Below are 144179 nucleotides of genomic sequence, written 5' to 3'. Positions count from 1 at the left end.
AGGCCTCACTGTGCCCATGCCTCACTGTGTCCATGCCTCACTGTGCCCATGCCTCACTGTGTCCATGCCTCACTGTGCCCATGCCTCACTGTGTCCATGCCTCACTGTGCCAATGCCTCACTGTGCCAATGCCTCACTGTGTCCATGCCTCACTGTGTCCATGCCTCACTGTGTCTATGCCTCACTGTGCCCATGCCTTACTGTGTCCATGCCTCACTGTGCCTCACTGTGCCCATGCCTCACTGTGTCCATGCCTCACTGTGTCCATGCCTCACTGTGCCCATGCCTCACTGTGTCCATGACTCACTGTGCCCATGCCTCACCGTGTCCATGCTTCACTGTGTCCATGACTAGACTTACGTTTAACATGGGAGTCAATGGAAGGGGTGCCTGGATTTGAAAAATTGGTGCTTCCCGGCCGTAGGTCCCCCAGACAGCTAACTTTGCAAACTTAGGCTGCATTTACACCTGATCGTAGCATTTTGCAGCGTTTTTTACCGCGATTTGCCGCAACAAAACGCAGCGTTTTTTACCGCGATTTGCCACGATTTGCCGCGACAAAACACATCGTTTTTTACCGCAATTTTTTACAGGTTTAGGGTCACCAATGTAAAACGCCCAAACGCCCAAATTCGAGCGACAAAAAAGGGTCCAGAACTTGTTTGAGCTTCAGGCGTTCGGCGTCAGGCATTTTGTAGTGGAGATGTGAACCATCTCCATAGAGAATAATGTATTTTTTCCCCTCTAGCGTTTTGGGACGTCGCGCTTCAGGCGACAAAACGCTCAGGTGTAAAAGCAGCCTTATAGAAGAATACTGGGGCTACATGTGTGCCAAGTTTGGGGCCAGAGGTATCGCAGCCTAATGCCGCGTACACGTGATCGGACATTCCGACAAGAAAACCATGGATTTTTTTCCAGCGGATTGTTGGCTCAAACTTGCGTTGCATACAAACTGTCACACAAATGTTGTCGGAAATTCCGAACGTTACGTTACGTACGACGAGCCGAGAAAAATTAAGTTAATTGATTCCGAGCATGCGTAGGATTTTTGTGCGTCGGAATTACATACAGATGATGGGAATTTCTGACAAGAACTTTTGTTGTCGGAAAAATTGAGAACCAGCTCTCAAACATTTGTCGTCGGAAATTCCGACAGCATTATGTATGATGTCGCAGCTGAAGTAGCTAAAGGGCGAGGACACAACAGCCCTGCCCACAAGCCCCGGGTCTTCATCTGCAGGCATGCTATGTAAGTTACTCTGCAGTGTCACTACATAGAGTTCCAAGATGCACTGTTCCACCCCAGCCTGCTCTGTACCACCCCAGCCTGCCCTGTGCCACCCCAGCCTGCTCTGTACCACCCCAGCCTGCTCTGTACCCCCCAACCTGCTCTGTGCCACCCCAGCCTGCCCTCTGCCACCCCAGCCTGCTCTGTATCCCCCCAACCTGCTCTGTGCCACCCCAGCCTGCTCTGTACCACCCCAACCTGCCCTGTACCACCCCAACCTGCCCTGTACCACCCCAGCATGCTCTGTACCACCCCAGCCTGCTCTGTACCACCCCAGCCTGCCCTGTACCACCCCAAACAGCCCTATACCACCCCAGCCTGCCCTGTACCACCCCAAACAGCCATATACCACTCCAGCCTACCCTGTATCACCCTAGCCTGCCCTGTATCACCCCAGCCTGCCCTATACCACCCAAAACAGCCCTATACCATCCCAGCCTGTCCTGTGCCACCCCAGCCTGCTCTGTACCACCCCAGCCTGCCCTATGCCACCCTAACTTGCCCTGTACTACCCCAACCTTTTCCATGCCACCCCAACTTGCCCTATGCCACCCCAACTTGCCTTATGCCACCCTAACTTGCACTATACCACCCCAACCTATGCTATACCACCTCAAACTGCCCTGTGCTACCCTAATTTTCCTGTACCACCCTAACTTGCACTAAACCACCCCAACCTGCCCTGTACCACCACAACTTGCCCTATACCACCCCAAACTGCCCTATGCCACCCCTAGAAAGGGAAGGGGGTGACACCATGTTCTACCGCACCGGGTGACACCAACCCCAGTGACGCCATTGCATAAGGCAATTGTATCTCAGCTGGTTTTACTCCTCTCCTCGGTTAGGTAGTCCCAGTGGGCTTGTGTCCTTCACGAGAGGTCACAGCATTATCAGGACTGAGGTCCACCATGTGAAACTGTTGTGGCAAATCTGAGATGGTTTGTCTTCCATGCCAGTTAAACTACTTAAGCCCCGGACCATTTTGCTGGTCAAAGACCAGGCCACTTTTTGCAATTCGGCACTGCGTCGCTTTAACTGACAATTGCGCAGTCGTGCGACGTGGCTCCCAAACAAAATTGACGTCCTTTCTTTCCTACAAATAGAGCTTTCTTTTTGTGGTATTTTATCACCTCTGCGGTCTTTATTTTTTGCGCTATAAACAAAAAAAGAGCGACCATTTTTGCTATAATAAATATCCCCAGAAAATATATAAAAAAATATATTTTTTCCTCAGTTTAGGCCGATGCGTATTCTTCTCCATATTTTTGGTAAAAAAAAAAATCACAATAAACGTTTATTGATCGGTTATAATAGGGGATCGTTTTATGTCATTTTTATTAATATTTTTTTTTTTTACTAGTAATGGCGGCGATCGGCAATTTTTATTGTGACTGCGACTTTATGGCGGACACATCGGACACTTTCGACACATTTTTGGGACCATTGCTATTTTTACAGCAATCAGTGCTACAAAAATGCACTAATTATTACTGTAAAAATGGCACTGGCAGTGAAGGGGTTAACCACTAGGTTAGCGCTGCAGGGGTTAAGTCAGTACACGTTCACGGGGAACGATCATCAGTGACAGTTTTACTAGGCAGAATAGGGGAATGCCTTGTTTTTCAAAGGCATCTACCTTGTTCTGCCTTTGCCGACCGCAATCGCGGGCCGCCCGGGAACATCGAGTTCCCGGGACCCGCGAGCATGCTTACAAGGCACGTGTGCACCCGCTGGGTGGCAAATTTAAAGGGACGTACAGGTACGCCAATGTGCCTGCTTGTGCCATTGTGTCGGCGTACATCTGTACATTTAGGCAGATTCAGAGCGAGTTACGCCGACATATCAGTAGATACGCCGTCATAACTCTGAATCTGTGCCGTCGTAAATTTAAGCGTATTCTGGAAACCAGATACGCTTAAATTAGGCTAAGATACGAGCGGCGTAACTCTCCTACGCTGTCGTATCTTAGGGTGCAATTTTTCCGCTGGCCGCTAGGTGGCGCTTCCGTTGAGTTCGGCGTGGAATATGTAAATGACTAGATACTCCGATTCACGTGCGCCCGTCGCAGTAAAGATACGCCGTTTCCGTAAGAGGTACGCCGGCGTGAAGATAAAGCTGCCCCTAGTTGGCCCAGTCAATGTTAAGTATGCCCGTCGTTCCCGCGTCGAAATTTGAAAATGTTACGTTGTTTGCGTAAGTCGTCCGTGAATGGGGCTGGACGTAATTTACGTTCACGTCAAAACCAATACGTCCTTGCGGCGTACTTTGGAGCAATGCACACTGGGATATGTACACAGACGGCGCATGTAAAAAAACGTCAATCACGTCGGGTCACCAATAATTTACATAAGACACGCCCCCTCATCCTCATTTGAATTAGGCGGGCTTACGCCGGCCCCATTTACGCTACGCCGCCGTAAGTTAGGAGGCAAGTGCTTTGTGAATACAGCACTTGCCTCTCTGACTTAAGGCGGCGTAGCGTAAATACGATACGCTACCCCGCCGGAAAGATGCTCCGCCGTACCTGAATCTAGGTAATTGTGTCTGTCAAAAAATTCTGACCGTGTGTACGTAGCATAAGACTTTCTTTAAAGACTTGAGAACTGCACACAGTCATTAGGGCACAGCACTTGGGTCATCTACTCACAATGCCACAGGCTCATCGGCTGCCCCCTTCTGATATCCACCATGCACACTTCAGTGAGGGAGACAGAGACTCACATCCTCATAGGACAGCTGGACACTCTTCCCCACAAACTCCAATGGGTACTCTTCTGTGAGCTCTCCAAACCCAAAGAAGACCTTCCAGACCAGATTTTGCAAATAGCCCGCCCCCAGCTTAAGGTCCAGCTGGTACCTTGATGACTCCCAAATAGTGCCTCCAGCAGCCTGCCCTCAAGGGCAGACCCCCCCCCCCCTGCCCCCAAGCAGGGGTCTCTCCTCTTTTCAGGACTGGCCCCCGGCTACATACACCCTGCCCCAGGTCTCCATATTTATGGTCTCTCCAGCCACCTACTGAACACACCTCCCCAGGGATTGGCTGGATAGCCATAAATATGTAAGCTGTCTCTCTATTCTTTCTCCCACTATAATTATAGAATTCTATAGAATGCGTGTGAAAGCGATCAGATCAGCAGCCCTTGAAGCACTGAGCAGACGGAAAAACAACCAACCCCCGCTCCGCTGATTACTGAGGAGCCAAACTAAATTTACCTAAAAACCTGAACTAACCGGGAGGGTGCTACACCCAAATAAGGTTAAATATATTTTCAGGTAGGAAATGTGAACTCGCACTACAACCTCTTTTAACCAAGACAATTTTTGGGGCGATTTTACGAATGGCCTGAATTTGGTTTTCGATTAGTACAAAAAGCTCACTAAGGACCCTCCAATCCTCTAAACAACCCAGAAATGTTTTCATCAAAATCAGAGATCAAACCGAAAAATGCTCGCAGTGTTTTCTTTTCAATTAATGAGCCGATGCTTAATATAACCGCCGCACATTACCGATAGATTAAATGGCGACACTGAGGCAGTTAGGACGGAACGATGGAGCTCTGGGGAAGAGGAGGAATATATTAATGTGCCATTACCTTATCATTAACTGACAGACTGAGCTGACTGGAGGGGCCTGCGATAGGCAATAGTCCTTGGATCGGGTTTTGTTTTATTGTAAAGACAGCTGTGCACCGTATTAGGTATGTAAAGGGCTACGATGGAACCATCCTCAACTATCCTTCCTCTGCCCAAATGTCTACGTCTTGCTTTTCATTTATAGAAGTTGGTAAGAGTACCTATCAATCTTTGAGAACTGGAAGAACAATAAGACACTATTGTGTAAAGCTGGCCATACATAGAGGTACAGATCCCATGTGGATGGATGGCAGATCACTCCATTGCAGGAAATGACCTCATCACCGCTGGCCAGGTGGAAGAAACCAGGAAGCCGGCTCCGAGCCAAGAAGTAGGAAACTAGGGATCTCAATGGAGTGCAGGCCGGACTGGAAGTGATGTCAGATATTGCCGGAGGGCAAAAGGGGGCATGGCTACGCGTTTCAGAGCCGCCCAGGCTCCGTTCTCAAGACAATTGTAGTTGATGGCAGATCTTCAGGAGATTTTACAAAAAATGTTATATTGTGTGGTAAGTCTGACAAACTGACAGCTTTGTAACTTAATCTCTCAGGCCCCGTACACACGTCCGAGGAACTCGACGTGCCAAACACATCGAGTTCCTCGTCGAGTTCAGTGTGGAAGCCGCCGAGGATCTCGGTGGGCCGACTTTCCTCATTGAACAACGAGGAAATAGAGAACATGTTCTCTATTCGGCCCGACGAGTTCCTCGTCGGCTTCCTCGCTGAAAAGTGTACACACGACGAGTTTCTCGGCAGAATCCAGCTCCAATCGAGTTTCTGGCTGAATTCTGCCGAGAAACTCGGTCGTGTGTACGGGGCCTCAGTCTTTCGCTTTCATTTTTCATTTTTTTTCCATCCTTATTTCTCTTCATTCCTCATTTCTTTCTCTCCTCCTTCATTTGTTTTCATCTTTCTTTCTCCCCATACTCTGCTTTCCTTCTTTTTTACATATTACCTCTCTTTTTTTTTTCTTCTTTCTTTCCTTCCTTCCTTCCTTCCTTCCAGCCTCCCTTACCTTATCTCTTCCACCACCCCTCTCTCCCTTTCTTACCTTTTCTTTCCTTTCTTTCTTTCTTTCTTTCTTTCTTTCTTTCTTTCTTTCTTTCTTTCTTTCTTTCTTTCTTTCTTTCTCCCCTTACTTCTCTGCTTTCCTTCTTCCACCCTTCCTTCTTTTTTTTTACATAATCCCTAACTTTTTTCTTCCTTCCGTCCTTCCTTCCTTCCAGCCTACCTTTCCTAATTTCTTCCATCATCTCTCTCTCCCTTCCTTTCCTTTTTTTCTTTCTTTCCTTACTTCTCTGCTTTCCTTCTTCCACCCTTCTTTTTTTACATAATCCCTTTTTTTCCTTCCTTCCTTCCTTCCTTCCTTCCTTCCTTCCTTCCTTCCTTCCTTCCTTCCTTCCTTCCAGCCTCCCTTTCCTCATCTCTTCCATCGCCCCTCTCTCCTTTCCTTCCTCTTTCTTTTCTTTCCTTTCTATCCTTTTCTTCATTCCTTCCCTCTTCCCTTCATTCCATCCTTCTTTCTGTTTCTATCCCTTCCCTTTTATCTTTTCTCTCCCCCCCCCCTTACTTCTCTGCTTTCCTTCTTCTATCCTTTTTTTTTTTCACATAATCCCTTTCTTTTTCTCCTTCCTTCCTTTTTTCCTTCCTTTTTTCCTTCCTTCCTTCCTTCCTTCCTTCCTTCCTTCCTTCCTTCCTTCCTTCCTTCCTTCCTTCCTTCCTTCCTTCCTTCCTTCCTTCCTTCCTTTTCTCATCTCTTCCATCAACCTTCTTTCACTTTCTTCCCTTTTCTTTCTTTTTTTTCTTTCTCTCCTTACTTCTCTGCTTTTCTTTCTTCCATCCTTTTTTTTTCTTCCTCCCTTCCTTCCTTCAAGCCTCCCTTTCCTCATCTCCCTTCTTCCATCACCCCTCTCTCCCTTCCTTCCTCTTTCTTTCTTTTTCTTTCTTTCCCATCCTTTTCTTTATTCCTTCGCTCTTCCCTTCATTCCATCCATCCTTCTGTTTCTACCCCTTCCCTTTCTTTCTCCCCCCCCCCCCCCCAATCCACCTTACTTCTCTGCTTTCTTTCTATTATCCTTCTTTTACATAATCCCTTTCTTTTTTTTTCCTTCTTTCCTTCCTCCCTTTCCTCATCTCTTCCATCATCCCTCTCTCTCTTCCTTCGCTTTTATTTCCTTTTTTTCTTTCTCTCGTTACTTCTCTGCTTTTCTTTCTTCCTTCCTTCTATTTTTACATTATCCTTTCTTTTCTTCTTTCCTTCCTTCCTTCCTTCCTTCCTTTCTTACAACCTCCCTTTCCTCATTTCTTCCATCACCCCTCTCTCGCTCTACCTTCCCTCCTTTTAATAATAATCCCTTCCTTTCTTTCTCTTTCTTTTCTTTCCTTCCTTCCCATCCTTTTCTTTATTCCTTCCCTCTTCTCTTCATTCTATCCTTCCTTCTGTTTCCATCCCTACCCTTTCTCCCCCCCCCCGTACTTCTCTGATTTTATTCTTCTATCCTTTTTTTTCCTTCCTTCCTTCTTTCCTTCCTTCCTTCACTTCTTCCATCACCCCTCTCTCGCTCTCCCTTCCCTCCTTTTGATAATAATCCCTTCCTTTCTTTCTCTTTCTTTTCTTTCCTTCCTTCCCATCATTTTCTTCATTCCTTCCCTCTTCCCTTCATTCTATCCTTCCTTCTGTTTCTATCCCTTCCCTTTCTTTTTTCTTCTCTTTCTTCCCCCCCCCCCCCGTACTTCTCTGATTTTATTCTTCTATCCTTTTTTTTCCTTCCTTCCGTCCTTCCTGCCTCCCCTTCATCATCTATTCCATCATCCCTCTCTCCCTTCCTTCCATTTCTTTTTTTATTTCTCTCCTTCTCTGCTTTTCTTTTTTCAAATCCTTTTTTTTTTTTTACATAGTTAACTTTATTTTTCTTTCTTCCTTTATCTCTTCCATCATCCCTTTCCCTTCCTTCCCCTTTCTTTATTTCTCTTTCCTTCCTTCCTTCCTTCCTTCCTTCCTTCCTTCCTTCCTTCCTTCCTTCCTTCCTTCCTCCCTTTTCTCATCTCTTCCATCAACCTTCTTTCCCTTTCTTCCCTTTTCTTTCTCTCCTTACTTCTCTGCTTTTCTTTCTTCCATCCTTCTTTTTTTTTCTTCCTCCCTTCCTTCCAGCCTCCCTTTCCTCATCTCTTCCATCACCCCTCTCTCCCTTCCTTTTTCTTTCTTTTTCTTTTCTTTCTTTCCTTCCTTCCAATCCTTTTCTTCATTCCTTCGCTCTTCTCTTCGTTCCATCCATCCTTCTGTTTCTACCCCTTCCCTTTCTTTCTTTTCTCCCCCCCCCCCCAATCCACCTTACTTCTCTGCTCTCCTTCTATTATCCTTCTTTTACATAATCCCTTTCTTTTTTTTTCCTTCTTTCCTCATCTCTTCCATCATCCCTCTCTCTCTTCCTTCTCTTTTCTTTCCTTTTTTTCTTTCTCTCGTTACTTCTCTGCTTTTCTTTCTTCCTTCCTTCTATTTTTACATAATCCTTTATTTTCTTCTTTCCTTCCTTCCTTCCTTCCAACCTCCTTTTCCTCTTCTCTTCCATCACCCCTCTCTCGCTCTCCCTTCCCTCCTTTTAAAATTAATCCCTTCCTTTCTTTCTCTTTCTTTTCTTTCCTTCCTTCCCATCCTTTTCTTCATTCCTTCCCTCTTCCCTTCATTCTATCCTTCCTTCTGTTTCTATCCCTTCCCTTTCTTTTTTTTTCTCCCCCCCCCCCCCCATACTTCTCTGATTTTATTCTTCTATCCTTTTTTTTCCTTCCTTCCTTCCTTCCTTCCTTCCTTCCTTCCTTCCTTCCTTCCTTCCTCCCTCCCTTTCCTCATTTCTTCCATCACCCCTCTCTCCCTCTCCCTTCCCTCTTTTTAATAATAATCCCAATCCCTTCCTTTCTTTCTCTTTTTTTTCTTTCCTTCCTTCCCATCCTTTTCTTCATTCCTTCCCCCTTCCCTTCATTCTATCCTTCCTTCTGTTTCTATCCCTTCCCTTTCTTTTTTTTCTTTTTCTCCCCCCCCCCCCCCCCATACTTCTCTAAATTTTATTCTTCTATCCTTTTTTTTCCTTCCTTCCTTCCTTTCCTTCCTGCCTCCCTTTCATCATCTATTCCATCATCCCTCTCTCCCTTCCTTCCATTTCTTTTTTTATTTCTCTCCTTCTCTGCTTTTCTTTCTTCAAATCCTTCTTTTTTTTTTACATAGTTAACTTTATTTTTCTTCCTTCCTTTATCTCTTCCATCATCCCTCTCCCTTCCTTCCCCTTTCTTTATTTCTCTTTCCTTCATTCCTTCTCTTTTTTTCTACCCTTACTTCTCTGCTTTCCTTCTTCCATCCCTCTTTTTTTACATAATCCCTTTCTTCTTTCCTTCCTTCCACCTTTACTATCTTTTTCTTCCTTCCTTCCTTCCTTCCTTCCTTCCTTCTATTTCTATCCCTTCCATTTCTTTCTTTTGTTTCTTTTTCCTCCCAGCCTCCCTTTCCTCATCTTATTAGTATAATCAGCAATTCTGCAGGCCATGCCGCCCCCTGGCAGTGTTCAGTCCTAGATCATTCAGAGGGCTCTGTGTAGAGTGTTTGCTGTCAGACGACACATTTTGTGACCTATAAAATCAATCAGTGACGATTTCCACGAGGCGATCGGTAATATAATGACTCGGTCCCGGGCGGAGCGCCTGCCCTCCAACAGATGGTGTTTGTCTGCCTGTGTGAACTAATTGCTATCAATAATTAAAGCAGGGCTCTGATTCATGAGCACCATGGCAGGGACTCTTAAATTAACTATTTTATGATCGTTATGCATCCTTTTATGTTCAGTTTTAAGTTAAAGAATTCGCCGGGGATCATTACCTAAACATATGGGCGCTAAATTGCTGATTTACTTAGAAGCTATAACTCTGAAGTCAAAGGATCCCTCATCTAGAAAGAAGATGTTCATTTAAACGGAAGTATGAAAAACATCATCAAAAGAGATTATATTTCCCTACAGAATCACTGGAATTGGGAATTAAATCAGCAATTCTCCACATTACAGTTATTGGTTGAATGAAGTGGCGCTAATGGTATGAAACGGCAAAGATTCGATTGTTTTTACGCCTCTAATAAAGAAAAAAAAAAAAATTCAAAATTCGACGCGGGAACGATGGCCATACTTTAACATGTCTATCTATACGCCACAAAATAGCAGCTTTAACTATATGCCGGGAAAAGCCGACTAGCGACGACGTAAGAGAATGCGACGGCCACATGTAGCTTTGTGGATCGCCGGAAAAAGCTAATTAGCATACCCGACGCGGAAAACGACGCAAACTCCACCCAGCGGGCGCCGAAGTATTGCACCTACGATCCGAAGGTCGGATCGAAGCCAAAAGCCGTTGTATCTTGGTTTGAGGATTCAAACTAAAGATACGAAGCGGAAAATTTGAAAGTACGCCGGTGTATCAGTAGATACGCCGGCGTACTTGCACTGTAAATCTGGCCCTTGTTTTTTTATGATAGGACAAGACATTTCCAGTCTCTGCAGTAGAGGAAGACTGAGAACATTGGGTGCTCCGGGAAGGTCTTGGCAGCCTTAAGGCCCGTACACACGATTGGTTATTCCGACAACAATTGTCCGATGGATGTGTTTTGTCGGCTAATCCGTCCGTCTGTATGCTCCATCGGACAATTATTGTCTGAATTTCACCCTGTGCTGCACAGATTCCCCCTGCTGCTTTGTTGCAGCAGAGAAAGACTGGGGAATCTCTGTCCTCAGGGCCTGATCCACAAAAACCCGGCGTAACTTAATTTTTCCCGTTTAAGTTACACCGCCGCAAAATCTCTACCTAAGTGCTCGATCCACAAAGCACTTACCTAGAAATTTTGAGCGGTGTAACTTAAATCCGTCCGGCGCAAGGCGTTCCTAATCTAATGGGGCGAGTCCCATTTAAATTAGGCGCGCTCCCGCGCCGGACGTACTGCGCATGCTCCCGACATTATTTTCCCGACGTGCTTTGCGTGGTTTTACGTTGCGCCGGGTTTTGAGAATCGCGACGGGCGTAAAAAAAATAAAAAAAGAGTTGCGGCGGGAAAAAAAAAAAAATGACAGCGACGCGGGATAGAAGGGTATACTTTTACAAGGTGTAAACAGTTTAGGCCTTGTAAAAGCAGCCCTAATTTTGCGACGGCAAACTAATACTTACGGAGAAAAAACGAAGCGTAAAAGCTTTGTGGATCTCCGTAAGTGCTAATTTGCATACCCGACGCTGGATTTCGACGAGAAATGCCCCCATCCTAAGATCCGGCAGTGTAAGTCCCTTACACATGTCGGATCTTCTCCCTATCTATGGGAAACTGATTCTGTGGATCAGTTCCAAAGATAGAAACAGGGATACGACGGCGTATCAGTAGATACGCTGGCGTATCCCTTTTGTGGATCAGGCCCTCAGTTCCTTTCGCTCTCACAAAAGTGAGACATCAGGGGTCTGTTTAGACCCCTGATATTTCTCCAAAGCCCCCAATGGGGCTCCTTAAAATTTGTTTAAAAAAAATAAATAAAAAAAATTAATTGTAAAAATAAAAAAAATAGTAAACTACTGACACCAATATCTGCCCTACTGACTCCTTCCGCTGCTCTACTGACACTGTCCATTGCCCTACTGATTATATATATTATATACACATACATACATACACACACACACACACGCTAGTGTGCTTTGGGGTGCACACCCTAATGCAATAGGCTGCGCACACCTATGCCAGTCGGATTATCCAATCGTGTGTACACAAGTCTGTCGGACTAGATTCCAAAGTACAAACACGCATTCTCCGAAGCAATGCTAACCATCAGACAACATTGCCCAAAGGGTGGCGCTACAGAGCTGAAAAAAACACGTAGTTTCGTGTATGTTGGCTGTATGCAGAACAAGTTCACGGCCAACGCCCTTCGGATAAAAATCCACAGATTTGTTCGATGGAGATCAGATCGTGTGTGCGAGGCTTTAAGGCCCGTACACACGGTCGGACTTTCGACCAACAAACTTCAAAATCAACAAGTTTTCAATTTTGTCCAATCGTGTGTACGCTCCATCGGACCAACATTTTCAGGTTTCATCGGACAAAAAGTTGGGTCTGCAAACGGACAAACTTTTCGACAACAAAAGTCTGATGGTGCCTAGTCCGACCGTGTGTACAGCAAGCCATCGGACTTTTGTACAAAGTGCAAATACGCATTGTAACGGTCACCACCGTTTACGACCTTCCATCACATCCAAGACAGCTTATCGGCACTCCAACCAACAGGACCCGATCCATAAGAATTCCCCCCAGACACGAGACACACAGCTCTGTGCTTCTGGTTTCAAATGTAATGAACAGCTTTAATGGTTTCTTCTCAGTCTTATATACAGTACAGGGCATTAAAGGAACAATCAACTCCCCACCCACACACTAAGGCTAATTACTAACCATTCTAGACAGGTCGGCGCCGGCCTATAATTATCATGTCTAATTACTGCACATTCCTTCATTAACAGCATAACAAAAAAAAAACATCACACACTGAGTTCCCTAGGCAGACGTTCCGTCTCCGCATACAGCTTGACACCTATTCACACCTCTGAGCATCAATAGGTTTTAGACAGTGTTATCACACAATTAAAGGCTTTTCAAAAGCCAGCCTTATTTAACATATTAACAGTCTTCACAGAGAGATGAGTCACTATTGACTGGTTGGGGTCATAATTAACCAACAACTTGCAATCTCTCAAGATCCTGCAATATGGACTATTATTAATGTCCCATCTCATGTAATACATGAACTATGATTAGCCACCCTATGCCCAAAGGGGCACAGGGTGGACTCAGACCCAAGAGTTATCAGTGACGCTGACACAGGAATATCCCCCATCCTCACAAAGTCTATGGGTGTCACGGGCCATCCTGTTACACGCATGCTCAGAACCAATGTTAAAATCAACTAACAATAGCAGAAGTTAACCAAAGGGGGGCGGTAAAGAGCAGAAAAAAGCAGAAAAACCATGTGATGTTGGGAACGTTTTAGAAAAGTTTGCAGAAAAGTCAGAGCGTGTGTATGCTATGGGTATGACCGGACAAATCACTTCGGACAAAAATCCAAGGGAAAGTTTGTTGGATGTCCGACCCTGTGTACGAGGCTTTAGAATCTATTAAGGATCCTAGACTGGATCTTCTTATTCCATATTGTGCAGTTGGAGCGTACCACACCAATAAGAACCAAAATGGTCTCTTAATTTAAAGCATCATACACACGATCAGACTTCCATCGGACTTTTCCGTGGATTTAGGTCCAAAGGGCGTTGGCCGTGAACTTGTTCTGCATACACACGGCAGAACATTTTTCAACCAACTTTCACCAAATCACGTGTTTTTTCAGCCTTTACCGCCACCCTTTGGGCAACTTCTGCTATTGTTGTCTGATGTTTAGTATTAGTTCTGAGCATGCGTGTTTGTACTTTGGATTTTAATCCAATGGACTTGTGTACAAACGATCAGATGATCCTCCATCGGACAATTTGTTGTCGAAAATTTTGAGAGCATGCACAGCGAACATTTGTCCATTGAAAAACCAACAATAATTGTCCAATGGAGCATACAGACGGTCGGATTGTCCCATAAAACACGTCCATCGGACCGTTGTTGTCGAAAAGTCAGATTGTGTGTATGGGCCTTAGGAGTGATGGTCAAAGACTGCGACTCTTCATAAGCAGGTTTGTCCGGTAAGGAACGGAGAGATTCAGCATTACACAGAGTCTAAGCAACTGAAGGCTTGAAGGCTACAGATTGGAAATAGAATTTGTGGGAGAAGGTGGAGCAGCCAATGTGTATCCCTTGTGGCCAGAGTCAAGAAAAATTTAAAGCGGAGTTCCACCCAAAAATAGAACTTCCACTTTTCGGAACCTTCCCCCTTCCGGTGTCACATTTGGCACCTTTCAGGGGGGAGGGGGGTGCAGATACCTGTCTAAGACAGGTATTTGCACCCACTACCTGGCATAGATTCCTGTGGGAGTCACGCCCCTTCCCGCCCCCCCCCCCCCAGCTGTCTCCTGGGAAACACACTGGTCCGAGGAGAGAGCGGGGACCAGTGAGGCTCCAGGAAGAAGTTTCTTCTTGTGTTTGGGGAATCCTTCCAGCACCTGAGCGCCAGGCCTAAAGTCATCCCCCCAGATTAGGGGGCACCCTCAAGGGCCACGGACAACCTCCTCAGCACGCCGTCTCCATTTTCCACCCAACTGCCCCTGCTGGCATGACGCGTATTTATGAGGTAGCCTGCCCCCTGCCAGTCCATTTTGCTGGGGATTGGCTGGGGCCCCCATAAGTACTCCAAGCAGCTCCTCCTAGACTCCACCCTCTACTTCTGGAAGCTTCTCCAAGGTTCCAGAAAGCAGGGGGGGTCACAAGAGATGCTGCTTGCTGAGTCAACCAGCCTCCCTGAGTCACTCAGCCCTGACCCAGATTTAACGCAGGCCTGACTCTCAGCCAGGCAGGCCAAATTTTTCTAAACTACAAACAAATAGGTAGATTCAGAAAGAGTTAGGCTGGCTTATCTACAGATAAGCCGACCTAACTCTGAATCTACGCCGCCCTATGTTTAAGTGTATTCTCTAACAGAGATACACTTAAACATATCTAAGATAGGACGGCTTGCGCCGTCCTATCTTAGATTGCAATGTTTTGCCTGACCTCTAGGTGGCGCTTCCATTGCGGCCGGCGTAGATTATGTAAATGAGCTTTTACGACGATTCCCGAACGAACGCGAGCCCGCCGCAGTCGATTAACGTCGTTTACGTAAGGCCTTAGGCGGCCTAAAGTTAGAGCTATGCTCTAGTGGCCTAGCCAATGTTAAGTATGGCCGCCGTTCCCGCCGCGAGGTTCGAATTTTTTACGTCGTTTGCGCAAGTCGTCCGCGAATCGGGTCGAAATCAATAGGCCCGCACGGCGTACTTAGCCGCAATGCGCACTGGGAAATGTAGGCGCCCGGCGCATGCGCAGTAGAAAAAAACATAAAAAAACGTGAGGTCAAGCCTCATTTCCATACAACACGCCCCCCTCCAAGTAATTTGAATTAGGCGCCCTTACGCCCGCTCGTTTTAGGCTACGCCGCCGTAGATTAGCAGGTAAGTTGATTGAAAATCACTACTAGCCTAGCTAATTTACGGGGCATAGCCTAAAAACACTAGGCTACGCCGCCCTAAATTTAATCCACTCTACCTGAATCTACCTATAACTATGTACACTTAATCTAGCACACCAGAGGGTGCTACACAGACATGGAGCTCCGGGTATGACACAAGGCCTCAGGTACCCACAACACCCAACTGGTCTGCTGGTAGCAGGTGTATGGTTGGAGAGCTGAAAGTGATAGAATGACAGCAAGAATAGACTGAAGATTGGAGTTCCACTTGGTTTTGCAAAGCAGTAGCAGCCGCAGTGGGACGATGCTTCTTCTTTGCCTCTCTGCAGAATGGCAGAAATGAGAGCCGAAAGGAACACCCAACAAATAACATCTGCACCAAGCGTTAACCTCAATCTGCAGTAAAATCAAACAAAAACTTCCTGGCTATCTCACCCTACTACACTGCCCCATCCAAGGCCCTAGGTCAGGGATATGCAATTAGCGGACCTCCAGCTGTTGCAGAACTACAATTCCCATGAGGCATTGCAAGACTCTGACAGCCACAAGCATGACACCCCGAGGCAGAGGCATGATGGGAATTGTAGTTTTGCAACATCTGGAGGTCCGCTAATTGCATATCTCTGCCCTAGGTAAAGCCTATCCCTCCCTGGCTGTATGTACACACACTCACAGCACATCCCTATCTGGCCACTTCACCTCCCAGATGTCCCCCCACTTTCAGTGCAATTCCTCCCAAGCCACCTTGCCTTCAATACCCCTCTGCTCATGGAGAATCAAGCCATGCTTAACCACTTAAGCCCCGGACCAATATGCAGCCTAAAGACCCAAGGTGTTTTTACAGTTCGGGACTGCGTCGCTTTAACAGACAATTGCGCGGTCGTGCGACGTGGCTCCCAAACAAAATTGGCGTCCTTTTTTCCCCACAAATAGAGCTTTCTTTTGGTGGTATTTGATCACATCTGCGGTTTTTAGTTTTTTGCGCTATAAACAAAAATAGAGCGACAATTTTGAAAAAAAAGCAATATTTTTTACTTTTTGCTGTAATAAATATCCCCCAAAAACATATATAAAAACATTTTTTTTCCTCAGTTTAGGCCGATACGTATTCTTCTACCTATTTTTATTAAAAAAAATCGCAATAAGCGTTTATCGATTGGTTTGCGCAAAATTTATAGTGTTTACAAAATAGGGGATAGTTTTATTGCATTTTTTTTTTTTATTTTTTTTTTACTACTAATGGCGGCGATCAGCAATTTTGTTCGTGACTGCGACATTATGGCGGACACTTCGGACAATTTTGACACATTTTTGGGACCATTGTCATTTTCACAGCAAAAAATGCATTTAAATTGCATTCTTTATTGTGAAAATGACAGTTGCAGTTTGGGAGTTAACCACAGGTGGCGCTGTAGGAGTTAGGGTGCACCTAGTATGTGTTTACAACTGTTTGGGGGTGTGGCTGTAGGAATGACGTCATCGATCGTGTCTTCCCTATAAAGGGAATGACGCGATCGATGCGCCGCCATAGTGAAGGACGGGGAAGCCGTGTTTACACACGGCTCTCCTCGTTCTTCAGCTCCGGGGAGCGATCGCGACGGAGCGGCTATAAACAAATAGCCGCGCCGTGGTCCCGGATCGCTCCCCGAGCGGACCCGACCTCCGCATGTAGCGGGGGGGGTCCCGATCGGACCCCCCACCCGCTAATAGGCGAGGACGTACCTATACGCCCATGTGCCTGTACGTGCCATATTGTGGACGTATATGTACATGCGGGGGTCGGGAAGTGGTTAAAGTGATACTAAAGCTTCACATTTTTTTTTAAATAACAAACATGTCATACTTACCTCCGCTGTGCAGCTCGTTTTGCACAGCGTGGCCCCGATCCACGTCTTCTGGGGTCCCTCGGTGGCTGTCTCGGCTCCTCCCCGCTTCTGATAACCCCCCTCTGGGAAGCATTCACCCAAGGGGGTTACCTTGCGGGCGCGCTCCCGAGTCCTGTTTTCGGTGTCCATAGCCGCCAACTACAGGACTCGAACCCCATAAGACAACATTAGCAGAAGTTGCCCAAAGGGTGGCGCTAAAGAGCTTAGAAACGACGTTGTTTTGTGTGTGTTGGCTGAAAAAGTTCAGCTGTCTGTATGCAGAACAAGTCCATGGCCAACGCCCTTCGGACAAAATTCCACAGATTTGAATTTTTATCATTTTTTTTTACTAGTAATGGTGGCGATCAGCGACTTATAGCGGGAATGCAACATTGCAGAGGACAAATCGGATGCCTAACTGACACTTTTTGGGGACCAGTGGCACTAATACAGTGATCAGTGCTAAACATATGCACTGTCACTATACTAATGACACTGGCTGGGAAGGCGAAGATCAAAGGGTTAACTGTGTGCCTAGCGATTCAGTATAGTGAGGGGGTGGCTTTTACTAGTGGAAAACATGAATTAGTGTTTCTTCTTTGCAGGAACACAGGATCCATGCCTTCCCTCCTGACAGAACGGCAATCTGCATTGTTTACATAGGCAGACTGCTGTTCTGCCTGTGTACAGAACGATCGGCGGTGCTGATCAGCTCCCGCTGTGCAAAATCACAGTGGGAGTGAGCCTCCGGTTCTCCAAACCTTTTGAGAGTGGAACGAGAGACATCTATTAGCAAAGGTATGCAGGAATCCCCCCCCCCCCCCCACTGTTACGCCCCCTTAAAGGAGAATTATACGAAAAAATATTTGTTAAATCCACAAGTGATTTGGCTTTTGAAATGTACAAAGGCGGCAGTACAGGAAAGGAATGAAAGGTTTAGCAATGGGAAAAACTTTTTGAAACATAAAAAGTGCATTTTATATACACTTATATAGTATAGACTTATAGGTAGATTCAGGTACATTGGATTAACTTTAGGGCGGCGTAGCCTAGCCTGTTTAGGCTACACCGCTGTAAATTAGTTAGGCTAGTAGTGATTCTCAATCTACTTACCTGCTTATTTACGGCGGTGTAGCCTAAAACGAGCGGGCGTATGGGCGCCTAATTCAAATTGGTTGGAGGGGGGCGTGTTGTTTTAGGGTAATGAGGCTTGACCTCACGTTTTTTGACGCCTTTTGCTAGTGCGCATGCGCCGGGCGCCTACATTTCCCAGTGCGCATTGCGGCTAAGTACGCCATACAGGCCTATTGATTTCGACATGGACGTAAATGACATAAATCCCGATTCGCGGACGACTTACGCAAACAACGTAAAAAATTCGAACCTCGCGGCGGGAACGGCGGCCATACTTTAACATTGTTATTCCACCTCATAGGTGGAATAACTTTAGGCCGCCTAAGGCCTTACGGAAACGACGTAATTCGACTGCGGCGGCCGGGCGTACGCTCGTGAATCGGCGTACAAGCTTATTTACATAATCTACGCCGGCCGCAATGGAAGCGCCACCTAGCGGCCATCCGAAAAATTGCAATCTAAGATAGGACGGCGCAAGCCGGCCTATCTTAGATATGTTTAAGCGTATCTCTGTTTGAGCAAATCAAACAAGGCGCCTCTAAGTGCAGAAATATAAAACTTTTAATATCCCCTAATGGGGTTAAAAACACTTACAAGATGGTGGATGAAGCAGGCATGTGGCAGGTAAGTGTGTCTAGAAGATGTTCCAGTGGCAGGGCAGTCCCAGTCTGATGATAAAGCTTCCAGGGAAGTCCACAGGATAACAGCCAGTGACCACTGGCTGAAGAAGGAACCAATGAGCTGTTCTGAAACGCGTCCCGCCTCTATGACACACTTCCTGCCCTCTTCCTGGTTGTGTTCCATGCTGGTTTTTGTCTCGCTTCCTCTGACATCATCCCCAGGCTCCATCACCATTGTGTTCTCTAAACACTCACAGCACAAATTGGCTGTTATCCTGTGGACTTCCCTGGAAGCTTTATCATCAGACTGGGACTGCCCTGCCACTGGAACATCTTCTGGACACACTTACCTGCTACATGCCTGCTTCATCCACCATCTTGGAAGTGTTTTTAACCCCTTTATGGGATATTAAAAGTTTTATATTTCTGCACTTAGAGGCGCCTTGTTTGTTTTTCTGTTCCCATTAGAGATCGCTTGTCTCCCTGAGTGCTGCCTAAAGTGTGTGAAGATCTGCTACCCTCTCCAACACAGACTTTATCTGTCAGGATTCAAATTCTTGGAGCGCCCTGGATATACACATTTTTCTGCATATCAAAGCGAGTTTCCCCATAGAAGTCAATGGAAACAAAAATAATTTGTTCCGCATTGACTTCTATGGCATGCAATACCACATGTGGCCAGAGGTGGGGGGGCGCGAAGAGCCTCGGAAATACTTGGAAAGGCTCGGGGACACCTCGGCTGAACTTGGAAAACATCGGAAAGGCTTGGGAATGGAGTATTTCTGAGTTTTTCTGTGTATTTCCGAACCCTCCCACCTCTGGCCAAATGCGGTACTGCACACCACTGTGGCTTGAATCCTGCTCTTTTACGAGGCAACACTCGCAAACCGAGTCAGGATTATATTGCTAAAAACTCGTTAACTGCATTACTCGCCTTCCAAGGTTTTACTTTACTGTACTTTGCAGCAGTGCTCTGAGCCCACGCCAGGGTAAAGACATATAAATAGGGGGGGCGGTCTAACCCTCCTAGACACACAGGAAGGGGGTTGAGTGAAGCCAGAAAGAAGAACCATCTAGTGGACAACCAGATTTTTTTTTTTGAGGACAGCATCTGATTGAAGGTGAGTATAGCAGTGCATTTTTTTAATTTCAGCCAGGAGAGGGCTGGCAGTCTTAGGTCTGGGGGGCAAGTCCAGTCAAGTGGCCCATTGAATTGCTGAATGAGCTCACCATCCACCTGGCTTTTCAATGCAGCCTCACCAGTGCCCATCAGTGCAGCCAACTCCAGTGCCCATCAATGCAGCCTGATTACTGGGGCAGGTTACATGGTGGGTATGGGGGGTCAGGGTCTCTCACCTCAGTGATCTCAGCTCAGCAGGTCTTTGCATGCCACGGCCTCCTGGGGGTAATGCTCCTGGTCCTGGGGTCAAGTTGCAGCCAGCGCCCAGTCCTGCGTCCCGACTCCTTGTCATGCACGGTCCCAGGGAGTTGTAGTTTCCTCTGCGCTGCTACGTTTTCCACCCACCGGGAGCTTTAGCGTGGACTACAACTCCCGGAATGCAACAGCTAGTGGTCAGCCTTGCAATTGCCACCCTGCCCCCTGGCCCAGCCCTCCCCTGATTTCAGCTAAGTCTGGGTAATGCAGCTTTATTTTATTAACTGGGGATGGGCTTAAAAAAAAAAAAAAAAGCGTCAGTCAATAGACAGCACCCTTGGGCCTTCTAAATCTCACGTTCATGTTCTACTTTGTACACATAGAGCATCATTTATGACTAATTTTCTGCATAGAGAACATCAATCAAGATAGTAACAAGTAGTGACTCAGCTCGGAAGATATCCTTTTCCTGCCCTGGTGGTTTAAAAAGATAAAGAGAAACGTAATGATTTTAGCCCATTGACTTACTGTAATCCAAGAAGAGCTGACATCACGCCTATACAAAGAGATACATCTCCTCTAAACTAATTACTGTATACCCTTATTGGATCAGCAGCGATACATACGCTACACAGTGTACATCTAGGTTCTAATCTAAATTGTATTTTTATTAGAGAGGCATCAAAGCTATAGCCAGCATGTAATGGCTTAAACAAGTAACTATGGAGCTCTTATGACCCTAAATGGTTGCAAATACAGTTGCAATAAAAAGTATGTGAACCCTTTTGGAATGATATGGATTTCTGCGCAAATTGGTCATAAAATGTGATCTGATCTTCATCTAAGTCACAACAATAGACAATCAAAGTCTGCTTCAACGAATAACACACAAAGAATTAAATGTTACCATGTTTTTATTGAACACACCATGGGCTAGATTCAGGTACCTGCGCTTGTTCTTACGGCGGCGCAGCGTACCGTGTTTACGCTACGCCGCCGTAACTTACAGGAGCAAGTGCCTAACGGAACAAGTGCCTAACGGAAGCCTAACGGAAACAACGTAAATAAATTGCGCTGGCCGTACGTACGTTTGTGAATCGGCGTATCTAGGTAATTTGCATATACTACGCCGAAAACAACGAAAGCGCCCCTAGCGGCCAGCGTAGAATTGCACACAATTATACGCCGCCATATTCAAGTTACGTCGCCTTTGAGAATCGGCGTAACGATACGCCGGCGCAGATTTGAAATTACGGCGCCGTGACAGGTACCTGAATCTAGCCCCATGTAAACATTCACAGTGCAGGTGTAAAAAGTATGTGAACCCCTAGACTAATGACATCTGCAAGAGCTAATTGGAGTGAGGTGTCAGGCAACTGGAGTCCAATCAATGAGATGAGATGGGAGGTGTTGGTTACAGCTGCCCTACCCTATAAAAAAACACACACTAGTTCTGGGTTTGCTTTTCACAAGAAGCATTGCCTGATGTGAATGATGCCTCGCACAAAAGAGCTCTCAGAAGACCTATGATTAAGAATTGTTGACTTGCATAAAGCTGGAAAGGGTTATAAAAGTATCTCCAAAAGCCTTGCTGTTCATCAGTCCACGGCAAGACAAATAGGTAGATTCAGTAAGAGTTAGGCCGACTTATCAGTAGATAAGTCGACCTAACTCAGAATCTACGCCGATGTTTAAGCGTATGCTCAAACAGAGATACGCTTAAACATATCTAAGATACGACGGCTTGTGCAGATATGACTGATGGATTGCAATATTTTGGATGGCCGCTAGGTGGTGCTTCCATTGCGGTCGGCGTAGAATATGTAAATGAGGAGATACGCCGATTCACGAACGTACGCCCGGCCGGCGCAGTACTTTTACTTTTAAGAGATAGGTCGCGTAAAGTTAGAGCTAGGCCCTATTGGAATAGTAATGTCAAGTATGGCCGCCGTTCCCGCGACGAAATTCGATTTTTTTTACGTCGTTTGTGTAAGTCGTCTGTGAATCGGGATTTACGTAGTTTACGTCCACGTCTAAATCAATAGGCCCGTGCGGTGTACTTAGCCGCAATGCACACTGGGAAATGTAGGCGCCTGGTGCATGCGCAGTAAGAAAAAAAGGTCAAAACGTAAGGTCAAGCCTTATTAACATAAAACACGCCCCCCCTTACACACATTTGAATTTGGCGCCCTTACGCCCGCCCGCTTTAGGCTACGCCGCCGTAACATAGCAGGCAAGTACATTGTGAATCATGTACTTGCCTAGCTAACTTACGGCGGCGTAGCCTAAACACGCTAAGCTACGCCGCCGCAAGTTTAGGCATCTGTACTTGAATCTACCTAAAATAATTAAATGTTACCGTGTTTTTATTGAACACACCATGTAAACATTCACAGTGCAGGTGGAAAAAGTATGTGAACCCCTATTAATGATATCTCCAAGACCTAATTGGAGTGAGGTGTCAGGCAACTGGAGTCCAATCGATGAGATGAGATTGGAGGTGTTGGTTACAGCTGCCCTGCCCTATAAAAAACACACAGTGAGGTTGGGCACAGTGAGGCTGGACACAGTGAAGTGGGCACAGTGATGTTGGCACAGTGAGGTTGCAATGGGCACAATGAGGTTGGCATAGTGAGGTTTCAAAGGGCACTGTGAGGTTGGCACAGTGAGGTGGCAATGGGCACAGTGAGGTTGGGCATAGTGAGGTTGCAATGGGCACCGTGAGGTTGGGCACAGTGAGGTTGCAATGGGCACCGAAGCAGTGAGGTTGGGCACAGTAAGGTTGGCACAGTGAGGTTGCAATGGGCACAGTGAGGTTGGGCACAGTGAGGTTTCAATGGGCACAGTGAGGCTGCAAATGGGCATTGTTGTTAATGATATCTCCAAGACCTAATTGGAGTGAGATGTCAGGCAACTGGAGTCCAATTGATGAGATGAGATTGGAGGTGTTGGTTACAGCTGCCCTGCCCTATAAAAAACACACAGTGAGGTTGGGCACAGTGAGGCTGGACACAGTGAAGTGGGCACAGTGAGGTTGGCACAGTGAGGTTGCAATAGGCACAATGAGGTTGGCATAGTGAGGTTTCAATGGGCACAGTGAGGTTGGCACCGTGAGGTGGCAATGGGCACAGTGAGGTTGGGCATAGTGAGGTTGCAATGGGCACCGTGAGGTTGGGCACAGTGAGGTTGGCACAGTGAGGTTGCAATGGGCACCGAAGCAGTGAGGTTGGGTACAGTAAGGTTGGCACAGTGAGGTTGCAATGGGCACAGTGAGGCTGCAAATGGGCATTGTTGTTAATGATATCTCCAATACCTAATTGGAGTGAGGTGTCAGGCAACTGGAGTCCAATCAATAAGATGAGATTGGAGGTGTTGGTTACAGCTGCCCTGCCCTATAAAAAAAACACACAGTGAGGTTGGCACAGTGAGGTTGGCACAGTGAGGTTGCAATGGGCACAATGAGGTTGGCATAGTGAGGTTTCAATGGGCACAGTGAGGTTGGCACAGTGAGGTGGCAATGGGCACAGTGAGGTTGGGCATAGTGAGGTTGGCACAGTGAGGTTGCAATGGGCACCGTGAGGTTGGGCACAGTGAGGTTGGCACAGTGAGGTTGCAATGGGCACAGTGAGGTTGCAATGGGCACCGAAGCAGTGAGGTTGGGTACAGTAAGGTTGGCACAGTGAGGTTGCAATGGGCACAGTGAGGCTGCAAATGGGCATTGTTGTTAATGATATCTCCAATACCTAATTGGAGTGAGGTGTCAGGCAACTGGAGTCCAATCAATAAGATGAGATTGGAGGTGTTGGTTACAGCTGCCCTGCCCTATAAAAAAAACACACAGTGAGGTTGGCACAGTGAGGTTGGCACAGTGAGGTTGCAATGGGCACAATGAGGTTGGCATAGTGAGGTTTCAATGGGCACAGTGAGGTTGGCACAGTGAGGTGGCAATGGGCACAGTGAGGTTGGGCATAGTGAGGTTGGCACAGTGAGGTTGCAATGGGCACCGTGAGGTTGGGCACAGTGAGGTTGGCACAGTGAGGTTGCAATGGGCACAGTGAGGTTGCAATGGGTACAGTGAGGCTGCAAATGGGCATTGTTGTTAATGATATCTCCAAGATCTAATTGGAGTGAGGTGTCAGGCAACTGGAGTCCAATCGATGAGATGAGATTGGAGGTGTTGGTTACAGCTGCCCTGCCCTATAAAAAACACACAGTGAGGTTGGGCACAGTGAGGCTGGACACAGTGAAGTGGGCACAGTGAGGTTGACACAGTGAGGTTGCAATGGGCACAGTGAGGTTGGCATTGTGAGGTTTCAATAAACACAGTGAGGTTGGCACAGTGAGGTGGCAATGGGCACAGTGAGGTTGGGCACAGTGAGGTTTGCACAGTGAGGTTGCAATGGGCACAGTGAGGTTGGGCACAGTGAGGTTGGCACAGTGAGGTTGCAATGGGCACCGAAGCAGTGAGGTTGGGCACAGTAAGGTTGGCACAGTGAGGTTGCAATGGGCACAGTGAGGTTGGGCACAGTGAGGTTGCAATGGGCACAGTCAGGCTGCAAATGGGCATTGTTGACCCTCTTTTTCCGCTTACAGTAGTTGCTGCATTCTCACCCTAGGCTTATACTAAAGTCAATACGTTTTCCCATTTTTTTGTGGTAAAATTAGGCCCTCAGCTTACACTCGGGTCGGCTCATACTCGAGTATATAGGGGTATATAAAACCACAAACATACAATGATAAGTTGGGACAATATAGGGAGGCACTCTTGAGATCCTGGTAAGCATGGCTCTTCATTATCCAGAGGGAATTCGGTGTCCTAGTTTCTTGTCCTCAGCCAATGTGCTGCATGAATCAGGTCAGATACCTGAGAGAGAAAACGCGTCGCTGAAGGCTCCTTCCCGTCCTGCTGATAACACACAATACACACACAATACACACACAATACACACACAATACACACAGCACAACAATGGAGATGAAAGACAAAGAAGGCAGTGAAACGTAATTCATTTCAGAGTCATTTATCAGATCCACCAAGCAATGGAGCGGAATGACGCCGAGGATGATTATTGATCGTTTTCTGATCGCACACTGTTTTCATTCACCGTTATCTTAGTAAAAAGCACCTACAGTGTCTGTCAATTACATTATGATGAAGCATTTCTACCTGAAGTATATTAACCACTTCAGCCCCAGACTATTTGGCGGGCCAAAGACCAGAGCACTTTTTGTGATTCGGCACTGAGTCGTTTACACTGAAAATTGCGCGGTCGTGCGACGTGGCTCCCAAACAAAATTGGCGTCCTTTTTTCCCCACAAATAGAGCTTTCTTTTGGTGGTATTTGATCACCTCTGCGGTTTTTATTTTTTGCGCTATACACAAAAATAGAGCGACAATTTTGAAAAAAATTCAATATTTTTTAACTTTTGCTATAATAAATATCGCAATTTTTTTATTTTTTTTTAAAGCAAATTGGTTAAAAAAATCGCAATAAGCATATATTGATTGATTTGCGTAAAAGTTATAGGCCCAGATTCACAGAGAGCAAGGCGCACATTACGCCACCATAGAGCAAACACCGTACGCCACGCCAACGCAGCGCGGAGAGGCAAGCATTGCATTCAGCAAGCCAGTGCTCCCAACGCTGCGCTGTAGGCGTGACCCCATGCAAATGAGACGTGACCCCATGCAAATGATGGGCCGAGCGTCAGACAGGTACGTATCACGAACTGCGCATGCGCCGTGACGTGAACGCATGCACAGCCTGCGCCTGCTCACAACCACGCCGGCACAACTGCCTAAGCTACGCCGGATCACCGCGTACGCTGTGAACATAACGTACGCCCAGCCAGACACACGTCCAACGCACAATACGCCGGCTTGTGTTCCCTGGTGCAGACCTGAGCATGTCTGTTGCCGGGTTGCACCTCCTTTATGGGGAATAACTTTACGCCGGACGTACAACTTACGCGCATCTCGCGTAGCATGCGCCGGGCACACGCACGCTCGTGAATTGGCGTATTTCCCCTTATTTGCATGTTTGAATGGCTAATCAATGGGAGCAGCACTTTTGGACTTTATGGCGGACACATCGGACACTTTTGACACATTTTTGGAACCATTGTCATTTTTACAGCAATCAGGGCTATAAAAATGCACTGATTACTGTGAAAATGACACTGGCAGTGAAGGGGTTAACCACTAGGTGGCGCGGAAGGGGTTAAGTGTGTCCTAGGGAGTGGTTCTAACTGTTAGGGGGAGGGGCTACCAGTGACACGTCTCTGTTCCCGATCACAGGGAACAGTAGATCACTGACGTGTCACTAGGCAGAACAGGGGAATGGGCACAGTGAGGTTGGCACAGTGAGGTTGCAATGGGCACAGTGAGGTTTTGGCACAGTGAGGTTGCCCCTGTTCTGCCTTTGCCGACCGCAATCGCGGGCCACCAGGGAACGTCGAGCATTTTTTTTCCTCCACCCATCGTGGAAAGTAGTAGCTTAACTAGAACCTTCAAGGCCCCAGTGCAAGAAACCATGAAGGGCCCCCCTGAACCCCAGCCGGAGCCCTTCCCTCTGAGCCCGGTGGCGGAATGCCAGGGCCCGGTCGCAAATGCGACCTCTGTGACCGCCACTGGTGTCAGTAGTTTTTAAATTTTGTTATTTTAGTTTTTTATAATTTTTTTACCATTTTTTTATTTATTAGCTGCACTGAATGAATGGACAGGAATAGCTCTGTGCAGAGCGTCCCTTTTCATTCACACAGTGAAGCATAATAAACACTGTTTACTACGTTTCAGTTATGAATGGACCGAGTCAGTGACTCTCCATTCATAAAAGGAAGAGGCGGTAAATGCCACATTTACTGGCCCCTTCTCCGCTCTCCATCCTGGAAGAGGGGACAAGACATGAGAGGGGAGGGGGGACCCAGCAGAGCTGTGGGGGATGAGGGGGGAAGGAGAGAGTACTGGGGCTGGAGAGCATGCAAGAAGCAGCAGAAAGAAGCTGGATAGGAGGAGCAGTGGGGGCGGCTGCATATAGGGGAACCAATCACTCCATTTTCCTCCTGCAGCTGCTAAATGCCGCTTCTCCTCCTCTTTCTCTCCCATGGGTATTCAGCAGCAGAAGGAAAATGGAGAGATCGACGATTCCTTTATATGCAGCCGCTCCTCCTATCCAGGTGTACTGGGGGAGTTGCTCCTTACATCAGCTGTCCCCAGCAGAGTCCCTCCTTACATCAGCTGTCCCCAGCAGAGTCCCTCCTTACATCAGCTGTCCCCAGCAGAGTCCCTCCTTACATCAGCTGTCCCCAGCAGAGTCCCTCCTTACATCAGCTGTCCCCAGCAGAGTCCCTCCTTACATCAGCTGTCCCCAGCAGAGTCCCTCCTTACATCAGGTGTTCCCAGCGGAGTCCCTCCTTACATCAGCTGTCCCCAGAGGAGTTCCTCTTTAAGTCAGGTGTCCCCAGCGGAGTCCCTCCTTACATCAGCTGTCCCCAGTGGAGTCCCTCCTTACATCAGCTGTCCCCAGTGGAGCCCCTCCTTACATCAGCTGTCCCCAGTGGAGCCCCTCCATACATCAGCTGTCCCCAGTGGAGTCCCTCCTTACATCAGCTGTCCCCAGTGGAGTCCCTCCTTACATCAGGTGTCCCCAGTGGAGTCCCTCCTTACATCAGCTGTCCCCAGTGGAGTCCCTCCTTACATCAGCTGTCCCCAGTGGAGCCCCTCCATACATCAGCTGTCCCCAGTGGAGTCCCTCCTTACATCAGGTGTCCCCAGTGGAGTCCCTCCTTACATCAGCTGTCCCCATCGGAGTCCCCCCTTACATCAGGTGTCCCCAGTGGAGTCCCTTCCTGGTATAGATTCCCACAGGAGTCCGGCCCCTCCGCGTCACCCCCCCTGCCCCGTTGTGTTCTGGGAAACACACGGCTCCCAGAACACAACGGGGACCAGTGGGAGCGGCGCAGTGCTACTCGCACATGCGCAGTAGGAAACCGGGCAGTGAAGCCGCAGCGATTCACTTCCCGATCCCCTCACCGAGGATGGCGGCAGGGGAAGCCGAAAGCCGGCGTCGCAGGCGACCTGGACAGGTAATTGTCCAAAGGATATAAATACACTTTGTGTGACCCAAATGCCTTTGCAAACCCAGATATTACCTTGTAAAAGTAGCAGCACCATCATCGGTGTTCTGTCCATAGCCTATGAAGAAAGCAGAGCAGTGGGGGGGGGGGGGCTTATATGGCCCCGCCCACTACAGGCTGCCTGCAGAAAATTACAGGAGGGGGGCGGAGACAAGACCAGTCACCCTGCACAAGTTTGTGCTGGACGTGGGCTGGTGCAAGAATTTTTGACACCTTAGGTGAAACCTAATTTTGCTGCCCCCTGGCTCCACCCCCTTTCCCCTGCCTATGTAAACCTCACCTTTTTAATGAAGCGCCCATCAAATGCAATCAAATGCAGCCTCAGCAGTACCCATCAAATGTAGCCTCACCAGTGGCCATCAATGCAGCCTCACCAGTGCCCATCAATGCAGCCTCAGCAGCACCCATCAATGCAGCCTCACCAACGCCCATCAATGCAGCCTCACCAGTGGCCATCAATGCAGCCTAACCAGCACCCATCAAATGCAGACTACTCAGCGCCAATCAAATGCAGCCTCACCAGTGCCCATCAATGAATGTTTGCTTGCTTCCATTCATTCGGGAGTCAGGACACAGACACAGTCCTCCGCCGCTGCTGCCCCTCTGACACTATGTGCGAATGGAGCAGCGGCTGCCTGCTGATGCTAAGACTTAATTGCTTGCTGCAGGGAGTAGAGAACACCAGGCAGCAGGGCTCCCTAGGCGGCTGCCTAGTTTGCCTAGTGGCGTGGCGTAGGTACCTGCTCCCCCCTGAAACGTGCCAAATGTGACACCAGAGTGGGGGAGGATTCTGGACAGCGGAAATTCCATTTTTGTGTGGACCTCCGCTTTAAGGACCGGGCCTATTTTTCAAACTTCTTGTTTAGCAAAAAAAAATGTTGCTAGAAAATTACTTAGAACCCACAAACATTACATATACTGGTATATTTTTTCAGACACCCTGGAGAATAAAATGGCAGTTGGGCTATGATTAACCACTTCCATACCGGGCCTATTTTGGTACTTCTCTCCTACATGCATAAATCATAATTTTTTTGTTAGAAAATTACTCAGAACCCCCAAATACTATATGTGTTTTTTTTAGCAGACAACCTAGGGAATAAAATGCCGGCCATTGCAACTTTTTATCTCGCACAGTATTTGCGCAATAATTTTTCAAACGCCTTTTTTTTGGGGAAAAAACTGTTTTGTGAATTAAAAAATAACAAAACAGTAAAGTTAGCCCAATTTTTTTGTATACTATGAAAGATGATGTTACGCCGAGTAAATAGATACCTAACATGTCACGCTTTAAAATTGCGCACACTCATGGAATGGCGAAAAAACGTCAGTACTTAAAAATCTCCATAGGCATCGCTTATTTTTTTTTTACAAGTTACAAATTTAGAGTTACAGAGGAGGTCTAGTGCTAGAATTGATGCTGGCGCTCTAACGCACGCGGCGATACCTCACAGCGTTTACATATGTGGGCGGAACTTACGTGTGTGTTCGCTTCTAAACGCGAGCTACCGGGGATAGGGGCGTTTAAAAATTATTTTTGTTTGTATTTTATTTTTTATTTTACTCAATTTCTTTTATTTTTACACTTTTTTTGAAAAAAAATTTTTGATCACTTTTATTCCTATTACAAGGAATGTAAACATCCCTTGTAATAGGAATGTGTGTGACAGGTACTCTTTATGGAGAGATGCGGGGTCAATAAGACCGCACATCTCTCCTCCAGGCTGGAAAGCATTAGATCGTGAAAACAAATTCACAGATCTCATGCTTTCAGCCGCAATTGCGGCTTTATTTACATTCCAGGACCCGGGCGTGACGTCATAACATCGCGCCCGGGCCTCCGACGATCATAGAGATGACTGGTGACCATCTGGTCACCAGTCTACTCTATGGTTTCCACCGGACGCCGGATGGCAAAGGAGAGCCCGGAGAAGCACCGGATGGCGGCGGGAGGGGGGGGGGCATCCCCTCCCGCCGCCTATAAGAACGATCAAGCGGCGGAACCGCCGCTATGATCATTCTTATGGTGCAGGGATTCGTCGGTTGAAGAGATGGATATCTGAATGATCATTCAGATATCCCCACTGAAGTGGTTAAGCACTGTATGACAGTGTGAAACGCGTGTTTTTATGATTTCTGCTGTGTCATGTCAGTTTTGTGACCTATTTTATTAAAAAGGAACGCTTTTTTCGAGTGCGGCTGTCCTAGTCTTCTTCATCCATTTTTGCATGTCATTGCATTGCCGGCACCCAGGGTTTTGGATTTGGTGAGAAAGTTCTCTTGGTCTATCGGAGCGGTTACCCTTCTTCCTGTTGCAATACTTATGTCACACCGTATTTGCGCAGCGGTCTTACAAACGCAATTTTGTTTGGAAAAAATACACTTTTTTTTTATTAAAAAAAAAATAAGACAACAGTAAAGTTAGCCCAAATTTTCTTTATATTGTGAAAGATAATGTTATGCTGAGTAAATTGATACCCAACATGTCACGCAATATTACGCCCGCTCGTGGAATGGCGACAAACTTTGACACTTAAAAATCTCCATAGGCGACGTTTAAAAAATACTACAGGTTACCTGGTTTGAGATACAGAGGAGGTCTATTAATTATTGCTTTCGCTCTAATGATCACGGCGATACCTCACATGTGTGGTTTGAACGCCATTTACATATTTACGTATATGTGTTAGCTTCTGCGCGCGAGCACGGCGAGACAGGGTGCTTTAACATTTTTTTTTTTACACTGTTCATTTAAAAAAAAAAAATTGGGGTCACGTTTATTCCTATTACAAGTGATATAAACATCCCTTGTAATAGAAAAAATAAAATCCTGACAGGACCTCTTTAATGTGAGATGTGGGATCAAAAAGTCCTCAGATCTCACATTTATGCTTAAATGCAATAAAAAATGTCCCTATAAGGCCGTTTTAAGAAAATACTGATTTGCAGTGATTTATAATTAAACATACCCACTAAAGCGTAATATAAAATAAGATATATATATTATTATTATTATTATTATTTTTTATGATGAATATTATTACTACTAATATATACTTGTTATTACTATTTTTTTTATTATTATGTTTATTCTGTTTAGTTGTAAAACCAATTTCCAATAAAGCTTTTAAGGGGTTTCAATGCAAATTATTATTTTGTTTTATATATTTATATACACACAAGGGGTCTTCAAGACGTTTCTTTTTTTATATTTAGTAGAGTTAAAAAAGTGCGGAAACTTTTTGAAGAACCCTTGTGTATATATATAATTATTTTTGATGATTATTATTACTACTAATATACATTTGTTATTACTATATTTTTTTTTGTATTATTATTATGTTTATTCTGTTTATTGTGACTATGTTTTATTATAAATCAATGCAAATATTTATTTTTTTATTTTAGATATATATATAGATATATATCTACATATACTTATATACTGTATATTATTATAAAAAAATTATTTGCAGTGATTTATAATTAAACATACCCACTAAAGCGTAATATAAAATAAGATAGATATATATTATATGTGTGTGTGTATATATATATATATATATATATATATATATATATATATATACACACAGTATATATATATATATATATATATACAGTATATATATATATATATATATATATATATATATATATATATATATATATATATATATATATATATATATATATATATATATATATGTATATATTATCATTATTATTTAGGATGATTATTATTACTACTAATATATATTTGTTATTACTATTTTTTTATTATTCTGTTTATTCTGTTTAGTTGTAAAACCAATTTCCAATACAGCTTTTAAGGGGTTTCAATGCAAATTATTATTTTGTTGTATATATTTATATACACACAAGGGGTCTTCAAGACGTTTCTGCACTTTTTTATATTTAGTAGAGTTAAAAAAGTGTGGAAACTTTTTGAAGAACCCTTGTATGTGTGTGTGTGATATATATATATATATATGTATGTGTATATATATATATATATATATATATATATATATATATATATATATATATATATATATATATATTATTATTATTCTTGATAATTATTATTACTACTAATATATATTTGTTATTACTATTTTTTTTTTTTTTTTATTATTATCATGTTTATTCTGTTTAGTTGTAAAACCAATTTCCGGAAAATTCTCAAATCTAATTAGCAAACTCTAGACGTGATCAAATCTAAAAAAGAATAAAAAAGAAAGGATGGACCCGGGATTCTGGTAGATCTCCAGCATGGTGTGGTCCTATACATCCCTATTACTCTGTCATTCCATCCAGTACATACACAGCCATGAATCAGATCAGGACTGGCAGAAATTTGCACAAATCTGCCTTTCTTTATGTCTGAGACGAGGGTTGTGTTAACCATTTTGCATCCGGGGCTGTCTGTATCCAAGGCAGTGAATCTCTTGTAGTTATAAGAATTGATGAGCATCCTCCAGCTCTCTGGAGAGAAAAAAAAAAGGGGGAGGAAGGAGCTGATTCCAGGCTTGTAGCGTCAGCATTGCGTCAATTTGGCCAGCAGCCGTGTCTGCAGCTGGAGCGGACAGACTGGGAGGACAGCAGAGCAGGAGGTGAGCTGCAGTCAGCTTAGAGGAAGCCATCAGCCCCTCCTCACATTGAGATTGCTGGATACCGACAGATTTTTTTTTTTTTTTCCTCTCTCTCGCTATCTCTCTCTCTCTCACTGCCATTTTCCAAGGCTTCCTACCAGAGGAACAGTAAGAGCAGCATCAGAAAACAGAGAGGATTCAGCACCTTGGACAGCGGAGCCAGCAAGATGGCTCCAGTCACTTCCAACACCGGGGAGGCTTACGGTAAGTTTTTTATTCTTCTTAAACTACCTTAAAATCACGTCTACAACTCTATACTTTAAAAGCTTTAAGCTAAGCTTTAAATTATGTTTTGCAAGGCTAAATTAAGAAACATTAAGTCATTGATCCTTAAGCAAAATGTTGGCCAATGACCAGGCAGACCCAATACACAATTTGGGCTTGACGTGATACCTTCTTGAGATATATCAAAATACACAATCTGGGCTTGATGTGATACCTTAATGAGATATCATGTTAAAGAGAAGATGACTTCCAGTCTTGAGATGTCATATATAAATATATACCCCTTCCAAAAAAAAAAAAAAAGAAAGATGACTGTAAATGATGTCTTTCTGTCTTAAGAACCATAGATTGAGTCTTTCATCTACTAAAATGTTAAGTCTAGACTGTGTGTGTTGGATCTATCTTGTCATTATTACTATGTACGCCATCGCTGAGTACAGGAGGGGTGTGGAACCATCAGCTGGCTCCCTCGTTCTCTTCTAAGAGCTGCTTTTTAAGTTTTCATGTTTCGAAATGTTCCCTCATCCATAGCAATCACCTCTTCTACGACTATAGATCTGGTCAAAAGCTCATCTTTTTTTCATCTGTAGGGTCTAGGAGACCAATGAAACCTTTAGAAGTTGTCAAAGATGCCAAAGATTCTTGTGATTTTATTGTTGGTAAATTTAAGGAACTTGTTTGAGAGAAGGTGGTGATGTCAAACCTATTATGACTCTAAACAGCTTTTGACCAGATCTATAGTCCTAGAAGGGGTGATTGCTATGGGAGACCAATGAAACCTACAGAAGTTGTCAAAGATGCCAAAGATTCTTGTGATTTTATTGTTGGTAAATTTAAGGAACGTGTTTGAGAGAAAAAGGCGACGTCAAACCCGTTATGACTCTAAACAGCTTTTTACCAGATCTATAGTCCTAGAAAAGGTGATTGCTATGGGAGACCATTGAAACCTTCAGAAGTTGTCAAAGATGCCCAAGATTCTTGTGTTTTATTGTTGGTAAATTTAAGGAACTTGTTTGAGAGAAGGAGGCGATGTAAAACCCCGTTATGACTCCAAACAGCTTTTGACCAGATCTATGATCATAGAAGAGGTGATTGCTATGGGAGACCAATGAAACCTTTAGAAGTTGTCAAATATGCCAAAGATTCTTGTGATTTTATTGTTGGTAAATTTAAGGAAGTTGTTTGAGAAAAGAAAGCGACGTCAAACCCGTTATGACTCTAAACAGCTTTTGATCAGATCTATAGTCCTAGAATAGGTGATTTCTATGGGAGACCAATGAAACCTTCAGAAGTTGTCAAAGATGCCAAAGATTCTTGTGATTTATTGTTTGGTAAATTTAAGGAACGTGTTTGAGAGAAGGAGGCGATGTAGAACCTGTTATGACTCTAAACAGCTGCAGTAAAGGGGATCGGGCTTCGTATTCTAGTCCTTGCACATGAATCATTAAATGTGACGGTAAAAGACTAACACATCCTGTCCTAGTGACGTCACAGAACATCAACAACTAAAAATAGCTTTGCCGAGAGTACTGTATAGTACAGCTGCAAAGGGTTGATTTAATAAGGCTGCGTAAAGAGTAAAAATGATGCGAAGCGACAACGAGGGAACACGTTTCGTCTTTCGGTAGTTAGAGGCAGGAAGAACAATGATGGATGATGGGTGGTGGATGGCCCCTGGATTCACCACATTGCTCCTCGCCTTATAAAACAAGCCTGCTCTTCAGCTTGTAATAATAACCATAACATAGTTGGAACAACAAGGGGTGGAAGTATCTGGAAACAGTGGTCTGTTTTTGTTGGTTCGATGAGCCCATAGTCATTGGTCTAGGGTGGGGAACCTGGAGATGCTGGATGTAGGTGGGGCAGAGAAGTTGGTAGGAGTTGGTGAACAATAACTTCAATGATAGTTACGTATAGGGTAGAGTGTAGAGAGAGCTAAGAAGCAGCCAGGAGAGGCAAGAATTATGATTTGGGAATCAAATAAAATATTTGTTAACGAATAGTGAAGAAAAGTATCGGAAGTATCAAAGACTATCAAAGACTTTCAGAAGTAGTATGAAAAACCTCTATTGTGGGATATTTAAGGCAACAAACCAGAGAATTCTAGCGAAAAAATAAATAAAAATATATTATACAAATATATAGAAAAATTCATTCATTGGAAATTCCAACATATTACTCTTCAATACACATATTTTTAATATTTAATGCAATATGTTGCAATTTCCAATGAATGAATTTTTCTATATATTTGTATTATCATTTTTTTTTTCACTAGAATTTTCTGGTTTGTTGCCTTAAAAATCCAGGTTTTTCATACTTCTTCACAATACGAGGGATGATGGCAACTACATGCCCAATTACATGAGTCGTCCTAATTTATGGATCACAGACTTTCAAGTTTATGGAAGAACAAAGGAAACTGGTGGGAAGGGAGGGACCCCAACTGAGCCTGCATTGGGATTTTACCTTTAATTTTTTCTTCTGCTTTAAGAGAGTGCATGATGGAAGTGTAACTTTTTATCTCAGCCTCGCCCCAAAAAAGTACACCTAAGTGCACTTATACAATTTAGCCCATTTTAATTGGCTTTAATAACGTTGACTACTAATAGAATTTTTCACCGATGTACTGAGTTATGACCATGCAAAGATCCATGACTGCGTGCAAAGAACTCATGGCAACCAACCCAACTGCGGCGTTAAATAGGACTGGTGAAAGATTATAATTGGCTGTTAGGGGCCACTGCAGTTTCTGCTTTGTTAACCTTATTTAAGGAATTTTGATAGCTATTTTATTGTTAACCTGCCTTGATAGCTAAAAAAGGCTTGCTTGGCATTGATCTTCATCAAAAACCTTAGAAGCCCGTTTTGGTGCTACAAAAGTGAAGGATATTTTTTTTTTCTAGATATGTTTAGGACATTTAGAGTTTTTTTTAAAAGAAGGGGTTAAATTTGAAGGGCCAATTAAAGGGTGATGAATGGGTTAAAGTGTAAAGCTTAGTCTGTGGAAATGTACTGCTGATGAAAGCCATCTATGTGAGACAATTACGCCAGCGAGGTCTATGTGACGCATTACCAACGGGATTAGAGTAATACGTAGGTTACTTTAACCTGGAGCTACAGTATGGTAATGAAGAGGTTAAGCGAGCGATCGAGTGCTCTAAAAGAAAGCAGCGGTTGGTTTTAGAGGAATTCGGTGGTATTAATGGGCTGACTTCTCCAAGAGCTATGAGGATGAAAAATGGTATTGGGCTGTAGGCAGGGGCGGACTGACAACTCATGGGGCCCCCGGGCAATAGGAGATTATGGGGCCCCCAGGCAATAGGAGATTATGGGGCCCCCAGGCAATAAGAGATTATGGGGCCCCCAGGCAATAGATTATGGGGCCACACAGTATAAACACACACACACATACAGTATACATACACAGTATACACACACAATATACACACACAGTATACATACACACAGAATACACATACACAAACTGAAAAGGTACTGGAGAGGCGGGGCAGCTATAATCTTAGGATTTTTTTTAAACACAGATATTTACATACTGTCCCTGGTTTTACTGAGGCTGGCAACCCTGATGGGGGCCCCTAGGGGCATGGGGCCCTCGGGCAGTGCCCGAGAAACCGAATGGTCAGTGCGCCCCTGGCTGTAGGCTGTTGCAGTTTCTCTATAGAAGTGAAGGAGTTAAGCTCTAGAGAACCAATTGGAATCAATAGTAATCATAGATAAAACTACAAAGGACCTGAAGAAATATGTAATTTAATAAGCTGCCGGGTGGCACTCTCCAAAGCCTACATGCGAGTGCAAATGGTTACCAGTTGACATAGAAAGTAAACATGATTAAAACTAAGAAGAACCTGAAGAAATACCTCATTTAATATGCTGCCAGGTGGCACTCTTGAAAGCTTACATGGGGCTCAAATGGTCTCTAATTGGCATCAATAGTAACCATAGATGAAACTAAACAGAACCTAAAGGAATACCTTTAATTTATTGTGCTGACAGGCAGCACTTTGGAAAGCCTTTTTGGGGTTCAAATGGTCACCATTTATAAAAATAAATAAATAAATAAATAAAACTAAGAAGAACCTGAGGAAATGCCTAATTTAATATGCTGCCCGGTGGCACTCTTGAAAGCCTGCATAGGGTGCAAATGGTCACCAGTTGAAATCAAAAGTAACCATAGATAAAACCAAGAAGAACCTGAAGAAATACCTAATTCAGAGTAAAGCCTCCGTTAAAAAAAAAATAAATACGCCCTGCAAGACAAAGGCATGATGAGCTAGTATGCATAGCAGAGTACTTACCTGAGATCGAAGCCCCGCAGCGGTCCTCGTTCGCCTCCTCCGTCATCGCATTTTCTCCCGGAGTGACTTCCGGGTTTCACGGCTCCGGCGCTGCGACTGGCCGGAGACGCGATGACGTCACGCCCACGCATGTTAGAAACGGCACGCTCAGTGCCTGCCCGCTGTTGTCCATGGCGCATGCGCCGTAGACATCGGTGCATGTCTTTTGCAAATATCTCCTAAACCGTGGAGGTTTAGGAGATAATTCTTGCACCTACCGGTAAGCCTTAATCTAGGCTTACCTGTCGGTAAAAGTGGTCTGTAAGGGTTTACAACCACTTTAATATGCTGACAGATGGCACTCTGGAAAGCCTGCATGGGGTGCAAATCGGTCAGGGGGGCTGACACCCTTAATGGCTCTCCATGGCAAGAGAGCAGAGCCGGGAGCAGAAAGAGAACATTCACTGCCAACGTACGAAAAGATTAAAGGAATCTAGCGAGAGATCGCTTCTGGGACTTAGCCATACCAATAATGTAACCAAGGGGTTAAACACTGCAGTTTGTATAGAAAGTAAGTACACCCTATGCATTTGAATGGAATTCATCACCCACTGATATACTTCTGCGATTAGGCTGCGATGGAAGCGGCCACTCCTTAAGTGACGCTACTTTTAGGATGAAGCCATAAAGCTAAACCAATTCACTGAGTCATTGTCCTTGAACAAGTATGCAGCACATAAGTCAACGTATGGACTTTAAAGGGCATATGAGGCATATTAAATTCTGTATTTCTTCTTAGTTTTAGCTATGGTTACTTTTGATGCCAATTGGTGACCATTTGCACCCTCTTGAACTAGTATGCAGCACATGAGTCAACATATGGCTGCCTCTTCCATTAAAGCCCAAATGAGCCCATCCACTCAAAAGTGACGCTACGGTTTTTAGTGATAACTGGAAAGAAAAGTCTTGGGCTTCACAAGGAATTAAAATATTTTTGCCGTTGAGAGATTTAACTGCTTAGTTATCTCATTGGAATTACTTCGAGTTTGATGTGCCAGAAATGAGATGATGGTCAAGAAGGGTGAGATCTCTCTGCTCTACGTTACCTGGTTTGCACACCTGCTTTAATAGGAAAGCCACCCTGCCTGCTCATTTTTTTTTTTACTTTATTTTAAAATATGGAGTATAAAAAACATATAGGAAGATTCACGTAGGGGCGCCTAAAATTAAGGTCGGCGTAGCCTAGCGTGTTTACACTACGCCGCCTTAAGTAAGAGAGGAAAGTACATGATTCAGAAAGCACTTACCTCCTTACTTAGGGCGGCGTAGTGTAAACACGGCGGGCGTAAGGGCGCCTAATTCAAATGGGTTGGGGGGGGCCTGTTTAATGCTAATGAGGCTGGACCTCACGTTTTTTTATGTTTTTCCTAACTGCGCATGCGCCGGGCGCCTACATTTCCCAGGGTGCATTGCGGCTAGGTACGCCGTAGGGGCCTATTGATTTCGACGTGGACGTAAACGACGTAAATCCCGATTCGCGGACGACTTACGCAAACGGCGTACAAATTTCGAATTTCGCGGCGGGAACGGCGGCCATACTTAACATTTCTATTCCACTAGAGCCTAGCTCTAACTTTACGTGGCCTATCCCTTACGGAAACAACGTAATTCGACTGCGTCGGCCTGGCGTACGTTCGTGAATCGGCGCATCCCCTCATTTACATAATCTACGCCGGCCGCAATGGAAGCGCCATCTAGCGGCCACCAGAAAAATTGCAAGCTAAGATAGAACGGCGCAAGCCGTCCTATCTTAGCTTTGTTTAAGCAAATCTCTGTTTGAGCATACGCTTAAACATAGGGCGGCGTAGATTCAGAGTTAGGTTGGCTTATCTGTAGATAAGTCGGCCTAACTCTTTGTGAATCTACCTAATAAAGTGGAAAAAACAAAGACAGAAACTACATAGGGGAGACCCCATGGCTAGAGTCTTCAGGGGAAGTCAACGGGCAACTCAGGAGGCCCCACCTGTAAAGGAAACCAACAATGATAAAATACAGGGGGCGCTCTTGTCATTTTCATTAAAATAACTTGGTGATCATGCACTTCCTTCTATAGGGTGACAACACACTGTACCTGTATCCGGGGCTGCTGTTAGAAATCACGAGGCCCCAAAAAACCTACCTGACAGACCCCTCCCCGGGCTGGAAGAGACCATCAGTCCCTTCAGCTGCACAGTTTACTATTCTTCAGTGCTGAATGGACACGGGAACGATTGGTACCGATTACTCACTGTGTTCATTCAGTTCAACTCTATATTCACTGGCCCCTTCTCCTGCCCTCTATCCCGAAACATCTCCCTGTGTGCCCGCAGCAGCTGTCGGGCTGCAGGGCAAAGAGGCACACAGGGGGCCCAGACAGCAGATGTAAGGGGCGCATGTACTAGAACCAATCTCCCTGCAGTGAAGCCGGAGGGAAAAAGAGGAGGAGAAGCTAGCAGCACTGCAGGGGGAAGCAGAAGAGGACTGGTATCTGCAATAAGACAGTACAGCCAGCCTTCCTGCTCAGCAGGTGCCTGGGCCCCCACTTTTGAACTGATGGGGCCCGGGCCCAGTGCAGGAGGGCTGGCTGTACTGCCTTCTTAGCGGACCTGCCTGTATCCCACACCTGATCTTGCGCTGTCACATGGGCTTCCGATGTAATACATCATAATTCAGGCAGGCGTGGTCCACAGTCGTCACCATCAGGAAACGCATCCTGAGAAATGGCATGCAGCCATCACTGAAGTGCATGTAGATGGGAAGTGGCTGCAAAGAATACAAAAAAGGTTAAAAGTATTTTATTTAAAAAATGGCAGTTAGTTCTGATTTACTTTATCAAACTAAAATATGGCAGTTAGTTCAAATATACTTTAAAGAAAACAAAAAAATGGCAGTTCGGGTTTACATCTACTTTTGGATATAAAGCAGCAAATCTGACATTCACTAAACATTTAGTACAAGTCAATGGGGTAGATTCAGAGAGCAATTATGCCTTTGTATCCATAGATACGCAGCGTAATTGCTAAGTAGCGCCGGCGTATCTACTTTCTGTATTCAGAAAGCTAGATACGCCGACTGTAGCCTAAGATACGACTGGCATAAGGCTCTTATGCCGTCGTATCTTAGGGTGCATTCTGTCGCTGGCCGCTAGGTGGCGCACCCCGTAGTTGTCAGCGTAGAGTATGCAAATTGCATACTTACGCCGATTCACAAACGTACGTGCGGCCGGCGCTCGTTTTTTACGCCGTTTGCGTACGTCGTTTTCGCCGTAAGGCTGCTCCTGCTATTAGGAGGCGCAGCCAATGTTAAGTATGGACGTCGTTATTTAAAAATTTTACGTCGTTTTGCGTAAGTCGTCCGTGAATGGCGCTGGACGCCATTTACGTTCACGTCGATACCAATGACGTCCTTGCGACGTCAATTACCGCAATGCACGTCGGGAAATTTAAAGGGACGGCGCATGCGCAGTACGTTCGCCCCCTACGGGATCGTTTGAATTACGTGCGCTTACGCCGGCCCCTTTTACGCTACGCCACCGCAACTTTACAGGCAAGTGCTTTGTGAATCAAGCACTTGCCTGTAAAACTTGCGGCCGCGTAACGTAAATGTCATACGTTACGCCGCCGCAGTTTTGCGCGCCCCTACCTGAATCTGGCCCAATGTTTCTGGGGCATGTTTAATAATTCACCACCAGTTTACCGATAGCCACATTACTAATATGCCCCAAAGTATTTTCTATTCCCACTGTGATATGTTGGCGCGCTGGATATGGGTGGGGGATGAATCAACATCCACAGCTGAGGCCGGTGTCTCTGCTCATCAATCACAGAGCGCTGATGTGCCCATCTCCGAGGCAGCAGCTGTTCTGTGAGTCTCAGAGTGCCTGGATATGGCTTTCTACTGAAACCCAAAGGCGGACGTGGCTGCAGGACTCGCCGTACAAGCAGCATCCGCCCCCACAGTGTGTGTGTGTTCCAGCTCCACCGAGAGTGTTCTGTTATCGCCCTTCTGTCCAAAGAGTGGGCAGCAATCCGCAGGGCTCCACATTGCTTTTACTGCTTCTGTTAACTAGAGAATAGGGAAGAGATTCTGCAGCAACTTTTACAGCCAATTTACCCCAATGGCCTTTTACCCCAACGCATGTTAATGCATGGTACAACATGTATTACGTTGCCATTGACTTAGAATAGAGCCCCAATGCACGTGTACAGTAGCTGCCAATGCACCTACAATACAGCATGATACTGCACTCGGTGGGTGGCGTGGTGCGTGCTGTTTTGCTGAAAATGCCACAAATGTATTTTTTGTGATGCTTTTTCAAAATAAATGGGCTGCTTAGTGCAATGCATTTAAGACTAGTGCTCATTCACACTATTGGTTGAGGGGTGGAAAACCCTAGCAGTTGAGCCGTGATCTTACCACCCCCCAACCACTCCCTATTTAGCTGTGTAGGCAGAAGCCAGTGGTGTACATGTGCTGCAGCAGAAAAGGCAGGGCTGTCTTAATGAGTGGGCACTGCCCAGGGGCCCCAGCTGCATGGGGGCCCCTGTACTTTTTCCAAAGTAGCTGGTCCGGCGCATGCTACGCGAGATGCGTGTAAGTTGTACGTCCGGCGTAAAGTTATTCCCCATAAATGAGGTGCAACCCGGCAACAGACATGCACAGGTCTGCACCAGGGAACACAAGCTGGTGTATTGTGCGTTGGACGTGTGTCTGGCTGGGCATATGTTATGTTCACGGCGTACGCGATGATCCGGCGTAGCTTAGGCAGTTGTGCGTGGTTGTGAGCAGGTGCATCCACATCACGGCGCATGCGCAGTTCGTAAAAAGGACCTGTCTGGCGCTCGGCCCATCATTTGCATGGGGTCACGCCCACTTCCACCTACGCCGGCGTGCGCCTTCGAAACCCACGCCACGCTGGAGCAGCGTTGGGAGCACTGGCTTGCTGAATGCAATGCTTGCCTCTCCGCGCTACGTTGGCGTGCCGTACGGTGTGTGCTCTAAGGCAGCGTAATGTGCGCCTTGCTCTCTGTGAATCTGGGCCTATGTCTTTTCACTTACCCTTCTTATGCAGGTATTCGACTCTTCCCAGTGTGTCAAATATCTGCTCCCCCCACTGTGGTTTCTTCCTTTGGCTCATATACTACAGGATGTATGTGCTGGTGGGAGGAACCACTATATGCAGAGGGGGTGCAAATATGTGACCTATCCAGAAGTGTTGAATATATGCAGCAGTCAAGGAGCAGCAATGCGGTGCTGTTTTAACACATTGGTTGCCAGAAAGGTAAGTCCATAGCCTCTCCTTCTACAGGATGGGCTTTATTTACAAGTGACCCTGGGGCGAGAGGGTCATTTCAAGAAGTGGTGTGAAAAGACAGCTTATCTATCTTCAAAAAGCATTGCACAAAAAAAAAAGAAAAAAAAAAGCTGTCTGTTGAGAGATTTTTCTTTGAGAATAAGGATCAACATCAGAAGGGTAGCCCGATCTTCATCTGAGAGTCAGATTGGGGGTAGGATGGGGCTGTTTATGGCCACTTCAAATATCTAAGCTGCATGACCACTAGAGGGAGAATTTACAAATCTGTATATGAAATAGACATGTGCACATGTGTTCTGTTTCGTATCGTTCCGTAGGTTCGTTTCCGTTCGTTTTTCGTAAGACGCTCGTTTTCCTGTTCGTTCCCGTTCGTTTTTCGTACGACGAGATTTTTTCGTATTCCGATCGTTTCGTATTTTCGTTACCGTTTTATTTTCGTACATGCGGGATGGTTCGTTATTCTGTTTAATTCATGTTCGTTACTTGTTAGACAATAATTTTCGTGAATTTTCGTCAATGATTTGCATTCTGTATTTTGAATTCCTTTTTCTGTTCGTATTTTCAGTCGTATGTTCATATGACATCTATAACAAAAGATTTGCATTCAAAATATGAACAGAAAAAAGGAATTCAAAATACAGAATGCAAATCTTTTGTTATAGATGTCATATGAACATACGACATAGAAAATACGAACAGAAAAAGGATTCAAACAAAATACAGAATGCAAATCTTTTGTTATAGATGTCATTTTCGTTCTTTTGCCGTTTTTGTTTTGTCGTATTTTCGTCGGATCGTTCGTTTGTATTTACGGTTGTTCGTTATGCGGCTCATTCGTAATCATGTCGTTTTCGTATTTTGGTGCTTTCATTTTTTCGTATGTACACATTATTCCGTTTGTACGAAAATAACATTCGTACAAACGGGAATGCACATATCTAATATGAAATACAATAACCAAAATCTAGAATAGCAATGCATATATGTCTCAAAAGTCAAGACTGATCTTCAACTTTTTCAACACAGAAATTAGCTAAAGAAAGTACACTGTGGTGATACTTTGAGTATAATCTGGTGTTAGGAGACATTCTTTGTGTTAATATCTGTATTCCTGTATAATCCCGTCCCTCACCCATCTCTATTCTGCCTGTGATGTGTGGCAGAAGATTCCACCTTTCATGTTACCACACATTAATCCTAGACCGAGCATCCAGAGGAGACTTGCCGCACAAATGGAGGCGACGCCTTTAATCTCTGCTTACCGAGAGCTGTAAATTACACTGGATTCAATTAGAAGCTTTATTCCTCAACAGGAAATAGATGCACCAAAAAAATCAGTACAGATCGCACACCATCCAGAACAGAATATGTATGGGAGGAATGCAAACAGATTATGTCCTTTACATGGATGAGAATCTAATGGGGAGAATTATCACAATAAGGAATGTATAAGTATATACAGAAGCTCGCTTTCATTTTCTAGACTTTGGCACTCAACATTCTTCTTCTCTCTCTCTCCCTCCCAGTTTCTTTTTTTCTCCTTTTGTTTGCACCTTTTCCCCAGTGCTAATGGCCAAATTCTCTTACTCTACCTACTCACTCTCTATATTCTCCCTTTCCTTTCTCTTTTTTGTCTTTTTCTCCGCTATTAGTCGCCTATTTTTAAATCTAGATTTCACTTTCTAAACCCCCTTACTTAATCTCCTTCTCTTTTCCCTATCTTTATACTTCTTCTCCTGACTCCATACAGTTACCCTTCTCCTCTTGACTCCGTACTGTTACCCTTCTCCTCCTGACTCTGTACTGTTACCCTTCTCCTCCTGACTCCGTACTGTTACCCTTCTCCTCCTGACTCTGTACTGTTACCCTTCTCCTCCTGACTCCGTACTGTTACCCTTCTCCTCCTGACTCTGTATTGTTACCCTTCTCCTCCTGACTCTGTACTGTTACCCTTCTCCTCCTGACTCTGTACTGTTACCCTTCTCCTCCTGACTCTGTACAGTTACCCTTCTTCTCCTGACTCTGTACTGTTACCATTCTCCTCCTGATTCCATACAGTTACCCTTCTCCTCCTGACTCTGTACAGTTACCCTTCTCCTCCTGACTCTGTACTGTTACCCTTCTCCTCCTGACTCCGTACTGTTACCCTTCTCCTCCTGACTCTGTACTGTTACCCTTCTCCTCCTGACTCCGTACTGTTACCCTTCTCCTCCTGACTCTGTATTGTTACCCTTCTCCTCCTGACTCCGTACTGTTACCCTTCTCCTCCTGACTCTGTACTGTTACCCTTCTCCTCCTGACTCTGTACTGTTACCCTTCTCCTCCTGACTCTGTACTGTTACCCTTCTCCTCCTGACTCTGTATTGTTACCCTTCTCCTCCTGACTCCGTACTGTTACCCTTCTCCTCCTGACTCTGTACTGTTACCCTTCTCCTCCTGACTCCGTACTGTTACCCTTCTCCTCCTGACTCTGTATTGTTACCCTTCTCCTCCTGACTCCGTACTGTTACCCTTCTCCTCCTGACTCTGTACTGTTACCCTTCTCCTCCTGACTCTGTACAGTTACCCTTCTTCTCCTGACTCTGTACTGTTACCATTCTCCTTCTGATTCCATACAGTTACCCTTCTCCTCCTGACTCCGTACTGTTACCCTTCTCCTCCTGACTCTGTACTGTTACCCTTCTCCTCCTGACTCTGTACTGTTACCCTTCTCCTCCTGACTCTGTACTGTTACCCTTCTCCTCCTGACTCTGTACAGTTACCCTTCTCCTCCTGACTCTGTATTGTTACCCTTCTCCTCCTGACTCTGTACTGTTACCCTTCTCCTGACTCCATACAGTTACCCTTCTTCTCGTGATTCTGTTGTTACCCTTCTCCTCCTGACTTTTTACTGTTCACCTTCTGACACTGTACTGTTACCTTTTTCTTCCCGACTCTTTACTGTTCTTCCTCTCCTACTGACTCCATAATGTTTCCCTTCTCCTCCTGACTCGGTACTGTTCTTCTTCACTTCCTTTCCCTTTACCATCCTCCTTCTACTTCTGATTCCGTACTGTTTTCCTTCCTGACTCCGTAAGGTTCTCCTGAATCATTACTGTTCTTTTCCTCCTGACTCTTTACTGTTACTGTTCTCCATCTCCTCCTGACTCCATACTGTTCCCCATCTCCTCCTGACTCTGTACTGTTCTCCTTCTCCTGACTCCATACTGTCATTCTCCTTCTGACTCCATACCATTCATTTTCTCCAGATTCCATACCGTTTTCCATCTCTTCCTCACTCTGTAGTGTTCTACTTCTCCTGATTCCTAACTTTTCTTCTTCTCCTGATTCCAAATTTTTCTATTTCTCTGTCTTGCTTCATACTCTTCTCCTTCTGGCTCTGTGCTGTGCTGTTCTTCTTTCCCTCCAAACTCTGTTTTGTTCTCTATCTCCTCCTGGGTCTGTACTGTTATCCTTTCCTCCTGATTCCTAACTGATCGACTTCTCCTGATTTCATATTGTTCTCCTTCTCCGTCTTACGTTGTACGCTTCTCCTTCTCCTCCTGACTCTGTTCTGCTCTCCTTCTCCTTCTGACTATTTACTGTTCCCCTTCTCCTCCTGACTCCTTTATACTTTCTCTCTGACTCGTACAGTACTCTTCTCTCCTGACTCCATACTGTTCTCCTTCTCCTCCTGACTCCGTACTGTTCTCCTTCTCCTCCTGACTCCATACTGTTCTCCTTCTCCTTCCGGATTCCGTACTGTTCTCCTTCTCCTCCTGACTCCATACTGTTCTCCTTCTCCTCCTGACTCCATTCTGCTATTCTCCTCCTGACTCCATACTGTTCTCCTTCTCCTCCTGACTCCGTACTGTTCTCCTTCTCCTCCTGAATCCATACTGTTTTCTTGATTTTGGACGCTTCTTCTTCTCCTGACTCCGTACTGTTCATCTTCTCTCCTGACTCCAATCTGCTTTTCTTCTCCTAAATTCGTACTGTTCTCCTTCTCCTCCTGAATCCATACTGTTCTCCTTCTCCTCCTGGCTCCATACTGTTCTCCTTCTCCTCCTGAATCCATACTGTTTTCTTGATTTTGGACTCTTCTTCTTCTCCTGACTCCGTACTGTTCATCTTCTTCTCCTGACTCCAATCTGCTTTTCTTCTCCTAAATTCGTACTGTTCTCCTTCTCCTCCTGACTCCATACTGTTCTCCTTCTCCTCCTGACTCCATACTGTTCTCCTTCTCCTCCTGACTCCATACTGTTCTCCTTCTCCTCCTGACTCCATACTGTTCTCCTTCTCCTCCTGACTCCATACTGTTCTCCTTCTCCTCCTGACTCCATGCTGTTTTCTTGATTTTATACTCTTCTCTTTCTTCTCCTGACTCCGTACTGTTCTCCTTCTCCTCCTGACTCCATACTGTTCTCCTTCTCCTCCTGACTCCATACTGTTCTTCTTCTCCTCCTGACTCCATGCTGTTTTCTTGATTTTATACTCTTCTCTTTCTTCTCCTGACTCCGTACTGTTCTCCTTCTCCTCCTGACTCCATTCTGTTCTCCTTCTCCTCCTGACTCCGTACTGCTCTTCTTCTCCTCCTGACTCCATTCTTCTCTTCTCCTCCTCCTGACTCCATACTGTTCTCCTTCTCCTCCTGACTCTATTCTGTTCTCCTTCTCCTTCTGGCTCCAAACTGTTTTCCTTCTACTGGCTCCATACTGTTCTCCTTCTCCACCTGAATCCATGCTGTTTTCTTCCTTTTATACTCTTGTGCTTCTTCTCCTGACTTCGTACTGTTCTCCCTCTCCTCTTGACTCCATTTTGCTCTTCTTTCCTTTACTCTGTACTGTTCTCCTTCTCCTCCTGACTCCATTCTACTGTTCTTCGCCTCCTGACTCCATACTGTTCTCTTTCTCCTCTTTTTTCTCCTGACTCCATTCTGCTCTTCTCCTCCTGACTCCGTACTGTTCTCCTTCTCCTCCTGACTCCATCTGCTCTTCTCCTCCTGACTCTGTACTGTTCTCCTTCTCCTCCTGACTCCATTCTGCTCTTCTCCTCCTGACTCCATTCTGCTCTTCTCCTCCTGACTACGTACTGTTCTCCTTCTCCTCCTGACTCCATTCTGCTCTCCTTCTCCTCCTGGCTCCAAACTGTTTTCCTTCTCGTCCTGAATCCATGCTATTTCCTTGATTTTATACTCTTCTCTTTCTTCTCCTGACTCCGTACTGTTCTCCTTCTCCTCCTGAATCTATGCTGTTTTCTTGATTTTATACTCTTCTCTTTCTTCTCCTGACTCCGTACTGTTCTCCTTCTCCTCCTGACTGCATTCTGCTCTTCGCCTCCTGACTCTTTACTGTTATCCTTCTCCTCCAGATTACAAACTGTTCTCCTCCTCTTGGCTCTGTACTGCTCTTCTCTTACTGGCCCAATACTGCTACCCTTCTCCTCTGTACTGTTCTCCTTCTCCTCTTAAATCCATACCGTTCTCTTAGTTTCATTCTCTTTCCTGTATCCTCCTAACTTAGTACTGTTCTCCTTCTCCTCCTGACTCCGTACTGTTCTCCTTCTCCTCCTGACTCCGTAATGTTCTCCTTCTCCTCCTGAATCCATACTGTTTTCTTGATTTTGGACTCTTCTTCTTCTCCCGACTCCGTACTGTTCATCTTCTTCTCCTGACTCCAATCTGCTTTTCTTCTCCTAAATTCGTACTGTTCTCCTTCTCCTCCTGAATCCATACTGTTCTCCTTCTCCTCCTGGCTCAATACTGTTCTCCTTCTCCTCCTGAATCCATACTGTTTTCTTGATTTTGGACTCTTCTTCTTCTCCTGACTCCGTACTGTTCTCCTTCTTCTCCTGACTCCGTACTGTTCTCCTTCTTCTCCTGACTCCAATCTGCTTTTCTTCTCCTAAATTCGTACTGTTCTCCTTCTCCTCCTGACTCCATACTGTTCTCCTTCTCCTCCTGACTCCATACTGTTCTCCTTCTCCTCCTGACTCCATACTGTTCTCCTTCTCCTCCTGACTCCATACTGTTCTCCTTCTCCTCCTGACTCCATACTGTTCTCCTTCTTCTTCTGACTCCATGCTGTTTTCTTAATTTTGGACTCTTCTTCTCCTGACTCCGTACTGTTCTCCTTCTCCTCCTGACTCCATACTGTTCTCCTTCTCCTCCTGACTCCATACTGTTCTTCTTCTCCTCCTGACTCCATGCTGTTTTCTTGATTTTATACTCTTCTCTTTCTTCTCCTGACTCCGTACTGTTCTCCTTCTCCTCCTGACTCCATTCTGTTCTCCTTCTCCTCCTGACTCCATGCTGCTCTTCTCTTCCTGACTCCGTACTGCTCTTCTTCTCCTCCCGACTCCATTCTGCTCTTCTCCTCCTCCTGACTCCATACTGTTCTCCTTCTCCTCCTGACTCCATTCTGCTCTCCTTCTCCTTCTGGCTCCAAACTGTTTTCCTTCTCCAGGCTCCATACTGTTCTCCTTCTCCTCCTGAATCCATGCTGTTTTCTTCCTTTTATACTCTTGTGCTTCTTCTTCTGACTTCGTACTGTTCTCCCTCTCCTCTTGACTCCATTTTGCTCTTCTTTCCTTACTCTGTACTGTTCTCCTTCTCCTCCTGCTTCCATTCTACTGTTCTTCACCTCCTGACTCCATACCGTTCTCTTTCTCCTCTTTTTTCTCCTGACTCCATTCTGCTCTTCTTCTCCTGACTCCGTACTGTTCTCCTTCTCCTCCTGACTCCATTCTGCTCTCCTTCTCCTGACTCCGTACTGTTCTCCTTCTCCTCCTGACTCCATTCTGCTCTTCTCCTCCTCCTGACTCCATACTGTTCTCTTTCTCCTCTTTTTTCTCCTGACTCCATTCTGCTCTTCTCCTCCTGACTCCGTACTGTTCTCCTTCTCCTCCTGACTCCATTCTGCTCTTTTCCTCCTGACTCTGTACTGTTCTCCTTCTCCTCCTGACTCCATTCTGCTCTTCTCCTCTTGACTCTGTACTGTTCTCCTTCTCCTCCTGACTCCATTCTGCTCTCCTTCTTCTCCTGGATCCATACTGTTCTCCTTCTCCTCCTGAATCCATACTGTTTTTTTGATTTAATACTCTTCTCCTTCTCCTGACTCCGTTCTGTTCTCCTTCTCCTCCGGAATCCATACTGTTTTTTTTTATTTTATACTCTTCTCCTTCTTCTCTCGACTCCGTTCTGTTCTCCTTCACCTCCTGACTGCATTCTGCTCTTCGCCTCCTGACTCTTTACTGTTATGCTTCTCCTCCAGATTTCAAACTGTTCTCCTCCTCTTGGCTCTATACTGCTCTTCTCTTACTGGCCCAATACTGCTACCCTTCTCCTCTGTACTGTTCTCCTTCTCCTCTTAAATCCATACTGTTCTCTTAGTTTCATTCTCTTTCCCGTATCCTCCTAACTTAGTACTGTTCTCCTTCTCCTCCTGACTCCCTGCCCCCCCCCCCTCTCTCTCTCTCTATGGTTTTTCTGCCTTGCCCCCCAGCACATCTCCTCTGACTTACTTATACCTTCCCATTTTGCCTTCCTCTATCTCTCTGTACCATCCTCCTTTTCTTTCCGACTTCTCACTCTTTCTCCCCCCTTTCCTTATTTCTCTCTCCCTCCATCACTTTTAGAAGCGATGGAAAATGTAACCCATCTCCTGCTCCGTTACAATAAAAGAACAAAAAGTGAAAAGTGAATACATGTTAACAAAATGTTTTCAGGATCTCTCATTTGTTTGCTATATCATATGAGCCTGACAGCGATCCGCCCACGTTGTCTGTAACTGTTAGTTGGTTTAATAAGCTGTTCTTTTCTTTCACATTCTGCAGTAAGTGATAAGTGCGTTTTTATCATCAGAGCTTCACCCGCAGTTTTGCACGTCGTACATACACGTGATAATTTATTCCAAGCGAATCACACACAAAGCAACACCTCTTTACATTGTGGGGTTTTTTTTTTTCATAGTAAGTTCAGGAGCAAGAATTATTTAATTTTGTAGAAATAATGGATGCGGTAATGTAGGATATCTCTTCCTTGATATATTTAACTTTTTTGTTTTATTTTATATTACTCCATCTGTAAACCTTCAGCGTTTCTTTAACCACTTAAGCCCCGGACCATTTTGTTGCTAAATGCCCAGGCCAGGTTTTGCGATTCGGCACTGCGTCGCTTTAAAAGACAATTGCGCGGTCGTGCGACCTTTGTTTTCCAAACAAAATTGGCGTCCCTATTTCCCCACAAATAGAGCTTTCTTTTGGTGGTATTTGATCACCTCTGTGGTTTTTATTTTTTGCGCTATAAACAAAAATAAAGGGCCAATTTTGAAAAAAATGCAATATTTTTTACTTTTTGCTATAATAAATATCTCCCAAAAACATATATCAATTTTTTTTCCTCAGTTTAGGCCGATGCGTATTCTTCTACCTATTTTTGGTAAAAAAAATCGCAATAAGTGTTTATCGATTGGTTTGCGCAAAATTTATAGCGTTTACAAAATAGGGGATAGTTTTATTGCATTTTTATTCATTATTTTTTTACTACTAATGGCGGCGATCAGCGTTTTTTTTTCGTGACTGCGACATTATGGCGGACTCTTCGGACAATTTTGACACATTTTTGGGACCATTGTCATTTTCACAGCAAAAAATGCATTTAAATTGCATTGTTTATTGTGGAAATGACAGTTGCAGTTTGGGAGTTAACCATAGGGGGCGCTGTAGGAGCTAGGGTTCACCTAGTGTGTGTTTACAACTGTAGGGGGGTGTGGCTGTAGGACTGACGTCAATGATCGGGTCTTCCCTATAAAAGGGATCACTCGATCGATGCGCCGCCACAGTGAAGCACGGGGAAGCCGTGTTTACATACGGCTCTCCCCGTTCTTCAGCTCCGGGGAGCGAACATGGAGCTTCGGACCGGGTCGCGCCCGCGGCCCACGGCTGGGCACTTAAAGATGACGTAAAGGTACCTGCTTGTGCCCAGCCATGCCATTCTGCCGATGTATATCTGCAGGAGGCGGTCCTTAAGTGGTTAACTAAATTTTGAGTCGCATAGTAGAACTGATCAGATTTGTGATTTCTCAGCTCCCACCATAATGTGCATATAGCAGCACTAGGGATGACGGTTCGAATCCCAACCACGACACTACCTGCCTGGAGTTTGCATGTTCTGCCTGTGCCTGCGTGAGTTTCCTCCAGGTACTCCGGTTTCCTCGCACACTCCAAAGACCTGCTGGTCGGTTAATTGGCTCCTGTCTAAATTGTCCCTACTATGTGTATGTATGAATGGGAGTTAGAGCCGGTTCACACTCCCGCGGCACGACTTCGGGGGCGACTCTGCAAGTCGTCCTGAGGACGACTTCAGAGGCGACCAGCCAAAACGACTCTGTAATTGAAGTCAATGCATGTCGCCCCAAGAACGCCCCCGAAGTCGATGCCAGAACCTTTTTTCTAAGTCCGGCCGACTAGCTGCGTCGCTCCTATTAGAACGGTTCCATTGCATTGAATGGGACGCGACTCGTGGGTCGCCCCCGTGTGAACCGGCTCTTAGGGACCTTATAATGAGCTCCTTGAGGGCAGGCGTACTGATGTGAATGTACAATATTTATGTAAAGCGTTGCAGTGAAGTGATTGCCCGTCCTATATAAGTACCTGTAATTAAAATCAATAATACAATAATATATACGCCACAGACAACACAGCTTACAAGGCAAACCTACCCCACCTGTGCCCGCCCCCCCAGCATGCGGTTTCCGCCCCTTAACCCAATCATTTTGCCGCTGTCTTCCCTCTTCTCTATTGCTGTACATGGATGGCACAGCCTCCCGCACTACGGATTGCCTCTCGAGGGGATCAGGAAGGAATCTTTTTCCCCCAATGCTGGAGAAAATTGGATCATGCTATGCTGGGGGTTTTTCACCTTCCTCTGAATCAACTGTGGGTATAGGATTGTGTATATGGGATTGTATATACCGTATTTATCGGGGTATTGCCCTCTCCGGCGTATAGCACGCACCCCTAAAGTGGACCCGCATTCCTGTGGAAAAAAGATTTTTGTACTTACAGTTTTGGCGTCCATCGGCGGCCTCGTTGGGTCCGGCGTCCGTCTGCGGCTTCGGGGGTCCTCTTTGTCGGGTCCGGCGTCCTTCTGCGGCGTCCTCCCCGCTCGTTTCCCGCTTTCCCGCGCCGAGTTTGAATACTGCGCCGGCATACACCGAGCGCAGTACACTCGTGTATAGTCGGGCAGGCTCGGCTACTCTCGCGCTCACGTCCTGTACATCCAGGACGTGAGCGCGAGAGGAGCCGAGCCTGCCCGACTATACACGAATGTACTGCACTCGGTATATGCCGGCGCAGTATTCAAACTCGGCGCGGGAAAGCGGGTATCGGCGTATATCGCGCACCCACGATTTTGCCCTGATTTTCAGGGCAAAAAAGTGCACGGTATACGCCGATAAATACGGTATATATATATATCTCTCTCTCTCTCTATCATTATATATATATATATATATATATATTATATATATATATAGATCTATAGATATACATAGATAGATCTATAGATATATATAGATAGATCTATAGATATAGATAGATAGATCTATAGAGATAGATATAGATAGATAGATAGATAGATAGATAGATAGATAGATAGATAGATAGATAGATAGATAGATAGATAGATAGATCTATATATATTTATTTATTTTTTCTTCCCTCGGTTGAACTAGATGGACTTGTGCCTTATTTCAACCTGACTAACTATATGACTATGTCACAAGAACACGAGAGTTACCTTGTCCATTTTAAGGGATAATAAAAGCCCTATTACTTACCCGACCCTCGGCTCCCCCGCAGATGGCACTCCCTTATACTCCGTCGGTAGACTGTCCTTCAGCTTCGTCACATGCAATGCAGAGCTATGGTTCCTGCGTTGGTCTTGATGATATCAGCAGGACCTCAGGCTGCTGAGCATGGTAGGGAAGATGCTGCTGGGACCGACCTAGCAGTGCGGAGAAGCAGAGGATCAGGTAAGTACTTTTCTATGCCTCCTAGACTTAAAGGAACAGTTAACCCTTGCAGTGCCCACAACAAGGGAAATGTTCAGATTTCTCAAAGTTCAGTTTTAAGACTGAGGTCTCAGTTTCCTCCTTTGTCTGACATTTTGTTGGGCACAGTCCACTTTTAAATAGATTACGCAGCCATTTAAATAATCCTGCAGCATTTCCGAAAAGCATAGCTGCAATACCAAGAGTCTCCTGCAGGTGGAGCGTAGGCTCTATTTTACTCATACACTGCAATGAAAAATGGTCATGCCTATGCCACATGGATGAATTAATGTCAGATTTATCTGAGTTTTTCTGTCGTACGTGACGTGATATTTTCTATGTTTATTTTATTTTTTTCAGATGAAATCCCGGCGATGGTCGGACTCATAAGCGCCTTCGGCCTTGTCTTTACCGTGTCGCTTTTTTCTTGGATCTGCTGCCAGCGCAAGTCGTCCAAGTCCAACAAGACCCCGCCTTATAAGTTTGTGCACGTGTTGAAAGGAGTCAACATTTACCCGGAAAACCTAAACAGCAAAAAGAAATTCGGGGCGGACGAAAAAACAGAACTGTCTCCTAAATCGTTGATATCAAAGACATCTCTCCACCTCGACTTGGAGAAAAGGGACTTGAACGGCAATTTTCCCAAAGCCAATAAAGTCAGAAGCTCTCCAGATCTCGAGGATATTTCACAACCTCAATTACCGGAGAAAGACAAAGAATCAATCTCTCCGGAGAGCGTCAAGTCCAGCTCATCGCTTTCTTTGTAGACAAACAAGATAAGCTGGGAACGCTCTTCTTCTCCTTAGAGTATAACTTTGAGAAGAAAGCTTTTGTGGTCAACATCAAGGAAGCCCGTTCACTCCCGGCCATGGATGAGCAGTCGATGACTTCCGATCCATACATAAAAATGACCATCCTTCCGGAGAAAAAACACAAGGTTAAAACACGAGTCCTCCGGAAGACCCTAGACCCGGCTTTCGATGAGACATTTACGTTTTATGGAATTCCCTACAGTCAGGTGCAAGATTTGGTCCTCCACTTCATAATCCTGAGCTTTGATAGGTTCTCGAGGGATGACGTCATCGGGGAGGTCCACTTTCCCCTGTCGGGAATTGAACTGACGGATGGAAGAGTGTTGATGAACAGGGAGATCAATAAAAGGAATGTCCGGGTAATTCACCAAAATTACAACATTTATTTTTCTTGAGATTGTTTAGCAATTTATTAAAAAAACAAAACGTATTTATTTCAAGAAGCTTACCGTATTTGCCGGCGTAAAAGACGACTGGGCGTATAAGACGACCCCCTAATTTTCCAGGAAAAATTTTGGTTTTGGGATATACTCGCCATATAAGACTACCCCCTTCTTACTAGTCTTTCTGGAAGCTGAGGGGTAGCCAGAAGAACCGCTGACAGAAACAGGCTTTTTCAAATCTCACTGTGCCATTACATTACATTGCATGCCTCACTGTGCCATTACATTACATTACATGCCTCACTGTGCCATTACATTACATGCCCCCACTGTGCCGTCACTTGCCCCCACTGTGCCTGAACTTGCCCCCACTGTGCCATCACTTGCCCCCACTGGCCCGGATTCAGAGAGCAATTGCGCCGGCATAACCATAGTTACGCAGCGCAATTGCTTACTTGCGCCGGCGTAACAAATGCTCCTGATTCAGGAACCTCGTTACGCCGACTGCAGCCTAAGATATGCGTGGCATAAGGCTCTTATGCCCGCATATCTTAGGCTGCATTCTTGCGATGGCCGCTAGGTGGCGTTCCCGTTGAGCTCAGCGTATAGTATGCAAATTGCATACTAACGCCGATTCACAACGTTACGCGAGCCCTGCGTACGCAGTTTACGTCGTTTGCGTACGGCGGTTTTCGCGTAAGGCTGCCCCTGCTATTAGCAGGGGCAGCCAATGTTACGTATACCCGTCGTTCCCGCGTCGCGAAATTTGAACTTTACGTAGTTTGCGTAAGTGAATCGTGAATGGCGCTGGACGCCATTCACGTTCACTTTGAAGCAAATGACGTCCTTGCGACGTCATTTGCCGCAATGCGCGTCGGGAAAGTTTCCCGACGGAGCATGCGCTCTATGATCGGCGCGGGAACGCGCCTAATTTAAATGATTCCCGCCCCCTACGGGATCATTTAAATTGCTCGCGCTTACGCCGGGCATTTTGCCGGAGCGCCCACGCAATTTACTGAGCTACAGCTCCGTGAATCGCGGGTAGCGCAGAAAAACGTTGCCCTGCGCCTCCGTAAAAACTGCGCAAAGGTACCTGAATCTACCCCACTGTGCCATCACTTGCCCACCACTGTGCCATCACTTGCCCCCCACTGTCCCACCACTGTGCGAACAGTGCCATCACTCACTCACGTTTTGCTGATTTGACTTCCAGGCCGTGACAGTCTCCGTCTGCTGCGAGCGTCCATGATTTGAAAGCCGCGCCTTCTCCTCAGACTGTCCTGTGATAGGCGGAACACAAATTTTCCCAGCAGCGGCTCTGTTCTGTGTTCCGCCTATCACGGACGTCTTCTCATCTCGTCCGAGGATGAGAAGGCATCTGTGATAGGAGGAACACAGAACAGAGGCGCTGCTGGGAAGATTTGTGTTCCGCCTATCACAGGACACTCTGAGGAGAAGGTGCGGCTTTTAAATCATGGATGCCCGCAGCAGACGGAGACTGTCACCGGCGTATAAGACGACTCCCGACATTGGATGTATTTTTTTGCATCCAAAAAGTCGTCTTATACGTCGGAAAATACGGTAGGTGTTTGTGTCAAGTCATCTACACTTTGGCTCCCATTACTATGCAGCTCAACACTGTGCTAACACGGTCGTAATAAGCCATTTTTATTAAATTAGGGGGGGAAAAAAAGAACATATAGCAGCACCTGTTCTTTTAAGCCAGTTGCAGAGTTAAACTCCCTCTGGGATTAATTAATAGTTTCCCTTTGGGATTAAAGGGGTTGTAAAGGTTCGTTTTTTTTTTCCCTTTAACCACTTTAAGACCAAGCCTCTTTTTCAGACTCGGTGTTTACAAGTTAAAAACACGTTTTTTTTTTTTGCTAGAAAATGACTTGGAACCCCCAAACATTATAATTTATTTTCTAACACCCTAGAGAATAAAATGGCAGGCATTGCAATACTTTTTGTCACACCGTATTTGCGCAGCGGTCTTACAAGCGCAGTTTTTTTAATTAAAAAATAAGACAACAGTAAAATTAGCCCAATTTTTTTTGTTATATTGTGAAAGATAATGTTACGCCGAGTAAATTGATACCCAACATGTCACGCTTCAAAATTGCGCCCGCTCGTGGAATGGTCGTCAAACTTTTACCCTTAAAAATCTCCATAGGCAACGTTTAAAAAAAGCTACAGGTTGCATGTTTTGAGTTACGGAGGAAGTCTAGGGCTAGAATTATTGCTCTCGCTCTACCGATCGCGGCGATACCTCACATGTGTGGTTTGAACACCGCTTTCATATGCAGGCACTACTCACGTATGCGTTCGCTTCTGCGCCTGAGCTCGTCGGGACGGGGCACTTAAATTTTTTTTTTCTTATTTATTTTACTTGATTTTATGGATTTTGAAAGTGTTTTTTTTTTTAAAGTGGGTCACTTTTATTCCTATTACAAGGAATGTAAACATCCCTTGTAATAGAAAAAAAGCATGACAGGAACTCTTAAAGCGGGAGTTCACCCATTTAAAAAAAAAAAAAAAATCTCCCCTTAGCTTCCTGCTCGTTCGGTCTAGGGGAATCGGCTATTTATATTAAAATAGGTGCAGTACTTACCCGTTTTCGAGCTGCATCTTCTTCCGTCGCTTCCGGGTATGGGTCTTCGGGAGCGGGCGTTCCTTCTTGAGTGACAGCTTTCCGAGAGGCTTCCGACGGTCGCATCCATCGCGTCACTCGTAGCCGAAAGAAGCCGAACGTCGGTGCGGCTCTATACTGCGCCTGCGCACCGACGTTCGGCTTCTTTCGGAAAATCGTGACGCGATGGATGCGACCGTCGGAAGCCTCTCGGAAACCTGTCAATCAAGAAGGACCGCCCATTCCCGAAGCCCATACCCGGAAGCGACGGAGAGGATGCGTCTCGTAAACGGGTAAGTACTGCACATATTTTAAAATAAATTGCCGATTCCCCTAGTAATAACGAGCAGGAAGCGAAGGGGGAAAAGTGCCCTCTAAGGGTGAACCCCCGCTTTAAGTATGAGATCTGGGGTCAAAAAGATCTCATATTTGGACTTAAATGCAATAATAAAAAAAAAAAAAAAATTGACATTTGAAATCCCCTCACTCGTCTCCACACACAGCAAGGGATAGGGCTGGATCTCCTCCGCCGCTATCGACGGCTCTGGTAAGCGGCGGAGGGCACTGGAGAGCGGTGGGAGGGAGGGGGCCCTCTCCCGCCGCTGATAAAAGTGATCTCACAGCGAATCCGCCGCAGAGACCACTTTTATCTTGTAGAGGACCGCCCGCTGAAGAAAAGGATACTGGAGTTATGGTAGCTAGCCTAACAACCTAAATTAATTTAATTAATTGAAAAAAAAAAACTTTTTGCTATAATACATATCCCCAAAAAAATATAAACACATTTTTTCCTCTGTTTAGGCCAATATATATTCTTCTACATATTTTTGGCGTATATTGATTGGTTTGCGCAAAAGTTATAGGGCCAGATCCACGAAGCGCGGCGCTTCTATCCGTCCGGCGTAGCGTATCTCTGATACACTACGCCGCCGTAACTTACATTTTTTTTGTATCCTCAAAGAATTTGCGCTGTAAGTTACGGTTACGGCGGCGTAGTGTAACTTTGGCTGCGTAAGGGTGCGCAATTCAAATGGATGTGATGGGGGCGTGTTTTATGTAAATACGTCTTGACCCGACGTAAATGGTGTTTTTTTTAACTGCGCATGCGCTGTCCGTGGGGGTATCCCAGTGCGCATGCTCAAAATTAACCCGCAACAAGCCAATGCTTACGACGTGAACGTCATTCTACGCAAAGCCCTATTCGCGAACGACTTACGCAAACAACGTAAAAAATTCAAAATGCGAGGCAGGAACGCCGGCCATACTTAACATTGAGTACGCCTCATAACAGTAGCTTTAACTATACGCCGAAAAAAGCAGAACGCAAACGACGTAAAAAAAAATGCGCCAGCCGGACGTACGTTTGTGGATCGCCGTAACTAGCTAATTTGTATACTCGACGCAGAATTCGAAGGAAACGACCACCTAGCGGCCGCCGAAAAGTTGCAGCGTAGATCCGACAGCGTACTAAGACGTACGCCTGTCGGATCGAGGCCAGATGCCGTCGTATCTTGTCTTGAAGATACAAAACAAAGATACGACGCGCAAAATTTGAAATTACGCGGCGTATCAAGAGATACGCCGGCGTAATACTTTTGTGGATCTGCCCCTAAGTGTCTACAAACTATGGGATAGATTTAGGGACTTTTTAAAATTGTTTCTACCGGTAATAGTGGCGATCTGTAATTTTTAGCGGCACTGCGGCATTGCGGCGGACAAATCTGACCCCAAATGAAAGTTTTTGGGGACCAGTGACATTATTACATTGATTAGAGCTATAAAAATCAATGTAAAAATTACACTGGCATGGAGGGGGTTAACACTAGGGAGCGATCAAGGGGTTAACTGTGTTCCCTAGGTGTGTTTTAAAGTATAAGTAAACCCCACTATCGTTTTCAGCCAAGGAAGCTGCCATCTTTGCCTCTGTTTAATCTACAACTGCTATGATGCTGCACATGTGATCAGTTATGACACCAGCCATTGGATGGTTTGACAGCTTGGTTGAGAGCACAACCAATAAAAGTGAAGCATTTCTGGCATGTGCCGTAAATGAAACTGTTTTTATGGATGGGTTTACTTCCGCTTTAACTGTAGGGGGATGGGCTGCCAGGCAGAACAGGGAATCACCTTATTTACATAGGCAGTGGCCCGTTCTGCCTCTGTACACAGCGATTTGCGGGTCGCTGGCGGACTTTGAGTCTGCGGACTCCGCGGGCACGCTACCGCTGCGCACCTGCTATCCTCTTTGCACGGACCGACGTACAGGTACGTTGGTCCGCGTAGGAGAGCCGACCTAGCGCAGTATATCTACCTGAGCTGGTCGGCTAGTGGTGAAAGGCCAATTCCAGAAATTTGTAAAAAATCTACCCTTGTATTACCCCCAAAGCAGGGACGGGACGAGGGGTGGGTAGGAGGGACGGTTGCCCTGGGCACAAGGGTTTACTGCAGGGATGGGGGTGCCTTCCTTCTGTTGCAAGGCTGATAGGAGTAGTGACTTTAAGAAGTGAGTGACTGCTGGGTGTAGGATCCCCTAAGCTTGCACACCATGAATGAGGATAGTTTGGCATCTTTGCCCTGGATGACCTTATGTTGGCCCTGCCCCCAAGCTTCCCCTCTGCATGGGTAACAGCTAGTAATGTGTAGGGGGTACAGGAACAGGGAAGGTTACTTAACCTAAACCCCTCTCCAGACTAGGGTGACCACATTTCCAAACTACCATTCAGGGACACCCTCCCTTCCCAAAAATCAGCTTGTGCTGTAACGAATCGCAACACAGTGATTGGACACAAGAGGCGGGGTTTATGATTTCTCCAATCACAAGCAGGGGGCGGGGATTGTGCTCCTCCAGGCATTCCCGGCTAAGACAAGTACTGTCAGTGAGTAAAGCGGTGATGTGACGGCCTTTTTTGGGGCATCAGATTGGCCCAGGGGGTGGCTGTGCCAGTTTCATTTCGGGACACTGTATTGTCCTGGAATGAATGTGCCCGGGACTGACCTGCAAAATGCGGGACTGTCCCGGGCAATCCGGGACACGTGGTCACCCTACTCCAGACAGCTCCCACACTGCCCCCTTTTGCACTGCACCATAACTCCAGTCAGGCTGTCTATTTGGCTATTAACCCTAGGTGTATTGATTAGTTTGCGCAAAAGTTATATAGGTAGATTCAGAGAGAAAGGCTTAAACTTGCGGCGGCGTAGCTTAGCGTGTTTAGGCTACGCCGCCGTAAGTTAGCTAGGCAAGTACATGATTCACAATGTACTTACCTGCTAAGTTACGGCGGCGTAGCCTAAAGCGGGCGGGCGTAAGGGCGCCGAATTCAAATGTGTGTAAGAGGGGCGTGTTTTATGTTAATAAGGCTTGACCTTACGTTTTTGACGTTTCTTTTTTACTGCGCATGCCCACGGCGCCTACATTTCCCAGTGTGCATTGCGGCTAAGTACGCCGTACGGGCCTATTGATTTTGACGTGGACGCAAACGACGTAAAAATTTCGAATCTCGAAGCGGGAACGGCAGCCATACTTTAACATTGCTATTCCATCTAATAGATGGAATACATTTAGGGCTGATAATGGCTTATGGAAACGGCGTAAATGTACTGCGGCGGCCGGGCGTACGTTCGTGAATTGGCGTATCTACTAATTTACATATTCTACGCCGACCGCAATGGAAGCGCCACCTAGCGGCCATCCGAAATATTGCAACCTAAGATAGGACGGCACAAGCCGTCGTATCTTAGATATGTTTAAGCGTATCTCTGTTTGAGAATACACTTAAACATAAGTCGGCGTAGATTCTGAGTTAGGTCGGCTTATCTACTGATAAGCCGGCCTAACTCTTACTGAATCTACCTACTAGTGTCTACAAAATAGAGGATGGGTTTATGTCATTTTTATTATTAATAAAAAAAAATGATAGTAATGGCGGTAATCAGCTATTTTTAGCGGGACAGCGACATTGCGGCGGACAAATCGAAAACTTTTGACATTTATACAGCGGTCAGAGCTAATAATAGTCACTGATTACTGTATAAATGTCACTGGCAGGGAAGTGGGTAACACTAGGGGGGCAATCAAGGGGTTAAGTGTGTTCCCTGGGAGTGTTTCTAACTGTATGGGGGAAGTGTAGTGACTGGTGGAGGAGAGAGATCGCTGTTCCTGATCACTAGCAACAGCAGATCTCTCTCTACTGCCCTCCCTGACAGAATGAGAATCTGCTTGTTTACATTGACAGATTCCCGTTCTGTCTCTCTCTGGAGCGATCGCGGGTCGCCAGCGGCTCCGGTGGCACCTATAGGTCTTAAAGCGGCTGCCGCACAGCTGGGGCGATTCGCGCTGCCATGCCAACCTGTCGCCGTGTAACAATGGCAGCTGGTCAGCAAGGTGTTAAAAGTACATTTGATGAACTAGTAAACTATAGGCAAAACTGTATTTTTTTTTCATTTTGGATAGAGCAAGGGAGGGTTACAACCCCTGTCAGTTTATGTTTCACCATCGGTGTCCCATTGCAGAGATTTCCCTTCACTTCCTCTCCTTAAGCCAAAACAGGAAGTGAGAGGAAATCCCTGAAAATTGGGGGAATACATTGGGGAACCCCAGGTCACAAGAGCCAGTGTCCCAATTGGAAGATTTCCCCCCTATTACTTTTCTGGGGACAACCCAAAATTTGGGATTTTCTTTTACGTTCACTTTTAATGATAATGTTTTGTTATGTTGTACATACCGTATTTTGCCTGGGTTAGATCCAGCTTCCGGGTACTCACTCCCGCGGGAGTAGGCGTTTCTAGCCTGAGGCGCAATGTAATCTGGGAGTTCGCCCAGATGTGTCATGTCCTTCCGAAAAAACGCACCCCCGGCGGATAAGGAACCCCCCCCCCGTACTGCGCAGGCGCGTCACGAACCTCAACGGAGTTTCCGAAAGTAGCCGAACATGTAGAGCTGCGAGTTAGCTCTACACGGCGCCTGCGCAGTCAGCTCTATGCGGCTCCTAGTCGGTGCGCAGGCGCCGTGTAGAGCTAACTCGCAGCTCTACATGTTCGGCTACTTTCGGAAACTCCGTTGAGGTTCGTGATGCGCCTGCGCAGTACAGGGGGGGGGGTCCTTATTCGCCGGGGGTGCCTTTTTCAGCAGAACACCGTCCACGGCTTCCAGGAAGTCAGAAAATTAGGCAGTCGCACTCACAGGTGCCTCGCGGCCGCCTAAATTACCCAATGCATTACCCCAGTTTTGAGGGACAGGGGACCTTAACGCTGCTGTGCTCAGGCGGGGTTAAGAGCCCTGACTCAGGAGCAGGGCCGCCAGCGTCCCTAACAACCAGTGAATATCGGTGACACCACCCCTTGTGACGTCAATGACCTGGCAGCCCTCAGTCAATGATGTCACAAGGGGGCGGGTTCACCAGGTGACATCTCTGGGTGGTCCCCGCCCCTTAGTTATTAAAGAGCAAGATCTGGGGGCCGCCTTGTTAAAGGGGGCTTCCAGATTCCGATAAGCCCCCTGCCCGCAGACCCCCACAACCACCGGCCAGGGTTGTGGGGAAGAGGCTCTTCACCTTGAATTCTTTTTCCCATCAGGGGCGTGGGTGGGGCCCCATGTCAAGTTTTGCCTAAGGCCTCACAAAGCCTAGAGCTGCCTCTGCTTGTGGGCTTCACAATGCCCACAAGCAAAATGGAAACTTTATGGAGCTGATTTTAAAAGTTCATCTTTTGCACGAAAACAGGGGAGGTTTGAAGTCACCAAACAAGTGAGTACTAATTGGTGATCTACAAACACATTGAATGCAACCAAAAAAAAAAAACGATCTGCTGTGGAACTCCCGCTTTAAACAGGAGAAATAGAGAGGATGAATCTCATCAAAAGGGGCACAGACAGCCATAAAAACTGACAGGCGTTCTAATCCTTCTGCACCCTATCCAAAAAAAAAAAAAGTTTTGCCTGTTAGTTCTAACAATTCTGTATTCTTGATGTTTAACCACTTCAGCTCCGGAAGGCTTTACCCCCATTTGCCATACGGCACTGCTTTATTTTAACTGACAATTGCGCTGTCGTGCGATGCTGTACCCAAATAAAATTGATGTTCTTTTTTCCCACAAATAGAGCTTTCTTTCGGTGGTATTTGATCACCTCTGCGGTTTTATTTTTTTGCGCTATAACCAAAAAAAGACAGACTATTCTGAAAAAAAACAATGGGATAGATTCAGGTAGGGGCCCGCAATGATACGGCGGTGCAGCGTATCGTATTTACGCTACGCCGCCGTAACTTACAGGAGCAAGTGCTGTATTCACAAAGCACTTGCTCCATAAGTTTGTGGCAGCGTAGCGTAAATGGGGCCGGCGTAAGCCCGCGTAATTCAAATGTGAAAGGGGGGGGCGTGTTTTATGTAAATAATGGATGACCTGACGTGATTGACGTTTTGTACGTTTTGTATGCGCCGTCCGTGTACATATCCCAGTGTGCATTGCTTCCAAGTACGGCGCAACGACGTATTGGTTTCGACGTGAACGTAAATTACGTCCAGCCCTATTCGCGAACGACTTACGCAAACAACGTAAAAAATTCAAATTTCGACGCGGGAACGACGTCTATACTTAACATTGCGTGCGCCTCCTAATAGCAGGAACAACCTTACGCCGAAAAAGCCTAACGTAAACGGCGTATCTAGTTAATTTGCATAATCTACGCCGACAACAACGGAAGCGCCCCTAGCGGCCAGCGTAAGAATGCACCCTAAGATACGACGGTGTAAGAGACTTACGCCAGTCGGATCTTAGGCTAATGTCGGCGTATCTAGCTTTCTGAATACAGAAAGTAGATACGCCGTCGCAGCTTTGGAATTACGCGGCGTATCTATGGATACGCCGGCGTAATTCTTTCCTGAATCTACCCCAATATTTTTTACTTTCTGCTGTAAAACATACTGTATGCAATATTATTTATTTATTTTTCAAAATCTAGTTTCTTCATCAGTTTAGCGCAATATGTATTCTGCTACATGTTTTTGGTAAAAAAAAAAAAAAAAAATTGCGTAAAACGTATCACATCTACAAACTATGGAATATTTTTATGGCATTTTTATTTTTATTGTTACCAGTAATAGTGGCGATCAGCGATTTTTAGCGGGACTGCGACATTGCGGCAGACAAATTGAACACTAATGCCGTGTACACACGATCAGTCCATCCGATGAGAACGGTCTGAAGGACCGTTGTCATAGGTTAACCGATGAAGCTGACTGATGGTCCGTCGCGCCTACACACCATCGGTTAAAAAAACGATCGTGTCAGAACGCGGTGACGTAAAACACAACGACGTGCTGAAAAAAACGAAGTTCAATGCTTCCAAGCATGCGTCGACTTGATTCTGAGCATGCGTGGATTTTTAACCGATGGTCGTGCCTACTAACGATCGGTTTTTGACCTATCGGTTAGCAATCCATAGGTTAAATTTAAAGCAAGTTGGCTTTTCTTTAACCAATGGTAAAATAACCTATGGGGCCCACACACGATTGGTTTTGACCGATGAGAACGGTCCATCAGACCGTTGTCCTCTGGTTAACCTATCGTGTGTACGAGGCCTAAGTGACACTTTTTGGGGACCAGTGACACCAATACTGTGATCAGTACTAAAAAATATGCACTGTCACTGTACTAATGACACTGGCAGGGAAGGAGCTAACATCAGGGGCGATCAAAGGGTTAAAGTGGAAGTCCATGCAAAAACTAAAATCCCTGCATCCATAGACACCGGTGATCCAACACTAACCTCTATCCCTGTAAAGAAAAAAACGAGTATACAGTGGAACCTTGATTTATGATAACGTGGTTAACGAGCGTTTTGAATAACGAGCAACTTTTTTTTAAATTCTGACTCGGTTTGCAAGTGTGGTCTCTCAAAACTAGTAGAATTCAAGCTAACGGGGTGTGCAGTACCGCATGTGGCCAGAGGTGCGGGGGCGCCGGTGACACTCGGTTTTTCATAAATACTTGAAATCACTCGGAAATACTCCGTTCCCGAGTGTTTCCGAACATTTCCGGGGGTTTCTAAGATCAACCGTGCTGTCCCTGGGCCATATTCTTGTACTTTCTGCGGCGGCATCGCGTAAGCCATTTACACTACGCCGCCGCAACTTACTGGAGCAAGTGCCGTATTCCTCAAGCACTTGCTCCGTAGTTTGCGGCGGCGTAGTGTAAAAGGCCCGGCGTATCCCTGCGTAATTCCAAGGCCTGTATTTAAATTAAGTGCGCCCCCGTGCCGTTCGAACTGCGAATGCGCCGGGCTTAAAATAGCCCAGTGCGCATGCTCCAGTTCTCAACGGAAAACGTCAATGACGCCGGCGTGTGCGACATTGACATAAAGTCGTATTCAAGAACGACTTAGGAAAACGACGTACCCGACGGGAAAAGACGACGCGGACCCGACGCCATACTTAACATGGCATACGTGGGACTGGCGTAAGGTTACCCCTCATATAGCAGGGGTAACCTTACGCTTACGCAAACGACGTAAGCGACGGTTACGCAACGCGATTTCGTTCGGGAATCGGCGTATCAGGCTCATTTGCATAAACAAATGAGACCTGAACGTAAACGCCACCTAGCGGCCGGCGGCAAATTACATTTAAGATCCGACAGTGTAAGTGACTTACACATGTCGGATCTTCAGCGTATCTACGCGAAAATGATTCTAGGAATCACTCGCATAGATACCCGGGTCAAAAAAGAGAGATACGATGGAGTATCCTGAGATACTCCGTCGTAACTCTTCTGAGAATATGGCCCTCTGGGTATTTCCAAGGCTCTCCGGCGCCCCCCCCCACCTCTGGCCACATGCTGTATTGCATGCCATAGAAGTCAATGCGGAACAAATTATCTTTGTTTCCATTGACTTCTATGGGGAAACTCGCTTTGATATGCGAGTGCTTTGTATTACAAGCATTCTCCTGGAACGGATTTTACTCACAATCCAAGGTTCCACAGTACATACCTTTCTGGAAGACGATCTGACCGGATCCCACGCTGAGCTGTCAGCCGCGGCTTCTCTGTGTCGGCGGGTGCAGAGGAGACAGAGGACAACGAAAGCTCCATAGTAACTCTATGGGTGACGTCTCTTCCCATTAGTTTCACATCCGTTGTTGGCCGTGTCCTCTGCAGAGCTTCCGCCGCTGGAGATCCAGTGGGATCAGGTTAGATAGGCTTCCAAAAAGTGGGGATTACCCAAAGACTTGCTCACCTGGAGCAGCTTTCACTTGTTCCTTGTGTTATATGTCGGGAACTGCAAGTTTAACGGAATGTCTTTCTTTGATTGCAGAAGTCGGCAGGACGTGGAGAATTGCTGATCTCTCTCTGTTACCAGTCTACTACAAACACCTTAACAGTGGTGGTGCTGAAGGCGCGTCACCTCCCCAAAGCTGACACATCAGGATTGTCAGGTACTCTTCCATTTAAATATTTTTTGGTATTCAGATATTGGCACGTTATTTGTGTTTAACCACTTAAGCCCCGGACCAATATGCTGCCTAAAGACCCAAGGTGTTTTTACAGTTCGGGACTGCGTCGCTTTAACAGACAATTGCGCGGTCGTGCGACGTGGCTCCCGAATACAATTTGCATCCTTTTTTCCCCACAAATAGAGCTTTTTTTGGTGGTATTTGATCACATCTGCAGTTTTTAGTTTTTGCGCTATAAACAAAAATAGAGCGACAATTTTGAATATTTTTAACTTTTTGCTATAATAAATATCCCCCAAAAACATATATACATTTTTTTTTCCTCAGTTTAGGCCGATACGTATTCTTCTACCTATTTTTGGTAAAAAAAATCGCAATAATCGTTTATCGGTTGGTTTGCGCAAAATGTATAGTGTTTACAAAATAGGGTATAGTTTTATTGCATTTTAATTTTTTTTATTTTTTTTACTACTAATGGCGGCGATCAGCGATTTTTTTCGTGACTGCGACATTATGGCGGACACTTCGGACAATTTTGACACATTTTTGGGACCATTGTCATTTTCACAGCAAAAAATGCATTTAAAATGCATTCTTTATTGTGAAAATGACAATTGCAGTTTGGGAGTTAACCACAGGGGGCGCTGTAGGAGTTAGGGTTCACTTTGTATGTGTTTACTACTGTAAGGGGGTGTGGCTGTAGGTGTGACGTCATCGATCGTGTCTCCCCTATAAAGGGGATGACACGATCGATACGCCGCCACAGTGAAGCACGGGGAAGCCGTGTTTACACACGGCTCTCCCCGTTCTTCAGCTCCGGGGAACGATCGCCGCACTCGAGCGGCGATCGGTTCCGTGGGACCCGCGATCCCGGTCCCGGAGCTTCGGACCGGGTCGCGGAGCGCGCCACGACCCACGGCTGGGTACAAGTACAGGACGTATATATACGTTGATGTGCCCAGCCGTGCCATTCTGCCGACGTATATGTGCAGGAGGCGGTCCTTAAGTGGTTAAATGTCTCAGAGCTGCTGATTTCTTCAGAAATATATGTGTGTCACCTATCTGTTGGTGGTAATGGAGGTGATAAGAGTGTTCTCTTCCACAATTCCCATCTGAGCACCCCCTGGTGGTGGAGACAGGGACTGCTAGGGCAACACAATGGTGCGGGTGCCAGGATGTTGGTGCCGCGAACTTGAATCTGTCCAATATTATCCACTTGACCCCCAGGTCTTTTCTGCCATTTTTTCTTTACATGTACTGTAACAATCAGTATTTTTTTTTTTTTGCCAAAAAGTTTCTTAGAGGTAGATTCAGGTACATTGGATTAAAGTTACGGCGGCGTAGCTTAGCGTGTTTAGGCTACGCCGCCGTAAATTAGCTAGGCTAGTAATGATTCTCAATATACTTGCCTGCTAATCTAAGACGGCGTAGCCTAATGACTTGGAGGGGGGCGTGTTTGATGGTAATGAGGCTTGACCTCACGTTTTTTACGTTTTTTTTAACTGCGCATGCGCCAGGCGCCTACATATCCCAGTGTGCATTGCGGCTACGTACGCCGCGCGGGCATATTGATTTCGACGTGGACGTAAACGACGTAAATCCCGATTCACGGACGACTTACGCAAACGACGTAAAAAATTCGAATCTCCGGCGGGAACGGCGGCCATACTTTAACATTGTTATTCCACCTAATAGATGGAATAACTTTAGGCCTGCTAATGCCTTACGGAAACGGCGTAAATCAACTGCGGCGGCCGGGCGTACGTTCGTGAATCGGCGTATCAACTCATTTACATATTCTACTCCGACCGCAATGGAAGCGCCACCTAGCGGCCATCCAAAATATTGCAATCTAAGATAGGACGGTGCAAGCCGTCTTATCTTAGATATGTTTAAGCGTATCTCTGTTTGAGCATACACTTAAACATACGTCGGCGTAGATTCTGAGTTAGGTCGACTTATTTACTGATAAGCCGGCCTAACTCTACCTGAATCTACCTATTAGATTATAAAATTCCAATAAAAAGTAATTGACAAAAAAAAAAAAGGTTTCTTCGAAACCCCCAAACATTATCAATGTTTTTAACGCAGAGGCCCTAGAGAATAAATTGGCGGGTATCGCAATTTTTTTTGTGTCACGTAGTCATGTTATGTCATACACCTTTTGAATTTTTATGTAAAAAACACAATACATAACCTGATTTTTTGGGTAAAATATAAAAGATGATGTTAAAACAACCATTGCAGCTAAGAAGCCACTCCAGACCCGAGCAACCAGCCGTCACATCCGTCAGCTGGCCGGAGACCCAAACGGAGCCTGAATTGACTTTGATCAGGGCTTGGATATGGTAATCTGGAAGCAACGTCATGACATCACTTCCGGTTTACCGGACCCTTAAAGGCGCCAGTTTAAAAAAATCAAAAGTATTCAAAAACACAAATCTTGGTGGTGTTTTCAATGCTTTTGAGTGTAAAGGAGGGATTTGGGGTCATAAAGAATACCTGTCCTATTGCTGTCACAAGGGATGTTTACATTACTTGTCACAGCAATAGTGAGCAAAAAATTAAGGAAATTTAGAGCAACAGTGTAATTTATATATATATATATATATAAAAATAATAATAAAAAAAAAATAGGCGCTCCCGTCCCCTGGTACTAGCGCGCAAAGGCGAACGTGTGTGTCAGTCCCGAATGTAAGTAAACCAGGATCGTCCCACACATGTGAGGTATCACCGCGAATGTCAGATCATGGGCTATGAATAAGCACTTTTGAGAGTGTGGAACGCGTCAGTTCCTGTATTCCGCTGTTTGCTGTGGCTTGTATTTTTTTGATTATCATCTCTTTTTTTAAATAAAGGCATTGGGGCAGATTCAGATAGAGATATGACGGCGTATCTCTGAGATCCAACGGTCGGATCTATGCGGCTGATTCATAGAATCAGTTACGCATAGATCTCCCTTAGATCCGACAGGTGTAAGTGACTTACACCGTCGGATCTTAGGCTGCAATCTCCCGCTGGCCGCTAGGTGGCGTTTCGTGTTTTATTTGCGACGAATATGCAAATGAGGAGATCCGCTGATTCAGAAACGAACGCCCGCCCGTCGCTTTTTTTTTACGTCGTTTGCGTTCGGCTTTTTCCGGCGGATAGTTTACCCTGCTATATGCGGCGTATCCTATGTTAAGTATGGCCGTCGTTCCCGCGCCGAGTTTTGAATTTTTACGGCGTTTGCGTAAGTCGTTCGCGGATACGGATGGACGTAATTTACGCTCACGCCGAAACCAATGACGTCCTAGCGACGTCATTGGGAGCAATGCACGCCGGGAACATTTGCGGATGGCGCATGCGCAGTTAAATCGGCGCGGGGATGCGCCTGATTTAAATACTACACTCCCCCTAGCCGCGGAATTTGAATTCCGCCGGGGGATTTACGATCCGCCGCCGCAAGTTTTGAAGTAAGTGCTTTCTGAATACAGCACTAGCCTCTCAAACTTGCGCCGGCGGATCGTAAATCAGATAGATTACGCGGATCTAAAGATCCGCTAATCTATCTGAATCTACCCCATTGATTTTTGAGTGCGGCTGTCAAGAATTTTCTCTTCATCCAATTGCTGATAAAGCTGCACCGATGGGCACTGATGAAGCTGCACTGATAGGCTGCACTGAGGGGCACTGAGAGGCTGCACTGATGGGCACTGATAGGCTGAACAACGGATGGGTACTGATGAGGCGCCACTGATGGGTACTGATGATGCTGCACTCATGGGCACTGATAAGCTGCCCTGATGGGTACTTATAGACTGCACTGATAGGACTGCTCTGATGGGCACTGATAAGCTGCACTGATGGGCACTGATAGGCTGCACTGATGGGCACTGATGAGTCTGCACTGATGGGTACTGATATGCTTTGGCACTTGGTATCCACTTTTAATGTAGAGAGAGGAAGAGGCAAAGCTCTAAGAGGAATAGGTGGAGCCTAAAGAAGAAGGGGTGTGGCCTACAGGTGACAGGGTGAATCTTAAACTGGAATCGGTGTGGCCTTGACAGGAAGGGTGGGTCATATTAAATTAGGAGGTGCAAAAGTTTAGTCAGGCCTAGGGAAACACAAAAGATAATTATACCACTGGGCTTATTAGTTATATATATTTATATATATATATATATATATAAATTTGAAACAATACAAAAACCTCTAACTTAGCTATACCATGTGACCCTTTTCTTTTAGAGCTCAAGTCATCAGTAAGAAGTACTCACCAAGCCCCCTTTATGGCCTCTATGCCCAGTCGAAGTCCATGTTTTACTTTTGAAAAAAAAAATCGACACCTTCTGGAGTGTCGAATCATTCAGGTTTCCCACTGCTCAAGACCCCCTCTATTATGTCAATGTTCTCTCGGCTCCCAGCAAAGCTTTGAGTTATCCGCAGAAACTGTGAGCAGGGATCAGGAGAGAGTGCCATGAAAGGGCATGAGCAAGATCCCATTGTTGTGGGTTGTTGATATCAAAAACAGGATTTTTGTTTTGTTGCAGCCATTTTACTGGTATAATTTTACCCAATCAGATTCACTTTCAATTGTAATGGTCCTGATTCACCTGCTGGTGGCAATGTGGTTACCCAGATAGAAAGTTGTAGTTCCAGTGTCCACCAGCGGGTGTCTCCCAGCAGCAAGCAGCAGTTCCTAGTAATCTGATGCTGGTTGCTGAAAGGGTACTTAAGTCCCTCTTTTGCTGATACACCTCTCATCAGTGTTTGCTTTGCTTGCTATGCTAAGTCCGATGCTGCTGCCATTTGTCTGGATCTTGCTCTCGTTCTGCATCCTTTATCCTGCACCCCCCTGCCTTATATCTGCTCCCCTTGTTCCTGATCCCAGTCCTGGTTCCCCCTTTCTTGCATCTCCAGTATTTCCTGTGACCTGTGCTCCTCATCTTGTATATACTGTATAGTTAGTTTTTAGGCTGCCAAAGTTTGGTTATATGGTTGTTGGTCATTTGTATTTTTATCTTGCTGTTTGCTGATGTGTGCATGTCTTTTGTTTTACTTTTAATGAATTTACTTTACTGTATATGGTCTGGTCTCAGTTTCTAAGTCTAGCCATGCAGATCTGTCCATTCTTGCTGCAGATTCCTGACAAATGCCTTATCTGGCATATGCTTCTCCAGGGCTGGACTGGGACAAAAATTTGGCCCTGGAATTCATCCAGACTGGCACACTTTGAGAGGTCTCTTCCATGGCGGCCGGATAACTCCTGCACCCCCCCGGCCACCCAAGCCCCCTCTCCCCCTTCACTAGCCACTAGCCATTCTACTTTGTTAGAGTAGAACGGCTGGTACTGGTACTCTTATAGGCAGTACCAGTGGGGAAGCTAGACATTATTTCACCCGGGGCAAAGAATCAGTTTGGTGCCCCCCCTTATGGGACAAGATTAGGCAGAAGTGAGAAACTCCCAGGCCATAGCTGTTGAGTCAGCTGTCTGTCCCCCCCCATGCTCCTCTGTCGTCCCCCCTGCTCCTCTGGTCCTCCACTGCTTCTTTGTCCCCCAGGTGAACGCTGTGGGGAGGGAGAGGAGGTGAGCGCTGCAGGAAGGGAGGACAGAGGAGCGGAGGGGGGCGGCGGCCCGCTGTCACTGAAGTCGGCCCACTGAGCCATCGGCCCACCGGGAAACTCCCTGTAGTTCCAATGGCCAGTCCATCCCTGTGCTTCTCTGAGTCCATTCAAACATCAAACAGATATCATTGAGCCCTGATAAAGGAAAGCATGTTTGGCCCGAAACGCATTGGGTGTTATATGATTATTTTATGAAAAATTAAAGCACCTCTGGACTTTTAACCACTGGTCTTATATTTGTTCATCTTCTCACTGAAGGTAAGCCCAATTCCACACCAGCATCCTTACCTGAGCAAATTATCTCATCAAATGATTATGGCCTTTCCATGCTCACAAAATGAATAAGCTTTGAAATCCCAATGCTTCTGTTATGATTATGACCCTATGCTCAGGCTCACCTGGGGCTTGGAGTCTAAGCACCAACTGTTTTTTTACCAGAGCCTCTGCTAGTGGAAATGGGTTTCGCTGCATGCTAATACCAAGTTGTGGGTCCCAGGATCCCCCCCACCAAGGGGTGATTGGGGACAAGGAGCCTACACTGTACACTAGTGAACCATCAAGAGTATAGTCAAGTCCAGTCAGGGGTTGAGGCAGGCTACGATCAAGAGAGAAGTTGTATACAGGTAGAGGTCGAGGCAGGTGGCAAACAAGGAGCAGTCAGGACAATCCAGGTCAGCAATAGTCAGGCAATCTCATGAAACAAGGATTACCTGGTGAGAAGACGTAGCACTAGCCAACTCCAGGGCTAATGTTTAAATGCTCCTCTCGGTCTGAGAGAAAGGAGCACTCGCTGTCCTTTGTGTGAGTACCATTAAAATTCCTGACGGAGATTTCTGTGAGCAGCATTAGAAGATTTTGTGGGTGCCATAGGAGGTACTGGCAGGGATACTGGAAGTCCTGGCAGGGATTCTGTGAGCAGCATTGGAAGATTTTGTGGGTGCCATAGACGTAGGAAGATTTTGTGGGTGCCATAGGAAGTACTGGCAGGGATACTGAAAGTCCTAGCAGCATTGGAGGATTCTGTGGGTGCCATAGGAGGTACTGGCAGGGATACTGGAAGTCCTGGCAGGGATTCTGTGAGCAGCATTGGAAGATTTTGTGGGTGCCATAGGAAGTACTGGCAGGGATACTGAAAGTCCTAGCAGCATTGGAGGATTCTGTGGGTGCCATAGGAGGTACTGGCAGGGATACTGGAAGTCGTGGCAGGGATTCTGTGAGCAGCATTGGAAGATTTTGTGGGTGCCATAGGAAGTACTGGCAGGGATACTGAAAGTCCTAGCAGCATTGGAGGATTCTGTGGGTGCCATAGGAGGTACTGGCAGGGATACTGGAAGTCGTGGCAGGGATTCTGTGAGCAGCATTGGAGGATTCTGTGGGTGCCATAGGAGGTACTGGCAGGGATACTGGAAGTCCTGGCAGGGATTCTGTAAGCAGCATTGGAAGATTTTGTGGGTGCCATAGGAAGTCCTAGCAGGGATCCTGTGAGCAGCATTGGAGGATTCTGTGAGTGCCATAGGAGGTACTGGCAGGGACACTGGAAGTCCTGGCAGGGTTTCTGTAAACAGCATTGAAAGATTTTGTTGGTGCAATAGGTAGTACTAGCAGGGAACTGGAAGTCCTGGCAGGGATTCTGTGAGCAGCATTCGAAGTACTGGCAGGAATTCTGTAACTCCCAATGAATGTCCTAGTGGACCTGGAAGTCCCAGGAGCCCTGAAAACGCAAAAGCCTCCTTGATATACCTTTTTGGAGTCGGAGACAAGATGGCACCAACCAGCAGCGAATGGACAGTGTTTTGTGACCTATGTCTACAGTTATCTGGGCTGACATACAGTTAATAAAAGAAGTGTGAAGTTGTTGTAAATGTTGGTCTACATCAGCCTTTCATTCAACCTTCAATCGTCAACATTTTTTCAACGCTTCCTACATTCAACATTTTCAATGCTGTGGAACTTTTGAGCTATCTTTCCGGTTACTATATCTACAGCACATGATACATTAGTGTGATGGTCAGTGGGAAGAGTGCTCCTTTTGTGGCCTTTGAGAAGAGTTCTTCCCCGTACAAATAGCTAAGAAAAACAATAGTGTCATTTGGAAAACCTCGAAAAGACAGACATTGCTCATTGCTCAAGGAAGCCCTATCATCCTCTGAAGGAACCCTAGGGTTTGAGGGAACCCTGGTTGAGAAACCCTGGTTGAGGAACCCTGGTTGAGGAACCCTGGTCTCCATACTGCCCCTGTTCTAATCTCAGTTCATTATTATTGTGAAACCAATGTTAAGATTGGGAGTTATCTGAAGGTGTTTTACAGACTTGTGGTATCCTGTATACCACTGGACTTCTGTGTTCTGCACACCGTCCTTACAATCTTGTGGAATTTTCCTATATTGTGACAATTTCCTATTTACCAGATTGTGTATATGAGGTTCAATCCAGTGTAAGATAGTGAGACTTGTTCTTTCTTTATTATTCCTTTTGAACCTTGATCGTTGTCCTGAAGAAGCCCAACAGCGAAAACACGTAGACACACAAGGGCTCAGTTCACAATTTATATAATTTATATTATTGTATAGGATTTTTAATTCTTGAATGCTGCTATATATTATGTACCATATTTGCCGGCGTATTAGACGACTGGGCATATAAGACGACCCCCTATTTTTCCATGGAAAATGTTGGTTTTGGGATATACTCACTGTATAAGACTACCCCCTTCTTACTAGTCTTTCTGGAAGCTGAGGGGTAGCCGGAACAACCGCTGACAGAAACAGGCTTTTTTTAAATCTCACTGTGCCATTACATTACATGCCTCCACTGTGCCATTACATGCCTCCACTGTGCCATCACTTGCCCCCACTGTGCCATTACTTGCCCCCACTGTGCCATCACTTGCCCCCACTGTGCCATCACTTGCCCCCACTGTGCCATCACTTGCCACCACTGTGCCATCACTTGCCCCCACTGTGCCATCACTTGCCTCCACTGTGCCATCACTTGCCTCCACTGTGCCATCACTTGCCTCCACTGTGCCATCACTTGCCCCCACTGTGCCATCACTTGCCCCCACTGTGCCATCACTTTCCCCCACTGTGCCATCACTTTCCCCCACTGTGCCATCACTTGCCCCCACTGTGCCGGCCAAGACGATCTCCCTACCTTATTTAGTTGCAGATTCTGGCTTCCAGGCTGCGGGCATCCATGATTCAAAAGCCGCGCCTTCTCCTCAGACTGTTCCGTTATAGGCGGAACACAAATTTTCCCAGCAGTGCCTCTGTTCAGTGTTCCGCCTATCACAGGTGTCCTCTCGTCCGTGGATGAGAAGGCATCCGTGATAGGCGGAACACTGATCAGAGGCCCTGCTGGGAAAATTTGTGCTCCACCTATCACGGAACTGTCTGAGGAGGAGGCGCGGCTTTTAAATCATGGATGCCCGCAGCCTGACGGAGACTGTCACCGGCGTATAAGATGACCCCCGACTTTGGATGCATTTTCTTGCATCCAAAAGGTCGTCTTATACGCCGGAAAATACGGTACTTTTTTCAATAAATCCTTATTTTTTTTATATATACTTCTCCATTGTTTCCATGCCTTAAAAGTCCGAGTTAATTTTTGAAGTAACCTTATTTTGTGCCCTGGTCTACATGTGCAAGAAATTACAGGAAGACAATGTCTTAAATTAGCAAGGAACTCTAGCAGATCATCATAAATTATTTAATCAACGGTCTAATATGATTCTTCAGAAGAAGCATGATCTTTGAGAAAGTTGTAAAATGCAAATCTAGTCAATATTTGATTTTCTAGCTATTGCAGTGCATCGTAAAAACGTTATCATCTCTCAGCGATGGCATATTTGAGAAATGTAACGTGGCTAATCACTTAGAGGAAGAGTAATATGTCTACATGGATTCAAGACTTTTTATTTGCATCTGTTCTCTGTTTTGGTTTCCAATCTTGGAATGTATGAGAGATGAATGGCTGGGAAAAGGTAATTTTTTATTTTGGCCTAATCGGCAGTAAGCCTACAAGGGTAGTTACAGAAATGGATGATAAAATAGGTGGAAAGTAGGACATGTCCTATTTTTTATATCCCTTTTGCTTCATTAGAGCATCCATTTGCAAGGTCAATCCATCATTGCTTAGCGACCTCTACACAAGCATCCATCTCTGCCCTATACCCCGATCAAAACCTAGTAATAAAAATGTACATGTCGATATGGCCTATCGCAACAAGCATACCTAGTGCCTGAAATGTTTCAAAGTCAAATGACAATCTACCTTAAATATCTTTATTATGTTTAGATTTTTCTGTTAGGAAACTATTATTTTTTCGTATCCATTGTAATTCCCTAGAACTATATAAGCTCTTGAACTGATGTTAGGTTATAATTATTATTTTTTTCACTTTGTATACGCAATTTTTTATTTTATTTTTGCATAAACATTTAACATGAGGCATACCTCTGATGTCACCAGGGCCGATCCTAGGCAGGGTGCACAGGGTGCTTTGCACCCAGGCACCTGAGGAGGCGGGGGCGCCGAAGTGGCAGAGTTCTCCTCTCCCTCCTTCTCTCCTTGTTTGTGTCCGTCTAGAACTAGTGTTCTGAGCATAGGTTTGTGTCTGCCCAGAACTGATGTGTCTCTGACCATCTCCTGTACAATGTATGTAGTCTCTGACCATCTCCTTTACTATGTCTGCAGTCTCTGACCATCTCCTGTACTATGTCTGCAGTCTCTGATCATCTCCTGTATCATGTCTGCAGTCTCAGACCGTCTCCTGTACTATCTCTGCAGTCTCTGACTTTCTCCTGTATCATGTCTGTAGTATGTCTGGGGACTCTTTCTAACAGACTCTCTAACAGAAGCCCTCTCTGTGTCCATCAGAGAGGCCCTCCAGGTCCCAATAAAGTACTCTGCTTCTCTTCCTGTATTTTGTTTATTGTTAAGAGATCATGTAAGGATCCCAGGGTAATGAAGACTTTGTGGGGGAGCATCTCGGTGGTTGAGTCATTGCCATAGAAACATTTGTAAAGGGGAGGAGTTAGTAAAAATGACCACGCCCATGTGGGGGTGCCAGGAATATTTCTGCACCCAGGCGCCAGTGACCCGAGGATCAGCCCTGGATGTCACAGAACAGTATGGATTTTGAAAAGTTAGAGCATGGTAGAAGCTGTTTGCCTTCAAACTGTCTCTTATTGAACCTCCATACCTACCTATGGGAACAGAGCAAGTAGAAAGGGAGAGGAAGGAGTATAGGAGTCTGAAAAACTCTGTTGTGAGTTAAAAAAAATTGTGAAAACTTTGTTTATTAGATTCAGTCACAGCTTTACAAACATGGCACAACTTGCGCTTACAGTGACAAGTATTTTATCTGTTCATGAGGAGCATGTGGAAACAGAAAGAGTTATGACATTGTGAAGGTTATACATATATTTAGAGTGTTGGGCCCTAGTGCTCCTGGCATCCAACTGTGGCTGGTGTTAGGTCTCGGCTACCATCTATGCAGTGGCCAACTGGGCCCGCTGTCTCCTTTTTTGACCTGTCACCCATTGGGGGGAAAATGGTCCAGGGTCTGCCCGGGAACGCCCCTGCCCGAGCCCAGCACCAGAAGAGGGGGGCAACCAAGGCCTCTTGCTAACCTCCTCCGGTGCTCCGCCTGAACATAGGCCACGCCCGGGCCCCCAGTGGGGAGCACAAGTCTAAAAAAAATATTTTTAACCTTTGTAAAAAAATGTTTTTAACAGAGCAGTTAAAATTAGACAGATAAACATATAGAGAACATCCAACATATAGGGCATACCCATGTTGTCCCATTTTTTCTAAAGCAAGACTATGTTAGAAGCTGTTTGCCTTCAAATGTTCTTTCTTATTAATCTTCCATACCTACCTATTTGAACAGAGCAGTAGGAAGGAGGAGCAAGGAGTATAGTATTCTGACAAACAGTTGTGGTTTAATATGTTACAGTAAGCTCTATAAACATCTTTTTTTTTTTTTTTTTTACCACCACAACTAAAAGTACAGTAGATAGATAAACATATAAAGACCATCTAGGGCAAACCCAAGATGTCACAGAACATTATGGATTTTCTAAAACAGTATGGTAGAAGCTGTTTTCCTTCAAACTTTCTTTCTCATTGAGCTTACATACCTACCCATTGAAACAGAGCAATAGAAAGGAGGGTATAAGAGTCTCACAAACTTAGGGCCAGATTCACAAAAGAGATAGGACGGCGTATCTCCTGATACACCGTCGTATCTCTGTTTCTATCTATGCGACTGATTCATAGAATCAGTTACGCATAGATATTCATAAGATCCGACAGATGTAATTGTTTTACACTGTCGGATCTTAGGATGCAGTACCGCGGCCGCCGCTGGGGGGAGTTTGCGTCGTAAACCAGCGTTGGGTATGCAAATTAGGAGTTACGGCGATCCATGACGGATTTTCGCGTTTGCTACGTCGTCGGTAGTCAAGTTTCCCGTCGGAAAGTTAGTCGTTATTTGACCTGCCTTAACTTTACACAGCAATCGTATTGCTGTATAAAGTATGGCCGTCGTTCCCGCGTCGAAATTTCAAAATGAACGTCGTTTGCGTAAGCTGTCCGGGAATACGGAATTACGCTACACGTGTCGCCGTAAGATAAAATGACGTCACTGCGCGCAAAGCACGACGGGAATTGCGAAACGGAGCATGCGCAGTAGGTCCGGCGCGGGAGCGCGCCTAATTTAAATGGCACACGCCCATTTAAATTACGCGGGCTTATGCTGGAGGCTGCCAGCGTAGGTTTTCATTGCAAGTGCTCTGTGAATCAGGCACTTGCGATGAAAACTTGCAGCGGTGTAACGTATCTACGATACGTTACGCCGTCGCAATTCTACGTGAATCTGGCCCTTAGTTGTGTGTTAAAATTACATTTTTAAGCAAATTATATAATTACAATAATTATTATTATATCGTTTTTTTTTTTTTTAACAGAGCAGCTAAAAGCAGACAGATAAACATATAAAGAACATTCAACCTGTTGGGCAAGAGCATGGTAGAAGCTGTTTGCCTTAAAACTTTCTTTCTTATTGAACCCAACCATGGGAACAGTAGTAGAAAAGGAAGGGGAAGGAGTATAGGGGTCTGACAAACTCAGAGTTGTGTGTTAACATTTTCTTTTTGAGCTTTGGAAACTATTTTCTAACTGAGCAGCTAAAAGTAGACAGGTAAACATATAAAGAACATCCAACATATAGGACATACCCATAATGTCACAGCTTTTCTAAAGCTCGAGAGCATGGTAGAAGCTGTTTGCCTTCAAACTTTCTTTCTTATTAAACTTCCATATCTATCCATTTGAACAGAGCAATAGGAAGGGGGAGTAAGGAGTACAGGCATACCCCACTTTTAAGTACACAGTGGGACCAGAGCATGTATGTAAAACGAAAATGTACTTAAAGTGAAACAATAACTTTTTTCACTTCTAGGGTGTAGTGGGGGGTCAGGGACTGTAGTGGGGGTGTCAGGAGCTGTAGTTGAGGTCTCAGGGGCTGTAGTGGAGGTGTCAGGAGCACACTGGAATAGGGAAGGCTATGCTTTTGGAGCTTCAGCTCCTTCTACTGCGGCTGCAAAATGTCTGTACAGTACTTGTAAGGCACTTTACATACATTCAGGGGTATGTCCTTACTCGCGAGTGTATGTAAAGTGAGTGTACTTAAAGCGGGGTATGCCTGTATAGGAGTGTGACAAACTCAGTTGTGTTTTAAAAAAAGTTACATTTAGCTCCGTAAACATTATTTCTTAACATAGCAGGTACAAGTAGACAGGTAAACATATAAAGAACGTCCAACATATAGGGAATACCCACAATGTTACAGAGCATTATGGATTTTCTAAAGCGAGAGCATGGTAGAAGCTGTTTGCCTTCAAACTCTCTTTCTTTCTGTTTGAACTTCCATACTTAACCATTGAAACAGATCAATTAGGCAGTGGCAGGAAGCCTGACAATCTCAGTTGTTATTATTATTTTAGCACTCTGTAAAAAAAAAAAAAAATTCACAGGCAGCTAAAAGTAGACAGATAAACTTGCAAAGAACACCCTAAATCAACATTCATTGCCATGTTTCATACTTGCTTGAAAAAATTAAACACTCTTTTTTTTTAAGTCCAAACATAATAAATGAGGAAATAAGTTATATTATACAACAGTACACAATACCTTTAAATATATGAAAGTACAGGGAAGGATTCTGTAAAAAAATTTAACCACTTTTGGCTACCCAATGACCGGGCCATTTTTTAGCATTCGGCACTGCGTCGCTGTAACTGACAAATTTGCGCGGTCGTGAAACGTTGTACTTAAACAAAATTAACGTCTTTTTTTCCCACTAATAGAGCTTTCTTTTGGTGGTATTTGATCACCTCCGCTGTTTTTGTATTTTGTGCTATAAACCAAAAAATAGCGACAATTTTGAAAAAAAAGCTATATTTTTTACTTTTTGCTATAATAAATATCCCCAAAAAATATATATATATATAAAAAAAATTTCCTCAGTTTAGGCCGATATGTATTCTTCTACATATTTTTGGAAAAAAAATAGCAATAAGCGTATATTGATTGTTTCGCGCAAAAGTTATAGCGTCTACAAAATAGGGGATAGATTTATGGCATTTTTTTAATTTAGTTTTTTATCTGAAATGGCATCAATCTGCGATTTTTATCGTGCCTGTGACATTATAGCGGACACATCGGACACTTTTGATACTATTTTGGGACCATTGTCATTTATACAGCGATCAGTGCTATAAAAATGCAATGATTACTGTGTAAATGACACTGGCAGGGAAGGGATTAACCACTAGGAGGCGAGGAAAGGGTTAAGTGTGTCCTAGGGAGTGATTCTAACTGTTAGGGTCGTGGCTTACTGTGACACGACACTGATCGCTGCTCCCGATGAGAGGGAGCAGACGATTAGTGTCCTGTCACTAGGCAGAACAGGGAAATGCTTGTTTACACAGGCATCTCCCCGTTCTGCAGCTCCGTGACACATGATCGTGGGACACTGGTGGACATCGAGTCCGCGGATCTCACGGGCATGGTCACAGAGCTCGCGGCAGGGGCACGCGCACGCCCACACTGCGGCAAATTTAACCAGTTCCCGACCCCCGCATGTACATATACGTCCACAATATGGCACGTACAGGCACATGGGCGTACATGTACGTCCTTGCCTATTAGCGGGTGGGGGGTCCGATCGGGACCCCCCCGCTACATGCGGAGGTCGGGTCCGCTCGGGGAGCGATCCGGGACCACGGCGCGGCTATTTGTTTAGAGCCGCTCCGTCGCGATCGCTCCCCGGAGCTGAAGAACGGGGAGAGCCGTGTGTAAACACGGCTTCCCCGTGCTTCACTGTGTCGGCGCATCGATCGCGTCATTCCCTATATAGGGAAGACACGATCGATGACGTCATTCCTACAGCCACACCCCCCTACAGTTGTAAACACATACTAGGTGCACCCTAACTCCTACAGCGCCCCCTGTGGTTAACTCCCAAACTGCAACTGTCATTTTCACAATAAACAATGCAATTTAAATGCATTTTTTGCTGTGAAAATGACAATGGTCCCAAAAATGTGTCAAAATTGTCCGAAGTGTCCGCCATAATGTCGCAGTCACGAAAAAAATTGCTGATCGCCGCCATTAGTAGTAAAAAAAAAAAATTAATAAAAATGCAATAAAACTATCCCCTATTTTGTAAACGCTATAAATTTTGCGCAAACCAATCGATAAACGCTTATTGCGATTTTTTTTACTAAAAATAGGTAGAAGAATACGTATCGGCCTAAACTGAGGAAAAAAAATGTTTTTATATATGTTTTTGGGGGATATTTATTACAGCAAAAAGTAAAAAATATTGCATTTTTTTCAAAATTGTCGCTCTATTTTTGTTTATAGCGCAAAAACTAAAAACCGCAGATGTGATCAAATACCACCAAAAGAAAGCTCTATTTGTGGGGGGAAAAAGGACGCCAATTTTGTTTGGGAGCCACGTCGCACGACCGCGCAATTGTCTGTTAAAGCGACGCAGTCCCGAACTGTAAAAACACCTTGGGTCTTTAGGCTGCATATTGGTCCGGGGCTTAACTGGTTAAAGTGACGTACTGTATATTTACGTTGGTTTGCCTGTCCGTGCTATTCTGCTGACATAAATGTACGTGACCCGGTCCTAAGTGGTTACAGGGGAGGATTCTGTGAAACATTTTTAACACTTTTAACATATATTTACGTGTTTCACATTGAAAAAAAGCGCAAGAAAATCATTAATTATATTTGTAAATAAATGTTCAGTGCTTTGTACCATTGCTGACAGCTGAAGTGTAAACAAAGCAGTTGCAGTCAGGGCAGCCATCACAAATTTTGGGGCCCCTTACACAGCTTTAGGCAGGGCCATCCTGGAGCAGAGAACCGGGGGGGGGGGGGGGGTTCTGATGAAAAACACACAAGTGTAATCTCTTCTCTCCTGACGCTAGATAATAATAATAAGAGGGGGGGGGGCATCGGGCCCCTTACAGGTGTAATGCAAAAAAAATATAATAATAAAAACGGGAGGGGGGCCAGCCGGGCCTGTAAGGGGCCCTGGGGACCGTCGGGCCCCTAACAGGTGTAATGCGGGAAAAAAAAACAGGAGGGGGGCCAGCCGGGCCCGTAAGGGGCCCTGGGGACCATCGGGCCCCTTACAGGTGTAATGCCTGTACCCCCCTAATGGTGGCCCTGATTGCAGTAAGTATCGGTAATTGGTTTCGGCAGGTACTAAAAACTAAGGGCCAGATCCACGTACCTCCGCGCATTGTTCCGTCCGGCGCGTCGTAACTTTAAGCGTATTTTCCGTATCCTGAAAGAATTTGCGCCATAAGTTACGGCAGCGTAGTGTAACTGTGTCGGCATAAGGGCGGGCGATTCAAATGGATGAGATGGGGGCGTGTTTTATGTTAATATGTCTTGACCTGTCGTAAATGACGTTTTTTCTGAACGGCGCATGCGCCGTCCGTGGGGGTATCCCAGTGCGCATGCTCCAAATTAACCCGCAACAAGCCAATGCTTTCAACGTGAACGTCATTCTACGCAAAGCCCTATTCGCGAACGTTTTACGCAAACGACGTACACAACGGAAAATTCGACGCTGGCCCGACATCCATACTTAACATTGGCTACGCCTTATATAGCAGGGGTAACGTAACGCCGAAAAAAGCCTTACGGAAACGGCGTAAAAAATGTGCCGGCCGGACGTACGTTTGTGGATTTGCGTATCTAGCTAATTTGCATACTCGACGCGGAAATCGACGGAAGCGCCACCTAGCGGCCAGCGTAAATATGCACCTTAGATCCGACGGCGTACTAAGACGTACGTCAGTCGGATCTAGCCCAGCTTCAGGCGTATCTTGTTTTGTGGATACAAAACAAAGATACGCCGGAGCAAACTAGAAGTTACGCGGCGTATCAATACATACGCCAGCGTAACTGCTTCGTGGTTCTGGCCCACAGTATCGATATTCGTAAAATAAATGGTGTTGGTACATCCCTCCCTAGAACTCAAGCTGTTGTAGGCGCTTTCAGAACTTTCAGGACTGGAGATGAAGACGGAAATGTTGAAGCGCAATGACTGGGCTGTCACAAAGGATTAAAGAACAGAAGGCTAATTTTTCACTGAAGGCTTACATGAAAATCTTCCTGCTGCAGGTAGCCCCCTGGGACCGTCCTCTCCTCTCCACATTTTTCATTCCCCTTGTAGGTTTTATGTTTCAAATAGATAAAGCTTCTAGATGGCTTCTCTGCTAATATGAGTCAGACAATACCGACTGCGCAATTACATCATCTGTTTGCCTCAATGACTTTCCCCTTCTGCTAAGTGCACTCTGCAGCTTGGCCCCTGGAATATGAGATGAGGGAGAGAGGTGCTTAGGATTTCCGGCTTAGTCGGCAATATTAATGCGAATCAAATCACATAAAATGAAGTAAGGTTCTGAGGTTAAAAGTGAATGTCGTTTAATCTGGAAGCCAGTTGATTTCTTTTTTTTTAACCACTTAAGGACCCCTTCACGCCGATATACGTCGGCAGAATAGCACGGCTGGGCCCATCAACGTACCTGTACGTTGCCCTTTAAGCCCAGCCGTGGGGTCGCACGTGGGCGCGGGCACGGGACCTGGTCCGAAGCTCCGTAGCCACGGGACTCGCGGACCCGATCGCCAGCTGGAGTCCCGCGATCGGTCACCCGGATCTGAAGAACGGGAATAGCTGTATGTAAACACAGCTTCCCCGTTCTTCACTGTGGCGCCGTCATCGATCGTGTGTTCCCTTATATAGGGAAACATAATCAATGACGTCACACCTACAGCCACACCCCCCTACAGTTAGAAACACAGATGAGGTCACACATAACCCCATCACCGCCCCCTTGTGGTTAACTCCCAAAATGCCATTGGCATTTTCCAAGTAAACAATGCATTTTAAATGCATGTTTTGCTGTGAAAATGACAATGATCCCAAAAATGTGTAAAAATTGTCTGAAGTGTCCGCCATAATGTCGCAGTCACGAAAAAAATCGCTGATCGCCGCCATTAGTAGTAAAACAAAAAAAAAATAATAAGAATGCAAGAAAACTGTCCTCTATTTTGTAAACGCTATGGCCCAGATTCTCAAAAGAGATACGACAGGGCGCATCACCAGATACGCCGTCGTATCTCTGCCTAGCGCCGTCGTATCTATGCGACTGATTCTTAGAATCAGTTACGCATAGATATTCATTCGATCTGACAGACGTAAGTCTCTTACACCGTCGGATTGTAACTGCAATTTTTTCCCCCCCGCTAGGTGGCGCTTCCGTCGATTTCCACATCGAGTATGCAAATTAGCTAGATACGCGAATTCCGAACATGCGCGCGGCCGACGCAGTAAAGTTACGACGTTTACGTTAGGCTTTTCCCGGCGTAAAGTTGCCCCTGGGTCTATGAGGCGCAGTCAATGTTAAGTATGGCTGTCGTTCCCGCGTCGAAAATTTATAAAATTACGTCGTTTGCGTAAGTCGTCCGTGAATGGTGCTGGACGTAATTTACGTCCACGTCAAAACCAATGACGTCCTTGCGACGCCATTTAGAGCAATGCACGCCGGGAAATTTTAGGGACGGCGCATGCGCAGTTCGTTCGGCGCGGGGACACGCTTCATTTAAATGAAACACGCCCCCTACCCGCCGAATTTGAATTCCGCCGGGTGATTTACGCTACGCCGCCGCAACTTTACATGCAAGTGCTTTGTGAATAAAGCACTTGCCTGAAAAACTTGCGGCGGCATAGCGTAAATCAGATACGTTACGCCCACCCAAAATTACGCCCATTTACGTGAATCTGCCCCTATGAATTTTGTGCAAACCAACCGCCTCAGAGTGAATCTGCCGCAGAGACCACTTTTATCTTGTGGCGGACCGCCCACTGTAGAAGAGGATACCGGGGGTTATGGCAGCTAGCTGCTACCATAACAACAGTATTCCTCTTCAAACACATCACGTATAATGACAGTGGGCGGACCGGAAGTGGTTAAAGAGTCGCTGTCATCTTGCCATTTAGGGCCACTCCAATCCACTGATACCCAACTCTCCCCTTACCACTTTGTCCTCCAAAATCCACAGTGTTGGCTGGTGTTGGACACTAGGGGGAGCCGTGGCATCGCTCCCTCCGTCATGTGACTAGTGATTGGCCACTAGACCCAAGGGCCCGGATTCAGAAAGGAGATACAACGGCGTATCTCCGGATACGCCGTCGTATCTCTGAGTGTGCGGGGTCGTATCTATGCGCCTGATTCATAGAATCAGTTACGCATAGATTTCCCTAAGATCTGACCGGCGTAAGTGTCTTACACCGTCGTATCTTAGGCTGCATATTTACGCTGGCCGCTAGGTGGCGCTTCCGTATAGTTATGCGAGGAATATGCTAATTAGGTATTTACGCCGATTCAGAAACGTACGTCCCGCCGGTGCATTTTTTTTCGTCGTTTACGTTAGGCTTTTTTCGGCGTATAGTTACCCCTGCTATATGAGGCGTAGCTAATGTTAAGTATGGCCGTCATTCCCGCGCCGAGTTTTGAAAATTTTACGTCGTTTGCGTAAGTCGTTCGCGAATACGGCTGTACGTCATTTACGTTCACGTCTAATCCAATACGTCCTTGCGGCGTACTTTGGAGCAATGCACACTGGGATATTTTACGGACGGCGCATGTGTCGTTAAAAAAAAACGTCAAAAACGCGGGGTCAAGTGAAATTTAAATAAAACACGCCCCCAACATCCCCATTTGAATTAGACGGGCTTACGCCGCCACACATACGTTACGCCGCCGTAACTAAGGGCGCAAGTTCTTTCTGAATACAGAACTTGCGCCCAAAGCGCGTAACGTATCGGAGATGCGCTCATCTTTCTGAATCTAGCCCAAGAAGTATAACATTGGAGGAGGTCACATGCTCCCCCCATAGCCAAAGGCACTGGTTGTGTTCCCGGCAGGTGGTGCAGATGAGACCGGGGTCACCTGTTACACAGACACTGTCACTTTGTCCCAGATGAGCTAAGTGAAAGTGGGGGAGGTTTACTAAAACTGGAGCACTCGGAAATTTGGTAAAGCCGTGCATGGTAGCCAATCAGCTTCCAACTTCAGCTTGTTCAATTAACCGGTTAACGCCCGCCGCATGAATATATACGTCCCGCCGCATGAACATTTACGTCCCCGCCTTTCCCGGGGTCGGGGGTCCAATCGGGAACCCCCCCCCCCCCCCCCCCGGTACATGCGGCGGTTGGAAACCCGCGGGGAGCAATCCTGGACGACGGCGCGGCTATTCGTTTATAGCCGCCCCATCGCGATCGCTCCCTGGAGCTGAAGAACGGGGAGAGCCGTATGTAAACACGGCTTCCCCGTGCTTCACTGTGGCGGCGTATCGATCGAGTGATCCCTTTTTAGGGAGACTCGATGACGTCACACCTACAGCCACACCCCCCTACAGTTGTAAACACACACTAGGTAAACCCTAACTCCTTCAGCGCCCCCTGTGGTTAACTCCCAAACTGCAACTGTCATTTTCACAATAAACAATGCAATTGAAAGGCATTTTTTTGCTGTGAAAATCCCAAAAATGTGTCAAAATTGTCCGAAGTGTCCGCCATAATGTCGCAGTCACGAAAAAAATCGCTGATCGCCGCCATTAGTAGTAAAAAAAATAAAAATAATAAAACTATCCCCTATTTTGTAAACGCTATAAATTTTGCGCAAACCAATCAATAAACGCTTATTGCGATTTTTTTTTACCAAAAATATGTAGAAGAATACGTATCGGCCTAAACTGAGGAAAAAAATGTTTTAATATATATTTTTTGGGGGGGATATTTATTATAGCAAAAAGTAAAAAATATTGCATTTTTTTCAAAATTGTCGCTCTATTTTTGTTTATAGCGCAAAAAATAAAAACCGCAGAGGTGATCAAATACCACCAAAAGAAAGCTCTATTTGTGGGGAAAAAAGGACACCAATTTTGTTTGGGAGCCACGTCGCACGACCGCGCAATTGTCTGTTAAAGCGACGCAGTGCCGAATCGCAAAACCTGGCCTGGGCATTTAGCTGCCAAAAGGTCCGGGGCTTAAGTGGTTAAGCTTTGACAATAAAACCTGGAAGCTGATTGGTTTCTTTGCAGAGCTGAACCAGATTTTGCACTCTCCAGATTTAGTAAATCACACCCACTGTGTTTTTTTAATTGCCTATGAGCAGTCTGTGGCTTTATTAACCACTTGTCTACCGGGCACTTTTACCCCCTCCAGCCCATGCCAATTTTCAGCTTACAGCGCTGTCACACTTTGAATGTCAATTGCGCGGCCATGCGACACTGTAAACAAATGGAATTTTTATAATTTTTTTCACACAAATAGAGCTTTCTTTTTGTGGTATTTGATCACCGCTGTTTTATTTTTTATTTTTTGCTAAGCAAACGAAAAAAAAAAACCAACATTTTCGAAAAATATGTTTTTTTTTATGATTTGGTATAAAGTTCTGCAACAGGTAATTTTTTTTTCTCCATTTCTGATATGCACTGATGAGGTGGCACTGATAGGTGGAACTGATGGGCACTGATGAGGCAGCACTGGTGGCCACTGATGAGGCTGCACTGATAGATGGTACTGATGGGCACTGATTTGAGGCACTGATGGGTACTGATAGGCGGCTCTGATGGGCACTGAGAGGTGACTCTGAAGGGCACTGATAGGTGGCACTGTTAGGTGGCACTGTTGGGCAATGATTGGAGACACTGATGGGCACTGATAGGCGGCACTGATGGGCACTGAGAGGTGACTCTGAAGGGCACTGATAGGTGGCACTGATGGGCACTGTTGGGCAATGATTGGAGGCGCTGATGGGCACTGATAGGCGGTACTGATGGGCAATGAGAGGTGACACTGTAGGGCACTGAAAGGTGGCACTGATAAGTAGCACTGATAGGAATCTGCAACAAAGGTTGCTATAATCCTTGTAATGTACGTCGATCACCCAGAAGGGAATGTTTTTTTCTCAACAAAAGTGGAGTTACGCTTTAAGGTAAAAACAAACCTGTCCCAAAAAACTTAGGGCCAGATTCTCGTCCAGCGACGTATCTCTGCGGCGGCGTAACGTATCCAATTTACGTTACGCCGCCGCAACTTAGATGGGCAAGTGCTGTATTCTCAAAGCACTTGCTCCGTAAGTTGCGGCGGCGTAGCGTAAATCGGCCGGCGTAAGCCCGCCTAATGCAAAGTTGGATCAGGGGGGCGTGTTTTATGTAAATGTACTGTGACCCGACGTGATTGATGTTTTTCCCGAACGGCGCATGCGCGGTCCGTGGAATTTCCCAGTGTGCATTGCTCCAAAGTACGCCGCAAGGACGTCATTGGTTTCGACGTGAACGTAAATGACGTCCAGCCCCATTCACGGACGACTTACGCAAACGACGTAACTTTTTCAAATTTCGACGTGGGAACGACGACCATACTTAACCACTTCCCTACCGCGTCATTGTGAAATGACGGCGGCAGGAACCCCTCCTCGATCCAGGAGGACGTCATGTGACGTCCTGGGCTTTGCGGGTGGATATCTGAATGATGCCTGCAGCTAGAGGCATCATTCAGATATCCTTCTCTCCTGCCGGCGATTCTGCACAACGTAAGAACGATCATAGCGGCGATTCCGCCGCTAGATCGTTCTTACAGGCGGCGGGAGGGGACATCCCCCCCCTCCCGCCGCCATCCGGTGCTTCTCCGGGCTCTCCCGTGCCATCGGGGGCCCGGAGAACGAATCGTCCGGCGCTGGCAGGAAGCATAGAGATGACTGGTGACCAGATGGTCACCAGTCATCTCTATGACCGTCGGAGGACCCGTGCGCGATGTGATGACGTCACGCCCGGGTCCCCGTAAGTAAACAAAGCCGCAATTGCGGCTGCTAAGCAACAGCAAGCATGAGATCGGTGAATTTTTTTTCACCGATTTCATGCTTTCCAGCCTGGAGGAGAGATGTTGGGTCTTATTGACCCCGCATCTCTCCATAAAGAGGACCTGTCACACACATTCCTATTACAAGGGATGTTTACATTCCTTGTAATAGGAATAAAAGTTATAATAAAAAAAATAAAATAAAAAAAAAAAAGTGTAAAAAAAGAAATAAATATGTAAAAAAATTTATAAATAAAAAATATTTTTTTTTAACGCCCCTGTCCCCAGTAGCTCGCGCGCAGAAGCGAACGCACATGCAAGTCCCGCCGACATATGTAAACGCCGTTTAAACCACATATGTGAGGTATCGCCGCGTGCGTTAGAGTGCCAGCAACAATTATAGCACTAGATCTCCTCTGTAAATCTAAACTGGTAACCTGTAAAAAATTTCAAAGCGTTGCCTATGGAGATTTTTAAGTACCGAAGTTTGGCGCAATTCCATGAGTGTGCGCAATTTTAAAGCGTGACATGTTAGGTATCTATTTACTCGGTGTAACATCATATTTCATATTTTACAAAAAAATTGGGCTAACTTTACTGTTTTGTTATTTTTTTAATTCATGAAACAATTTTTTTCCAAAAAAAAGGCGTTTGAAAAATTATTGCGCAAATAGCGTGCGAGATAAAACGTTTCAAAGACCATCGTTTTATTCCCTAGGGTGTCTGCTAAAAAAACTTATATAATGTTTGGGGGTTCTGCGTAATTTTCTAGCAAAAAAATTATGATTTGTACATGTAGGAAAGAAGTGCCAGAATAGGCCTGGTATGGATGTGTGTATAAAAGCCCGGTATGGAAGAGGTTAACATTGTTACGCCGCACTTATGCCACCATATCGCAGGGGCAACTATATGCCGGGAAAAGCCTAACGTAAACGGCGTAACTTTACTGCGTCGGCCAGGCGTACGTTCGGGAATTCACGTACAGTATCTACCTAATTTGCATACTCAATGCGGAATTCGATGGAAGCGCCACCTAGCGGCCAGCGTAAAAATGCAGTTACGATCCGACGGCGTAAGAGACTTACGCCTGTCGGATCTAACAGATATCTATGCGTAACTGATTCTAAGAATCAGGCGCATAGATACGACCGGCCGGACGCAGAGATACGACGGCGTATCTGGAGATACGCCGTCGTATCTCCTCTAAGAATCTGGGCCTTACTTTTTGCCATTCCAGCTTCCACTGTGTATCTCTACCCCTCGGAACTTCTGGGTTGTAGAGTCTCGCCCCGGGTAGGGGAGTGATAGGCTGCTGCAGCTGTCATTGAGTTTTCTGGGAAAGGGAGGAGGGAGCAAGGACCTGGCTTGCTGGGAGCAGATGGGAGTGGGCATGCGGGGCAACTCCTAGCAAAAGGAGAGAGAGGTAGGGCACCGGTCTGAGAAGCAGCTGGAAGAAGTGGAAAGGAACATTTTGAAGGAATAGGAACATTTTTAATAGGTTTGCCTTTTCTTGATTTAAAAAAAATACAAGGTTTTAATAGCACCTAATCATTTAAAGTACTTGATATTTAATTACATTTTTTTTAATTGGTGATATAATGGGTACATTATGGGTACATAATGCAGGATCCCCTTAAAAGGCTTACATGCCAGCTTTGATACACTGCGCAGTTAGTAGACTTGACCCACTTAAGTCACTGTGTACAAGGAATTAACCGTTAAGTCTGTACCATGCACTGGCACACTGGTTCATTAGTATATGGCTTACTGCTCATTGCTAATTATAGACACACTTAGTATTCTTCTTTAATAATGAGCTTTTCCTCAAAACATTACCACTGTTGGGCATTATGTGTTTGCTATATAACAGAAAAGAGCTTTATAGCATCTGAGAACATCGTTTCTAGTCCATTCATATGTACAGGTCATGGCCTAGATTCACGTAGGGCGGCTTTACGTTGTGCGGGCGTAGCGTATCTTATTTACGCTACGCCGCCGTTACTTAGAGAGGCAAGTGCTGTATTCACAAAGCACTTGCGTCCTAAGTTACGGCGGCGTGGCGTAAATCGGCCGGCGTAATTCAAAGTAGGCAGGTCGTGGGCGTGTTGTATTTAAATTAAGCGTGACCCCATGTGGATGCATGGCCGAACGAACGGCGCATGCGCGCGCATGCTCAGTATCACGTCGTATTTACGCCCAAAGATACGCCGGCTCAATGCCTGTGACGTGAAAGTAACCTACGCACAGCCCCATTCACGTACGACTTACGTAAACGGCGTAAAAAGATACGCTTGTTCCGACGTCTATACCTTGCATGGGCTGCGCCCAGGGATGGACTGGCTATTGGGACTACAGGGAGTTTTACGGTGGGCCGATGGCTCAGTGGGCCGGCTTCAGTGACAGCGGCCTGGGAGTTTCTAACTTCTGCTTAATCTTGTCCCATAAGGGGGGGCACCAAACTGATTCTTTCCCCCGGGAGAAATAATGTCTAGCTTCCCCACTGGCACCGCCTATAAGAGTACCAGTACTAGGGCGTGGCCAGGCAGCGGATGTAGCCGGACGTGTCTGAAGTGAGCTCCGCCGAAAATCCTTCTATTCATCCTGCGGAAGAAAGTTATACTCACCCACAGTCACACCGGAGGATTCCTTGTTGCTCGGGGAACACGTACATACCTTTCCCGGTGTCCCGGTCCCGCGATGTCGTCCGGCAAACGGCAGCTGGTGAACAAGCCAGCAGAGCTCATGGTCCAAAATGGCGCGTATGCAGGCCGCACAGCGAGGGAGAAACACCGCGAGGCAGCTGAAAAACTGTTCTCCAAGCCACTGTTGAAAGAACCTACGGCCTCCTCCAGCACTCCGGAGGACTCACCGAGCGGAGGATCCGAGGCGGATGACACAGTGCCCCTGGAGGACTCGGTACAGGCCGGACTACTATGGGACACAGTGAGTACTCCAGAGCAGGCCTCAGATAAGACACAGGGCCCAGGGAGTCCTACCATAGAGGGAGAACCCACGCTGAGAGATATATTCACTGCAGTCACTTCATGTAATGTATCCCTGGCAGTACTGACCACGGAAGTAAAAGGGATGAAGTCAGAAATCTCATTTCTCAGACAGGATGCCCAAAAAATGAGAGAAAGAACCTCAGCATTAGAGGAAAGGGTGAGCACCATTGAAGATGACATGGGGCCTATGCAGAGGGACCTGACCTACAATAACCATTTAATAGACCAACACTCTTCTCGTTTGGAGGAATTAGAGAACAGGATGAGAAGAAATAACGTAAGGGCTATAGGCCTACCTGAGAAAATGGAAGGAAAAAATCCTGTGGAGTTCATTGAGAAGTGGCTGATCGCAGCTTTTGGAAGAGAAGCATTCTCCCCTATGTTTTCTGTTGAACGGGCACATAGGGTGCCATCTAGACCCCCACAGCCTGGAGCACCGCCTAGACCATTCCTGTTTAAATTTCTACATTACCGGGACAGGGACGCCACTTTATACAATGCCAGAATTAATCCAGCAGCACTGAAGGTTGACAATACTAAAGTCTCCCTATTCCCGGACTTTTCGGCTGAGCTACAGAAGAAGAGAAGCAAGTTCCTGGATGTGAAACGCCGTCTGAGGGACCTCGACTTGAAATACGCCATGTTGTACCCGGCCCGCCTTCGGGTAGAGGTTTTTGGTGCTGTCCAATTTTTTGATTCCCCGGCCACTGCAGCACACTGGCTGGATCGGGAAGAGCAATCCATCAAAGAGGCGAGGGGTAGACGACCGGCAGACTGAAAAAAACAGTCTAATCTGATGACCCAGCATATTATGTGCTCACTTTCCAAGTTGCCTTTGTAAGGCGGTTTTTGTTCACTTTGGTCACTAAGGCCCAGAGTTTTGCTGTTGAGAAGCTCTAAGACACTGTGGTGCGCTTCCACTGTTGCCCCCAATAGGGTTGTTTCAGGCCCTAACTTGCCCCCTGGGTAAACTTTCGTTAGCCATGTTGGCTACATTACATATGATACTAAAGAGCGATGATCCCGCCACGCTCTGCTCTCAGGAAACTGCTCTATATACTTCTTTGTTGTTTTTTCTGTTTTTTTTACTATTTTTTTCTATGCTCTCCCTAGCCTGTAGCCCACATGATCGTGAAATAGGGCTCCCTTACTGCAGTAGACAAGGGTCCCAGAATGGTAGTATGCTTATTGCTTGTGATATGCCTCTAACCTCCAAGATGGTCAAAGATGATGCTTTAGATAATTTTTACTTATACGGTATAAGATTGTATTCTCCTACTGATATTAAGATTCCGGTAGCATGTCTAATATAACTAGGTGTCTGTCGTGGAATGTCCGAGGCCTGAATAGTCCGGTGAAGCGCCTTGAGGTACTGCGCACTATTAAAAGATTGGGCGCGGAGGTAATTTGTCTACAGGAGACTCACCTCCCCCCGGGTTCTACCCCAAAACTGGCAACTAGGCAATTTTGCCACCAATATCATTCTACCCATACGGTTTACTCGAGGGGAGTGAGTGTCCTGATCCGTAGTGGTACACAGTACACACTTATAAATGTTAAGATAGATCCCGAGGGCAGATATGTCTTTTTATATTGTTCCCTTTATGGGGTCAAATGTGTATTAGCGGGAGTGTATATCCCCCCACCATTCTCATCTAATGTCTTGAAAACACTGGCTGAATTTGTGTCCTGTCTTCCTGGTATTCCAGTCCTAGTAATAGGGGACTTTAATAACCTAATGGATCACGAAAAGGACAAACTTAAGACTGGTGCGGGACAGGGGGGACAGGATAGGAAGGGTCCCACACCTTTTGCCCGTTTAATTGAGGAATTAGGCCTGTTTGATGTCTGGAGACTGCATAACCCTGATTCTAGAATTTATTCCTGCAGGTCAGCTTCTGTAGGGGGATTGTCAAGGATAGACATGGGTTTCGGTAATGGTCTATTACTACCATTGGTACGGAACTCGGCATACCACCCGAGACACACTTCCGATCATTCCCCGTTTACGATAGATCTGGGCCTGGGTGAAAGACGAGGTAAAACACTGTGGAAACTCAACCCGTTCTGGTTGTCTCTTACTCCGGAACCAGACCCAATCCCGGCATTACTTAGTGAGTTCTTTAGGGATAACTTAGGCACGGCGGACATTCAGGTGGTGTGGGATGCGGCTAAAGCCTTTATGAGAGGCCAATTTATTAGAACTATCAACCAAATTAAATCGGGCACTAAGGAATGGGAGACACGTGTGTTAGAGGAAGCTCGCAGCTCAGAGGCAGCCTACGTAGCAGATCCATCTAATGATGGCTTAAAAAGACAGTGGATGGCCTCCCATACCATGCTTAAAGACCTATCGTTTCAACTTGCAGAAAACAAAAGGTTCTTCTTACAACAGAGACATTTTGAGGAGGGTGAAAATACAGGTCATATGCTGGCGATCCTGGCTAGATCACAGCAACCCCCGTCTCATATCGCAGTGGTAGCGGATGCGGGGGGGACACTATGCCACTCCACACGTTCCATTATAACTTGCTTCCAAGAATTTTTCCAAAACGTATACTCATCTAAGGTCAGCCCCACCAGTGAACAGTTGCACTCTTTCTTGGATAAATATCAGCTACCAAAATTTCCTGGGTCGGATGTAGCCATGCTTAATGCTCCCCTTACTAGTGAGGAACTTCTGGAGGCACTGGCGCAGGCACATAATGGGCGGGCGCCAGGGGCTGACGGTCTTCCCTCTGAGATTTATTGCAGATACTCTGAGCAACTCATCCCCATTTTACTAAAAGTTTATAATACAGCTTTTGAAACTGGAATTCTACCCCCGTCTATGAATGAGGCCCTGGTTGTGGTTCTGTTGAAGCCTGGTAAGGATCCTCTCTCACCAGACTCCTACAGACCGATCTCTCTCTTGACATTTGACATTAAGTTGCTGGCTAGAGTTCTGGCCACCAGACTCTCCAAATGTATTCATCAAGTAATACATAGAGATCAGTCGGGCTTCATCCCTACGAGGTCCACAGCACAAAACCTGCGTAGGCTATTCCTAAATCTACAGGTGCCGGTGGACAACCCAGGTAATAGAGCTATATTCTCTCTAGATGCGGCCAAGGCATTTGATAGTGTTGAATGGCCTTATCTTTGGGAGACTCTGCATAGATTTGGGGTGGGACCATCCTTCCTAAAATGGGTTCAACTACTGTATAGCGCCCCGACTGCAAGAATGAGAATTAATGGGGAGGTCTCTGACTCTTTCAGGCTCTTCCGGGGCACGCGGCAGGGGTGCCCCCTGTCACCCCTGCTGTTTGCCCTAGCCCTAGAGCCCTTGGCAATACATATGAGAGCTTCACCCGACATTACAGGTTTCATCCGAGGTGCAGGGCGGGATGTCATTTCTTTATTTGCAGACGATACATTGCTGTATTTGGGTGATACTCAAGAGTCGCTGGGGAATGCGATGTCCTTGATCGCAGGCTTTGGCGAACTATCGGGATTCAGCATTAACTGGAATAAATCAGTACTTATGCCTCTAGACCCCCTAACAGACAGCCTGCCTGATTGCGCTAGGGATATTGTGGTAGTAAATGAGTTTAAGTACTTGGGAATTCTGGTCACGCCAGACCCCTCCCAATATCTCTCTCTGAATCTGGCACCATTGCTACAAAAATTCAGACAGAAATGTGCGTCCTGGAAAAAACTTCCACTATCAGTTACAGGCAGAGCGAACCTCATTAAAATGGTGTGGGCCCCCCAGCTTCTGTATGTTTTCCACAATACCCCGATTTGGATTCCCCACAGGTGGTTTGCTCAGATAGATGCCCAGTTCAGAGATTTAATTTGGGGTGGTAAGGTGGCACGTATAAAACTTACCACACTACAACTAGCCAAGGATCAAGGTGGTTTAGCTGTCCCTCACGCCCGCTGCTACTTTATAGCATCGCAAATACAGCATCTAGGAAACTGGGGGGAGGTAGACCTCGGAGACCCAATAAGAGCCATATTACTCCCGTCGGGGCCAATGCTACCAGCGGTGTCTTACTTGGAAGCAGGACTCACACACCTGGACCAGACCTTACCTACGGTGGTGCTGCTTAATACGTTGTGGAAATACGTTCGTTCCAGTCTCAATGTCAGGGGGGTATGCCCCTTTACTCCCATTTGGAAAAATTCCTACTACAGGGAACTTTTTAAACTAGAAGGCTTCAGGACCTGGGTAAATGCAGGTATACACTATATCACACAATTGTTTAGTGGCCCAACCCTCAAATCGTTTGTTAATCTGCAGGAAGAGTATGGTCTGCACAGAACTCAGTTCTATAAATACTTACAACTGAGACATGCAGCCCAGAGGGAAGTCAGGCTATCTCCAATCTTGCTAATAAGGCACCCCCTTCATAATGATGTGCTTTTTAATGTGGACAAGAAGGGCATGATTTCCCTTGTATACTCCAGACTGCTTAATGTAACACATGATGCATCGGCATTACCATGTAGGAAAGGGTGGGTATCGGACCTAGGTCCCATCGATGGGGATACATGGGAGCTGTGTTTGACTTCCGCCCCTCTGGTCTCGGTATCGGCGCAACACAGACTTTCTCATCTATTTCTCCTCCATAGAGTATATAGAACACCCACTCGACTACATAAATGGGGTATACGGGATTCCCCAATATGCCCAAAATGTAATGTGCAGGAGGGAGATTTATTACACATGATGTGGAAGTGTCCAAAACTCTTCCGATACTGGAACTATGTTATTGATACTATATCCCAGGCGTATGGCTTTCCGTTGCCTCATGACCCGGTGGTGTGTCTGCTGGGTGGCCTCGAGGTACCCTCGCTGTCTCCCGGTGGCCATACAGCCGTACTTAGACTACTGTATGTTGCTCGCAAGGCCATCGCCAGATATTGGATCACTCCCCGAGTGCCTACAGAGGGTCAATGGGTAAAGCTGGTAAATAATCTACTGATAAGGGAAAAAGTCACATACCAACACAGAAATGCTCTTAAGAAATTCTACTCATTATGGCAACCCTGGCTGGACGTACCAGGCCTGGGACCCACGCAATTGATTATGGAAAGGCTATTGCAGGGTTAAACAGTTAGGATATGAGTCGAGATGGGCTGGCAAAGTGTGGGATGAATAATGTTCAAATAGTTTTTTGATCCTTGGAGCAGAGTGTGGGGCGAGGGATTCAGAACCAGGAGGTGGTTTAAGAATCAATGTGATTGTTACAAATGTAAATGTTATTGCTTGCATTATGGCGGGGTAGGTTAAATAATTATTGCAATTAGAGGGTAGGGTAACATAGGATAGACGGCCTGGACGCAAATTGAATAAGGTTATATCCAAAGTAAAGGTAGAATCTGGCTTTTCTTGGCCGCTGTCTAGGGGGGGTAAGCTCCTCACATGTTTGATTTAGCTCATGTAATTATGATTGCACGAAGTTTACCTGCCTCTCTCTTAATTTGGCATTTGTTCACCCTGAATGTAATGATACTGTCTGTGTATGTATCCTAAAGTATTGTTTTACAATTTTTTGCATCAATAAACCTTTTTCTTGATTTAAAAAAAAGAGTACCAGTACCAGCCGTTCTACTCTAATAAAGTAAAACGGCTAGTGGCTAGTGAAGGGGGAGAGGGGACTTGGGTGGTCGCTGTGGGAGAGACCTGTCAAAGTGGGCCAGTCTGGATGAAGTCCAGGGCCAAATTTTTGTCCCAGTCCAGCCCTGGCTGCACCACCTAGAGACCTGCTTTATCTTTACGCCGGCATAGTACCCCGTTACCGATTCACATGGGGGGGGCGGCATCTGGGGGTCTCCTTTGTTAAAGGGGCTTCCAGATTCCGATAAGCCCCCCGCCCGCAGACCCCCACAACCACTGAGCAAGGGTTAGGGGGATGAGGCCCTTGTCCCCATCAACATGGGGACATCCTCCCCATGTTGAGGGCATGTGGCCTGGTACGGTTCAGGAGGGGGGCGCTCTCTCATCCCCCCTTTAACTGCGGCCTACCAGGTTGCGTGCTCGGATAAGGGTCTGGTATGGATTTTTGGGAGAAACCCCACTCCATTTTTTTTATTTTGGCGCGGGGTTCCCCTTAAAATCCATACCAGACCTGAAAGGTTTAGTATGGATTTTGCGGGGGAACCCCTATGCCATTTCTTTTTTAAATTTGGCACAGAGTTCCCCTTAAACTAAATGTTTTTTTCACCTTAAATCTATGCATTAAGCTGAAAAAACATCTGATGCTGCCGGCCCCCCCGAGCCCCCGTTATACTTACCTGAAAGTCCTGTGCTCGGTCCCGAGATCCTCTTTGCCGCTCAGCCTGGCCGCTGATTGGCTAAAGCGGATGGATTGAGAGCAGCGCAGCCATTGGCTGGCGCTGCTGTCAATCACATCCAGTGACGCGGCGCGCCGAGGGGCGGGGCCGAGTAATACAGTGAGCGGCTGTGGCCGCTCGCTGTATCACGGGAGCGCACTAGCAATTACTTACCACCATGCAAGCTCTCTCGCATGACGGTGGTCAGTACTTGCGGGGAGGACCAGAGACAGCCACTGAGGGACCCCAGAAGATGCGGATCGGGGCCACTCTGTGCAAAACGAACTGCACAGTGGAGGTAAGTATAACATGTTTGTTATATTAAAGGAAAATTTTTTTTTCTTTACTAACCCTTTAATATTCATACCAGACCTGAAAGGCCTGGTGATGGAATTTGGGGGGACCCCCACGCATTTTATTTTATTGGTTCAGGGTTCACTTAATATTCATACCAGACCCAAAGGGCCTGGTAATGGACTGGGGGGGGGGGGACCCATGTCAAAGACTTTTATCTGTATTGCCGGGACCCGCCAATTCATTATAGCTGCGAGTGGTTATAAATGACTTTTTTTCCTTTAGAAATGTCATTTTGCGCAGAGACTTTTCTAAGCACGGGAAACATGTGCTACTTTACAGGCATACTATACACACCCCCCAGGTACGAAATTTAAAGGAATATTTCACTTTTATTCTTTCACTTTAAGCATTATTAAAATCACTGCTCCCGAAAAAACAGGCGTTTTTAAAACTTTTTTGCATTGTCCCCTAGGGCAGGACCCGGGTACCCAAACACTTTTTATGACAATAACTTGCATATTAACCTTTAAAATTAGCACTTTTAATTTCTCCCACAGACTTTTAAAGGGTGTTCCGCGGCTTTCGAATTTGCCGCAAACACCAAAAATTGTTCGCTATTCGGCGACCCGGCGAACAGCCAATGTTCAAGTCGAACATAAAGCTCATCCCTACAAGGGATAATTACGTACCTTGTAACAGGAATAAAAGTGATCAAAAATAAATAAATAATGAAACGGTGTAAAAATAAAAAAGTACAATAAATAATAAGAATAAAATCAGAGGGCCCCATCCCTACATGCTCTCACGCAGAAGCAAACACAAATACATAAGTTGCGTACGCATATTGAAATGGTATTCACACCCAGGGCCGCCATCAGGGGGGTACATGCAGTACACCAGTAAGGGCCCCGGATGGCAACCCCCCCTTTTTTTTTACTAAAAAAAATGTATATATAGATAGATAGATATATATATATATATATATATATATATATATATATATATATATATATATATATATATATATATATATATATATTTTTTTTTTTTTTTTTATTAAAGGGCCCAGAGGGCCCCAGGTGGCAACCCCCCCTTTTTTTTTATAAAATATGTTTATTTTTTTTATACATAAATATATATATATATATATATATATATGTATATATATTTTTTTATTATTATTATTATTATTATTATTAAAGGGCCCAGAGGTCCCCAGGCCCCCGGATGGCAACCCCCTTGTCTTTTTTTTTATACATTTTTATTTTTTATTTTATTTATTTTTTTATATATTTTTTTATTTTATATATATATATATATATATATATATATATATATATATATATATATATATATATATATATATATATATTTTAAAGGGCCCAGAGGTCCCCAGGGCCCGAGTGGCAACCCCCTTGTCTTTTTATTTTTTTATTTTTTGTTTTATTTATTTTTTTATATATTTTTTTTATTTTAATTTATATATATATATATATATATATATTTTTTTTTAAAGGGCCCAGAGGTCCCCAGGGCCTCCCGATGGCATAGCAACCCCCCCTTTTTTTTTTCTTTTTTTTTTATATATTTTCTAATTTATTTTTTATATTATTATATTTTTATATTTTTAATTTATATATTAAACTCTTCTCAATTTGCGCCCCCCCCCCCCCGGTTCTCTGCTCCAGGGGGCCCATGCCTGAAGCTGTGTAAGGGGCCCCATAATTCCGGCGGGGCCCTGTTCGCACCACACCTGTGAGTTATCCCCACAAATGTTAGAGTGAGAGCAATAATTCTAGCGCTAGACCTCCTCTGTAACTCTAAACAGGTAACCTGTAAAGGCATTTAAAGCTTTACCTATGGAGATTTTTAGGCACCATAGTTTGTCACCATTCCATGAATGTGTACAATTTTGAAAACATGACATGTGAGGTATCTATTTAATTGGTGTAACATCATCCCAAAAAATTGTGGTAATTATAGTGTTTTTTTTATTCATTAAAGTGTATTTTTTCCAAAAAAATTGCGTTTGCAAATCCGATACGTAAATACTGTGCAACATAAAAAAAATTGCAACGATCGCCATTTTATTCCCTAGGGACACTGCTAAAAATATTATGTTGGGGGTTATAACTAATTTTCTAGCAAAAAAAAATGATTTAAACTTATAAAGAAAAAGTGCCAAGAAAAGCCTGGCCGCCAAGTGGTTAACCAGCAACCGCAGTTATTCTGTGGCAGGGCGGCTCTATTGCGTGAATCGCAGTACCGGTACGACGCTTTGTGCAATAGATACAGTGGGGGCACCGGAGCTGTTGCGTGTAGGCGGCGGCCGCAATGTCCGCCGGCCACTCGCGATCGTTCCTCAGCGAGGCAGAACGGGGATCTGCCAAAGACTTGCTGGTAGATTAAAAAAAAGTTTGTTTCGCATTTGTAGCGCTATACAAGTCAATGTATTCATTCAATGTAAACAAAGCAGATCCCTGTTCTGTCAGGGAAGTAAAGAGATCATCTGTTCCTAGTGTTTAGGAACAGCGATCTCTCTCCACCTCCAGTCATTCCCCTCCCTCCACAGTTAGAAACACCTCCTAGGGAACACATTTAATCCATTGATCGCCCCCTAGTGTTAACGCCTTCCCTGACAGTGATATTTACACAGTAATCAGTGTATTTTTATAGCACTGATCGCTGTATAAATGTCAGCGGTCCCAAAAAAGTGTCCTATGTGTCCGCCGCAATGTCGCACACCTGCTAAAAATCAAAGATCGCCGCCATTACTAGTAAAAATAAATAAATAATAAAAATGCCATAAATCTATCCCCTATTTTGTAGAAGCTATGGCCCAGATCCACAAAGCAGTTACGTCGGCCTATCTATTGATACGCCGCATAACTTCTAGGTTGCGCCGTCGTATCTTTGTTTTGTATCCACAAAACAAGATACGCCTGAAGCTGGGCTAGATCTGACGGAGGTACGTCTTAGTACGCCGTCGGATCTAAGGTGCATATTTACGCTGGCCGCTAGGTGGCGCTTCCGTTGATTTCCACGTCGAGTATGCAAATGAGCTAGATACGCCAATCCACAAACGTACGTCCGCCCCGGCACATATTTTTACGACGTTTGCGTAAGGCTTTTTTCGGCGTAACGTTACCCCTGCTCTATGAGGCGTACGCAATGTTAAGCATGAACGTCGGGCCAGCGTAGAATTTTCCGTCGTGTACGTCGTTTGCGTAAAACGTTCGCGAAAAGGGCTTTGCATAAATTACGTTCACGTCGTCTAGGCATTGAGCGGGCGTAATTTAATTTGAAAATTCAACGTTATACTGAGCATGCGCGCGCATGCGCCGTACGAAAAAAAGCGTCATTTACGCGGGGTCAAGCTTATTTTACATAAAACACGCCCCCCTATTCATCATATGAATTCCGCGCCCTTACGCCGGGAGATTTACGCTACGCCGCCGTAACTTTAGAGGCAAGTGCTTTGTGAATACAGCACTTGCCTCTCAAAGTAGCGGCGGCGTAGCGTAGCTGCGATACGCTACGCCTGCCTAAAATTACGCCGGGCTACGTGGATCTGGCCCTATAACTTTTGCACATTTTTTTTACCATATCGGCCTAAACTGAGGAAATTTTTTTTTTTTTTTTTTTTTTGGGGGGGGATATTTATTATTATTTTTTTTGTTTATAACTCAAAATATAAAAACTGCCTGGGTGATCAAATACCACAAAAATAAAGTAGAAAAATTAGTAGAAAAAAAAAAAAGAACATCAATTTTGTTTGGGTACAATGTCGCAATTGTCAGTTAAAGCAACGCAGCGCCGTATAGCAAAACATGGCCTGGTCATTAAGGGGGTAAATCCTTTCCGGGGCTGAAGTGGTTAAACGAGCACTTCACTTTACAAATGTGAAGACAATCATTATGGCGCCGGTGTTGGATAATAAGTAGTGCTGTAAAATGTCAAAGCACATAGATTGTTTGCCCCGGCTGTAGTATTGATCGGACTGGAAAATCTTTACAGTGCGTTCAATTTATCAATATGTTGCACCAGACATTGTGCTGATTGCAAATCCCGGAACATTCCAGCAGCAAGCCTTTCACAGCGGAGACCTGCTTTCTTATTGGACCCCGGGCCGATATAAAGAAACACAAATCATTGCAACCAGGGGTCAAGTCCTGGGGGAAAAAGTGTGGGAACTCACCCAAGATTCCCCACCCGCCTCAAAAAAATGATGTGTGTGTTTTATGTACTACTTTTTTTAACAAATAAACTTCCCTCAGTATGCACAATTACCCCCCATCCCCATCCCCCAGTCTGCACAATTACCCCCCATCCCCCAGTCTGCACAATTACCCCCATCCCCCAGTCTGCACAATTACCCCCCATCCCCCAGTCTGCACAATTACCCCCCATCCCCCAGTCTGCACAATTACCCCCCATCCCCCAGTCTGCACAATTACCCCCCATCCCCCAATCTGCACAATTACCCCCCATCCCCCAGTCTGCACAATTACCCCCCATCCCCCAATCTGCACAATTACCCCCCATCCCCCAGTCTGCACAATTACTCCCCCCCATCCCCCAGTCTGCACAATTACTCCCCCCATCCCCCAGTCTGCACAATTACTCCCCCCATCCCCCAGTCTGCACATTTACCCCCCATCCCCCAGTCTGCACATTTACCCCCCATCTCCCAGTCTGCACATTTACCCCCCATCTCCCAGTCTGCACAATTACCCCCCATCCCCCAGTCTGCACATTTACCCCCCATCTCCCAGTCTGCACAATTACCCCCCATCTCCCAGTCTGCACAATTACCCCCCATCCCCCAGTCTGCACAATTACTCCCCCCATCCCCCAGTCTGCACAATTACCCCCCATCCCCCAGTCTGCACAATTACTCCCCCCATCCCCCAGTCTGCACAATTACTCCCCCCATCCCCCAGTCTGCACAATTACCCCCCATCCCCCAGTCTGCACAATTACCCCCCATCCCCCAGTCTGCACAATTACTCCCCCCATCCCCCAGTCTGCACAATTACCCCCCATCCCCCAGTCTGCACAATTACTCCCCCCATCTCCCAGTCTGCACAATTACCCCCCATCCCCCAGTCTTCACATTTACCCCCCATCTCCCAGTCTGCACAATTACTCCCCCCATCTCCCAGTCTGCACAATTACCCCCCATCCCCCAGTCTGCACAATTACCCCCCATCTCCCAGTCTGCACAATTACCCCCCATCCCCCAGTCTGCACAATTACCCCCCATCCCCCAGTCTGCACAATTACCCCACAATCTGCACAATTTCCCCCCAATCTGCACAATTACCCCCCTTCCCCCAGTCTGCACAATTACCCCCCCAATCCCCCCAGTCTGCACAATTACTCCCCCTTTCCCCAGTCCCCAATCTGCACAATTACCCCCCATCCCCCAGTCTGCACAATTACTCCCTCAGTCTGCACAATTACCGCAACCCCCCCCCCCCAGTTTGCACGGGGGAAGAAATGAGAGAGAAGTAGAGGCAAAGAAAAAATAATTCAGGGGGGAGAGGGGGTTTTGCAGCTCGCGTACCTTCCCACTCTGGTTAGTCATATAAGTCCATGCTGGAGTGTGGGCGGAAACAAAGGGGAGGAGGAATGTTGGATTGGACAGACGGCCGAGTGGGGGGTGAGCTAGAAAGACAAGCAGATACAGCCCAACTCGTGTGTTTGACAGTGAAACAAACAAGGAGAGGGAGGATGGAAGGGAGCATTATGGCACTTTGGCGCCCCACCTCTGCAGGTGCTAGGGTGAACTGCACCCCATCACTAGAGCAGAGACTTTGTTACGGCAGCCGCTGGTGGAGGAGGAATAGGCGGACCGAGGGAGGGGAGGACGGACGCGCCTCGGTTACTATAGGAACGACGTTCCTGCTGTGGAAAAGGTATAGGAACGTCGTTCCCATGCGTTCCCGCAGGACTCGAGCCCTGATTGCAACTCTGTAATCAGTAAAACATCACTCAATGTATTTCAGTGTAAGTACTTGAGTGTGACCTGGTGGCAGTCTCTTGCAGTCCCTGTACCGCTGGGCTCGAGTGTGAGAAGCAGTACAAAGAGCCATTCAGTTCATTTGCTGACAAGAAGCATGCTGATGGGGGAGACAGCAGAGTGACAGAGAGACAAGCTCATCACTGCGCTGCTTCCACATTCATTGTCCAATAACAAACTGGGGGCGGGTCCAGGGCAACCCCAGTTCACAGGAAGTGAGATAAAGGGGCTGTAAAGGTACAGGCCCGGATTCAGATACATTGGAGTATCTATCGGTGGTGCGTAATGTATCTCAGATACGTTACGCCGCCGTAAATTAGGGCGCAAGTTCCGTATTCAGAAAGAACTTGCGCCCTAAGTTACGGCGGCGTAACGTATGTGGGAGAATGGATGGACAGCCGCACTCCAAAAAGTCTTGTTGAAAAAAGACGTGCTCTTTATTGTAAAAAGGAAAAAATGCACAGCACACAACAGCATACAGTGGGATAGACAGCTGACGCGTTTCGCATTAACAACTTTTGGAGCGGCGGTCTCCCTACCTGGCGTAACGTATGTGGTCCGGCGTAAGCCCGCCTAATTCAAATGGGGATGATGTGGGCGTGTTTTATTTAAATTTCATGTGACCCCGCGTATTTTACGGCATGCGCCGTTCGTGAAAGAATCCCAGTGCGCATGCTCGAGATGACGCCGTAAGTCGTCATTGCTTTTGACGTGAATGTAAATTACGTACAGCCCTATTCGCGAACGACTTACGTAAACGACGTAATAATATCAAAATTCGACGCGGGAACGACGTCCATACTTAAAGCGGAGTTCCAACCACAATTAGCATTTTTTAAATGTCTGTCCTTTCATCCTGCGTTTTTATAATATAAATCCGGTCACTTACTATTTTACAATCCGCCGCCGATCCGCATAGATATTCAAAAAAGATAGTTTATAAAACTATGTCTACACCGTTGTCATTTTGCTTGTGGGCATTGTGAAGCCTACAGGCACTTACTTCCTGGAAGTCTTGGATGGGGAGTGATAATTGGACAGCGCACTGCATCCTGGGAAATGATGACACACATTTCCCAGGAGCATTAGAGGGAGATGATGTCAGAATCCTAGGTGATTCCAAAGGCAGATTTTGTGGGAACGCATAGCAACAGGCATTTCCAGATGAGTAAAAAAAAATATATATTTTTTTTACTTTTTTAGGTCTAATGAGCACAATAATGAAAAAAAAAATTTGGGATGGAACCTCCACTTTAACATAGGATACGCCTCATATAGCAGGGGTAACTTTATGCCGGAAAAAGCCTAACTTAAACGACGTAAAAAAAACACTGTATACCCCCCCCCCCCCCCCCACAAAAAAAAAATTGTCTTTTCACGAATCTTACGTTTTCAAAGAAAGAGATCTTAAAAATGTATAAAATTGATCTTATTTGTTTGCAGATGCAACATATTCATTTTGACCCTCTTTACATATCTTACTAAGAAAATACTCTTCTTTTTCAAATTTCCAAAGAAAGAGATCTTTAAAAATTGGAAAAGCTTATTTGTTGGCAGGTATAGGATTTGTGTGTCGATTCCGACTGCACGTCCTTTATGTTCAGATTTAAGATTCTTCAAAATATCAGGGGAACTGAACTGGAACGCTTCCAGGACCGTCTTCATTAGTGGAAATCCTCATCAGATTTGTGAAGCATTAATTACCTTGGATTAATTAAATCATTGAATTGAAAAATCCAGCCTTTTGTTAAAGTGTATTAGCCAGATTCAGGTTCAGATTCAGGTAGAGTTACGCCGGCGTATCAGTAGATACGCCGGCGTAACTCCGAATCTGCGCCGTCGTATCAGTAGATACGCCGGCGTAACTCCGAATCTGCGCCGTCGTATATTTAAGCGTATTCTCAAATTGAGATACGCTTAAATGTTGCTAAGATAGGGGCGTGTGACCCGCTGTCTGCTGAAAAAGGGTCACAGGAGTGCAGAACGAACTGTACTCCTGTGGTCCACAGGAGTACAACACCTGGGATGCATATATATGCTCTACACACTGTGGGCCAGATTCATGAACAATGGTGCAGATTTGCACCGGTGTGGTGCATCATTTTTAGACTACACCGGTCCAGCGCGGAGAGGCAGTTAGGTGATTCAAGAAACTTTTTTTGTCTATGATGCCCCAGCGGGGCGGATTTTAGACGGCGTAAGGCGGGGTAAGGCCAACTGGGAGTCACCCTATGCTAATGAAGTGCTGACCGTGGCGCAGGGGTCACGCCGGGGCGCATCTTAGACCGCACATGCTCAGTGACATCCAGGGGTAAATGCCCCAATCTGCACATGCTCAGAACTGCGCCCCGGCGTGATCCCTGAGCTACGCCGACCCACTAAAAAAGCCCAGTCCCTGAATCAGCCCAGACTTCCGCCCTGCAGGTGCAAATGTACTGAAGCTTTTTTTTTTCCAAGCTAGGTCGTTTGCATTGTGGTGGGGCAGTTATGGCTGATGAGGAATCCTCAGGTGGGCGGATGACCAATTTCAGCCCAGAGGAGAGGGCTGTAATTATTGAGGGCCTCTCCCAACATGGGGACCGCCTCTATGTGTTGTCCAGCAAGTGTTGTTGCTCAGTTCGTTTGTAACGCTGCTGCTTTAGCTGCTCTCCAGCTGACCTCTGCAAGTTTGGTGCAAAGTTACCCCTGCTTTTATGAGGTGTAACTTTGCACCGGAAATTTCAGCTCCGCTCACCGGGAGTAGCCTGCGCCGGTCAAGCTTAAGTTGATGAATCGGCCCAAAAACCTAATTTGCATATTTAAAACACAAAAACCATGGCCGCGCCAGATCCGATCCGCGCCGGCGTGGAAAGGTTACACCGAGGCGATGAAGTCTATTTGGAGGCGTAATCTGGTTCTCTGGGTAAGGCGCAGCGATCCGCCGGCGCAAATCTGCACTTACGCCGTGCATCTACCAAAAAAACGGTGTAAGTGCTTCATGAATCTGGCCCAGTAACTTAAACTGACTAGCCTGCCTGTTCTATCTACCTAGTAAAATTGACACTGTCTCTCTCTCTGTCGATCTTTAACCACCACCGCAACACACTACACAAGGCCGACCTGCAGGCGGCCTTTTATAGTGTGGGGCGTGTACTAAACCCCCTGAGCCATAATTGGCCAAAGCCACCCTGGCTTTGGCCAATTATGGCTCTCCGTTTTTTTACGTGCTGTGATTGGCCAAGCATGCGGGTCATACTGCATGCTTGGCCAATCATCAGCCAAAAAATGCACTGCGAAGCCGCAGTGAATTATGGGCCGTGACGCGTCACTCGAATTTGGCGTGAACGGCCCGTAACGTTCGTAAAGTTCATCCCTATTAGCAGGTAAAACCGCTCCAAATATCTCTCTCATAGGTGTATTTATATATTTTCTTGTTCGGATTTTAAAATATAGTGCCAACTGTTTGCTTATTTATTTTTCATGAGCATGTCTTTTCTTTTACTGCTCATTAATAATGCAATCAATATTTTATTTTCACATTAAAAAAAGTATTTTATCTGCTAATTAATATTCATTACGCGTGTTTTTTTTTTCAGACCCATATGTGAAAGTGAACCTGTACCATGCAAAGAAAAGGATTTCTAAAAAGAAAACTCACGTGAAGAAATGCACCCCCAACGCCGTGTTCAACGAACTGTTTGTGTTTGACATTCCTTGCGAAGGCTTGGAAGATATAAGCGTGGAGTTTCTGGTGATGGATTCAGACAGGGGTTCCAGGAACGAGATTATCGGTCGATTAATCCTGGGGGCTTCAGCAGATGGAACAGGTGGAGAGCATTGGAAGGAAATCTGTGAGCATCCTCGAAGACAAATTGCCAAGTGGCACATGCTGTGCGACGGTTAGCAGCTGAGAATTCAACGGACTTTCAGCGCCATCTTTTTATTTATTTATTTATTATTTTTTTTAATTTATAAGCCATGTGAAATAAGGAGCTTGCAATGAAATTTCTTTGTAATGCTAACACATCTTAAAGTGAAGAAAAAAATAAAATAAAAATAGAATAATAATACAATAAAACAAGAGACAAAAAAAATATATTGTTCAACCAAAATTAAAGCCCAACTTGGGGCATTTTTTATTTTTAAATGGTACCCCAGCCATACTGAAAATAAAAAAAAGGAGGCCTGGCTGCAATACTTACCTTCGCTCCAGTGCTGTTCAGTGCAGGTTTTTTTATTCTGCCACTAGATGTCCTCATTCTTCTGGGTTGAGGAATGCACAGCATGACTTGGCTCCGAAGTCTGAGGAAGTACAATGGTGCAGAGTGTTGTGGACATCCCTCCTGAGTGGGCGTAGTTATGATCCCCTGCACTCATGGTGTAATGATGCAAAAAGAGGTGCTAAAATGTTCACTGCAGACCATCCACCACCAGAAAAAGATCCATAGAGGTGGAGGACTCTGCACATCCCAGGGCTGGCCTGTAGACATCTGGGAAAGGTAACAGTAAAGCCTCATACACACAATCGGACTTCCATCTGACTTTTCCGTGGATATTGGTCCGAAGGTCGTTGGCCGTGAACTTGTTCTGCATACACACGGCAGAACATTTTCAGCCAACATTCACCAAATCACGTGTTTTTTCAGATCTTTACCGACACCCTTTGGGTAACTTCTGCTATTGTTGTCAGATGTTTAGCCTTGGTTCTGAGCATGCATGTTTGTACTTTTGGTTTTAGTCCGATGGACTTGTGTACACACGATTCGGACATTTGTTGTCGGAAAGTCTGAGAGCATGCACAGCGAACATTTGTCCGTTGAAAAACCGAAAACAATTGTTCGATGGAGCATACAGACGGTCGAATTGTCCGATAAAACGCGTCCGTTGGACCGTTGTTGTCGAAAAGTCTGATCGTGTGTATAGGACTTAAGTATACAAAAAAAAGTATAGAAAATACTCAAGGGGGAGGAACGGGATCACTTTTTGTGGGGGAGCCTTGAACACAGATTTGGATAAATAATAAATATAGTAAAGCAAAAACAAAAAGCACATACAAAGATACAAAATTGTTGTAATTTAAATCTAGAAAACTTGTTGAAAAAGCGTTTAAAAAGTGTCTTGCCCTCAAAACACGTAAGCAGTGAGCGTAAATAAGTTGGGCCCTTTTGTTACCGTGGTCATACATTTTGCACTATCATCAACCGTCCCACTGCTAATTAATCATATCACTAATATAAACCATCTAAATATGAAGTTTCATTAAAAGCCCAGATATTCGCAAATAGAGTTTGTGGTTGGACACATAGGCCCGGATTCAGATACAATGGTGTATCTCTGGGTGGGCGTAACGTATCTCAGATACGTTTTGCCGCCGTAAATTAGGGCGCAAGTTCCGTATTCAGAAAAAAACTTGCGCTCTAAGTTACGGCGGCGTAACGCATATGGTCTGGCGTAAGCCCGCCTAATTCAAATGTGGATGATGTGGGCGTGTTTTATTTAAATTAATGGTGACCCCGCGTATTTGACGTTTTGCGCCGTTCGTGAAAGAATCCCAGTGCACATGCTCGAAATTACGCCGCAAATCGTCAATGCTTTAGACGTGAACGTAACTTACGTACAGCCCTGTTCGCGAACGACTTACGCAAACAACATAAGATTTTCAAAATTCGACGCGGGAACGATGTCCATACTTAAAATAGGATACGCCTCATATAGCAGGGGTAACTTTACGCCAGAAAAAGCCTAACGTAAACAACGTTAAAAAATGCGCCGGGCGGACGTACGTTTCTGATTCGGCGTATTTACCTAATTTGCATATTCCTCGCGTAAATCTACGGAAGCGCCACCTAGCGGCCAGCGTAAATATGCAGCCTAAGATACGACGGTGTAAGACACTTACGCCGGTTGGATCTTAGGGAAATCAATGCGTAACTGATTCTATGAATCAGTCGCATAGATACGACCCCGCAACTCAGAGTTACGACGGCATATCCGGAGATACGCCATCGTAACTGCTCTCTGAATCCGGGCCCCAGATTTTATTGTTCACATTTCAGAACAAACTTTTTTTTTTTTGCTTTCTCTGTGTTGCCTCATATACACAACTTATTTGTGTTTTTTGTTGAAGACTGACACATGGCCTAACAATCTGCAAGTACAGTCAAGATTGCACACTGGCTGTTATATTTTCAACTACAAGGGCCCCTACTAGGAGATTAGCTTGGATCCCTTACTTAACACCTTTTTAAACAAAGAGCAAAGTGGGAATTTGCCCCAGTTCTTCCAACACAAGAGCTCACCAATGGACCAGAAGTAGAGCCTAGGAAAGCAAGAATGTTAGGAAAAAAGGAATGTTACCCTCTGTATTAACATGTATGAAAAACTATATTCAGATACTAACAAGGTTTTATAAAAAAAACATAATCTAAAAGACATCATCTACAAAATGCCTTGATGTGTTTCGCACAAAGGTGCTTACTCATAGGGCCTTATGATTAAGCACTTCTGTGCAAATGTGCTTCTTGTAGACCAGCCTTTTTCTACCAGGGTACCTTCAGGTGTCTTGAAATTGCCTAGAAATTGCCCAAAAATTGTATACCAGCCAAGGGGTGGATCCAGCCTGTTTATTAGTTACATAAAGCCACAGGTTTTCATTGCGCACCATTATAACCTCCTAGCCTCCAATGTCTTAACAATCAATGACATCACCGGTTGCTAAGGAAGATGTTGGGCACCTACACAGCATCCTTGTTTGCCCCTCCCCATCAGCACTGGGGTCCCATTAGCTGAGAGAAACTGAGGGAGAAGAGAAACATTAGAATACTAGTCAGTGTGCAAAGGTGTATTTGCTTTGGAAGAATAAATCACCTCTAACGTTGGGTGTCTCCTACACATGTGGATGTTGATGTTATATGTAAAACTATTAATTTCCTTTTTTAAATTTTAGAATGGGGTGCCTCAAGATTGGGCAGAATTTTAAAGGGTACCTTCACTGAAAAAAAGGTTGAAAAAATGTTGTTCTCTTTTTGAGAACACTTACTACAGGTTATTGGAGCTGGCTTTGATTGGTCTGTCTCTACTGTTATGCAGCAGTTGCACAAAAGCTGAGGTCTGCAACTGACACTGGAGAGAATTTGTTTGGGATTCTCCATATGGTAACAAAATGACCCATCTGACAACCATTTGTATCTCACTCCACCGAGGGCCCAGGAAGTCAATAGAGCCCCCATTGAAGAAAAAAACATTTCCATTTTTGGATTTGCTTAATCAATATAAATTCAAAAATGTTCAGTAAAAATATAAATTTTGTAAAAAAAAAAAAAAAAAAATCATAAAAATTAGATATTTGCCTTGGACCCACTTAAAGAAACCCAGCACTTCCATCTTGATCAAGTAGGAGAGATCGGTGGGACCTTAATATTGCAAGTTTTGGAAGAACTATTTTGTATTTACATATTTAAGCTCAGATCTTGCAATATTGGCATACCATTGAGAATTTGGAATCTTTTCCGGCCATTTGAGGGTCCTGATATATGGAAAGATCTCACATCCAATCCATTGATGTAACAATACCAAATGGAGGAGTGAATGGCTATTAAAATTGGTTGTATAGTGACTGCTTCTGTCAGCATATGTGGTTTTTGCGTTAACTTCTTTTAAGTCTTCAGCTTGCATATGAGGTTATGTATTTTTCTAAGTAAAGCATGTTGGTCAAGATTTCCCGCAGTTGTATTCCCTTTAATATCCATTATAAATAGAGTTCTGTAGCTCTTGCGTAGGGTTTGACTGTTGGCCTATACAAGCCATAGATAAGATCACAATTATTTCTGACAACCATTTGTATGTCTTTACCCAGAGGGCACAGGAAGTCGATTCCCTGATGAAGAAAAACAAGTCTCCCTATTTGGGCCACAGTTGTATTCCTTTTAATATTCATTATAATAAGAGTTCTGTAGCTCCTGCTATTGAGTGGGGTTTGACTGTTGGGCCTATACAAGCCAGGGATAAGATCACAATTATCTCTTTATAGCCATAAATGACGACATTTAATTTTGTGTTGATCGTTCGAAACCCAAATCCTATAAATTGTTCCGTGGTATTTACCAGTAAAACTGGGTTCTGATTGAGAAAATTCCACACATGACACCCCAACTATGCTGTTCTGAATGCTAGTTTTTTTGTTTTGTTTTTAATTCTGACAATTTGGGGACCTCAAAACAAAGTCTAAGACCCAAATCTGACACCTCTACCTTCAGGATGTACAGCTCTTGTATGTGTACCCAAAACGTTTTGATTTTAATAGAGTAGCCAAGGGTCCAAAACCTGGTCAGTTAATTTTGTTGTTGTTGACATGTCCCATTGGGGAGACTTTCCTTCACTTCCTGTCATGGAGACAGAACAGGAAGTGAAAGTAAATTTCCACAAACTGAGGGGAGTTCCCTACTTAGACAGTTGTTCCCCAGAACAAGTGTCCCTATTGGCAGATTAGCCCTCTGTTTCCGTTTTTGGGGCAACTGTGAAGCCTCGTACACACGACTGAGGAACTCGATGGGCGAAACACATCGTTTTCCTCGTCGAGTTCCTTGTTAGGCTGTTGAGAAACTCGACAAGGCAAGTTTCTCCATTCCCGTCTTTTTGGCTCGTCGAGTTTCTCGACAGTTTCCTCAACGAAAATGTACACACGACCAGTTTCCTCGGCAAAAAAATATCTCCCAGCAAGTTTCTTGCTGGTTTTTGCCGAGAAACTCGGTCATGTGTACGAGGCCTAAGATTTAGGATTTTCAATTTCGGGACCTCGAAACAAAATCTAAGACCCACATTTGACACCTCTACCTTCAGGATGTACAGCTCTTGTATGTATACCCAAACTTTTTTTCAGATTTAAATAGAGTAGCCAAGGGTCAAAAAACCTTGTTGTCATGTCCCATTGGGGAGACTTCCCTTCACTTCCCGTCATGGAAACAGAACAGAAAGCTGAGAGGATTTCCCTACTTAGAAAATTGTCCCCAGAACGAGTGTCCCTTATTGGCAGATCTGCCCTCTGTTTTAAAGGGAAATTAAGGATTTCCACAATTTTCAGTTTTTTGTTTTACAATATTTTTAGGTTGGTGCAGTATTTCATAATATATGTTTTACAATAGCCAAAAGGACATCTAGGGAGTCTTAATCTGTTTAGACTGGCCATACTTTATACAGTTTTCTTGTTCAATTTCTTTTAGATTTACCTTCAACGATGTAGTTCAATGGCCTGCCTGATTGCATACAAATTGCAACTGTTTAGGTTTGACCTCATGTTATATTGTTTTGGTAAATCTAAAGGAAAATTTTACAAGGAAATTGTATAATGTATGGCTTTTGTGGAGTCACAGACAGCAGAAAATAACTTGTCAAGAGCCAAAACCCTTCACAATTCTACCCAAAACTACAAAAAAAAATAGAAAATTTGGTTGTACATTCAGTTTAGTAGATATAGAGTAAGTGACCAGCTAAAACCAACCACCAAGTTGGGTTGTGTATAAATATTTGTACAGAATTTACCACTTTTGATCACTAAGTAAACGCATTTATTTAGGTGAGCTGTTTTTTTTTATATTATTTCATTTTTTGGAGTCTTGGAATTATACACACAGCTTTGTTTTTGTTCAAACTACTGGTCGAAACATTTTCATATTAGGCCGTGCTGTAAACCTCGTCTTTACATGTCCATTCTACAAGGAGAAAATTGGAACCAATGAACTGAAAGACTGTCAATGAAGACTGAATAACCTTGCTTTACATGACCCCCCTGACACATGCATCATTGTTCCCTTTGTGAGTTGTTGTATGAAGTTGTGAATTTTAATACAGTATGTGATAAAATAAAGAAAAAAAAAATTACACAAGTGAAATATTGCACGGTATTTCAAGGGCTTGGACCCCGAATCAGATGGGGGTCTCGTGAGTGATGTGGGCCTGTGCACTACATGAGTTCGGTATGTAGCATAATGTTCTATTGAAATATTTACCAGTATGTCCCAAAGACAAATAATGGGGTAGTAACTGTTTTGTGTCATTGGAATAAACAAAAAAACAAACAAAAAATTCTTACATTCCAACTGTGTAGCAGGTTTGCATTCTAATGTCGTTCTGAATGTTCATGTTTTTCAAACTGCACTATTGGTGTATACGTGTTGAGATATTTTTTTTTTTCTTCAGAAATTTTCTACCTTTTTTTTATTTTCCCCCCCAAAAGTCACAAAGGAGGAATAGATGAAAATGTAAGGGTCAGTCCAGCAAAACTGGTTCTTGAGATAGTTTAGTGGTGGGCTGAATCAAAAACGATGTCTGTTAAAGAGTATGTCTGGCTAATAAATAAATAAATATTATAATTATTTATCTTTATTTAATTATTCTCCCACACATGCACTTAAAACTCAACGGGACATTCCTTTGCACCTGTTCCTGTCTCCACCTAAATCCCACAACCGATAGGAGTTGGCCCCCAAACTAACGACTATATTTGGAACTCTGATAGAACATCTCACCAAGGGATATAAAAACCAGTTGATGATTTAGCCTACCACTATCCATCCAGTTTTTGGTGGGTTGATCCTTTAAGAAAACATTGTTTTTACATTGGTGTATGAAGGTGAGACATTTGTTTAATATACCAGAATTATTAATGATGCTAAAGGGGGGCTGGGTATTTTTTTTGTTCCCTCCCTCTTCGAGTGTGTATACAGCCTGGTGTATTTTATGTGCAATATATGGGGCACAATTTTCGATTTCACTGTACAGAATATCTAAGTTGTATTAAAGATAAAGGCTATGCATTTTAAGATTTTTGCCATGCTTGTTTCATTATTATGGAAAAATACAACATTTTCACTTAAATGGCTGAATAGGGGGTGGTTGGTGATGAGGATATGATGAGGATATGTAATATAACCACCCAGGTGTATTCTTAGGTAATGCAAAATAACACTTTAGTGATCCGTCAGATCTAAGAGAGAACCCAATGATACACAGTTGCAGAGTGTTATCAAAAGGTCTCTAGTTTATTGAACACAGATTCACAGTATTTATGCAGTTTGTAAAGACGATAAAGTGGGGGCTTACGAGGGACTTCCTTTTACCGGATAAGACATACGTCATCTCTTTAGCAAGCATCTGCTTCCATCCTGACAATGCAAGTTCCTGTTTTCATCTCAATGATGTGTGTTACAGTTAGAACAGGAAATATATTCTGGGCACAATCTTAAACCACAGGATAAAGTCTAGGTAGGTGAGAAACAGATGTTGCCTACAGATACTGTAGACATATTATAGCTTTACTTCTTAACAGAAACACAAAGTTTCTTCCTGGACATGGCATAACCACAAGCTGCCAAACTTTTTAATTCTGTAGACCTGATTTAGCAAAACATAGAAAATCTAGAATATAAAAATAATTGTTTTATACATTCTCTTACAGTTGGTTGGAAAAAAAATATTTTGAAGATTAATGTTTTTATCATATCCATCATTTTAATGCCATTCTCAAGTAAACATAACAGGATATTTACTTACTTCCTAACATATCAAAGTATCCGAGAGAAGAATTGTCTCAAACTGTCTTCGGGTTACATATTAACCATAAGGATGAATACAATTTTAGCAAAAAGGGAAGATTTGTGCTCTTTTGGCAAAATGCATTGGCGTCAATGGGGAAGGTGAAATTAAAGAGTCAATGGGGGAGATTTACTAAAACTGGAGCACTCAGAATCTGGTATAGTTGCACATGGTGGGCAATCAGCTTCAAACTTCAAATTGTTCAATTAAGCTTTGAAAAAAAAAAACTGGAAGCGGATTGGTTTCTATGCACAGCTGCACTAGAATTTGCACTCTTCAGCTTTAGTAAATCAACCCTACTGTTGCTTTGTCCATTTTGGGCAAAGTAACGATGTCTAGACCAGCCCCATAGGCTTCCACGATTACTCAACCATGCTCCTTTCCTAGATCTGACTCCTGTGTAGAATGATGTCAAGCTTAGACGGGTAATGACATAACCTAACACCCCCCCCCCCACACACACACACTTAACAATATTTGGGCCTGGGGATCAATTAGGGCGCCGGCAGTGTGGAAAAGTGGGAATGGCTCAGTAAAAGGTCTGAAAGCATCTATTTAAGGTGATAGGTAAATCAATTTAAATCCAATCTGAAATGGCACAATTCATTAATCAAGACATAAAACAAGACGTATGTACACTGATTATTTTCATTGATAGTGAAATTAGAAGAAATCTACAGTAGGAGACCACGATATTGTTTCTAAAAGCGGCTCTGCATCTGCGATATTGGCCCTCTGTGACCCCCGTCTCGCGAGCCAGCGCAGAGCTCTGTCGCTCCTCCCGCTAGCCGCCCCCAATAGATTCCTATGGATACGCTGCATCTCGTGGGGGCGGCGAGCGTGAGAAGTACAGCCTCGCAGTGCTGATTTCCAGCACGATCCCATTGTGCTGGAAATACAATCTCGCGGGCACCCACTGTATTTTTATCGTCATTAACATATTCATAAGGTAGCTTAACCAGCCCCCCAATGGCTCCTAATTCAAGTTTGCAAAGCCTGAGCCTTTCTGATTGCACTTGCAGTAATACAAATTTAAGTAGATGAGAGCAACAAGAATAAGCAAAGAGGCCCCCAATTGCCAACAGTTTTCCCACAGGAATTTAGCCCCCATCTTCTATCCCATTTTTATGGCAGGGCTAGATGAAAGGAAACAAGACCAATTTCAACCCTACCCCTACTATCTAAGGCAGGGGTCTCCAAACACTTCAAATAATGGACCAGTCTACTGCTCTTTAAATATTAGGGGGACCAGACTGTGGCCAGTGGGAGTAGAAAATGCCCCGGCATCGGTAGAAGTTAACAATGCCATAAGCTTGGTGTTCAGTGGGAGTATAAAACACATATATAATTGGTGTCAGTGGAAGGAGTAGTGCCCCATCGGTGTCAGAAGGAGGAATAATGCCTCGTCATTTGAGTCAGTGGGAGAAGTAGTACCTCATCATTGGGGTCAGTGGGGGAATAGTGCCCCATTGTTGGTGTCAGTGGGAGGAATAGTGCCCCATCATTGGAGTCAGTGGGAGGAATAGTACCTCATTGTTGGTGTCAGTGGGAGGAATAGTGCCCCGTCTTTGGTGTCATTGGAAGGAATAGTCCTCCAAGCAGGTCCGGATTTACTCCCTTTGCCGCCCCAAGGCCGTTTCCTTCAATGCCGCCCCCCCCACACACACACACCATCACATAGGGGGCTTCTGAGCCCCCCCCCCCCATGTGATAGAATTCTCGTGCAGAGCAAGGGGCGGCTGTATTACTGTTATCTCGTGCAAGGGGCGGGTTTATTACTGTTATATGGTGTACATCCATAATACATATTTAAATGCATCCCCTGTAGCCATTCTGTGGTGAAGGAGGTTAAGACATAAGCATAACAATATACTCTGACAAGTATGTATTGAAAACACCCATCAACATTTTTATCATCTCTGTCCATCATTTAAAAATGTGCCCTCTTCTGTAGCCATCCACCCCTTGCACGATATAACAGTAATACACCCGCCCCCTACAGAGCCATTCGCCCCATACACCATATAACAATAATAAACCCACCCCTTGCACAAGATAACAGTAATACATCCTCCCCTTGTTTTGCGCGAGCATCGGGAGCGTGCCGCTGCATCGTGATCATTTTGCAGACGCCCTGTAACAGGTGACTCACAGTTATTCATCTTTGGCTAAATTCGGAGGCTCCGTTATGGTTCGTACTGCGCAAGCGCTGTGCCTGCGCAGTACAGGGGGGTCATTATCCACCGGGGGATCTTTTTTGGCAGAACACCGGTCAGGACGACAGGATTTTTTTACCCCCCTGTTGCCACAGCGCTACCCCTGCACCCACTGCCGCCCCGAGGCCTGGCCTCGGTGGCCTTGTCAGGAACCCGGCCCTGCCTCCAAGGGCCGGATAAAGGCAAGCAAATGACCACATCTGGCCCAGAGGCCACAGTTTGAATATCCCTGATCTAAGGTAACTGGGACTCTGACATGCACTGGGAGATTTCCCTTCACTTCCTGTCCCATAGACAAATTAGGAAGTGAGAGGAAATCCTTCCAAAAGCGAGGGAATCCCTGGTGGTCACCAGAACTAGTGTCCCCTTTGGAAGATTTCCCCTTTCGTTCACTTTTGGGGTATAATAGTAAACAGGACAAATAGTGATGGTAAATCTTCCCAACGGAGGCACAGACTGCAAAGAATAAAAAATAATCTGACAGGTGTTCTAATCCCTTTCTACTCGATCCAAAACTAAAAAAAAAATTCACCATTAGTTATACTTCAATCTATATTTTTTTATTTTACCTAAAAATTACTTAAGGTCCATTATGACGTACCAATGTCTCTTCCTGGCGATGTGGGTGTTTCCTATTGGCTGCTTCAAGTGTTCATCATCTAGCCCTCCTAGAACTTTGCCAACATTCTTTACTGGGTCCTGAAGCATGATATCATGATGAGGAAAAGGTTCAATTTCAATCAGATAAGCACAGATGAGCCAAGAAACCAATTACTGACCACTGCCACCAGGAGGTGCTTTGGGGGATCGTGTAACTGTGGGTTGAGGTGAGTTCTGGGCCTTTAAAAGAATAATGATTGGGTGAGAGAAGGTTTGGTGGTAACAGATTGTTTTTATTTTTCCAAGAGGTGGACTTTACTTGATGGCACTTGCACATAATGGAAAGGAACTCTGAGGCCTTGTACACACGATCGAACATGTCCGCTGAAACTGGTCCATCGGACCAGTTTCCGCGGACATGTTTGGTCCTGTGTAGGGCCGACCGGACAGTTTCCCAGCCTAGCGGACAGGTTTCCAGCGGACAAAAGTTTCTTAGCATGCTAAGAAACTTGTCCGCTGGAAGCCTGTCCATCGGACATGTCCGATGGTCAGTACGACTCATCGGACATGTCCGCTGGCCCGAAATCCCACGAAGTGATTCGACGCATGCGTGGAAGCATTGAACTTCCTGGTGCACGCACGTCGCGGCGTCATCGTCGCCGCCACGTCGCTGCCACGTTACCGCGTATTCTGTCCGCGGGGAATTTGGTCTGATGGTGTGTACACACATCGGACCAAATTCAGCCAGCAGACATGTCCGATGAAAACGGTCCGTTTTCATCGGACATGTCTGGTCGTGTGTACGAGGCCTTACAGTTACATCCATGTTTTTTTCACATTATTCAGCTTTACTGTAGTCATTTATTTGGCATTTGGACTTATAGTATACACTAATTTGGGGGGGGGGACATTCTTGAAGTTTAAATTGAATTTCACCCAGAAAGCTCTGGTAGTTATGCCATAAAATGGAAATAAGTCAGATAGCAGTAACAATTACCAGCAGACCAAGCCTCATCAGTTTTTCATGTCTATAATATAATTTTCCCAGGGGTCACATTTTTTCTCTGGAAAACGGCACGCATGTATTAGAAAAATCAATGAAAAGGTCAGAAGTACACAGTTTGTGATAAAGTCATTCTCCTCTTAATTAAAAAAACAAAACACAATACAAATCAAACTTATTAAATGAAAGCGGAGGTCCACACAAAAATGGAACCTCCGCTTTTCGTAACCTTCCCCCCTCCAGTGTCACATTTGGCACCTTTCAGGGGGGTGCAGATACCTGTATAATACAGGTATTTGCACCCACTTCCGGACATAGACCCCAGCGCGGGTTACGCCACTTCCCGTCCCCCCCGCTGTCTTCAGGGAGACAGCACGCGCAGTAGGGAACCGGGAAGTAAAGCCGCAAAGGCTTCACTTCCTGATTCCCTTATCGAAGATGGCGGCGGCAGCATCCGAGGACCAATTCCGTTATCCCCTAATATGTACCGAGTGTCTGCTACTTACTTTAACAGGGTGACAACATTGTCACCGTTGGGAACATTCCTCCTCAATGCCAGATAACATTGCCAATGTCTTGACTGGTGTTATGGTCATCTTTACTCCCCCAATAACCACAGCTCTCTCCCAATTGCCTTACACCCCAATAACAAAAATACACTTACACAGATTTTTTGCTGGAATTATATATATTTTATATAAATGTATATACAGTATCGGCCACAGCTTAAAAATAACACAATATAGACATTGATGTCCAAAACACACAAATACCAAAAAGAAACAATCCTTTTTTGGCTAATCTAAGACTTCACCAAAAATCGCTTAACTCTACCAAAAAACACATAAAACGTATTTATGCCTAAAGCAAAATACTGCCCCCAACCGCTTATTCTGGTTCGGGAGCTTAACAGAGCTTTATCCATTTCAAAACCTGAAATAAATTTTACAACATAAATGCCATATCCAAAAAGAAATTTTTTTTTCCCGTGGTGTTATTGGGACTGATAAGCCGACCAGTTTTTGTGCCGATTCTAGCCCTTATCAGTAACCTCCAAGCTGAGCCACTCCACCAGACTTTTTTCTACCATCTCAGTCAGCCAAGGCACAACGCTCACTGTATGTAAAGGGACAAAGCTGAGAGAGGCAGAACTGGACTTTAGTGGTATGTGTCACGTACCAGGCTGGAGGCTGAGATGACGAGAGGGCTCCCCTTGCTGCTGAGAGCAGAGTACCCCTGGAGTTGGAGACAGAGGATGCTCTGCCCAGAGCTGCACGAGTTGCCTGCCGATGAAGCTGTCTTATGGTTCCAGAATTGGACACCCCAGAGCAGAGAAGGTGGTCACAGACAATGGTTCCCTGGAGGTGCTAATGGATCTTAGCAGGTAGAAAAGCATAGATGTCGTCAAAAGCCAGGCCGGGGGTCAAACACAGGAAGGCAGTCAGAAGCCGAGGCAGGAGGTATAGGTCAAACCCATTAAGTCAATCTGGAACAGGCAAGGAGCAGGTCCATGAAACAAGCTGGGTTCAGAGCCAGGAGAAAAGCCAGAGCAGGTCAGGGTAAGCCGGGTCAGTAAAAGGTAATCAAACAGGAGCAAGGAACACATTTCTCGTACACATGACCGGTTTTCCTTGTGGGAAAACTGCCAAGACAGATTTTGGCTGGGAAAACTGGAAAAAAAACTGGAAAAAAACAGGAAAACTTCTGGGAATCCCAGCAGGAAAAATGAGAGCATGTCTTCTATTTTCCTGCCAGGATACCCAGCAGTATTTTTCTCGGCAGTTTCCCTATGGGGAAAGCCTGCAGTGGAGCATACACACGGCTGGGATTCCCGGCCAAAGCTCTCATGGCAGTTTTTCTACCAGGAAAACTGTCCGTGTGTAGGGGGGGGGGGAAGCCGCCAAGCAGGTTCTCGGCTTTTCCCTCGGTTTTCCCAGCAGTAAAAAAACGATTGCGTATACAAGGCAACATGATACAGAACTGACGATAATCCAGCGATTTATGAAAGCAGTTGGAGTCCTTATATAGGCCAGCAAAACACTTCTAATTAGCACGTTTGTGTACGAACGTTAGCCATTGCTAACGTGCGTTTGCCGTTACGTGCCGATTGCTAATGCGCATGCGCGGATTAGCCCGGCCATAACGGATATTGGCATATCTGACAGTTCTTCTCCGGTTTCTTCCCTGACAGTATGGTAAGAACTTGCAATACTAGAATATATATAAAAAATACAAAAATTATTTATTATATAGATAGATTTAAAAAATATCCAACTGGGAAAAAGAAAGCAACACACAAAATATATATTGAACATTATACAATGGCATTCCTCTGATAATGACTAGAAAAGGATGATATAGATCCTCCGGGAGGAATGAGAAATTCCATTCACATCTTTCTAGTCAAGTTCTCAACATGTTTCGTGGACAGCCGCTTCTTCAGGAGTATTAATCAGAGGAGGATACATTCTACAGAAGAAAGTGTATACATAAGAACACCAAAAATAAATAAGAACTTTCATACAATACAAATAACAGCATGGTACAAGGCTACTGGGCCAATGAATGGAACACCCTGTATCAGCTGGATCAAACACAGCTTAAGAGAACATCATGTATAATTAATGTCATTTCTTTCCATCCAGAAAAAATTGTGCACTAGAAAAAGGGGCCACTGTACTCACCCACAAATCCCTCGGACTGCCCAAGACACCTTTTGGTGCATGTTTTTTGTTTTTTTTATCAGCTCTTCATTTTCCACAATGCGCAATGTGATAAAAATGCCTACTATAGGTAAAAATACAATTACAGTGCACATACAAGGACAAATCAAAAACCCAAAAGCATACAAACAAATGTTAAAAATTGGAAGACAAATAAAAAAGTAGTTTTCTTGCTTTTTGTTATATTTGATCAAAATAAAGTACATCCCTATCGTACATTCAAGCTGAAAACATGTACACCTACAGATGCCTATATAAGAAGCAAATGACAAATCAAATAAAACAAGTGAAGAGAAGAAAAATGGGAGGGCGGGTGGATTCCTTCTGCACGTTTTCCAAAGTGTGATTGTGATGCAATTTCCGATGGCTTTAGCGGGCTCACAGCTATGACCCCCCCTTGTCTCTTTCTATAGCAGTGATCATTAACCCTGTCCTCAAGGGCCCACTAACAGCCCAGATTTTATGTACAGTAAAACCTTGGTTTGAGAGTAACTTTGTTTGAGAGCGTTTTGCAAGATAAGCAAAATGTTTTAATACATTATGGCCCAGATTCACGTAGGAGATACAACGGCGTATCTCCAGAGGCTGAGGCCTCGTATCTTGGCGCCTGATTCAAAGAATCAGATACGCCAGAATTTGTATAAGATACGACCAGCGTAAGTCTCCTACGCCATCGTATCTTAACTGCATATTTACGCTGGCCGCTAGGGGCGTGTACGCTGATTTACGCCTAGAAATATGTAAATCAGCTAGATACGCCAATTCACGAACGTACGCCCGGCCGTCGCATTACAGATACGCCGTTTACGTTAGGCTTTTTCCGGCGTAAAGTTACCCCTGCTATATGAGGCACAGCCAATGTTAAGTATGGACGTCGGGCCAGCGTAAAATTTTCCGTCGATTACATCGTTTGCGTAAGTCGTTCGCGAATAGGGCTCGGCGTCATTTACGTTTACTTTAAAAGCATTGGCTTTTTGCAGGTTAATTTGGAGCATGCGCACTGGGATACTTTCACGGACGGCGCATACGCCGTTCATAAAAAGCGTCATTTACGCGGGGTCACAATACATTAACATAAAACACGCCCACATGTTCCATATTTGAATTAGGCGGGCTTACGCATGCCTATTTACGCTACGCCACCGCAACTTTGCTTTGAGAATACTGCACTTGCCTGTCAAAGTTGCGGAGGCGTAGCGTAAATAGGATATGTTACGCTCGCTCGCAAATACGCGCTCCCTACGAGAATCTGGCCCTTTGCCTTGATATACAAGCAATGTCTTTATATAAGAGTAGCGTCATGTCACAACTGAGTCTAAAAAAGAAGAGAGGAGCCTCTAAGTGTAGCAATATTTAACGAAGGTACAACATTTAGCAACTTATTGCTAGACTTAGAGGTGCCTCCCTCCTCTTTTATACCTTGTAAAGAAAATGCTTTGATATACAAGTGCTTTGGATTACAAGCATGTTTCTGGAACGAATTAAAAACCCTGGCTTTGGCCAATTATGGCTCTCCGTTTTTTGCGCCAAGCATGCGGGTCATAGTGCATGCTTGGCCAATCATCAGCCAGCAATTCACTTCGATGCCCCAGTGAATTATGGGCCGTGACACGCTACTCGAATTTGGTGCGAGCGGCCCAAAGCGTTCGTAATTCGTCGAACGATCGAACATACGATGTTCGAGTCGAGCGTGAGTTCGATTTGAACACGAAGCTCATCCCTACTCCAGGACTACATTGTAAGTCAGTAGACATGTGCATTTCGTTTCGTTACGAATTCGAATTCGGACAAATTTTTCATTATTCGGAAATTCGTATGCATCCGAATTTCCGAATTACAAAATTAACGAATTTAAACAAATTCGAAAAAAACGCGAACGAAATTCGAATTCGAAAACAAATTCGAATCGAATTTGAAAACAAATTTGAATCGAATTTGAAAAAATAGAAATCAATTCTCTAAAAACTACAATAAAATAGAATATAAAAAATAAAGCAATAGAATCAAAACGAATAGAATAGAAGTTAATAGAATGTAATAAAATAGAACATGACAGTCTTCCGAAATTCGAATAGTATAAATTTGAATTCTAGAATAGATTGGAAAATAATTAAAATTTATGGAAACTAAAATATAAAAGAATAGAAAAACAATAGAACAGAATAGAATCAATTATAATATATTTTATTCTATTCTCTTGTTTTTCTTTTCTATTCCATTCTAATCTTTTCTATTCGAATTTGAATTCATTTTATACGAAATTCGGAATTTCTTATTGAATGAAATCGAATTTGAATAGAAAAGATTATAAAAGATTAGTTTCATATTAGAATTTGAAAAAATTTTGACCGGATTCCTAAAAAGTCGATCAAATTTGAAAAATTTTATTAGATTAGAAAAAATCTACTGCATTTGAAAAAAATCTACTAAATTAGAAAAAACTACCACATCCAAATTTTTATTACATATAACCATTTTCCAAAATTCGACTTTCATATAGAATGAAATCGAATTGGAATAAAAAAAGATTAGAATAGAATATATATTTTTTTTTCTATTCTGTTCTATTGTTTTTCTATGCTTTTCTTTTCTATTATTTTCTATTCTATTCTAATCTTTTCTATTGGAATTCGATTTCGTTCTATACCAAAGTCGAATTTCAGAAGATGTTATATATAAATATATATATATATTTTTTTCTGTTCTGTGCTATTGTTTTTCTATACTATTCTTTTCTAGTATTTTCGATTCTATTTTAATCTTTTTTATTCAAATTCGATTTCATTCTACACAAATTTCGAATTTCAGGAAATGGTTATATATAGTTTTGTTTAAATATGGTAGCATTATTTAGAATTTGATCATTTTTTTCGAATTCGGTACATTTGTTTTCGAATGCGTTAGAATTATTTCGAATGCGGTAGAATTTTTTTCGAATACGAAATGAATCCCGAAAGCGAATGTAATGAACTTAACTAAACAAATTTAATTAAATAACGAATCGAAACGAAACGAAACACATTTTTTCATCCTGCACATGTCTATAAGTCAGTAATGGGGAACAGAGGCAATACTGTTGACCAGTTGTCCTCTGTTTGTCTTTTTTCACAGCTCACACAATTCAAGCTCTCTTCAACGCTAACTCTAATGCCGCATACACACCATCACTTTATGTGATGGAAAAAAAAGAAATTTTCTGTGAAGTAAAAAAACGACGTTTTTGAAACTTCAATTTTCAAAAACGACGTTGCCTACACACCATCGTTTTTTCACAATGCTCTAGCAAAGCGAGGTTACGTTCACCACTTTTTTCCATTGAAGCTCGCTTCATAACTACCTTCTGGGCATGCGCGGGTTTAAAAACATTGCTTTAAACGTTGTTTTTTGCTACACACAGTGGGCCAGATTCAGATAGATTCGCGTAATCTATCTGTTTTTCGATCCGCCGGTCCAATTTTGCGAGGCTAGTGCATGATTCACCAAGCACTTACCTCGAAAATTGCACCGTCGGATCGTAACTCCCCCCGGCGGAATTCAAATTCCGCGGCTAGGGAGAGTGTACAATTTAAATCAGGCGTGTTCCCGCGCCGATTTAACTGCGCATGCGTCGCCGGCGAAATTTGCCAGTGCGCATGCTCCAAATGACGTCGCTAGGACGTCAATGTTTTGGGCGGCTACGTCAATTGCGGCCATCCGTATTCCCGATCGACTTACGCAAACAACGTAAAAATTTGAATCTCGGCGCGGGAACGACGGCCATACTTAACATTAGCTACCCCTCATATAGCAGGGGTAACTCTCCGCCGGAAAAAGCCGAACGCAAATGACGTAAAAAATAAAGCGACGGGCGGGCGTTCGGTCTTGAATCGGCGGTTCTCCTCATTTGCATATCCGACGCGTAGAAAACTGCGACGACACCTAGCAGCCGGCGGTAGATTGCAGCCTAAGATCCGACTGGTGATAGTCACTTACACCAGTCGGATCTAAGGGAGATCTATGCGGAACTGATTCTTATGAATCAGTCGCATAGATCCGACCGGCTGGACTAGGAGAAGCGCCGTCGCATCCCCTTGATGAGTCTGCCCCAGTGATTTTTTGTGAAACAAAAAACGACGTTTTGAAAAACGGCACAAAAAATTGAAGCATGCTTCTGTAGTGCTGACATTCTTGTATATTGATGTGTGTTTGCATACTTTAATACAACGTCTATGGACATTGCTATGTTTAATTATTTGGAGCCATCTAGTGACCAAATACTGGTAATGCAGAGAGATCTTTTGTTTAGTATTTTGGTTGCCTTGGAGACGAGGAGAGACCCAAATACTGGTAATGCAGAGAGATGTTTTGTTGAGGTTTTTGGTTGCCTTGGAGACGAGGGGAGACAGGAGGGTAAACAAAAAAGACTTCTGGATGCTGATGCCGAGCTGCTGGGGAGCGAAGGCTGAGCTCGGAGAGCTAGAGGACAGTGATCGGATTGCAGAGACCGAGAGACACTCATCCGAGCATCGGAGAACCGGATCCATCCAGCGGTGCTGAACAGAGCTGACGGAGAAACAAGTTGCAGTCACAGGACCCTGAACAAAAGTTACTACCCGGAGCTCCGATCCAGTGGGTGAGCGGGTCACGACCCACAGTTTGCTAAGTTTACACGCAGTTAGACTCATATACAGGCCTCACTGGTATTTATAGTTCCACAGAGGAGCAGAGGAACTGAAACTGAGAAGGCTTGAGGCCTATCTAATTTGACGTTTCAAGCGATTTTAAAATAGTTGTTGCAGTTACACCAGGAGCATTTTCACTTCAATTTGACTCCTCAAAACTCTGGATTACAAATCACTTTAGCTAGCGAAGAAAAGAAGATTCAAGGCCCAGTACTTTAAGTGAGATCTCACGCATAGCTAATAAAGTAGGGGGAGCTCCCAGGTATAAAATGTTTATGTATACTGTTTTCAAATAGCTTATGTTTAAATCAATTGTGCTGTCATCTTACGTTGGGATGACAGCACAATTACTGTAATCACTTCTTTGCATATTTCACAGTAAAATATATCTCTGGTTAAGTATCCAGTTGTTGTGTTGTACTGTTTTTCTCACTCCAAGTGCAGTCAGTGGATCCTGGGGTTATAATACAGGTATTTTGTATTGTCTTACATTGTATTGTATTGCATTGCATCACAGCTGTGCCAAGGGGATTGAGCCAAGTTAGTGGGGTTTATTGGTAGAGTGCAGGCCCAAATTAAACCAGCAGCTCCTTCGGGGGTCAGTGCTACACTTCAATTTTTTTTTTCGTTTTTCACAAGACATAAAATGACGTTTTCCCCCACACACGGTCATTTAAATTGACGTTTTTAAAAACGAATGTTTTTTTTCATCACATAAAGTGATGGTGTGTACGCGACATTAGAACAAACTGGCTGCCGTGAGAGCCCTTATTATCTTAGTACACATCTACATCTCTGTTTACACTAATAGGAGTTTGCAGCTTCAGACTAATTCATGACAGCTGACTGATTTATTAGGCGCCTGTCAATACCCACTTACAATAAAAAACATCTCAAACCTCTGGGGCAATTAGGTAACAGAGATCCAGCATGTTCTGAATGGAGGGGGGACACCAGAGGTGAAGACCTTGTTTATTGCACGTATTGATGTCTACTATGGGTCAGTCATCACACATGAGGAAAATAAAAACTGTTGCCATTAAAAACTAAATAGGATTATTCCAAGTTATTGTTTTATACAAAAAGGGGAAAACACAAAGTAGTTGAATTAATGCCCCTGAAGGAGCTGATGAATGGTTTTGTGATTTATTTGCACACATGACCCACCTTGTCTTACCAACACACCTTGAGGTACATCAACTAGTTTTTTTAGGCCAAACATAGCCTTAAAGAAGAGAGGATTAGCAAGTATGCTTATACAAATAATCAAAAAGACAATAAAGTTAAACATCTGCAAAATTACTTATAACCCCAAACATATAATATATATATAATGTTTGGGGTTATAAGTAATTTTCTAGCAAACAATACTGATTTAAACTTGTAAACAAAAAGTGCTAGAAAGGTCTGGTCTTCAAGTGGTTAATGAGCTTTTTTAGGCCAATGTGTTAGAAGTCTTAGGCTGTCCTACCATTGGGGGAACAAATTCAAGCTTGATGGGAGGTACCCGTGTTAGTCCCTATACCCCAGATTTCTAGATCTTCTTAGTTCCACAGGGACAGGTGCTCCTGGTGTTTGTCATAGAAGTCATAGTAGTTCAGAGTCACTTAAGCCCCAAAGTCCAGAAGGGCTTTTGTGTATAAACCTTTCACCTGAACAGGCAATATAGGAAAAGGGCCCACCAATTTATCAGTAAACTTGTTTGGGGGGCTGAGTTGACTTGTTCTGTTACTAGAGTTCAAACTCCTCTTTTGGTTCTGTTGCTGTCTAGGCTGACAGTTTTGGGTTTGGTGTGCACTGATCTCTCTTGATCTGAGGCCTGAATCTGGGGGTAATATGGGTGGCCTACGCAAGGCTTTAGACTAGGCCTTACACAAAGGTTTGGGCTCACCCTCCCTTTGTTTTGAATATGGGAAGTGGAGCAAGCTGACTTACTTGGGCACCTGGTTTGCTCCTTTTGGAGTTTTCCACCGGTTTGTAGTGTTCTCTCTGAAACCTTGGTGGGCTGGGACAGTCATGGTGGCAGTGACCAATGCCTAAACTACTGATCTGGATGGCATTTGAATAGGGGCATATTCTTTGTTGCCTCTGTCTGAGTAGGTGTTGAACCATTCTTCCCCGAAGGTGCGTAAATTTTGGTGGACAGCAGAGTCACCAGCTCCATCATGTGGGACATCAGTGTCTTTAAAGTGGCTACTTTAGACTCTTCCTACCTCTGTAAAAGATGCATTTGGTGAACCAACAACAGCTTGCTTGGCATTACACGGAACATCTTCTTCTCAAGTAATATTAATCAATTTGAAGTATGTTAATGGTTCATTCTGGTTTCTAGTTCAAAGTTTCAACATTATGGGATCTAATATTTAAGAGTCTGCATCAACAAGGCCTTTCTCACATTGTCTGGCTCCATGTCGCCTTTTCGATAAATCTGGTGTACAATCTTAGTTACATAGTGGGCCAGATTCACAGTGAGAGTACGCTGGCGTATCTACTGATACGCCGGCGTACTTTCAAATTACCCGCGTCGTATCTTTAGTTTGAATCCTCAAACCAAGATACGACGGCATCTGGGTTCGATCCGACGGCATCTGGGTTCGGATCGTAAATGCAATACTTCGGTGTCCGCTGGGTGGAGTTTGCGTCATTTTCTGCGTCGGGTATGCAAATTAGCTTTTTCCGACGATCCACGAGCGTACGCGCGGCCATCGCATTCTCTTACGTCGTCTCTAGTCGGCTTTTTCCGGCGCATAGTTAAAGCTGTTATTTTGCGGCGTATAGATAGACTTGCCATGTTAAGTATGGCCGTCGTTCCCGCGTCGAAATTTGAATTTTTTTATTTTTTGCGTAAGACGTCCGTGAATAGGGATGGACGTAAGTCACGTCTAAGTTCAAAAAATGACGTTGTTGCGATGTCATTTTGCGCAAAGAACGGCAGGAAATTTCAAAACGGAGCATGCGCAGTTCAAATTTGCGTGGGGACGCGCTTCATTTAAATGAATCACGCCCCCTAATCACCGATTTGAATTCCGCCGCCAGAAATACACTACGCCGCCGTAACTTTCGGCACACAATCTTTCAGGATTCGAACCAAAGCCGGAAAAGTTACGGTGGCGCAGCGTTCACATTTATATGTGAATCTGGCCCAGTAAGTCCAACCTATGTGTGTGATTATATCTCAGTATTACATTGTATATCTCTGTATGTTGTGGTCGTTCAGGTGCTTGTCTAATTGTTTTTTTAAACTATCAATGCTCCCCCCCACCCGCTGAGACCACCGCCTGTGGAAGGGAATTACACATCCTTGCCGCTTTTACAGTAAAGTACCCTCTATGTAGTTTATGGTTAAACCCCTTTTCTTCTAATTTTAATAATTTACATTTTTAGTCTTATTAAACTCCGTTCCGTGAAAAAGTTGTATTCCTATTGTGGGGTCACCAGTACGGTATTTGTACATTGAAATCATATCCCCTCTCAAGCGTCTCTTCTCCAGAGAGAATAAGTTTAGTGCTCACAACCTTTCCTCATAACTAATATCCTCCAGACCCTGTATTAGCTTTGTTGCTCTTCTTTGTACTTTCTCTATTTCAAGTACATCCTTCCTGAGGACTGGTTCCCAGAACTGGACAGCATACTCCCGATGCGGCCGGACCAGAGTCTTATAGAACGGGAGAATTATTATTTTATCTCTGGAGTTGATCCCCTTTTTAATGCGTGCCAATATTCTGTTTGTTTTGTTAGCAGCAGCTTGCATGCCATTGCTGAGCCTATCATCTACACTAGGACCCCCGGGACCCCTAGGTCATTTTCCATCCTGGATTACCCCATAGGTTCTCCCCCCCAGTGTATAGATTGCATTCATATTTTTGCCACCCAAATGCATTATTTTACATTTTTCTACATTAAACCTCATTTGTCATGTAGTTGCCCACCCTATTAATTTGTTCAGATCTTTTATTGTTTCATTGTTAAGTTATTGCCCTGCTTAGCTTAGTATTGTCCGCAAATACAGAGATTGTTTACCCCATCTTCCAGGTCATTTATGAACAAATTAAATAGGATTGGTCCCAGGACAGAACCCTGGGGGACCCCACTACCCACCCTTACTATTCTGAGTACTCCTCATTTATCACTGCCCTCTGAACTTGCCCTTGTAGCCAGTTTTCAATCCATGTACTCACCCTATGGCGAGCACAACAGGCCTTATTTTGTACAGTAAACGTTTATGGGGAACTGTGTCAAATGCTTTTGCAAAATCTAGATACACCACGTCTACGGGCCTTCCTTTATCTAGATGGCAAATCACCTCCTCATAGAAGGTTAATAGGTTGGTTTGGCAAGAATGATTTTTCATTAATCCATGCTGATTACTGCTAACGATACCCTTCTCTTTGCTAAAATCTTGTATATAGTCCCTTATCATCCCCTCCAAGAGCTTACATACTATTGATGTTAGGCTAACTGGTTTGTAATTCCCAGGGATGTATTTTGTGCCCTTTTTAAATATTGGTGCTACATTGGCTTTTCTCCAGTCAGTTGGTACCATTCCAGTCAGTAGACTGTCAGTAAAAATTAGGAACAATGGTCTGGCAATAACTTGACTGAGTTCTAGACATGTGCACAACAAACATTTTCGTATTTTTTTTGTTCCGTTTCGTCTCGTTCCGTAGATTCGTAATTTCGTAAGACTCAAGTTTTCCTATTCGGACCCGTTCGTATTTCCGTAACAGTTTTATTTTCGTTTATACTGAATGATTCGTAATTCTGTCTAATTTATTTTCGTTGATTCGAAATTCGTAATTTTGTTAGATAATAATTTTCGTTTAATGGATTCGTAATTTTGTACTTTCGTAAATACATAGCAACACACGACTAATCCATATTAAGATATACTTTCTCTTAAGCCCCGTACACACGGTCGGACTTTTTGCCAACAAACGTCAAAATGAGCGTTTTCCAAAAAAATCTGCCCGTTTGGGACAAACTTTTTCGGTTTCAAAAGTCCGGTCAACTCCCTTCAGACAAAAATTCACGGAAAAGTTTGTTTGAAGTCCGATCGTATGTACGAGGCTTTACACTGTACAATTTGACTCAACACAAAAGAGATAAGCTGATTGGCTAAGATATTAAGTAAGATACATCACTCACTAACTACACTGCCCAGTGCCCATTTGAAAGAACGATACAAGTACACAAATTTACGAACAGACAAAGAAACAGATTTACAAAACACACAAATGAAAATACGAACAGACAAAGGATTTAAAATACGGAATGCAAATCGTTCGTTATAGATGTCATTTTCGTTCTTTTGCTTTTTCGGTGTTTCGTATTTTAGTAAGATTGTCCAATCATACGTTCGTATTTTCGCTTGTTCGTTATTTTGCTTATTCGTAATTCCGTAATTTTCGTATTTTGGTTCTTTCAGCTTTTTCGGATGTTCGAATTGATACGAATGTACGAATACTGACAAATTCGTACGAAAATCCAATCATTACGAACGGGAACGCACATAGTTCCCTAAGTACCCTCGGGCGCAAGCCATCTGGTCCCGGTGCTTATCTTTATCTGGCTCTTGGAAGACTATTCCACCAACTGACACCATTGATGGGGCTATTCTTCCTATTGATACCAACAATGGGGTAATGTTCATCCTATTGAAGCCAATAATGGGGCACTGTTTATGCCTACTAATGCCAGGGCATTTTCTACTTCCACTGGCCAAAAGTTGTCCCCCCTAAAGCCTGAAGGGCAGCAAACTGGCCCTTTGCTTAGAAAGTATGGGGACCCCTGCTCTAACTGCTATATCTGTAGGTCAACTTAGTCTGTTGAAAAACAACAGACTAATGGCCCATAGCCACACGATCTGAAAATCGGACGACAGATCATCCGGTTTTTTTTTGCATGCTAATCGCATATCGAACCTGAAGAGTTTACTAAAGTTTCGAAAACTCTCGTACGACAGAATAAAAAATTGGAAGTGTTGTCATGCGTTATAGTGTATTTGTACTGTGTTTCCGGACTAATGATTAAATGAAAATCGTACGATCTGGTATTATACGAAAAAGATTTTCGTGCTTGTCCCCTCAGATAATATCAGATGAACTGTCGTGATCAGCTCTTGAAAGCTCTGTACTAATGATCTGATTATCGTGCGATCGCGTCAGAAGCGTCTCATTGCGTACGATTTTGGTATCGTGTGTACGGGCCATTATTCGCTGGATCACCAGGTGAAAATAGAGGAAAAAAGCCTAAAAAATGTAAATAATTCAGCCATCACATCTAAGAATTGGTAAGCTGCAATATAATACATTTTTGTTTTTGTGTTCCTGATCATAATTTCCATTCTTACTAAAATTATTTTGGGATGGATGTTTCCTTAGTCATTCTTAACTGCTTTCCGTCCGCCGCACGCTGATATATGATGGCAGAATGGCACGGGCAGGCAAATGGGTGTACCTGTACGTCCCTTTGAATTTGCCACCTAGCTGGCACGTGTCCGTGATTGTTCCGCCGACAGCCCGCGATTGCGTTGAGGAGAGGCAGAACAGGGAGATGTAAACAAGGCATTTCCCTGTTCTGCCTTGTGACATGACAGGGGTCTACTTCTCCCTGTCACCGGGAGCAGTAATCGCTGTCATGCCAGTGGTAGCCCATCCCCCCCACAGTTCCAATCACTCCCTAGGAAACACTTAACCCCTTCCCTGCCCCCTACTGGTTAACCCCCTCCCTGTCAGTGTAATTTACACAGTAATCAGGGCATTTTTACAGCACTGATCACTGTATAAATGACAATGGTCCCAAAAATGTGTCAAAAGGGTCCGATCTGTCCCCCGCAATGTCGCAGTCCCGATAAAAATCGCTGCCTTCCATAACTATGATTTTTTTTTACCAAAAATATGTAGAAGAATACACACTGACCTAAACTGATGAAGATTTTGGGCCAGATTCACATAGAATTGCCCAGGCAGAACAGGGAGATGCCTATGTAAACAAGGCATTTCCCTGTTCTGCCTTGTGACATGACAGGGATCTACTGCTCCCTGCCACCGGGAGCAGTAATTTCGCTGTCATGCTAGTGGTAGCCCACCCCCCCACAGTTCCAATCACTCCCTAGGAAACACCTTCCCTGCCCCCTACTGGTTAACCCCCTCCCTGTCAGTGTCATTTATACAGTAATCAGGGATGCTATAACTTTTGCAAAAACCAATCAATATACGCTTATTGCGATTTTTTTTTACCAAAAATATGTAGAAGAATACACATTGACCTAAACTGATGAAGATTTTATTTTTATTTTTCAATTGTTGGGGATATTTATTATAGCAAAAAGAAAGAAAATATTGTATTTTTTTTTAAATTGACGCTCTTTTTTTGTTTATAGGGCAAAAAATAAAAACCGCAGAGGTGATCAAATACCACTAAAATAAAGCTCTATTTTTGGGGGGAAAAGGACGCATATTTTGTTTAGGTAAAACATTGCACGACCATTAAACCGAAACAGGGCTAGATTCATCGAGAGTTACGCCGGCGTATCAGTAGATACGCCGTCGTAACTCTGAATCTACGCCGTCGTAAATTTAAGCGTATTCTGGAAACCAGATACGCTTAAATTAGGCTAAGATACGAGTGGCGTAAGTCTCCTACGCCGTCGTATTTTAGGGTGCATATTTACGCTGGCCGCTAGGTAGCGCTTCCGTCGATTTCAGCGTAGAATATGCAAATGAGCTGGATACACTGATTCAGAAACGTACGTGCGCCCGGTGGATTTTTTTGCGTCGTTTGCGTAAGGCTTTTTCCGGCGTAACGCTACTCCTGCTATGTGAGGCATAGCCAATGTTAAGTATGGACGTCGTTCCCGCGTCTAATTTTGAAAATTTTACGTCGTTTGCGTAAGTCGTTCGCGAATAGGGCTTTGCATAAATTACGTTCACGTCGAAAGCATTGACTATTGCCGACGTGATTAGGAGCATGCGCACTGGGATACGTTCAGGGCCGGCGCATGCGCCGTTCGTGAGAAACGTAATTTGCGTGGGGTCATGTTTTATTTACATAAAACACGCCCACCTCTTGACAATTTGAATTCGGCGCGCTTACGCCGGCAGATTTACGCTACGCCGCCGCAACTTACGGAGGAAGTGCTTTGTGAATACTGCACTTGCCTCTTTAAATTGCGGCGGCATAGCGTAAATAACATACGCTACGCCCGCACAAACTTACGTCGCCCTACCTGAATCTAGCCCACAGTGTGAAATTGTAAAAAGTGCTCTGGTCAGGAAGGGGGTAAAATCTTCCGGGGCTGAAGTGGTTAATACTAATTTAAGTTTACTGGACATGTTTGTTCCTGACCATAATTTCCATTCTCAAAAAAATTATTTTGGGATGAATGTTTCCTTAGTCGTTCTTAATGTTGTGCCAAATGGCTAAAAATGAATATATTACTTTAATGGGGGCCTCCGGCAATCGTCTGACCTTTTCCTTTCATGGGTGTAATGGATTAGCACAAAGATCATCGAACTTCCTACTTTAAATACAGAGGGCATCTCTCCGGTGATGTGACCCGGCTGAACAAGAAGCGCTGTGTCATTATTCTTTATCTGGAGGAGAAAATGTCATTATCATGGAGCTCTACAACGCCCTGCAGCCCGGGAACGGGGAGAGACGTCGGAGCTGACAGCCGTCTGTTGTGCTGCATGCTGCTATTACTGGGAGGAAAATACAAATATAGAACAGAAGTAAGCAAAAATGTGATCAGTAATTAGTCTCATGATACCTCCTATGTATAGCTGGTGAGCATGGGGGGCTGTTTGTTTGAGAGTGGAGAATGGCGATCTGAAATTACAACTCAACACCAGCTAAATTTGCTGATGAAATACACACACACATATTTATACAGGACTTTTTTTCAGCAGGAACGCGGGGGAACGCAGTTCCGGCACCTCCAGCTCTGAATGTATGTAATGGCAAGGGGTGCTGGGGTGTACTGGAGGATCTATTATTGCTGGCTGCTGAAGGATCTATTGTTGCTGGAAGGGATCTATTTTTACAGGGGAGGAGTCTATTGTTGCTGGGGAGGTTACTTGAGGATCTTGTGTTGCTGGAGGGCTCTTATACTCCTGGAAAACATCAACTGTTGAGGGAGGGGTCTATTGTTGATAGCTGTTCAGAGTCTATTGGGCCAGATCCACAAACAAATTACGCCGGCGTATCTATGGATACGCCGTGTAATTTCAAAGTTCCCCCGTCGTATCTTTGTTTTGTATACGACTGAATGAGGGATCGATCCGACAGGCGTACGTCTTAGTACGCCGTCGGATTTAAGGTGCATATTTACGCTGGCCGCTAGGTGGCGTTTCCGTCGAATTCCGCGTTGAGTATGCAAATTAGCTAGATACGGCGATCCACGAACGTACGTCCGGCTGGCACATTTTTTTACGTTGTTTGCGTTCGGCTTTTTCCGGCGTATAGTTACCCCTGTTATATGAGGCGTATCCTATGTTAAGTATGGCCGTCGTTCCCGCATCGAATTTTGAAAATGTTACCTCGTTTGCGTAAGTCGTTCGCGAATAGGGCTTTGCGTAGAATGACATCACCGTTGTAAGCACTGGCTTGTTCCCGGTTTAATTTCGAGCATGCGCACTGGGATACCCCCACGGACGGCTCATGCACCATTAAAAAAAACGTGAGTGGCGCGTCACGGCCCATAATTCACTGCATCATCGCAGTGCATTGCTGGCTGATGATTGGCCAAGCATGCACTATGACCCGCATGCTTGGCCAATTACAGCGCCGTCAGTACAGAGAGCCGTAATTGGCCAAAGGAAGGGCGCCTTTGGCCAATCATGGCTCAGGGGAGTAGGTACACGCCCCACACTATATAAGGCCGCCTGCATGTCGGGCTTGTGTAGTGTGTTGCTGAGAGAGTCTGAGAGAGATAGAGAGAGTCAGAGTGTCATTTTATTTCAGTTAGATAGAGCAGGCAGGCGATTGAGTTAGCTTTAGTCAGTGTATTTAGTATATACATGCATCCTTGGAGTTGTGTGTGTATGTATATGTGTATATATATATATATATATATATATATATATATATATATATATTTTTTTTTTATATATCTATCAATTTTTAAATCATAATGAAAACAGAAACTACCCGAATGATCCTGATCAAAAGTTGACATACCCCAGTTCTTAATACCGTGTATTGCCCCCTTTAACATCAATGACAGCTTGAAGTCTTTTGTGGTATTTGTGGATGAGACTCTTTATCTTCTCAGATGGTAAAGCTGCCCATTCATTCCTCTTGGCAAAAAGCCTCCAGTTCCTGTAAATTCTTGGGCTGTCTTTCATGAACGGCACGTTTGAGATCTCCCCAGAGTGGCTCAATGATATTGAGATCAGGAGATTTGTATGGCCACTCCAGAACCTTCATTTTATTCTGCTGTAGCCAATGACAGGTGGACTCGGTCTTGTGTTTTGGATCATTGTCATGTTGGAATGTCCAAGTACCTCCCATGCGCAGCTTCCTGACTAATGAATGCAAATGTTCCTCCAGTATTTTTTGATAACATACATTCTTCTTGCCAACAATTTTGACCAAAATTCCTGTGCCTTTGTAGCTCACACATCCCCAAAACATCAGCGATCCACCTCCGTGTTTCACAGTAGGAATGGTGGACCTTCCATCATAGGCCTTGTTGACTCCTCTCCAAATGTAGCGTTTATGGTTGTGGTCAAAAAGCTAAATTTTGGTCTCATCACTCCAAATGACTTTGTGCCAGAAGGTTTGAGGCTTGTCTCTGTGCTGTTTGGCATATTGTAAGTGGGATACTTTGCGGCATTTGGTATGTAATGCCTTTCTTCTGGCGACTCGACCATGCAGCCCATCTTTCTTCAAGGGCCTCCTTATTGTGCATCTTGAAACAGCCACACCACATGTTTTCAGAGAGTCCTGTATTTCACCTGAAGTTATTTGTGGGTTTTTCTTTGCATCCCAAACAATTTTCCTGGGAGTTGTGGCTGAAATTTTAGTTGGTCTACCTGACCGTGGTTTGGTTTTAACAGAACTCCTCATTTTCCACTTTTTGATTAGAGTTTGAACACTGCTTATTGGAATTCTCAATTCCTTGGATATCATTGTATATCCATTTCCTGTTTTATACAGTTGAACTACCTTTTCCTGCAGATCCAATTGACAATTCTATTGCTTTCCCCATGACTCAGAATCCAGAAACTCCAGTACAGCACTGGATGAAAGATGGAAGGGTCAGTCAGGAGTCCAGAACCTCAATGACCGTTTATACACACACACTAATTGCAAGCAAACAGATCACAGGTGAGGATAGTTACATTTTTATAGCCATTCAAACCCCTTTGTGTCAACTTGTGTGCATGTTATAATGCCAAAATCACCAGGGTATGTAAACTTTTGATCGGGGTCATGTGGGTAGTTTCTGTTGTCATCATGATTTAAAAAGAGTATACACAGTTGATTGATAATAAATGGCTTTAGCCAAACACTAACCATGAGTGAAAGAAAAGTTTTTGTGTTATCATTCATATTCTCTGAAAAATGGCCAAGAAATCAGAAATTCTGCCAGGGTATGTAAACTTATCAGCACAACTATATATATATATATATATATATATATATATATATATATATATTGTAGGGGGTTAGCTACATGGGGTCCACCTTCCCTGCAAAAAGGTAGCCAGTTTTATTTCAAAGGTCGCATGAAAATCAAACAAACAAAACAGAAAATAAATCCTTGCCATACAGGCACTAACTAAACATTTCAGGCTCCTAACTCAGAGGTGAAGGTCTTCTCCCAGTCACCCACAGAACAAAGATAATGCATACCCTTTCATTCTCTCACAAAACAAACTTCACATCAGTAGCTCTCTCAGGTATGGCTTCCTGAGTCCCAGCCCAAGAACAATCTCTTGCTCCAGTCCTGCCTTACTTGTAACACCTGCTGGTGGTCACAAGTGGACTGCAAAATCTGATCCGTGTTCTATCAGATAGCTGCTACCCATCAGAAAGCTGCTACCTGGTCAACTGTGCATGCGCAATGCGTTCCACAGTGCATTCCACGGCCTCTATGTGGAAAAAAAGGACATCAATTTTATTTGGGTACAGCGTCGCACGACAGCGAAATTGTCAGTTTAAATAATGCAGTGCCGTATCGCCCAAAAAAATGCCTGCTCAATAAGGGGGGAAAACCTTCCAGGGCTGAAGTGGTTAAGGAGATTGTAATGGTAAAATAAAAAAATAGAATAAAAAAAACAGAAAATGTCTTACTTACAGTACTTACTAGCTCTGTGCAATTCAATTGCACAGAGCGGCCACAAACCTCCCCTTCTCAAGTCCCCTGCCGGCGCTCTTGGCCCCTCCTCTTTCTAGTGCCCTCATAGGAAGTGGCTTCAGCCCGCTGCCTGCTGAAAACGGGTCACAAGAGTGCAGAATGGACTGCACTCCTGTGATCCACAGGAGAAGTACAGCCAAACAGGCTTTGGATGTGGGTTTCCCCGCATCTAATTCGCATGTCAGGAGACTGTGGCCGGCACTCAATGGGGCCGGTTCACACAGCTCCGGGACGGCTGTGGAGTGAATTGCACAGGGGTCTTGTGCGTCTTCTGGTCTGTTTCATGTCCGAATTCAGCCCAAAATTCGGGCCAAAATTACACTTGAAACAATGAACGAGGACGCACCAGACCCCTGCTGTGAGCCGCCCCACACAACAGTGTGAACTTAAATTCTTTAAACTGCAAGGTTTTATTTATTTATTTTTTTGCAGATCAGCTAAGAACAGACAGGTAGACCTGTAAAATGCAGCTTAACCACTTTACTACCGGCCGCCGTCAATTGATAATCCTCTAGTTCTGGGAGGACATCATATGACGTCCTCGCCGAGCCGAGCCACTAGTGTCCGGTGTGTCCGCCGCAATATCGCAGTCACAATGAAAATCATTGATCGCCACCATTACTAGTAAAAAAAACAAAAAACAAAAAAAACAATCAATATACACTTATTGCGATTTTTTACCAAAAATATGTAGAAGAATACGTATCGGCCTAAACTGAGGAAATTTTTTTTTATATATATTTTTGGGGATATTTATTATAGCAAAAAGTAAAAAATATTGATTTTTTTTCAAAATTGACGCTCTTCTTTTGTTTATAGCGGAAAAAAAAACAAAAAACGCAGAGGTGATCAAATTGATGGCCTTCAGAAAAAAACGAAAGACCCATCTATTCTGAGGGTTAAACTGAAGGAAAATGGATGCCAAGCGCCTTGAGGCGATTCAGTTTGCATTTCTAGCGCTATATAAGTAATTCACTCACTCACTCAAATACCACCAAAATAAAGCTCTATTTGTGGGGAAAAAATGATTACAATTTTATTTGGGTACAGTGTAGCATGACCGCGCAATTGTCATTCAAATTGTGACAGCGCTGAAAGCTGAAAAATGGCTTGGGCAGGAAGGGGGTGAAAGTGCCCGATATTGAGGTGGTTAAAGAGAACGGTGGAAGCTGGACATACAGTAGATAAACATGAAATGTACATATGCAACATTTCATGTTTACCTGAGTAAAAAAATAACTTAAAAAAATACAAAAAAATACAAAAAAAATGTAATTCTATATAAGAGCAAAAGATAAAAAATAAAATATTCAGTATATCTCTGCAAACTGCAATTTTTTTTTTCATATTGCGCGTGCAGAAAAAACATGCAACCCTGGATTACCATTATCCTAATATATGACTTTGTTTTTTGCGCAAAATGGAGCGCCTTTGAGCTATATATGACTGTGTGTGTACATATTTTGTACATATTCCGCAATAGATGTGTGCCTATAGATAAAGAGATGTGCAATAATCGTATTCCTTTTTATTTAATTATAGAAATACATTATGACTTGACTAAGGATAACTTTTGACAACCGGGCTGCAATTTTTTCTTTTTCATCTGAGGAAAAAGGATATTAAGCTGCCTTGGCTGCATACATATAGCACACTAACCTTGTTTAAGAAAAATATGTCATGAGATGATCAATATATTTCTCTAGAAAAAAAAAACCCTCATAGCACCAGCTTATTTTGCCATCAAACTTTTAATCAATCAAATTAATGTCATTTTAATGGTTTTCATTGTGTAAAAAAAGAAAAAAAAAAAAACTAAGATTATATAAATAATATATAAATATAATAAATAAATAAATAAATATTCTTTTATTTGATGGTTTTTAATTTGTAAAAAAGCTTGACTCGAATAAAAACAAACAAAATTTCAACAACTTTAGGCTATTAACAAATCTGAGATCCAGGCACAAAAAAAGTATTTACCGTATTTTTCGCTCCATAAGACGCACCTGACGATAAGGCCTCGTACACACGGACGGACAGTCCGCTGAAAACGGTCTGCCGACTATAAAAGTTGTAATGCTATTCCCAGCGAGCGCTGCCTTTGTGTGTTTTTTGTATCCTGCTTTTCCAGTGGTTGGTGGCTGCACTGGGAATCAGCCTGCAAGGAGATCAGCTAAAAGTAGTTGGATCTGTATGTGCATTATAATTAATCGAAATTAGTCGATTAATCGATAAAAAAAAAACGATTCATCGAACACAAAACTTTTGATCAGTAACAGCCCTAATATTGGATGAAAGGTTTATTACTTGGAAACACTTTTTGAAAGATAAATAGTGTATTTTATAAATAACTATAAAGATCAGACCAAAATGAAGGACAAATGAGGAGGAAAGAGGGACAGAGGGACTTTGCTTTAAATCAGGGACAGTCCCTCGAAATCAGGGACAGTTGGAAGCTATGCACCGGCAGAACAGTGATCTGCCGATGTAAACAAGTAAGGAAGGCATGGATCCTGTGTTCCTGCAAAGCAGGGACATGGATCTATGCCTTCCCCTAGGAAAAGCACCTTCCTCACTACCCTAATACACTAGTTAGGCACACAGTTAACCCCTTGATCGCCCCTGATTTTAACTCCTTCCCAGCCAGTGTCATTAGTCCAGTGAGGCTGGGTTCACACATGTGCTGCCCCGGGTTTGTGCGTGTCTGTACACTGGTTCATAGTGAGATTCAGGTGCGATTCAGGTCCGAACCTTTGCTTGAATTTGCACCTGAACTGGACCCAGACACGCACCTGACTCTTTTTTCAATCTGGACCACGGCCGCCCTAGACCTGTGTGAACCGGCTCCATTAAGAGCCGGTCACACTTGCCTGTCATGCAAATTGGATGCGGGGAACCCTCACCCAATTCGCATATTCGGGTGTGAACCCAGCCTGACAGTGCATATTTTTTAGCACTGATTCCTGTATTAGTGTCACTGTTCCCCAAAAAAGTGTCAGTTAGTGTCCAATTTGTTCGCGGCAATATTGCAATCCCGATATAAGTTGCTGATCGCCACCATTACTAGTAAAAAAATCTAAATAAATAAAGGCCCAGATTCTGAAAGGGCTTACGACGACGCAATGCAATGTGCGCAGTCGTAAGTCCTAATCTGGGCCGTCGTATCTATGCGACTGATTCTTAGAATCAGCTACGCATAGATAACCATTAGATCTTACGCTGTCGGATCTTAAATGCAATTTTTTTTTCCGCTGCTAGGTGTCGCCTCCATCGT

General features: G+C 44.6%; 1 protein-coding gene across 1 annotated transcript; it reads left to right on the top strand.

Annotated features, from left to right (window-relative positions):
- The first annotated feature begins 32751 nt into the window (after window positions 1-32751).
- Window positions 32752-109735, top strand: SYT4 (synaptotagmin 4). The gene is given in 6 exon segments (XM_040336138.1): window positions 32752-32835; window positions 32964-33078; window positions 54141-54539; window positions 54542-54951; window positions 66910-67030; window positions 109343-109735. Coding segments are annotated over 5 exon segments (1275 nt in total). The 5' UTR covers window positions 32752-32835; window positions 32964-33041; the 3' UTR covers window positions 109651-109735.
- Window positions 109736-144179: the final 34444 nt, after the last annotated feature.

This window comes from Rana temporaria, chromosome 1 (genome assembly GCF_905171775.1).
Source record: "Rana temporaria chromosome 1, aRanTem1.1, whole genome shotgun sequence".
In the NCBI taxonomy this organism is placed as follows: domain Eukaryota; kingdom Metazoa; phylum Chordata; class Amphibia; order Anura; family Ranidae; genus Rana; species Rana temporaria.
The sequence above is the reverse complement of the archived record's forward strand: the minus strand, read 5'-3'. Positions and strand labels throughout refer to the sequence as shown.